The 144,179-nt window shown below is 39.0% G+C and overlaps 1 protein-coding gene across 1 annotated transcript; it reads left to right on the top strand.

Annotated features, from left to right (window-relative positions):
- Positions 1-56,715: 56,715 nt before the first annotated feature.
- CHL1 (cell adhesion molecule L1 like) lies at positions 56,716-110,074 on the top strand (the record flags this gene model as incomplete). Its single annotated transcript, XM_082059937.1, has 26 exons — positions 56,716-56,806; positions 58,824-58,929; positions 60,517-60,707; positions 67,505-67,627; positions 68,722-68,892; positions 70,663-70,710; positions 72,647-72,767; positions 75,727-75,911; positions 82,843-82,974; positions 83,580-83,717; positions 84,406-84,517; positions 85,225-85,391; positions 86,748-86,913; positions 88,084-88,208; positions 91,011-91,112; positions 91,322-91,519; positions 92,336-92,406; positions 94,902-95,124; positions 97,092-97,207; positions 97,375-97,579; positions 97,806-97,928; positions 99,222-99,401; positions 106,112-106,273; positions 106,942-107,073; positions 107,919-107,991; positions 109,858-110,074. The coding sequence occupies 26 exons, from the start codon at positions 56,716-56,718 to the stop codon at positions 110,072-110,074; spliced, it is 3,678 nt and encodes a 1,225-aa protein (XP_081916063.1).
- Positions 110,075-144,179: the final 34,105 nt, after the last annotated feature.

The following is a 144,179-nucleotide window of genomic DNA, read 5'->3' as shown; positions in this document are numbered from 1 at the left end:
GAGAGAATGATGCGTTGAATTTAAAGGCTTTTTCAAGCTGCTTAATTCTTGCTTAGATTTCTGGTGCCACCAATAGGCAACAGTCCCTTTCTTTAAATCTTTTACTAAGGACTGACTGACAGAATCACTGTTTTACATGGGGTTTAGAGATTAAAAGGCCACCCTGAAGGTCAAGACCTAAGAGATTTCCTCTAAAAGCTCATTGATTCTACTAGATTTTTTACTTGAAAAAAAGACCACTCCTTCCTAGATCTGTGGCTTGGATACAAGTGCCTTAGTATGAGCCAGCACAGAAAGCAGGAGCAAAACTGTAAGTGCAGGAAAAAAAATAAAGATGCTGGGGGGCAGAGAGATGATTTCACTCTCTTGCTTGTACAGTTCAGACTGGTGACATTATTAGCTACTGGTACATGAAAAAAAAAGTATTATTTTATTGGTTTCAGAAATGGCTTATATTAACAGTAAAATTTAGCAGAATAAAGATTTATGGTCGCATCCTCAGCTTGAGTAAACAGGCAGAGGACCTCTGCTTGTAATGGGAATAGAAGGGCTTGCTGCAGCTGAGGATCCAGGCTGTAAATACTGTAGGTCTGGTTTTCCTTACAAATATCCATGAATGCATGGTCACTGTGAATGCATATGTATGTAACTGTCTTTATTTTGCACAAAAATTAAGACGAGCATGTTTTGCCTCTCTAACCTCATCATAATATTGGCTTTGTAAGTTGCCCAGTGCGGTGGTAGTGATTAGCAAAATGAATCTGAAAGCCTACCCCATAAGCAAACTCTGTATTTGCGCCGTTACCTACTCCTGTGATATTTCAATCTGATTCATTAGAAAAATTAGCATTTTTATGGACTAATTAGGGGAAAATGTCGCTTGTGGTCTTTCTGATATACAGAGATTTTCACAGCTCAGTAAAGCTAAAAAGAAGTGAAACGTTTGTGGGCTTTTTTTTCCCTCCCCCAAAAAAAGAAGAAAAGCAAAAGGATTACTCAAATTAACTCAAAAGGTCGGGGAGATTTGAATTTTTTTTTTTTTTTAAAGGGCGAATTATGAGAAGATTAAGTTACTCTGCTATTGGCAGTTTGTACAGTTTTTTGAATTCAGAATTCCAGATCTCTTTCAGCTGTTTTGGTTCTTCAGGCATAAACATATTTTAAAAGCTGTCAATCAGTCACTATATTTTTTTGTGATGGTTGCAAAATGAACAGTAACGAGAATGAATAGTAATGAGTCCATTATTCAGTATCTATAAATACCAATTTATTTTCATTGTTAAGTTTATCTATATTTCAATTGACATTTTATTTTTTCTCTTCTTTTTAAAACCAAGCTCAGGTTTTACTAGAACATAGCTGTTTATTCAAACATGTCTTAGTTTTTCTCACGTTACACTAATGAACCATTTCCTTTCCAAGTTTAATTCTAAATATGCATGTGTGTCACTTGCTCCTGCTCACATTCTCCATTTGCCAGGAGGATTAAGATAGGTGTCTGTGACTAAACATCTGAGGTCATCTTCTTGCAAGGGGACTATTCTTTCTTCTAAGAGGATGGAATACCATTATTTTAATCAATGCAGGCATCTCCTCTTTTGATTGTTATGTTTTGATAATGATCTTGACTTACAGAAGCACAGAGCAATGAACCCCTCATTTTGGGCTTCTGTTGGAGAAAGCAAATTCTTCTCCTTGCACAGAGGGTAGAAGTTCAATTAGGGGTTTTAGTGTCATGGGAGGTTGATCATGCTTTAATTGGCTCCAGCTGACTGGCTTTTAGACCATGATATTCCTCAACTGCAGTGGGATATTTCTCAAACATATGGAATTTTTAATTGCATTTGGAAATGTTGCACAAATTCACAATAATTATTTCCAAATGATACTTTAGAAGGGAGTACCTTATCATAAATAAAAGTGAAGGAAAAATCATTAAAATTGTAGAATAGTTTAAGTTGTAAGGGACCTTTGGAGGTCATTTGATTCAACCTCCTGGTGAATGTAGCCATGACTGAAGTTAGATCAGGTTGCTCAGAGCTTTGTCCAGTTGAAAACAGTAGTTAATCTCCTCCAGGGTAGACAAACATGGTTCTCCCAGCATCTTCTCATAACTTATGTGCTGCAGCCACCTCATCATCTTGGTGTCCTCTCTGCTGAACTTTTGCCAGTTTGTCAGCATCTGTTTTATAACAGGGAAACCAAAACTGAATGTTCTGTTCCAGATGCAGTCTTGCAAGTGCTGAATAGAGAGTAATTGCTGTCCTTGACCTACTGGCCGTGCTCCTGTGAATGCAACCCAGCATGTGGTTGGTGTTCATCACTGTCACTGCTGACTCCTGCTCAACCCCCTGGCTGTCTTCTCTAGAGCTGCTTTCTGCACTGTGGGTTTCCATCTGCAGAGCTTCATGTCTGCTTTGGCTGCAGGTTGTAAGCTTTCTGTCAGCCTGTTGAGATGCTACTGAATGGCAGTCCCGCTCTTCTTCTGCTGCAGATGTACCTATGGGTGAACCTTTCTTGTTGGCCATACCATCCCCTTCCAGTTCAAACTCCACTCAGGCTTTGGCTTTCCTAATTTTGTCCCTGAAGTCTGGGCAAGGTTTCTACAGTCATCCTGAGTAGCTTGTCCCCGCTTCCACCTTCTGTTCGCTTTCTTTCTGTGTTTGAGCTCAGTCAGGGATTCCATGTTCAGCCAAGTCAGCCTTCTGCCACGTCTGCTCCACTTCCCACTCATCAGAGTGGATTATTCTCATGCTTTGAGGAGATTTTCCTTGAAGATCAAGGAACTACCCTGTTCTTTCTGCACCCCAGGGCAGTCATCCATGATATTACACCTGCTAGTTTCCTGAGCAAGCCAAACTGCTCCCCTGAAGTTCTGCACCACTATTGTCTTTGCGATCATGAAATCTCTATTGCTCGTGAACCACCACTTACCATCTTAGCAGATATCAGGGTGCTTAAAGTCCTCAAGGATCACTAGAGCCTTTGATCGTGAAGGCTGAATAAAGCCATATCCATTTCCAGTTCTTGATTACGTGGTGGGTAGCAAGCACATGCAGAACTGTCCTCCTTGTTGGCCTCTCTGATTCTGACCCATAAGCATTTGCTCTCAACAAACCTATCACCTGTTTTACAGCAGAGCTTCACATGTAGAAGTCTTGAGACAACAGTCCCTTCTGACAAAAAAATCTGTTTTCTGAGCATACGTTTTAAAAACATTTAATCTATACAGTGCCTTTTCCATCAGAAATGTATTTTTTCTGATTGACAAAATACACACTTAACTCTCTTGAATTGTAAGCATTTGGGGTTACCATTATAACTTAAGCACTTTCTTAATAGAATTTCTTGGTGAGTGATTGTTTGGTATAAAGTCTTTGTGCACACCAGTGGGCAGGAGGAGTTAATAGCATGCTTCAATCTGAAGTGCCGATGTAAAGCATTCATTGAACTGATGTGTTTTCTCAGTTGCACTTTTCTTTTTGCACTTTCAGCAGTTCAAAAGTTGTGATACTGAAATCGCCCATCTTGACCTCAGTCATCTTCTGTGTTAATAAAATGCCCTGTGCTGTTACTTATTACTTAGGCCATTAGCCTGCATCTCGGAAGTGTTATTTCTGGCTCTGCAATTATCCTACTGCTGCAATTTCCCTATCTGAATTGGGGATAACAAAGCTTTCCTTCTTTGCAGAATGCTTTAAGATTTGATGACGACAAGTGCTATATAAGGGTTCAATATTGCTATGCGAACAAATATCACTTTGTGTGGCTTGAGCATCTTATAAGCAAGCCGAGAGCTGAGAACCAAATCAAGATTAGAATTGAACAAATGAGTTATAATGAACAGCTTCAGTCTATTGACTTTATTTTTCTCTTCTATTTGAAAGTCATTAACCTGTATAAGTAATTCTCTAGAGAAATTTTAAATAATTTGCAATATTTTGTAAATAATTTCCCAGTTTAGTTTAGAAATCTAAGTTTTCTTTTGAGGTTTTGCTTATCATTTTAGATGCCAAATAAGTTACTTATTAGTTTGTATGAGCATTAACAATCTGAACATAGAATCACATATTATAAGGTTAAGTTTCTGATTTCAGTGCTGGACATTTTTCGCGTGCATTTAAAAAACATTTTTCAGGGAAAAATAACCTGAAAATTACAGATTAACAGTGAAGAATCTCTGTAACAGGAAAAAAGTATACCTTCATTAAAACTGTACTCTAAATCTGTTGTGAGCAGGGCAGAAACAAAATTGATTATTTTTAAAAAATATAAAAATCATTTTTACATTGTTTGTACTGAGACTTATGGGTTAAGTCCTGTTCTTTCTGAGTTCATGTATCATGGCAGTTTGCATATGATTGACTTTTGTGTTCTAACTGAGGATGCTTTTTTCCACTTTACATTTGCATACTGCATGCATGAAATTTTTAACCAAGAAACATTAGGGAAATAGTTTGTCAGGTGCTGTAAACAAAAATAACTTCAAAAAACTATGCTGATTTATCCTGGTTGAAGATTTGCTCCAGAATATCTGAGAATGACTGTGTGTTTTGGCCCATGGTTATAAATAGTTGAAATCTAATTTGTATCTGGAAAACACAGATCTAGTTTTTCTGGCTGTATTCCTTCTTGAAACTTCACTATTTGAAATGAATGCATAGGTCTCATGAAAAACATTGGATATTTTTTAGCTGACATGTAGATATTCATGATGATGCCTTACTGGTTCAGGAAAAATCCTTTTCTCAGCCCATGTGCCATTCAGTTTGCACATACTCTGTGTTAAAGAGTGCAGGGCAAGATTGTGACACAGACTTGTGTTGTGCGTTAGAAGATTATTAAAATCAAGTGAAAGTGCACTCTATACCTTGGGGACCTCAAATGCAAAATCATTAAGCAGATACTAAGTGTGTCAAATTTTACCCCAAGGTACGCATCGGCTCCTGGGATGGTGGCAGTTTTGCTCCCTGACTTTTATTGATTATCAGGATTTATTGACCCAGGAGGGATATATTGACAGAGATGATTCTCTACCAGCCACAATTTCCCATAAGGGACAGCAACACCTGGTGTTCACTGTAAATTTAAGCTCAATGAGTGAATGTATGTCATAGCATGGGGTTTAACCACTGATGGTTTGCCTGCCGTGGTCGTGTGGCAGTGCTGTACATGAGACCGGAGTGCTTTTACATAGACCTGGACATTTGCTTTAGGGAAAAATGTCTGTGATGTGCCTGGCTAGTGACAAGCCTAAGAGAGAGAGAGTGTGTGCATGTGTATGCATTAGCCTTTGTATATATGTTAAAGCCAAGCTGACTTTTTTCCAGTAATGGTTACAACAGTTTTTAATGTCATACATCCATATTGTGAAGTTCACTACAGACCTGAATTATGTACTGGCAAGGCACTATAACATCTCTTATGCTTGAGGGATTGTGGATCAGAATCTGTCCCAATATGCTTGATTTACAAAACCTTGTTCATGGCTGCCTTCTTTTATTGGTAAAGTAAATCACAGAAATTGTTGGTTAACCTCATGTGATGGTCTTAGACAGCTATGATTGGTATTTCAAGGCTCTGTTCATATTCCAATAGCCCTTTCAGTAGTAAATAAACAGATATTTGAGAAACTTGCAACATTGTGTTTGCAGTAACTGTGAGCCACCTTATTCTAAATGTGAGATTGACCTGGAACACATTTTTTTTAAATTCGTTTTTTCCTGGAGGGAAAACGGAAATATTGGCAAACCATGTCTACTAAACTGAACATCTTAATTTTATCCTTGTAAAATTAGCAGTTTCCTATTGCTAAAAATAAAATAATCATATTATCTAGAGGTAGAAAAACAGTTGTACTGATTTTTCTCGGCAGCACTGCATCTTTTTTCGATTTTATTCATAATGTACATGGGTAAAATTACATCTGAAAATGTTTGTTTCTTTAATAATTAAGACCTCCTTTTTGCTCTTATTCTCTTTTTCTCAGCCCACATTATCCCTCTTATGTGGGATCCATAAGCTGTAAGAACAGGAACCTTTTTCTGTGACTACAGTTTATTCATTTCATCCTGTGCTCTTTTCCAAACTGCTTAATGCATCTTTTTATTGTTTGGCAAAATGTCCTCAAAAAAACCTTCTGCTATTAATCTGCATAAGTGAAGCATATTCCTCATTCACAGTGCTGCTGGAGCTGATGGGAATGCTGCCCGGGCCTGCGTGCTCGGATTTTGGGTCCTTTCATCCCTTTGCCATCCACGTGTCACACGATGCGCTTGGCAACAGGATAAGCCCTCACAGTCTGCACTGCGAGGCAGTGTTGGGTCTCAGCAGGTTTGACGTGCAGAACAGAGAGCTTCGGGTGGGCTTTTCTGCAGGAGGGTGGCCAAAGCAGCATCACAGCTTCATCCTGGCCAGCGTTCCCCTTTGAAATTGTTCTGCTTTGTCAAGCCCTCTGGGCCAAACCTATTATTTTCCTCAGTGATGTGTGGATCTGCAGCAGGCATGATTCAAGTAACATTTAAATATTTAGTTTCTTGTTTTCAGAACCTTATCTGAGCCTGGCTCAGAGCTCATACTTCATCAATTCATGGATCTTTTAGGGAGAAATGGATGAATGAAACATGAAGGTCACATTGCAGCAGGGACCACTTGTCCCTGCTCCAGTCTGTTCTCCCTCTGCAGTTGGTAGATGAGTAGCCCGGGAAGCTGCCTGTGCCATCTGTGGCATGGCCAGGGGCAGCGGGTGATGCCAGCCCTAATCCTGGCTGCAGCACTGGCTCCTGGTTCTGCTCAGAGACCAAGCAGCCCCCAGGTAGCTCAACACGGGGATCAGAGATGTCTTAAAGCCATCTTTGTGCCCTGCTGCTTCTTCCCTTCTCTGCACCATGCGTAACCGGGCCGAAATACAGTATCAAATTCAGTGAATGACCATCTGAGCAAATAAAAGTGTGAACTGCTTTCCCTCACTTAGAAATCTGTCAGCTCCCTCTAACCTTTTGGAAAATTGAAAGGCCAAAGTCACTGTACTTGTGGAACTTCATAACAGCAAAATGCCATTGCGAATCAGAAAGCAGAAGCAGCACTGGGAGTCCAGACATGCAGACATTTTGCCCATAACTACACAGGAAAATATTATATTTTTATTTCTTATCTTTAAAAATCTCAACAGATGTACAAAATCAAGGCACCTAACCACTTTGACTCAGACCAGGAGGTCTTCAGGACAGTCATCATAATCCCAGTTTGTAAGGCTGCGGATTTTTCCCTTGTAGTATGCAAGGCATGAAAAACCAAACAGCAGGTTAAGTTTTCAACATGGACAGGGAGACAGTTTTTTTCATTAAGACACACATTGTTTCAATAATTCTTTCTTTTCCAGTGTAGTGTTAGATGCAATTTTTATAGCTCTTTTCGCTGGTGCAAATTTTCTGCAACTTAGGAATGGCCTCGTGGGTATTTCCATGCACAGCGGTAATAACAGCACAGAGCCCAGAGTGCCACAGTTCCTTCAGTAGCACAGTCCTGGTAGCTCACTGGTGAAAGTCTGAAGTGACACCCTTTAGCAGCCTTTGAGTTGGAGCTGCAGTAGATGTATTTGAGCACTGAAATCAACTCTGCTCATGCTCTGCCCTTTTGATGTTAAACATTTTTTAGTGTTCTTTGGGAGAGAGATAAATCCTTAATGTCTGTTTATACTACGCCTGAAACAAGAACTGCTACAAATCGGCTGGCTCTAATAAATCAAACATAAACACCCAGACTATGTTACTAATACTGTATCTTGTGGCTTTTTTTCCCCCCAAGATTTCCTATGCTTTTCAATGGGACCATTTTTGATACAAATCCTTTCCTTCAATTTGAGAGCTCTGTTTACCATTCCTCTCTCCATACAGTGCTCTGATAACTTAAGTACTGCAGACCTTCTCTCCAGGAAATTCTATTAAGATTTTCTTTTAGCAAAAGTGAGAAGTACTTCAGAAATCCTTTATCAGGTCTGCTCTTTCCTGTTACGGTGTTATGGTTTGTCTCTGCATTTTTTTTATTTTTTTATTTTTTAGTGGATAACTGTAATTTATGGCTTACTAGATCGATAAGTCCATGATGCACAGCATAAATGGGAGGAGCAGACAAACAGCTGGTAAAGATAGGAGACAGCTGATTAATAAGAATTCAGCTATAAAGCATTTGAGTTGCTATTGTCTGCTGTGATTTTTGAGTTAGATTAAAAAATAGGGGGAGGGAGACATATGAATTGTAATTCCCTCCTCCCTCAGAATCTCTGATTAAAAAATGTTAAATTTCCTCTTTTTTTTATGTATGCAAATATATATATATTTTTATTTTTAATTTGGAGTGGATGTCTTAATCAGTTACAAGTGAATTGGATTAATATAGAGGTAGCTGGGGGAAATGTAATGCCAGGAAGTCTGGACCTGATGTAATAGCAGCATCTCTGGTCTTGAACTTTTCAAATCCAGTCCTGTGATAAACTGAAATACTGAAAATAGTCTCTGTTTTACACTGATTCATGTGGTAGGAATTTTCTACTCTGCCTTGCAAGCCTGTATGAATGTGTGTGGGACTGGGTTTGGGTTTCTAAGCTAAAGCCTCAACAGAAGTCAAGAAGGATTAAGGTACAGCTGAAGTTAGAGCTGAGGTTCCTAAATCACTGCAGAGCTTCAGAAAATATTTTCTGTTCACATCAGAAACCATAATTTATTGACAAAGGGGTCGAAGTTTAAAATATATATGCTAGTGAGTTATGTTTCAGTGAAATTGCATACTTATATTGACGGAGAGGTTTGTATAAATGTTCTGCGTGTGCCCATAACCACAGAAATTCTGTGAAAGACCAGAGATGTGTGTAGCAATAAGCATGTACAGCTTGTACCTACACACCTATGTAAGCTGAATTTGGCTATATATAACCAAAACAGCAGAGATGTTACAATATAAATTTGAAATGCTGTGGGAAAGGAGGTGTGTGTGTGTACACGTGTGCTTTGGAAGAAGGATTGGATATGTCCATGGGGAAATAAGTCTGTCTGCAACTGGTTAAATGAGACCAGATAAAGAGATTATCAAGTAGTGACAAGAAAGAAAATAGGTTAGCTGAATTTTTCTTTATCACTTATTTTCCCTTAAGACGTCTTACTGAATATCTTGTCATTCATACAGAGAGTCTTGAAAGAAAATCACTTTTAAAGGTGACCCACAAAGGAAAAAAGCTTGTGTGCTTCTTTTGCTTCTCGGTGCTTGGAGTATAGCCTGGGATTTACACAGTGTGTGTGTACTCTCTTTTGGGAGACCAAGAAAAGTGGTCTTAAAGCTCCAAAGTCTTCCTATTGCCTTTGCTGCTCCCAGCACATAGCAGAGCATCCAATGAGAACAGAGCAGCATGCTGAACTGAAGTCCATCGTGCACCACAGCACAACAATATCGAGGTGCTAGTTCAATAGCAGAGAAGCATCGTATCCACATTTATGAGACATTGATAAGGAAACACAACTCTTGGTCATCATGTTTAAAGTGGGGAGAATGTTATTGGAAACAAAACATTTAAAGGATCTGTTTCTTCTTGAACACGCTTTTCTTTTATGGGCATTATGATTTTTTTTATTATTATTTTTAAAAAAAACATTGAAAATAATTTTGAAATTGTGTTTCACATTAGTGGACTATAAGGAACAATAATGTAAGTAATGGTTGATAAGATTTATTTTTCTGGTTTTGTGTTATCTCGTGATTCCAATGAAAGCTGAATCTTATCTGTTTTGTACTATATAAACACTTAACAGGCTTTAGAAAGCTTGTAATCGGAGTAGACAAGAAAGGCAAAGAAAGGTGCAGAAAAGTGACTCATTCCAAGGTCACAAACCAGATTTAGAATAAGAATCAGATCTTCTTACTTCAGCCCATTTTTTATTCCATGGGGTATGTTTCTTCTGTAATTCAAATATGGAAAAACCTGTCCTTTTCCAGTCAAATGGAGGGCAAAGAGAATGAGATCAGACATAAAGAGAGTGATACAGAGGGGAAAGAAAATAAAGGATTTGTACTGATAAAGGTGCTATTTTAAAATTAATTCTACATATGAAGTACCATTTCTCAAATCACAAATTTGTCTTTCTCTCTAGATGCAGTAAAGTGGGGAGAATGATTCAGACGTAAAACTGCAAATTGACCATGCATTGATGAAGCAGCAGCTGCATGTACTGGTTAGAAATGCATTTTAAAAAATAAAGTATTTGTGTTTTGGATGTAAATGTTATTTATTTATGAATCATAACAGTTAATGTCATCATAAACATTTTGGACTCATTTGATATCTTTTCTATCTTTAATATGCTTTCTATAAAGCCATAGATGTGTGTGTATTTATTTGTGTGTGTGTATGTATCTATGTTCTGGAATAATTCTATGTGATTTTAATTACTTGAGGTATGTGGACATGCTTTCAAAGTCTGAAAACTCTTGAGTGTCAGATGGGACTTGTTTGTCTTCTCTTTTTAGATGTTAAGCAAACAGTAATTCCTAATTATATGTGTAGCTGAGCCCTAAGCTAGGCTTTGTCCTATTGCAGCATTTAAGTGGCAAGGAGCTTGTGATTTTATATTTTGAAAAAACCTCTCAGGTTTGTTTGGTCCTTCAATCTGTAAGAAAAGGTGCTATAATTATTCCATTCTGATTATTTCAAAGGAAATTTTCCATTCTGCTTTCCAACAGCTGGTCAGGGTGGCCATTTGGGCAGTGAGTTACCCCAAACGCTGGTGGAGGGGCTAGATCCAAAGTGGATATTGCCTTTCTTTAAAGTACCCTGGGACATGTTGAAAATAAATAGCGGAAGAGCAGGGCCTTAGTGGTGACATTGCCAACAACTGTTCATCAGTGAAAAAAGGTCTTGGAGCCACAGAGTTATTTATGTCTTGGGCTTCTCTGGGATACCTTGTAACCAGGGAATTTTAGTGCCTGTGGACCCTTCCTGTACTGAAATGTGCTTGGAGGAAATAATCACACTGGCAAGGAGTTTCTATCTGTTTGTTTTTTGTTTTTTGTTTTTTTTTTTTTAATCCTATTCATTAAAAACCTCTATAATTTTGCGTTCAGTTTCTTATTTCTGGCTGATGAAAAGGGAGTCTGTGCTACCAATATGTGGAGTTTAAATATGCATTTCTCATTAACTTGGATTAATGGGAGCTTTGTGTATAATGGAAATTATTTACACTATAACTTTCTTTTGAGATACTTTTTATTGGGATTTTCTGTACTGCACTCACTGACCCTGACTACTATAGAGATCAGGGCTGAAAGCATGGTTCTTGTGCAACTGCTGCAGAATTTCATTTTGTATATTCTTGCGGTCTTGTAAAATTCACAAAGTTATTGACAAGATGCAGTCTGTCTGAATATTGCTTACACTTTTTGTAGTAAAATTTTTATTCTTTCATTATACTCACTAATCAATTTACTTTTTTTCTTACAGCCAGTGATTGTTCCAAGTAGAAGATAATTTACTAATTTCTGATAAACCCTAACTAATCAGGCAGTGGGATTCATATGCTGTGTGAATCTAGATCTCCATAAAATCTGAGTATATTTTGACTCATCTCTTTATAGGAGCAGCTCTGAACTGAAAAGCTCACTTTCTTGTCAGTTTGTGAGTTAGGTTATAAACTTTCCATTTTTTCAGAACCAGCCATCTGGAAAGGTCACCATGTGAAGACTGGCTAGTTTTTGGGCATGCATGAGCAAAGAGAATATAGATTTGCCTTAATATTCTTGTGGGGCACTCTGTATCATTTCATCATACACAGCCCCCCAAAAATGCATAAACTTTTCATTTTTTTTCCTCAGAAACCTTCTCCTGTCTTCTCTCTGAGATTATCCCATGGGCTGAGCTATTCCGTTTCAAGGGATAAATACTGGAAATGTAGGCATGACATTCTGAGTGTAGGTTTGACTAATTTTCGATACAGAGTCATAGAATCACTTAGGTTGGAAAAGACCCTTAACATCATTGAATAGAACTGTAATCCTAAAAATGCCAAATCCACCACTAGACCATGTCCCTAAGTGCCATGTCTATGTGGCTATTAAATACCACGACCTTCTCTCTTAGCAAGAAAGGTCAAAAAGTGATGCAGCCTTTGTAAGCAGCTGGACGCTTGGCTCTCAATGCATCACAGATGTGTATATTTGGGAAATTTGCTGTTTTCTTCCTTTTGGTTCAGAAGTACACCCACTTTTCTAGTTAATATGCTGTTTCCTCAACTGAACCAGTTTCTCAGTGCAGGGATCAGCCTTGCGACCTCTTTGCCCTGCATGACCAGAGGATGAACTCAGAGCCATTCACATGAGCCTTCCGACTGAAGTTAATATATGCTCCAGTGTCTGCCCCACAAATAACCACATTTATACAGGATCTTGTTATTTAAATATATTTCTCCTCTTTGTCAGAGAGAGAAATTGTAATTAAGATTTCATTGCGTTTAACTGATAAAGTTTCTATATTTAGAGTTTGTGAGTCTATTACCTTTTAAAAGACATTTGGCAACGTGACAGTTAGTACTCATTTGTTTTCATTTAAAATTCAGGGCATGATACTTGAAGCTATATTTATAAGGAGGATACCCCATCATGTAATTTTATACTTGCTTAAAAGCCACATAACTGGTTAAAGAAGTTCCCATCCTGAGGAGAAGAAAGGGCTCATTAAAAAAAATTAGCTGATATAGAACAAATTGAACTTCAGTGCCCCACATAAAGATTATAATAACTGTAATGATAAATGAATTAATAATACATTAGAGGACAATTCTTCCAGTTAGACTTTCACATGCTTATCTCTGAAAATTAACGTCATTGAGGTATGTCACATAAGCTAATGACCTTAACTGATGGATTTGGGATTTTTCCACACTCCAAAATCCACTTAAATCCATATGTCTGTACTTTTGACAGTTAGTCTTCTGGACAGACATGACTCAAGTATGACCATTTCGTGTTGCAAGCCAGGGGGTAGCTCTTCGCTGAAACAAAGCCATCTCTAGTTTTGACCTCAGGTAACTGGAATGGGTTAAATCCTGACCACTGGCAAGGGAAAGTCAGGTTAGTAGTGCAGTAGTGCAGGCTGCACGGTGACACCAGAAGCACACACATCTTGGGCTGATGGGGGTTCAAAAATTTGCACTGACTCCACCATACGAAGAGTTACCATAAAGCTGAATCTTCTGGGTGGAGCTCATGTTTGTATGTATCACCAGCAAATTCTCTGTCCCAAAACTTGCAGATGAACCGTCACCAAACCACTGCTGTGTGGTGAGATGTGGTCCAAGTGCTGCTCAGTCTGGCATCTTCCCATCTGATTCTGCCAGGGCTGAACTGGGAGAAGTGGGCATGTTGCAGTAATGCCTACTTGGGTACTAAATGTGAAATAACTTGAAATAGCATTGTATCTGAAATTCCTACTGAGTTATGGGTTAGAAATATCATGACATTATCACGATTTAGGAATAAATGATCAAGTTCAGCACTGAAATACAGGCATCCACAGGGTTTTAGCAGTGGAAGTGTAGGTGGTGAGGTGCATCTCTAGACACAGCAGACAAGTGAAAGTCTGGGGATCTCTACTGTGTCCCCTGGATAAGGGCAGGGTCTATAATGGTTATTAGGCACTTGTGCTACACTGTGGAAAAATTGCATTAAGGGAATTGATTATCCAGACATTGTAAACTACATCTTTGGACACCTAGGTATCTTTAAAATGAATCCATTAGCCACTTCTGAAAACCAAAATGGCTTTTCTCAACCCAAGTACTACTGAAGATGGACTTTACATGAGTTGTGAGCTGGTTAATTTTTAGAGCCTTAAAATAATTGAGGCTTGCAGGGATCTGGGGAGGCTGTCTGAGTGCCTCAGTTCAAAAAGGAATCTATGGTTTCCAAATAGAGATTGTGGGGAACACTTGTCCTTTTGCTATATGTCACACTAGTGTTTCTGTGTGTCCCCATTTGTACCTGCAAACAAGTATTTGTAGGTATTAGTTCGCATGTGCAAACACTGAGCTTTGCCTATGAAAGATATGAAAACAAAATTCCTTCTGGGTTGATTTTCTGGAGAATTATTGAAAATTCATCTTTTTTTTTTTTTTTTTTTTTTTTTAATCTCATTCAGCTTAACAAGGCAAGCAAAAGGACGACATCAATAGGTTTCTTATCAGTGCTTTCCATCATGTTAACTATAGCCAATAGTAAATTATGTAGGCATTATACTGGAACAAAGGAAATTATACCAGGTCTTTTATTCCATAAGACTTTGAATTTGCTTCTCAAGTCATGCCATATGTAGTTTGCTTTATTTGCCACCTAATGTGAGGCTAGCTGAACAGTTGCTCTGGTTTACATGGGTTTTTTTCTCTTTCCCAGTACATGGCTTTACTTCAACATGTTTTTTGATACATATCTAAAAAAAAAAAAAAATAGTAAGGTATCAAATAACTTGGTACATTAATGCATTACCTTTATTATGGCTCCAACGACCTGAGTGTTGCTTATGTGACCACATAAAGTGGTAACTCAGGGACCTGAAAGCTCGATTGTATTTTTCAACCATCCAAGCAATAAAAGACACAGCAACACTGAGGAGTTTGAATTTTGGAACAGAACAAACAGGTACCTGCTAGGAAACTGCTAAAATAGTGATAGCCTGGGGCTGTCAGCGTATAACAGAGAAATACAACTCTACCTGCCGAATTGGATCTACTCCTCTATACTTTGTGATTTCTGTATTTACTGCTGTCAGAGGCAGGAGAAAGGGCTAAATGCTAAGGCTATTCTTACGTTTTTAGTAATGAGAGTAGCTTCATTAGAGTGCTCATCAAATAGCTTTCAGCTACTATCAGTCTGATTTGTATTTGAATTGATGACCTTGAGATGAAAGGGTTTTTATTCTATTACCCATCTCCTGAGCCATCAAGTCTTTAATATGCCATGTAAAATCAGTTTTCAGATGATATTTCTTTTATATAATGTTGTCATTTATTATTAACAATGTCTGATTTTGAGTGCTTCTAGCAATAATTGTGCATAATACTACTTTTGTTATTCCTATTATTTCAAATGTACCTATATTCAAATGTAGCTATATTACTATATACTTCTAGACACATAGAAAATAGATTGGTAATAAACTGTAATTCAGCTTTATATAAATGAGTTAATAAAATCACACAAAAATACAAAGGTAAAATAAATTCACATCAGCAAAGCTTGTGTATTACTTCAGTAAATTGAAATATAAAATTCTGGTTTGAGGCTGAAATAAACTTTCCTGCAAACTACTATATGGGACTACCAAATGCATAGTAAATTAAGAAAAATGAATATGTAATACAAACAATTGCAATGAAGGAAGTGTATTTTCCTTCTTAATGGCCTTTTCCTAAAGGTAATATAGAGTAGACCCATGTTAAGAAACCAATGTATACAGGAATGCTAAGCAGAAGTGTCACAAGGTAGCTTTTTGTTTTGGTTTTATTTGAATATGTTTCCTAGGAAAACATAAAACTGGCAGGGCTGGGTTAAAGAGGTGCCTTTGTGGACAGATTTTTTGTGAACTCTCAAGTATGGGTGGCTTACTTTGGAAATAATGAAGTTATCAAGAAATAATTTTGTACATATTTGACCTGTGGTTGTGTAATATGAATTCAGAGAGAAAGATAATATGAAGCTGGTGCTGTGCTGAGCAGCAATAGTCAGTTGTGCCAAATTAAATGATCCTTTTACCTTTATTTGGTTCCAAAGGAGATAATGATTCTATAAGATGTTATTTCTTGGTTTTTTGTCACCAAAAGTGTTAGAATGCAAATGTTAGAATGGCACAAGATCTTAAAGGGTTATCTAGTTCTGCCTGCTGGGTCACACCACATAGCCTACCTCCAGGTGGGATGTTTGTGTCAGGATTTTTTCTAGAGGCTTCCAGTGATGGATCCCAACCACCTTCCTGGAGATAACATATTAAAATGATTAACTATCTATATAGCTCAGAAAGCTTTTCATAATATGTGTCCTTAGTCATCCCTTCTGTGAATGAAGCCAGTTGTTACTCATGCTCACAAAGTACAACAGATTGTAGTTTTCTTAATTAAAACCTGTTATGTATTGGAATATTGCTGCTATATCTACTTTCTTGTCCTGTCTCTTTATAGAGTGAAATATCCTTCTTTCTAGGGCATGTTTTCTAAATCTCATATGAATAATTACCTCCTGTGTCCTGTGGTTAACATCTGTTAATATTTCCCCAAACACCACTAGTCTTTCTGGCAGCAGACTCACGTTGCTGACTCATGTTTTGTTTTTATCCTTTCTAACCTTTCTGTTCTCTCTGTTCTCTGTATTGCTACCTGATAAAGCATGCTATAAAGTTTGCACTTGATTATTTCCAAAATGATCTTCATGATATCAGATTTTTTTTCCAACATGTTGGGATGATTTGGTAGGCTAGTGCTATCCTCCAGACTGCTTGCAGATCCTCTGCACTTGATGCAACCTAAGTCACTTACGAAAATATGGGACCAAGTGCAAACACCTATGAAGGTGCATTGCTGTGTTCCTTATATTTGTGAGAGGACATTTGAAAATTGCTCTTTGAGTGTGCTTTGTTTTGTTTTGTTTAGTTTTTTTTAAAAATTATTAGTCTAAAATAAGAAGTTGGTTAATCTAACTTACTGTGATAGAGGAATATGCTTGTTCAAAATGCATCACATCTAATTCCTTCTTTTGATAGGGTAATTATCCTGATTAAACAGACAAACAAAACACCAAAACAAAAACAAAAATCCCCACCCAAAACCAAACCAAATCATGTTGACATGATTAGTTCTTCACAAATGCATTTTAGCAGTTTCTTCTCACTTTATATTCCTCTGGGTGCTTATAATTTAATTGTTTAATCATTCGTTTCTGGATCTTTCAGTCTAATAAACCTAGACTATGTAGTCTTCCTTTTTCCCATTTCTAAAAATACTTGCTGTTTGACCATCTCTTGTCCTCTGGGACCTCAGCCATTCCCTGGGAGTACTAAAAATTAATTACTAATAGTTTAAAGAGAACTTCGACTGATACCTGAAGTGCTTCAAAATAGATTTAATCCTTAATGACTTGCTCATCTGTATCTTGCCCATACAGTCTTTAAGTCTCTGCTCAGCTTGTGTTCCAAGCTCCTAGTTAAAATGAATCATATTGAGAGTCTGGTCACTGTAAAACATCTTTTTGTGAAGACATAAGGAAAAAAGTCATTGAACATGCCAAGATTTCATATGTGGAGTATGATTTGATATTCTTTCCCTATTAGGCAATGAGTTAGTGTTTCCCTTTATCTTTTAAATCCCTTTTTGTAAGCAAGGTAGGAAAAGGGAAACTTCTCTCCAAAACTAAAAGGTTCTTTAGTAAATTACTATCCTCTTTTTTTTTTTGATTAATTACAGCTAATTCAATGAGAAAAACTCATTAAGATTTATATGAAGTATTTCCTATTGCTTAATTAGTCTTCATTAGTTGAACTGGAAGACTTCAAGATTCGTATTTTTGTATTACTCACCATAACCATGTTAACCATACAGCATTAATATTGTTCCTATAACTGCACTGTGGTTGTGGTTATGTTCTCCTATTGCATTTCCTTCCCAGCTGTATTTTCAGCACCTTTTTGCAGTCCTGGTGTCTGATCCGTGCTCTGGCAGGAATGTCTAACTCCAGCAGCCTTGCCTACGTGATAGCTAATCACTGGGAGATGGCGGATCTCGATTCTATCAGCAGTAGATCTCAGAGTGATGAAGAGCTGATATTTTCATTCTCAACATCTGAAACATAGGGGTTTGAGGGGTGGGGAGGGCCAAGCTATGAAATGCCCAAAGTTGGTGTGCACTGGGTTTTTTAGAGTCTTATAGCTTGATAGCATTGTAATGCCTTTTCATGATGATGGGAATGTCCTTGAGGCAGGTGACATCCTGTGCTGAATTTGGAGGGCAAGGGAGACAGACTATTTCCAGGAAAGATTCTTCAGGATTTGTAATATGTGCACAAGAAACCAGTGTATTTTTGCTAGTCTTTACCCTGGGGAAATGTAGAACCATTTTGGTTGAAATGAGTTGAAAGAATCTGCCCTAGGGGAAAAAAAAAATAATAATCGAGAGACTGTTCACTCTTCTAAAATAAATAAATAAATAATTACAAAAATAGAAGTGTGGAGCAAGTACTCAGATGTAGAAAATGCAAATGGAAATGCCATTTCCCACTGTGGATAGGAAGGAAGGCCAAAACTGTGGCATGAATGAGTGAGGATAGACATCAAAGACGCCAGCCAGTGCCCAAGCCAGCAAGTCCTGCCCAAGGCTACCAGGGTGGTCCCTGAGGCTCCAGCTCCTGGGAAGGTACAATCCCTTGGTAGGTACATCCAGAAACAGCAGAGCTATGGTTGAGTCTGCCAACAGTCTAGGTGGCTTCTTTAATTCCTTTCCAACACTCTGGTTTGATGAGATAATAAAAATTAGATTTGGGCAAACTTTTGAAAGGGGAAGTTGTTACCAAAATGAGCTCTTAAAATGTATGGCTTGTTTTGTGAGGGGGGCTTTTATGTGGGGGAAAAAATGTGTACAATCTCAGGGCTTTACCATAACATTATATATAAATGTGGATGCCATAAATTTATGCATTGTTTGCAATATTAGTTATAGATTTGGACAGTCTGTAGTGTAGTGCTGTCCTCTGATGTCCAATATAACACAAATGTAAGTAGTAGAGAGTATTGGAATAATAAATATACGGTAAATATTAAAAAAAATGTATTTAAAAAGTGTAATAAGCCATGCATTGTAAGGAAAAAGTACAGCCTATTTTTCATTATGTTTTAGTACTTTATTTTCTTTCCAAGTCCTGTCCCCATAGACTTGAACATTAATGTATTTCATTCTGTTATAAAGAATATTCACCTTTTCTGCAATGCCACTTTCCAGTTAGGTATTTCTGAGGCAGATTTGATAACAGGGTGCCTTCACTTCTGTACTTTGCAACAAAGGAATTTATTTTTAAAAACCCCTAACAACACAGTGCCCTCCATGAAATGAAAAGATAAATTAATTTTCTGAAAATGACTGAGCTGTTGAATTCCTTCTCTAAATTCATTCTTTAACAGAATAGCATAAGTAAATGGTAGAGAATGGAAAGCGATTAAAAATGTAAGAATTAATACCAAAAGTAGATAAGCAAATGTTATGTGTACAGATTTGCATCCTGTGGCATAAAGAGGATTAAGGAATTAATTTACCACTGGCATTTATTTTGGAGAAGTCCGGAGGCCAGTTCACACAAATAACACTTCTAATGTGCAAGGACTATAATGAAGTCAGTGGGGCCAAACCGAAAGAGTTAGTTGAAGAAGAATAGAGAAAACCTAAAAAAACTGTATATTTCTTTTTCTTAACAGGTAAAATAGTAATTTAATAAAAACTATGAAGATAGACTAAAAATTGGAATTACAATTTTCTCTGAATGTAATTTGTGGTAACTAGTGATTTGCATTAAGAGGTATGATTTGTGAACCAAATTGTTAATATTATCAATATTTTATCTTGAGGCAACAGTAATTCAGTCTTTAAGCGACAAGGAACTGCTTTATTTTCTGACAGTTTGAAAACTGATTCTGACACCCTGATCCATCCTTGATTGAATTAACTGAACTGACATTTTTCCAGAAAAGAAAAAACAAAATGCACAGCATCCACCCGGTGATGAGTCAACAGAGGTGATGTTCATAAATTCCCTCCCTGTTAGCCTGAGCCATGGCAGGGTGCCAGCTCTTATTAGTATCAGCCTCCCTTTCTCTTCCCAAACCACATATGCTTTGCAAAGTCTCATGTCTTCTAGATATGACAAGTGCTTAGGGTAGTAATGGGATAATGTTTGCAGAAGTTAATGTTTGTCTGAAAGGACTGCTGTTTTCTCCTCAGTCATTTTATTGTGCCTTATAGATGCATAGTATGTACCCATATGGATTCTTGTTTTCCATACCACTCCTATATGCTGAGTAGACTTACAAAATTATATATTGGCTAACAAAATCAACCACGTTAGAAACTCAACCTTTGGAAGTCATCGCAACTCCAATTTCTCAAAGCTGATGTCTTGCTACAGAATGACTTGCATGCCTGAATTGGGCTTGGCAAAGATGTGACAAATTACTTGGGGATTTTCTTTACCTGTTGCTACACTATTGACATATTTTCTCAAAACCCATCCTGTCACGCTAGATCAAAAATTGTTGCAGTAGAAGTTATTCCTGTGCAGCTATAAGATAGATTGTCGTTCAATTGCACTGACAATCCATGTTTCATAATCTGTTTATTTAGCTGTACCATCTTCCTTAGCTGTGTAGAAGCAGGGTTTCAAGCAGGCAGATATCTCTTGGATGTATCTCACTTTGCATATTTCCTCACCACTACCTTTGAAAAAAGTCATTTGCTTCTAAACACTTCCCTGCCAAGCTTAGCATTTTACATCCTGCCAAAAAAAATTGCTCATCATGTCAGAGTATGGCAAAAGAGGAAAAAGTTATTGATGCACCTTTTTCCCTTTAGTGTAGTTGTTATTTTGTCCTTGCATACAGGGCTAAGGGTAAGTACAGTACACCAGCTATTCAGTTGTGAAATAATTTGGATGGAATTTATTATCACTAGCGAAAAGGGCAAAGCTGGCTGCCACACAAGTTCATTACAAGGGAATTATTTCCTTATATACATTTAGAAAGAGTCAGCCCTAAGTGATGTTACCTCATTAAATTGAAGAACTTGGATACTGTTATCGTTCTTCCAGATTTAATAGGCATGCTTTTTGAGAAGGGTTGCTTTTCTGTAATCTGCAGCATAGCATGTGAACACCTGACAGATGCTCAGTAGATTTCTGCATCTGATGAGGGCTGGAGCTTAGACAAATGTAGAAGAAGGGCTGTTGGAAAGGCCTGAGGTGTGAGAACATAGGGATGCTACCTCGGCAGATTTTGCATATACTGAGAGCTTGGAAGAGGCTACTGTGAAATAACTATTTTTTTGTTAACCAGTTACCCAACAGTTTGCATTGGCTGGAGGTCACCGCATGGTTTCTGTCGTCATACAAGAAGTTCTGTCTCTGAGTGAGGGGTGAGGAGGACACCCACTAATAAGGGACTCAGCCTTATATCCTCAATGTGCTATGTTGGAAGACAAAGGGACACTGTCTATGCTCATAATCCCTCATTTGAGAATTAATGAATAAATGGCAGGCTGCAAACATGATGGCTATGAAACCTCTTATATTGAGCAAGAAATGCTTTCCCACTGAGTGCTTTCTGGTTAATGATTTAGTTTCAAGTTTGAGAAAGTCTTTGTTGCTGTGCAGTGCTTCTGGGGAAACTAGTTTTGGAGGAGGGACAGACCTTTTGAAGAAAGCTTCATACCTACATTAGAGAAATACTTATTTTTCTTAATTCTTTCAAAAGCCATATCATGAAATCATGCAGATTAGTGATACGAAAGGTCTTTTTGATCATCTGTTGAACTACTGTGTCCCTACAGGGTGGTTGTTTTCATCAACCAGCTTTGGTTTACCTTTTTACAATTCAGATCTATGTAAAAAGTTAATGATACCCATACAGCACAAAATAACAGGGAAAATAATTCTCTCCAGGTAATTAAAGATTGAGCCTTTCTTACAAAACAAGATATCCTGTAACCTGTGAACCTAGAAGCCTGACTTGGTTTCCTAATGACTTGCATTCACAATCGATTGTGCATTTTCTGTCTTTTTCAGCAGGCACAGGAATAATACTGGGTTACTCACAGTCTATGTTATGTACAGGCTGACTGGCTTGCCAGTAAATATGTTGAGATTTGCCAGTCAGCTGCTCTCAAACAGAATTTACAATGTCCTTTTTCTCAGTGGAGTCACTAGTTTGAGTTTCCTTTGAAACTTGCCTGTTCACCAGCGATTGAGGGGTTTGGATAGATGGGAGAGGCTGCACAAGTGTAAAAAGCCTGATTTTCTTAACAAGCTGTCCCAGAAAATAGCATCTTTTCCTTTGCCAAGAAAAAAAAAAGAAAAAAAAGTTCTCATCAAACCAATCTATTTCAGCATTATAACCTTTATCCCTCAAATAAAGATGCACAGTTTTTGCCAAACCCCTGCTCATTACACAGGATTTTCATTTCTCTCTGAAGGGCTTACATTCGAGTTTTTATATGCAAGCATGGTAGGTGAAGTCCTGGGAAGGGGTGGTTGTACACAAGATCCCCCAATGCCCCTGGGGTGCTTCTGTCCTGTCCCCAGGGCCGGTGGGAGAGGATGAAGTCAGCCCTGCTGATGAAGGGCAATGCTCCTTTCTTGGGGGGAGCAGAAAGCAGAAGGAGAGCTGGGGGCTACTGGGGCAGCTGGGGACTACTAGGTGAGAGTTTGGATTGTTGAGCGTTTTTCAGTAAAATGCTGAAAGTTCAGCCTGGCATTCATTGAATATATGATAATTTTTCTCTAATGTTCTCCAGATGTTAATTGAGGTGTTTTTACTTTTTAAAACAGCATTTTGGGAAGCAGTGGCTTTGTCAAAGATTTCAGTATGTTAGTGTTGTCAAAGCACTTGTGGAAGCACTGAAATAGCGACATTAAGAAAGCACTTGCAAAACTTTTTTGCTTGTTGCTTGCTTTGCAACTGAGAAAAACTGGGGCCAGCTCTTGATGCCACTCATCATTAAATGCTTTCTTTAGCAAATGGGCTTGAATACAAGCATAGTCATTCGTCTCCCTCTAAACTGCTAATGCTTTTGACATATTTTTTTGAAGTTCCCATCGCAAACTGTAGCCTTTGGACTCCCTGTGGTTTGCTGGCAATGTCTAGATCTGAAACTTTATTTTTCCTTCTTGTAGTAAGTATTAAATAAATCAGTGAGAAAAGTTTGCTTGGTATTAGGATTAACTTGAGCTTCAGTTTCTCTTCACTCCATTTTCTGTTCAAAGTCATTCTCACACTTGCAAAACAAGTGACCTGTCATTGAATGCTGTGTCTGATGGAAAAGTGCCCCACTGGATCCCATAAAGTCAATAGCCATAGTCCAAATGCTGGTGATGGCAGGATGATTGTGCCGCGAGGTAGCAGATGAGTGTTGTGCCATCTCTTGATGAAAAATATATCAAGAAAGGATCATGTTTCTGTGAAAACAGTAAGTAGATAATATTTTAGGTGCAAGGTTAAAGAATTGGATTTATTTGGGATTTTTTTTTCTGTGTATATGTGAAAGAATAAGAGTGTTTTACTGTGGACTGGTAGACTTGCAGAAATAGAGATCATCAGTCATAAAATATATAATTATTGCTGTTGATTCATCTTGATGTATACATCCTTTACAAATCACATATGTATATCTATATATAGAAAGAATAAATATTGTATTCTTTATTACCATATAGAAAGCTTTGACGTCCAATGTGCAGGTTAGCACCCTGCTCCTTATGGACTAATGAAGTGTTAATCCCTGCACCATTACTGTATGTATAGATAGGAATATTATTTTAGTATTAATCTCTTCATACTTCCAGGACTAGTCATCATAGCTCATTTCACTGACAACAAGTAATCATAACATAAGGATATAGCTTAATAAATTATTATGAATTTTTATTTTTGACTGTTTCTGTGTAGGTGGTTGTTCAGTTCCCTGCTGAGTTGTCCAAATTAGTGATCTAGATGCATTAGGTAACATAATTTACTTGTTTTAGACCAAGACATGAGACTAAAGCTCTTTTTTTCCTATTTCCAGTGATAAAATTCTTGGGTTTAGACAAATTGTCATATTTCTCTGACTCAATTGTTTGTTGTTTTTTTTTTCTGACTTAAGTCTGCCACTTTCACCCATCTGCAACCCCTCTCCGTTGCCTATTTGAAAAGAGGTCTAAAAATACTTACAGGCATTATCTCAACAGTTGGTTGCAGAGAGACAGCAATTTGGTGACGTGTCAAAGGCAGGTGCACTGACATCCGTTAGAGAATTTAGAATCATCAGAAATAATTTACTGATTGAAAACTTAATTTAAAAGATGCTGCATGTCATAAATTGTTAGAGGGTCTTCTGACGAATCCTGAAATCTCCCTGAAAGGAACCTGATCATTTCTGTAATATAGATTTGCAGCCTGGAAACATTCAGTGCAGAACAATGTATGTGTTGAAGGTCCTTTCATATTGGTCCAAGAAAAATTCTCACAGGCCAGTATAGCCTATATGTGCCTGTTGGAAGTGGTCATATTTGAGTAGTTTTAGTTACTTATGTGCTACACAGAGCCTCATGGTACTTTCAGTAGTTTGGTTGTATAAAATTTATTGATAGGCCAACTGTCCCAGCTTGCAGCTGATCTTAACAGAAACCCTTCTAGCAAGTGAGCGCAGATGTAGGTGATAAGATGCTGGTAACTGTGACAAGCAAAAAAGAAGTGTTAGATATGCCTGAGATTGCTATGACAGTCAAAGACAGAAATTAGCTGAGTTTGGGAATGCATTTTTAAAATATTAAAATATAATTTGCTCAGCTGTAATGGAATATAGAATTTGAAGTCTGTCTTGTTCAAGTTAGCTGACTTCTTTTAAAAGAAGAGTTCATTGAATGAAGGGCAGAAGTATAAACCCAGGTATTTTAAGATCAGGCTTTGCAAGTATCACATATAGGAAAATATAGTGCTAAATGCTTTCCCCTTGACAAATGTGGTTCTGCTGCCATAGGATCCATATTTCCAGGTCTGGGATATATCACCCTGCAAATTGCAAACCCTAAGTATTAAGAAATATGCCTCAAAAGCTTGCCAGCTCTGTTCCTTAAAAGGAGCTAAGATGACTCTCTACTTAAATCTCCAGTCATTGCATCTGCAGAGTATTTCAGGTTAAATTCTCTGAAAGAGTCATGATTTCTTGTGCAAGCTCCTCTGTGTTGCGGAGCCCATGCTGCAGCTGCAGCCTGTTACTGAGCTCCTGGTGAGGTGGGAGGAAGGGAGGTGGCATCATCCCAGAAAAAGAATGGGGGCCAGGAGAGGCACCTACAGCCATCCTGAGCAGTGAGGAGAAGGAGGAGCATTGGGGTTACCCCTAACATAGTTTGAAATTTCTGAATTGATTAAAAGCTGATCTAAAGCAGGTTCTGGGTGTCGAACAGCTGGTTAACCAGAAGGGAGCACACATGAAATATTGTCTTCCTGTCCCAACGTGCTGCTTATGGTGTGTGAGGCAGGGCCTGGGCATGGCAGTGACATATGAGATCGCTTTGAAATGTTTGTTACCCGTTAATGCGTAGACTGTAGTTGCTATTTCATATCTATGTCTGTCTTTCCATCCTAATTTGATCTCTTTGCCATTTTGTATCACACAGCCTTGTTTAAAGCACATCTTGGTACAAGATCAGGATTTTTTTCTATTAAGTCAGTATTTCTGAATTTCTGTCTCAGCCCAGATTTTTGTGGAGGTTTTGTTTGCTTGTTTGTTTGTTTTCTCCTTTTTAACTTCTTTCTCTCTCAATCCCTCATCGCTGTTACCCTGCAAATAGTGGGATCCTAGGGCAGAGCTATGCCTGGTGTTCCTTCATAGCTCAACATCCTGATGTGGCAGAGTTGAACAGATGGAGGAGAGAAGGAAGGAAGAATGAGGAGGGGAAGCAAATGGTGCTTGATACTGGGGAGCATAGAAAAATGCAGAGAATTAAATTCACCTAAGAAAAGGAAAAAAGAAAAAAACAACTTTTTTTTCATAAATATTAACATAGGGACTTAAGTTGACATATTATCATCTAAATCCCGACAAATCTGGATGAACTTTCTTCTCCAGCATGCTCTGTGGCAGCTGGTTCCAGTTCTCACTTCATCTGCTCTGAGGCAGAGGGACAAAATCTTTGTGTACATCCCAGTGTGTTTTTGGATTGCAATAAGAGGATGTGCTGGAGAAAATGCACATGTTGATAAATATGATACGTGTTGCTGTAAGCGTTGACACATATTACTCAGGTATGAAACTGTGGAAAATAGTGTAAATTTTATTGCTACCTGCTATTAGGCATGACTAAATAGAAGAAATATTGTGAATTATTTTACCTAGTTTGTATAATGCCTTTATTTGCCCTGATTTTGGGAAAGGAGTATTCTATTTCCTGATTACAGAATCAATTTTAATTTTAGGTATTGACTCTTTTGTTTCTGTTAAAGTGTTTTGTATTCTTGTCAGTCTTCACCCTGAAATCCAGGTCTTTATGTGGAGCATGTTTGTGTATGTTCCACAGGTGTGTGCTTTGCAGTGCTAAACCAATATTTTCCTTTACAAAGTACAAGAAGAGCAATTTTGCCTCAGGTAAATTCTTTCTCCAGGAAAACCCATTCAATAATGCTTCAAGGCATGTATCTCAAGATGAAAGAGAAATCTGTCTTGCTGGTAAGATGTGAGTAAATTTTCATGTCTGTGACAGCTGAAGGAAAACTAGTAGAAAAAAATTATACTCTGTAAGGAGTGCAAGGAAGAAACTAAGCACAATAAAACCCTCAGAATGTAAATCTATGGTAGGATCAACACTTTGTCTTAGCTCCTGGTATGAATTTCTGTCTCATGTGAACTGCCCTATGCAGCTCTCACAGACCCATGTTGAGCCTTTTGCTCTTTGCCTGCTGCATAAACCTCCCAAACCTGTATTGGATTTCTCTGTCTCTATGTCCTCTCAGTCTCTGTGAAACGACAGAGTTGTGGCGAGGCTGTCCTTTCTCTGGGGTCTGAATCTGGCAGTGCTGAATGATTTCAGGTAACCTAGGGATTTAATGAGAGCTTTTGCTTACCCTGGGGTTCCCCTGGAGGAACAGGACTCCTAGATGTCCAGTGCTGCTCATTTTGGTGATCAACAGTGTTGTGCTGTGTGGGATACGTTAACTAGTGGGAATGGTTACGCAGTGGTTGTTTTAGAAGGAAAAGAAGCATTTATGGTTGTGAACTTTTTGTGTTTTTGAGATTTGTCTATGAAAGAATAAATACTTTATTATTATTATTATCATTATTAATTAGTGTAAGGTCAGGGATTTGTCTATGTTGAAGGTACACACCTGAATTTTTAATTAGTTTACTTTTCTGTTGTGATAGTTGCATTTTTTGTCACTATATAGTATTAATGAGGTTTGGTTTTCCTCCTTACTCAAATCTGGAGGTTTAGTTTGCTGTAGCTTTCCAGCCAGCAAAGGCACCACGATGGCACCCGCAGCAGTGTCGGTGTAAGGTGGCAGTGCATCAGCAGCAGAGAACGTGGATGGCTTATAATTAGTTTGCATTTCTTTACAGCTCCTCTTTAGGGTGGGGGAGTTGCATAACTTAACATGAGTAATACTAATTATTTCAAATCTGTCGTTGCACAATTGATGATGAATAATGCAGATACTGCTGTGACGCTAAATGCAGTTGTGGATTTTTTGTCTTTTCCTCTCATCATCTGTCTTGAAGTATTGTGACACCGGATGACACACATAAACCTGAATTCCGTAATTAAGTTGTATTTTAACGATCCTGGAAAATATTCAATTTTGCAGTTTAGTAGTTTAAATGTGGCTTAATGAGTCTTCTAGCTTTCCTGTCTGCTTAATACACTGCTGACATTTCTCCAATTGGATGACAAGATTCAGTAGGATAAAACTGTCTTCAAAATTCTTCACATTGACATATTTAGGTTTTTGCATTAATGGAGGTATTTATGTGCCATTAGATCAGTGATCTCTTCCCATTTACCTTGGAAGGTCAGGTCATGCCTATTGCTAAACAAATAACACCAAAAGACAAGGGAGGGATTTCAGTGACTGTGAATTTGGTTTTTTTCCTAAAAGGATTCACCTTATTTTTAGGATTTTTTTGCACTACTGCTTCCAGAAAGGAAAATTTAAGCTTCCTTGTAGAGGCTTTTGCATTTGCAAAATAAAAATCATATTTAGTGAAAGCAGTGACAGAAAGCACAGGTTTCTCACCCTCTTGCTGTAAACTGAGCGCAGAATTTATTGAATATGTAGCTATGCAGAAAAAGCTGCAGTTAGGTGGGATCTTCTCAATTTTTTCCAGAGCATGCCAGCAGAGCTGCTGTCCACCTTGCTAAAGAAAAGGCAGTTCTGTGTGCTGGGGGAGGAATTTGTGTGTAGGCATCTTGGCTGTCCGATCTGCTGCCCAAGTTGTAAGAGTTCTGTCTATAATATGTCCAAACTGCTATATGTTTAGAGTGAAGCTGATCCCCTTTAGGCACAGAAACTTATGAATTTAATAGTTCTTTTTTTTTTTTCCCTTCCTCCACTTCCTCCTTCCTCCCCCCACTCTCCCCGCCGTGGCTGTTAAATATTAAAAATACCGCATCTTTTGGTAGTGAATTCAGCAGGGATCCTCCTGCAGCAGAGGACAGCGGGATGTGAATTATCAGCAGTACAGGGTTACCAACCCCCTCACCAGAACATTGCCTTTGAAGCAGCCAAGACAGCTATTGCACCTTGACATGTGCTCTTGGAGGGTTTCATGCTCTCCGTGGCTGTACGCAGGCCCTGTTGGCTTTCACGGGCTCTGCGAGTTTTTCCTAGTGGAAAAGATGGCCCTGATTTGCTCTGGCAGTATAGAAAGCTTAGCCTAATTTTCGGAGTTGATTCCTGCAGAAGGAGTACACACTGATAGCCACCTCTTTCCCAGAAGAGAAGGGTTCAAAGGATGCTCCAGGTCTCTAGAAAGGTGATTTTATTCAATATTGGACTTGGAAATAAATCTGAATGTATTTCCATTTTATTAAGCTATATCAGAGTGCTTGGAAGCATAAACACCACATTTCCAACCATAGTCTTCTTCCCCAATTGCAGATGGAAATGCTAAGGAAAAGACTAGGGGAAAAAAAAATGGGCTGTTTGATTCCTCTTTTAAAAGTGTCCTTTAAAGTTTCACAACTTAACTTTCCAAAGTCATGAGCCATTCAAGGGCAATGTCTGTTGCTGCATGAAGCAAGCTGGTATTTCTAGAGAATAAGTGAATTGAAGGCATATTTATCAGATCTATGGCTTGAATTCAAAGATCTTCAAACAAGAAAGCAAGCATTCATCACTTTCGCAATAGAAACATTTATAATGGGAAGAAATAGTTTGAAATATTGACCTTCAATTTCTACTCTAAGGCCAAACACCAATAGCACATAGACATATCAGATGTATTCTATGTATAGTATGGTAGAAAAATCTGTTATGAAGCATCACTTATCACTATCACAATATGATTTTATGTATGTAATTACAATCATGGTGCATTTAGCAAGTGTGATTGCTTACATTCCAGTGATCTGTTATCAAATTGGACATGGGGCTTAATTTAGATTAAATTCAGAAACTTTGTGTTTCAAAATTGCTCTGTACTTTATGTCTTGCAGGCATAAAGTGCAGAGGAAGAACATGAGAAGATGGAGAGAAAATAAAGACCCCATCTCTAGAGACAATGATACACCACTTCTTCTTTTTTTAATTTACAATACAGGTCCATGTATGATAACAGAAACAAATCAACTTGATGTAAATCCATTGCAAATGAGAAGTGCACTGCATATATCAAAAGGGAAGATTAAACACCCTAACCAAAGACCTGTGGAAGTTGTTTTTTGGAATTGATTATTGTGAGACTAAGCCCAAGTAATAAGCATGAAATATTAATTAGGTTACTGGTATATTATGAAATAAAGGTGCTTTAGCATTAAAAAATGCAATTGAACTAGATTAAGAAGAAACATTTCAAATTATTTTGTACAAATGCTAAAGCAAATATTGACTCACTAGTACATTAATACAAATAAATTGAATTATTAGGGATAAGTGACTGGTTTAGTCTGTAAAGAATCCGAAGCAGAAAGATTTAACCCTCTCACTAGTCTTCCTTACTCTTTGGCTATAGCAGCAGTCATGTCTGTCTTCTTCACCAAAGCATCAGTATTCTCCAGGGCTATCTTTGGTGAAATTAGTCTATAATCTTTCATAATGTGCTCTCCAGAGGGTCTTACTACTAAATGCTTTTGATAAGTAATAGTATGTGCAAAGTAGGTCTGCACTTGTAGGTCTTGTCATGTAATAAGTGACTGAAGTACAGCAGGGAAGTGTGCTGCAGTAAAACCTCTGTTAGCTGAACCCAATTTAGTAAAATTGCTATAATCTGAAATTCAGAGGTCCCCAGGCTTGCTTATCCACACAACCCTGGATTTTCAGCAAGTTAGAATCATTCTTCAGTGACATGTCAATTTTGTTGCCTAGTGGAATGAGAAGAGGGGAAAAGCACCAAAGGAGTAAGGAATAGTGAGCATTTTCTCTCCCTTTGTCAGGGTGGGCTTGGTAAAGCCCATGAGAAGGTGGGTAGAGGTGAGGAGTTCTGCCATGGAGGTGGGAGGTTGCACTGAGTCAGGTGTCAGTGCTACCAGTGTAACCTTATTGCAGAATGGTTCGGGTTGGAAGTGACCTCTGGAGATCATATAGTCCAAGCCCCTGCTTTCACCTACAGCAGGTTACACAACACCTCTGAGCAGCCTGTTCTAGTGTTCTGTCTGTTGGACAGTGTGGGGAAGTAGGAGGGAGGAGTGACTGGAGAACTTCCAGTTTTTGTCATTTTCACTGATTTCTCCAGAAAGGAAAACCCTGCATTTTATCTCAGTTGAGTTTTATTGCATGTGCCCTGTAGCTTTTGCCAGTCACCTCCAGACAAGAGCTGTGACTGGAGCTCCTCTGTGCTCCCTGAGTACATCCAGTTCCCCAGTTCTTATAGCAGCAGTGAGTGTTAGGAGCTCAAGTGCCAGTCAGTTTTACTGATATTCCAATTTTATGGTGTCATTTCATCTGTACTGGAAAGCCACTGATTGTGGAAGCTGCAGGCTCCTGGTGCTGTGCAGGAGCAGAGGGTGTTCCCCGTTCAGCTCTTACATAGTGCTGAATTCCAATAACTTAGTGTTGCTGAATGTCCTGGATACTTATTCATGTTACATGGGGTTTGTGCACTTTAATTCATCATTTTGATAGGATCACAGGCATTGTCAATTCTTTTGTTAGACCTCCGTGTAACACTTATGAACTACTACAGGGCAGATTTAAGCATCCTTTTGTTTATAATTAAAAGCCTGGATTTCCTGGCAAATTTGGAACAAATGCACCTCAAAATAAGGCTTAAATAATACTTTCAGGCTATGATTAAGTGTATTGTTATTAGAATAGACCTATGTCTCCCATGGGAAGTCTAGGTAGCATACTTATTGCACACAGGTCCCATCCTGACAAATTTTGGTAAGAATAAAGAAGGCATCCAAAAGGCAGAAGAAGAATAGCTGGACACAAAAAGGTTCTGTAAAATAACATATAAAGTCTGTCAGAGTTTGGAACTACATTTCTGCCTTCAGTCCAAGACCATCTCCTTTACTAAAAGCATTAAAATGATTTGGGAAAGCCAAGGACTGCAGTGACAAGGTCATATTTGAGATTTGTAATCCATATCATCTTTTTCTGAGCTCACATTCCACCCTTGCAAGCATTTCTTCAAGTGCAGGAGAAGCGCTGGTTTATGTATGGAGCTGGCAAACTCAAAACTTAGCCTGATGTGGACTTCAGCTACTTGTTCCTTCCCCCCTTTTACTAAGAAGAGCATTTGTTTAGGTCCAGCAATTTTACTAGTGCACTATATATATCCTTAGGAATCACTAACCTAATTTCTTGTTTCATTATGGATGACAAAATAAAACATTAATAGGTTTTTTAATATCAACTGGAAGTTAAATATTCATTATTTCTTATGACTTCAATGTCAGTAAGCTTTTAATACGTTGTAACTCAAAAAGTCTTCTCTCTACTCTACTTGTACCATTTTAATTTACGAGTGTGAAGGTCATCTGAGCATTGCTTCTGGCCCATTTAATTCCTCAGCATCTCCCAGTTATACATGTCATTGTGTGTCCTGGAGGATGGATACTTACATGCATCATGAATGTTATCTGACTTCTGGGATGCACTAGCTTTGGGCAAATCTCTTCCTAAAGCTGGACCAGTCCTCAGTAATGGCTTTTTCAGTATGTTTCAAACATGTGACATATAGAAGAATGACCTTGTTAGATGGGGAAAGAGAAGCATTTGGCCATTCACATGGACAGTGTCCCGGAGGGATTTGCCATGTGGCATTGTGGTGGCCAGGGAGCTGTAAGGGGAATACCAAGTTTGTAATATAGCAATAGCAGCTGAGGTGAGAGGGAGGGCTTTGGAGTTTCTTTCTTAAAGCTATTTGTGTCCTTTCTTTCACCTTCACCACTCCTTTTTGTGTCTGTATAGTTATCTCATTCCTTCATTCTTCCAAGCTAGCTTTCACGCAACTTTCTGTCTTAAGTTCTCCTCTTCAGGTTTGATTTTCTTCTGACACAATGTGAGTGTGTTGAAAATATTGATTGCCTATTGCACTTTAATACCAAGTATTTTACATAAAAATTGCAATTGAAATAGCGTATGCATTTTTGCAGCATGTTTCCACAGAACAGGAGTGGAATCTGCATATGAATGTATGAAGCTGTCTTTGTGTCTTAGTCTAGTGCAGAACACAGTCATAACCAAACCCTGCTAGTTAACACCAAAATACCATAAGCATTTATTGTGTAACTCATTATATGTCACTGTAAGTATGGTCTTAATTCTGCTGATGAAGATAAGCAGTGATGTGAAAATTGGTGTTGAAGACAGGGCTTTTTAAGACAAGGAAAAAGGTACAAGTTGATTTTATTTAGTATGAATAACCAGTAATTATGAATAAGGGGATAAGTAGGCCTGTAATTCAAGCTTGTCATACAGGTTGCATCCTGTGGAGCTGAATTTGCAGTTGCTAGAGCTTGATGACACCTTTATTATCCCTCTAAAACTAGAGCTTCCAGCGAGTGCTCGATCCAGATCCTGTTTATGGGTCCCGGCCTCTGCCTGACATCTGCACAATTCTTGATTCTAAGTGAGCAGGCTGCTGCCCTGACGTTATGGTCCTTAATACCATTAGTTACCTCACTACCCTTTTTGGTCCATCTCTTTTGGATTGCTGAACGTAATGATCACAAGATCCTGGGAAAATAACTGTTCCATTTTAATAATCTAAATGCAGCTCATTGCACTGAAGCTATAATAACACACATAGAGTGTGATGTTATGGTTTTATGCTGTATTGCATCTGGGCATTTTCAAGTAATATGTTCCTCACATCCAGCTTAAAGAGAATTCTTTATTACCTACCTGATCTCCGCTGAAAGAAACTGCACTTTTTGCTTTCTGTATGATTAAATATTTTACTACGAAGAAAAGCAAACCAACTGTTAAACTGTACAAGGACAGATCTGCAATACAGCAGACACTTACCTGTCGAGGCGATTGCTGTTCTCTGATGGACTGGATTTTGTCTGTATGCAGTAGTAGGGCTGAGTAGCAAAATTAAGTTGTCACTAATGATACAACCTTAAAGTCATAGGATAGTTTGAGTTGGAAGAGACCTTCAAAGGTCATCTAGTCCAACCCCTGAAAATGAAAGATATTTTCTTCTCATATGAACAAACTTCCTTTGAAGTCCAATTTCTGACACAGATGAGATACAAATGCTAATTTCTCACTGCTGGGTGCTGTGTTTACTACCATGAGCAGGGCTATAGGTGATTGCAGTGTGGTAGGAAGGAGCTGGAATAGCAATAGAGAGAAACTCCAGCACTTGATGAAAAAATAATACAATCAATTAATAGATAATCAAGTGTTAATAATTCAAATGAACTTTGGGGTGAATGTTGTTAATATTTAAGCATTATTCTGATGCATTAAAATTAATCACATTATTACCTATCTGGAGGCATCCTAGTGATAAAGTCAAGCCTACCTCCTGATATAATGGGTTTCTGTACTATACTCCAACATCAGCTTATGTTTTGTTATTTAAAAGATGCTGAACTTATTTCCTCCGTGTTATCTACATTTTTAAAATCATTTGGGTAAAAGAACATCAATATCTACAATGAAATACATTCAAAATGATTTTTTGTTTTGTTTTTCTTTTTTGATTGTTTTGGGGAATACATGGGGGTGTTTCTTTGCTACTGCCGCTTCTTGTGACAAAGCAACAGAGCAGCCTGTCCCCAGCAGTGAGTGCAGGTGATGTTGGGGTGCATGACCGCAGCTCTGCCGGTGCAATGTCAAGTGCCTCTGGTGCAATTCTGGTCCATGGGGGTGGATGGGAGATTTTTGCAGCTGATGTTATTTTTGTCAGGGTTATCCAGACTGGCTGTGACATTTGAAGTCTTAAATGAAAGAAAAGCAAATCCACATGAAGGTGTTCCTTCAGGTGCATGCACTGAATACTTTAAAGAGAGAAGGCTCATGCTGAATTTATAAAGTGATGTCTTTTGATTACTTGAGCTTTTTCTCCAAAGGTTCTTCAGCACATGTCCATTTTAAATTCATTTTCCTGCAGTATTTCAGTCCTATAAGTTGCTTCAACTAACACTGCAAAAACCTGGATGATTACAATTTTGTAATGTATTTTATTTGTAAATCCTGAATGCAGTAATAGGATGTTTGAATTCCTTACTTGACTGTATTTTTTGCTAAGAGCAACGTCTGTTATATTACAGGAGGAAATCACCTGTTTCATCTTTCTTGATCTTTCACTTTCCAGCCCTCTGCCCTTTTCATATTGTAGCTACAGCCACAGATTTTTTTTTTTTTTTTAATTATTTTATTTTGCAAGTGAATTCTTCCAAGTCATCTGTGGCATTACAGATTAAAATTATTGCCCATCTGAAATGGCAAGAGTAGAGGTCAGGGAGCTTGAGGAAAGAGCAAAAAAGCTTTGTATTAAAGTGTGTGTAAATTTAGCCTAGGTGAACTGAAGTGGCCTGGGTAGAAAATGGCAGATTGAACTGGTTCCATGCAAAAACGCAGGAACCACTTTGAAAAATTTGGTAGGTGCAAAGTTGCCAAAGGAAGCAGGGCACAAACTACACAAGATTATCTTGAAATAAAGAGTAAAGAAGTCTGAACTCTTACACATGCATTAATTTTCCAGATAATTTTAGCCTTGTAGTTTCATAGCAATTAATATATTTCAGTCTTGAATCACAGTGGTTCTCCAGATCCTTCGAAAAACGTGTTTATGTAGTTGTCATCCCCTTTCCCATTTCACCTTTCTAAATGCAATATTTTATTGGCAGCATTTTGGATTCCAATGATTAGTGTTTTATTCACTGACCCTGGAAGACAGGCCAGGGTCATTTGCACCTTGAGAGGATCCAGAGGTTCCTCACAGGTTTTTGTTTTCATTCAAATTCTTCTACTTCAAGATGCCAACTTTTCTTTGTTTGATGTCATCTGTAGTTTGCTCCTTTAACGGGTACATTGTTTGCTACAACTCACACCACAACTGTATATTGTTTGCAAAATACACAGTCACTTTCTTTTTAAATGTTCTGACCTCTAATGCTCTATCATCCAAAGTTAAGACAATCTTCACACCAGGTCAGTCTTAGAAGAAAGTTTGTCTTGGGAGGATTAAAACCTATGAGCAGCAGATTGCTTGTGATGCAGTAGTATAAGTGACTGTTGTTTAAGCTGATTTGTTCTAAAATTACAGACTTGCAGATATGTGAACATCAGACAAATTAAGTGTTTTTTCATATCTTTAATTTGTCATGGGCTTACATGCTGGAAATATTAGTTGAATAGTATACACTAAAATAGTGAGATTTGGATATATAATATGAAGAATAAGGTTTAAATGGTAATTAGATTAATAGAATCTTTTAATTACTTGTATCATTTACTTAATCATCTACATTAGATTTTGAAGCAGCTCTAAACTAGGAAGCAGTTCCTCCTAGAAGATCTTGTTGAGATAATTAAAACAGGAGACAGATTTATCACAGTCGACATTACAAAAAGGAAAGAAACAAAGAGCATTTCCTTTGAGGTCAAGGTGCTTATATCTCCTGCTTTTAAGGTTGTAGAGCATTTTCAGGGCCCCAAAGGCTGTTTTCGTGCATGCTGCAAAATTCAAATGTGGAAGTCTTTTTATCAGAAGTCGCTCAGATTTGTATTCCAGTGCTTGCTGGATCTGGCTGGGGAGGCGCGGGGGAGCCACAGTCAGCTTGTGGCTCTGCCAGCGTGCACAGGGTGGAAAAACACTTGAATGTTTTTTCTTCTTCAGAGCTCACTATTACATGCAGAGGGTTTCTGCATTTCTAATCAATACAGAATTGCTTTGAGGAAAGTTCCCTGTTCATTTGTGTGTATATTATATGTTTTTCTTTTAATGGGTTATGATTTTCACAGAAATGCACTTGATTCTTTCAAGTTTTATCAAAATCCCTGACATCCCATGGATCTGTTGAGATAAGATCAGTGGAATATTCTCCTATCAGGACAAGCAGTTTGAAAGGTCTGTGCTCATACTAATCACAGAAAGCCTGGAAGAACAAAGAAGGCAAACTTAGAATAGAAACTCTCCTGCACACCACTCATCTAGAAAATCTTTTAGAGAGGGATGCTGAAGGAAAAGGTATGATTTCTGTGAGAGGACTATTCCTGTTTGAGCATGCTGTGACCCGTGAATTGAGAGGTGTTTATGGCAGCTCATTCATATTAAAGACACTAGCTTCCCTTGTTTTAGGTGTTGTCACTTTACCTTAAAAATGTTGCTGACTGCGAGAGAGTGGAGAGTGGGCAGCAATGCTCAACAGTGCTCTTGCCTCACTGCGTTTGACAACTGAAATCAAATATTTCTGGTGAAAACAAGTGAAGGTGAAAGAGTTTGTTGCTGTCCACCTCCATCTCCTTTTCACCTTTACGCATATATACCTGAATACATTCATGCTTATATACCTACGTGCACAAGTTTGGTGCAGTGGAGAGCTCCGGGAGCCTACACACACACTAAGGAAAACAGAGAACAACTTGAGATATTAAACCTGCCTGAAACCTCCGTACCCTTACCAAGCTCTGCACTTCCTCACAAATTATCTGCTGTCTCTCAGCTTCCCACCTACCTAATGGGGAAGAGCCCTGTGCTCTCTTTTAGCATTGATTTTGAAGACACTTATATGAAGAGGTGTTCAGAAATGAGGAATGTGACCAAGTGGGGAAGGGATGCAAATCTCTGGCAATAATTCTTCATCAAATGGCTTCCAGGTTTGGGGGTTGTGTTCTTCATTTTCTCTCATGAAGTGTGGTTTGGTTTTTATTTTTGTGGGCTTTGTTTGTGTGTGTGTGTGAGTGGATTGTTTGCTTGTGGCTTGTTTTTCCTTTGATTTTTTTGGGGGGAGGGGTGCATGTATGGGAATGAAGGTGAGCTTTTAATAGACTGTATAATGACTGCGATTAACATTCATGCAATGTAACTCAGGGACAGGGAAAAGACAGCTCGGCAAGTCTAATAAATGCTTTTGTAAGTAGATCTGCTTCCTCAGTGCTTGGAGAGAAATACACAAACCAAAAAAAGAAAACCAAAAACCCACCCTGGGTTCCAAATTGCCTCTAGAGATTGGGCACTCAGATTACTTATGGTATTAATGTGAACAGAGTATCCAAATCCCTTGAAATATTGGTCTCAATCATGTTAAATGCCTGGAGGACTTGGTGGCCTGGAGGGAACTGTTTCTGCAAAGGGTTGGGATTTTGTGCTCCTGCTCTGGGCTTCAGCAGCTCAGAGATTTCAGGCTGTTGAGTCCCAGGTTTTAAATAAGCTGCGCTGAGCAAAAGCCCTAGAACTGTGAGTGAAATATGAATTAGGAAATGTTTCCTGCACTCTGCAGAAAGCAAAGCTGTACTAGTGAACTGAATCAGGTCTGATATCTAGACAGCTTTTACCAGGACCAGCTCTGTTATGGACATAGGCTGATTCAGAAGTCACCTCCAATCTGTCTGTTCTCTGTATGTCACCTGTCAAAGCGCTTTTGGAGAGATTTATGTTATACATCATACTTGCATTATGACCAATATGATAAAAAACAGAGATGGAAGTAGGTGCAGAGTATTTCTTAATAATTTTTTAAATTTTATTTCGATGGGAAAACAATTTCATTGTTACTCTTTCATTTTTCTTTCTTTTCAAAGCCGGTTTCTATTTGTTTTCTTTTTTTTTTTCTTTTCTTGTTACTATAACAGGCTGTCTTTGCAGTCATCAGAAATCTTGGTTTGATGAGGCTGTAATACAACATTTAAGGGTTTAAATTATAAGCTCAGAGTGAGAAAATCAGTGATGCATGATTAGTTGAAAGTTTTAAATATAATAGTCATATTTTTCATATTGATGTACAAGAATGGCTTATGTCAACTGTAATGTGACTTTTAATACATATTAATAGACTCTGTTACAATTTAGATGGTTTGTACACCTTTTGGCAGATGGCCGTGATATTAGAGTCTGCAGAGTATAAATTAGTCATTTAATAAAAAAAAATAAAAATACATGAGTGGTAACGTAAATTCTGTTCAGAGATTCAGTTCCAGTGCACTGCTTGTGCAACCGAAGGGCTTAGAAGCAAGATCAAATTTATATATATAATAAATTTCTATGTCAGAAAGGAGTTCGCTGTTGCTACAGCTTGTCCACATCCTTGACTGTGTCTCCATCTTTTTGCTCCTGTTTTTAGAGGTCAGATGGTGCAAAGTCAAGGCTGGGGCTCAGCTCATCCCTGGAAGGGTTGCAGTGGAGTAAGATCTGCATGGAGCCCCACAGCTCCATGCCTCAGTCTGCCTCGCTTGGACACATGTATGCCAATAAACAGTCTGCCTCAAAACTGATGTCAAATATGGAGGGAGTTGATGCCTGAACATTGTCTCCTTTTTTTGTGCCATTGAGAAAACAGAATTAGCTGGTGATGAATCTGTGAGTTCTTTAAGTGTGTTGCACTTCTCGGGTATTGGCCTGACATATGAGAGGGGTTTTGTAGGAAATCATTTTAGCAAACACTAAAGGGCACTCACCTCTGAGCTGAAAGGCAGCAGCTGCTTTGGCAGTTTATTTCTGTGCTCGAATACCTAATAGAGTCAATTGCTTGTAGTCACTTTGACCTTGGCATCGCTGAAGTAGTGTATAAAAATATATTTTTTTTTAAATCTGCATTTTCTTTATTGTAAATCTTTTGAACCATTCTTGTTCCTTAAGTTTTCAACAGGAGAGGCAGTAGCTTTTGGCTTATGCTCTATCAAAGTGATTGTCAGAGTGCTTAATGAGCTTTGTGCCAGACTAACTGCTTTAGTAACATATGTCTCCAGCAAGAACCTTGCTCCTGCTGGCTGGGCACGCCGCTCTGCTCAGCAGGCAGGCTGCGTCTCCCCGCTTCGCTTATCCATGTAGCATCTACATGTTTCAAGACACCCATTTTGTATTAGGACTTATAATCACCTCTGTATCAAGTTAATCTCTTTGAATGGTTGCTCTGTAGTGAAGGAAAAGTGGAAACGGCTTTTAGCACAATTCACAAGGTGTGAGAAAAGTACCTTTTTTTACTAGTTGGGATTGTGTTTTCTCTTTAAAAGAAAGTACAAGAAAATTGTGCTTTAGTTTTTTGTAAAGAAACATTACAAGATAAGGTGGTAACTAATATTAGTGCACAAGAACTACCTGACAGGTTTGCATTGCTCACTGACGTGTCATGTCAGAGTTGCTGTAGATGAAGCTGAATTCTTTGCTGGAGATGTAGCAACTGCAGATCAAGTGATATATAATTTACTGAGCTGCCTCTTAATTCTGTGATGTTATGAAATCTCCTGGGCATATAATTACTATAAATGTTTACTTGACTTTATCACATAGCTTGACAGTATACGGTAGAAGTTTGTACTTAGCTTGACATTATACTGTAGAAGTTTGTATCACAATAAAATTACGGCCTAGCTATAAAATGCAACTATTAGGCTGCAAAATATTAACTAAGTGTGGATGAGACTAAAAGCATTTTAAAAACGCTTTCTAGTGCTTGGAATTACAAACATTCATCCCGTCTCCTGCTGATTACACACTTTGTAATAGCTATTGTTTCCACGGCTGGGGTTTAATTTTCTGCAGCACATTGGCAGCACCAGCAATCTCGATAGCAATCCTCCCAGCAAGGCTGCGAGGAGGACAGTGGGGAGGCAGCGTGATTGACAGATATTTTAAGCATTTTTGTGCTACAGGATTATTGAAACATTTCCAGGCAGACCTGTTTGAGGGGGTAATGAGTAGGCTGACGGCTGTGCTGGGATCCTGGCACCCACAGGAGGCTCCATCACCTCCAGGGAAACTGGGATGACTTTGGGATGGGGTCAGTGTCATTACTCCCTGCGGGTTACGTTTCACCTCCTGGTCTCTGCGAAGCCTGAAGCAAAGGTAGTGCCAGCTTTCTGATGAAATTTAAAGCTGTCCTCCTGACTATTTATTGCTAAATTGCTGCTGAGAGGCTCTCCAATTAGGCTGGTTAGCCCCAGATTAAAGGCATGTGTTTGAGCTGAATATTTCAGGATGTATGCTTCACCTTCAGCAATTTTACAGACTGCTGACCTGTCATTTGGGTTAGGCTCAGCCTGCTTGGCACTGGGACACATTCTGCAGTGCCAATCCTGTCTGTACAGCAGTCCATTAGGTCTAAAAACAAAAGAACTGCACTGTGAGCCAGTCTGGATATTTTTCTGGAGTCCTGGGTTGTCCCTTTCAAGAGGGAGAGGTGGTGCTAAAGATAACAACCAACTCCTGGGATGGCTCCTCCTGGCATGCAGCTTTGGAGTTGATCTTGCAGCTAGTGAGAGGCACTCCCAAAAGCTTGGATGCCCAAACTTGTCCTGGATTATAGAGGCTTAAAGTATTTGTTGAAAGCACTGATTTCTTTGAGGATGAAAGCGGTACTCCTTATGCCTGGTAAGTTCGCATTGGCCCATTTTGACATTAGACAAGTTGAGAATGAAAATTACTTTCAACCTAATAAAACAAAAAGTTGCAAAATCAGAAACTCTGTTACAAAAGAAAAGCAGACAAAATTAGGAAACAGAAACTTAACATCTACCTGTGGCAGGTTAGCAGCTGCCGAAAGTGTTGTCTCCAAATGAGGAAACTTGTCTATCTTTACTTCAAGTGCTTCCAGCCTGATAGTGCTCAGATTTTGGTGAAGACTGTTAGAGGTGGGATTCTACCTGGAGATTTCACTCTTCCTTATTTCTTTAAATTTTCTGGATACTTCTAAATGTAAGACAAATTTTATAATAGCTCTCAGGCTCCCCCTGATTTGAAGGACCTGTGTGTGTTGCCAGTTTGCATTTACCTGCCGAGCACCCAGGAGAGTGCTAATGAACTCGGGTTTACCGACAAGTGGATCTGAGGAAAGCAGAGGAACTTGGGATACTGCTCTTTTCTGTTCCTCTCAAGAAACACACAGAATTGCAGTTATTTGGTAACTGTTTATAAACCATATAAATAATATTGATAATTCCCCCAAGAAAGGTTTTCCTGAAATAGGTAACTGAGGGTGGTCACAACCCCAGCCCTGCTTTGCCTTAGTACTTGCTTCTGTTAGCTGGAAAGACAGGGAAGAGATGTGGTGCATTATTGAAATTTGATAGGTTTCCCATAGAAACAGAAGATGAGAAGGTGATGTCAGTCAGGAACTCAAAAGATATAGTCTGCTGTAGAATAGAGGGCTGAGTCCTCTTGTGCCAGTGTACTGATGCAACTGAATAGTTTGTATAATCTTGTCTGTCTTAATATTTCTCATTTATATATAGATAAATAAAATTTGCTTGGTGCTATTAGTCTTTCTTTTTGAAATAAATTCTGACTGTCTCTCTTAGTTCAGGCAGGTTTGAAATACTCTGTGAAGTGAAAAATTTGCTGCTGTCCTCTGTCTCAGTGAGCTGCTTTTCTCTCCCATCCCCACAGACCACCGTTGCCATCACAGGATCTCCAGTTCCCTGCTCGGTGCTTTGAGACCCAATCTCTCTTTCATTTCTTCCCCAGTGACTTACTGCTCCAGCCTCACAGATTCTCCCAAGTCCCCTCCCTGCCTGTGTCTACACAGCACTGATCCCACTCTCAACTGCATTCCCTCCTGGTTTGATCCTCTCCCAGGATCTGTTCTCTAATTCATCTCCACATAACGGCAGCTGCTTTGGGGGCTCACATAGCTGTACCAAGCTTGTTGGTGTCTGGTCTAATTTCTTCATGCACTTCTCTTTCAGATTTTTTTTTTTTCTGAAAACTTTGTCTCTCCGTTTCCTTTTCACACCGCAGGTCCTGTGCTCCTCTGTGCAGTCCCACAGCTCCTTGCCCATTCAGCTTCATCCCTTGCTGCTTTCTCATTTCTGCATGAAGGGGTACTGTGAATGTCTGTGCTCACTGTCAAAACATCTCAAAAAGCGTGGGGTTTTGTTTGTTTCTTTGTTTTCCCTTTACCTTTTCTGTCTCCAGTGTCAAACTGGCTCTAATGGATAGGGGTTTATTTCACAGTAAGTTTGTTCTGTTGTTTACAGTACAGAAGCAGGTGAGAATCTGAGTCATGTTTAGACCAGGTAAAGATGAGTCAAGACACACATCTCCTTTGGGAGATATCAGTAGGAAAGTAGGTTTTCGCCAAGCAAGTCAAGACTTTACTGGCATTTAGTCAGCCCAGTTGCTCTTAATACTGTTCCCCTGGTTACCTGCTGGGAGGAACACAGTGGAAAATTCCGTTAACACATACGGAAGAGTCAACCCAACACTTTGCTGATTCAGGCTGGGCAATACCATGAAGAATCACGAAGGCATTGCTGGACCTGATAGTGCACAGGAAACTGCTCTGCTGACTAGAAAGAAATTCTAAGAGAAAGAAATTTTTAAGAAACCTGCTTGAAATCCATGTTTCTCAAAAATTCTGTTATTCACTCATCTCGATTTCCATCCTCTATGCAAACCTGGTTAGTATGTGCTGTGATATCATTTGCCTGATCTACTCTTTAGTTACTGGTGGAAGGGAAGGAAAAAAAAAATCACTTTATGAAGTGCTCTGACATAAAAGAGTTATGCCATAGTTATTACTAAAGTCTAATTATGTAAATGACACAATTTAATAATGATTATTAAATCTCAGCAACTTTTGTTTCTTTTCCTTATTGTTGACAGTTGTCCTTGACAACAAATATCACAGTGCATATCATGAAATTAATTTTTGTGGAGACTTATCATTATGAGGGCTTGGAATGCAGGAGGCCTTACAGGTGAAGGCATAGGCTGCTCAGCAGACCTGTTATCTTTGCAAGAACAAATGCTCTCCACAAGGATAGCAGGGAGGGGAGAGAAAACTCACACAGCAGCAAATATTTAATTATAAGAGCTGTATGGGCTGACTAGTCATGCAGCAGCTGCTTAAACAAAGATCTGTCTTTTAAATGACTTTAGCTAAAGAACCAGAGAAAAAGTAGAGTGGAGGGAAAAGCTCAAAGGGCATGTGTTGTAATGGCAGAAGAAGTTTTCATTTTTACATTTCAATGTCTTTAGGAGCTGCTACCTCCTCCTCTGCCTGTTTGGAAAACCAGTATGCTTCAAGCTCTGGGACTTTTACTTGATTGTCAAAAAGTAGAGAGAGGAGAGTGTCAAGGAAGTCAATACATCACCTGCCAACTCCCATTACCCATGGTTTGGATAAACAAGGTCTAATGAGGAAGGCTCCCACTGGCTTTTCTGCCATGTAGAATAAAACAGAATTTGTTAGATACAGGATTAGTTCTTGTATTCACTAGCTAAACCATAGACGTGTGTGGCTTCCCGCTGCAGCACATTTGGCCTTGTGGTCTCATGCTAGAGAGCTGTCTTGGCTGTGGACACTTTTCTGCTTATAATATCAGGCTCTCTGCAAATTCCCATTGTGCCTTCTTGATCCATCATGTTGTGACCTGGACCTCAGGAGAATTCATGCTATTCATTTAACATGAAATAAATTTATTATAATACAGCCACATTTTTCAGATGATGCTTAGGAGTCCATCAAGCTTCCAGATACAGTTCTGCTATATAATAAATGATGCTGTTTACCCCAAGGGAATGAGCCTAATAGACACATCAATTGGGCTGGACAAACAAGAGGGGTGTGGGATATCCATGCATTTGTGTGTGTTGGGGAGAGCTGTTTGAAATGCTCATGTCTGTAAAGAGTAAGGCCAAGCAGCTGGTCTTTCCCATGTTTTGCAACTTTTGGCTGCAGGGAAGCATGAAGAAGCAGAACATAAGTCAGAGATACGTGAGAGTAAAGTGTATGAAGGGTATTGTGCAGTTCTTGTCTTTTTAATAACTGACTCTGTGGTTTTCTTAGCCGTTTTCTGGTTGGTCTTTCTAAGGTGCATAATCATTTCTGTGAGATAATGATTAGAGGACAATGAAGTGGATCTATCCACATGATGCAATTCAAATGAGATAAAAAACAGTGTGACCAAGAGTACTTATCAATTTTTCCTTTTTTTTTTCTTACATTTTTAAGAAAAAGGTAGAACAGCATATCTGATACTATAGAAGCTCTATACGAAGTGTATAATATCATTTTAACTTGCGTGACATGGAGAGCACTTTTTCCCAATGCACATGTAATTGATTAGCACAATACATGGGGAGACAGGCTGGTGAACAAAAGTCACGCTTGTTCTGAAGAACATAGTGTTATAGGCAGAATAGGTAATGAAGACCATGGTTCTGTGTGTTTGATATTCAACCATAGGATTCTCCTTACAGTTTTATATAACTTTAACAGATTTTAATAGTTCAAGAAGAATTTTCCCCTCCTGATGTTTGTTTTGCTTCTAATTTAACGTTATTTACTTTAATTTCCAGCAAGTTGGAGTTCACATTTTTCCAAAAATAGGGCAGGAGAAAATATTGTGTGTTTGTGCTCAGTGTTTGTACAGTCACATCATTGGGAATCGGCAGCAGCTCCAGCTTTTGGAACAAGGATTTCATATTTGGTGGTGTAGTTTAGGGTTTCATGTTTTACCATACCTATGGAAAGCAAAACACCAAAAGTAAAGACAACAGAACAGTAATGACGTGACTACACTTGTGTAGTTGGTGGGCACCACCTCTAGATTGTTTCTAACCCACACTTCTGTTTGGTCTCAGGAGATACTTCAGCAAACTCACACCAGCTAGCTGAGGGAATGGACTTAATTTTGCCCAGTTTCTTTCAATACTCTTCTCTCCAGATACTTAATAAATAGTTGAGTACTCATGTATTTCAAGGCTTTTAGACAGTCTGGATAGTGCATATGTCTTGTGTTTCACTTCCTTGTTCTCTGCTCAGGCATCTAGTAGGAGTCCAGCTGTATCTCTAAAGATCAACATGTGTATATGTAACGTGTCTAATCAAATACCTTCTGCTGCCCATGCTCAGAAAAAAATCTTCATCTTATCAACAACTCTGTTCCCCTGAAAGCCTTGGTGCAAAACACTGACATTAACACAAGTTATTGAAACAAAATGATGACCAGAAAAATTGCAGCATTATGCTACTTAGCAGAATGTCTTTGGCACTTCCATTAAGATTATAAACTCTTTCCTCTTTGGAGATCCCAACCAAAAACTTGTCCCATCACTTTATCTCATGCCTCTATTGGGATTGTAACAGTTCCTAAAGAATATGGTATCTCACATATGTGGGTTGGGATTGCCCATGTGTGTTTTTCTTTAAGCTTAATGTTCATTTTTTAGCTGTAAAGTTGTTCATGTGGAAAAATGAAATTATTATAGACTCCAGCACCTAAGGCAAACACAAGGGAAGTAGGAAATGCAGAATCAGAATGAAGTATCCATTCCTCTTATGCTACAATGTTTGCTCTAGTGATTAGACTTCCTAATGCATAAACTGGGCCAAATCCTTCAGTTATTACCCTAAGTAAATTCTGGTACTGCTTCCTTGGTAGACTGCAAATTCCACTGGTAATTGTGGACAATCCTCCTGTAGAAGCAAACCCAAACTGAGATTTGACTCAGTGCTTTGGAAGGAGTTGCTCCCCGTCCAGGCAGAGCATGCCAGATTTTCAGAATCTGCCCTGCCATGAAGTGGATGGTGTTTAACTTGTATCCTTAGGTGATTTCATGCAGTGTCTGTGGTTAAATCATTACACTTCACTTCTCTCTTTTCTTTTTTCTTTTTTTTTTAAGTAATCCCTTGTATCTCTGGTAACGTGGGAAATGTTGGAAGCTTAATGGCCTCGACTTATCAGGAAAAGCAAGCATTGTGAGATCCTCCGCAATGCTGGAAGAGCTAATCTCTATTATTGCACAGAAAGAGCAAAAATCAGAGGAAGGCAGAAAGTACATGAGATTGCTTGCCACGAAACTCCATTGTCATGAGTCGCTGACTGCAATTTAAATTAGAAATGCAGTGTCCCAATGACTTTCACTGTCTTGGAGCCTTATTGTGCTGAGATACAAAAATAACACCAGTATAGAAGGAGATTTACTCCAGTTTTGATGTTAGTTTTTCTTTGGTTTTAAGATTTCATGTGTGAAGGCTGCCAGACTTTTCCTCTTGGGGCTATGGGAACATGCTGAGACTCTCTTGAGCCCATGAGGGAGAGAAGTTGTGTGAGCCTGCATCTTGCATGGCACGGATAAAGCAGTAGGCTCAGGTTCAGGGTTTTTTTTGTTTTGTTTTATTTTGGGTTTTTTTGTTGTTTTTTTTTTGGTTGGTTGGTTGTTTTTTATTATTATTATTTTTGGTTTTTTCTTTAGTATTCGACACCATTCACCAGTGTTGTACATTGTGAATGAGTTTATCTGTCTGGGATACATCAAGAAAATTGATACCTAATGGATCAAGTGGAAATAATAGCTATCCTCTGCTGTTTACAGAGGTAATTTGTTTGTAATTAAATGCTTGCTTTTTTTTTTAATTCTTTCTCTCTGTTCATATTGTCACCTTGCTACCAGCACAAGGAACTCTAAAGTAAACACAAACACATGCTGTGAAAATCACTAACACAAAGTGGAACCCTCATTGCTTTGCAGTGGAGCCCATTAGGTGCTAGGTGCTGTAAATTTTTTCCCCCTTCTTTACTACCTGATGAAGTGCAGTGTGGCAGATTGTCCTAGGAGCCCATGCGTATGCATTTGGGAGGGGAATATAGTGTTTTCACAGAGCTTTATGCTGAATGAACAATCTCATTAGACTCCGTACCTGCAAGGAGCTCTGCCTGCCAGATCCACTGCTCACATTTCCAATTCAATAGGGCTCTGCCTGGCTTTGTGGCTGCTGAACAACATGCTGCCAAGCAGGAGCTGGAATGGCTAAAACTAACTGTGACATGAGCTGCATTTTAAGAGAGGTTTTCAAGGTGAGGCAGGATTTCTCCGAGGAGGTGTTAGTTTACTAGAACACATTTGTTTGTTGTTACTAACATGAGAAAGCTCATGATTTTGTGATTATTTTGTGCTTTGAAAGAGAGAATGAGTATACGAAAGAAGAAAGTGCCTCTGCCACAAAATTCATTTTGAAATTCGGGAGAATTTGCATTGTCTCTGTTGGAGGAGGCTGTCGTTAGTGGTCTCATCTGAAAACAGAATGCAACCTGCTTTTATTTCCTTTGTGCATGGCTGACACGCCGTCATTCCCTGTTGCTACTGTACTGTGTTTTATGCTTCATGCTTGACCTGTGAGCTGAAATGCTAATCGCTGATGAAAATTTCAATTAATATAAAACTAGTTTCAGCCAGAAATGTGGTAAGCTCATTTAGGAGATGTAGTATCTCAAGGAAATATATAGTGACAAAAGCCTCAGACAATAGTTTAATTTTTAACCAGCTGGCATGCTTTCAGATGTATCTGCAAAGCTTAATTCTGTGCTGTTTTGTTACCAGCAAGGAGGAGTGATCATCCTTGCATATTTGTAGGTCTGTGAAAAAGCCATTCTCACAACATTTCTCTGCTACAGCGTTACTCCTTCTGCTGGAATAATTTACCTGATTTATTTGCTTAACAAAAAATGAATGAATGTGTGGCCATACATTTAAGAAAAGGAGATACAAGAGATACACATGGAAGTCTGCAAAACATTTACACAAACATCTTGTGATGCAAGATGTGATATATACAGCTCAAGTACACTATCTTAAACCCAATTTTTCTCCTGAAAGCAAGATTGCTGCCACAGTAGAACTAAAAGAAGAGAAATGTGAAGATATGGACTGGTTTCTATTAAGCAAAAGCTGTGTCTGCAGACCTAAACTCATCTGTTAGAGGAGCTGCTGTCGTGGCCCAGTGCTCCCACTTCTCAGAGTTGCTACCCAGTTGACCTACTTCAAAAGTAAACTAGAGAAGGAACAATTTTTCATACAGTGAAGATGGCCAGAGAAGCAGGACCTGACACCAAACTGAGCAGCTAAGTTACCCCACCACATCTGTGTGCTCTGGTTAAGCTGGTGCTCTGATGGGATTTAGTTCGGTAACAGGATTGCACGGGGGGATACAGGGAATTGCACAAGTGATGTGGAGGGGATGACCCATAGAGAGTCGGGAAGAGCAAGTGATACTATTAAGCAGCAAGTTTAACACTGTATGTATTGAGGGACTCATTGTCTCAGGTGATGGAGGTCAAAGTATGTCGTCAATTAAGAAAAAAGCAAAAGGTACTTAAATTTGTAGAAGGCCCGTTGGTAGCTGTTATGGACAAAGGGTTAGATGCAGTGTCTGGCTCAGAAAGTCCACAAGCAGTTATAGGAGGTAGGGAGGATGTATATACCAGGAGAGGAACCTCCTGCCCTCCCTTTTCTGCTCATCTGCACCTGCACTGTCAGAAGGGCTGAGCCAGGGTGACTTTGGTGTGACCTGGTGTCTTGTTTGTTCTTAAGCACTGTTATTCTCTTTAAATCAATACAAATGCTTGTATTCATTCACATATTTAAGAACATCCATAATGCTGGAATTTGGCTGCAGGGTATTCAGGTTTATGTGCTTCTAATGGTAGGAATAACCACATCAACAGTTGTCTCAATTTACTTGTTAGTGCCGTATGAATAATGTTATAACTAAAGTTTAATGACGTATTCACCATAAACAATGTACTGTTCACAGTTAACATTTATTTCTTTGGCTATGAAAACGCTAAACCAGGTATTGATTTCCATGCGGGATTTTCTTTAGAGCCTTTATTACAAATGCTGCTCAGAAGCATTCTGAGCTTGCAGCAGAGCTGATTTGATGGGACTGCAAACCTGATGTCCTGACTATCTTTGCAGGGCTGCTACATTTTGAGTGGGTTTCCATTGTGAATATCCACAGGTGCAAAACTGAACTTTTGAGCAGTTGTGTAATTTGTATTAAGTTGGTGGTTTTATCAAATGTTTCAGCTCTTAAGCTTGCTCACACAAGTTTTCACAAGAAACAAATGCAAAAGTGGGGAGTTTTATTTAAGATTGCTTGACTTAAATTTTATAAATGATCCTTTGCTGGGTTAAGTCAAGTCCAGTTAACATTAGATGGGTTGAGCAGATAGACCAGAATGTGTAATGAAAAATTATTTATTAAGTTTAAATATCATGTGTGGCTAGAAATATTCCTCAATTTGCACTGTTTTCAAAAACCAAACTGTTGCTGACTTGAAAAGAGCCATCCAACTGAGCATGTTGGAAGATGTAGAGAAAATCAAAGTAAAAATAAAATAAAAAAAAATATATATAATCTAGAATCATATTGGTGAAATAACAACAGGGAATTCATTTATTTTTTCAGGAAAATCTGATGGTCTCATGTTCTTTGGCAGCAAGGCTTCACATTGGCAAATGTCAGCAGACAGCTACAGACAAGCGGATCTTCTGTACTGATTAGAAACCATATTTCTTTAGTTTTCAGTCATTGTGTGTGTGCTCTTGAAAGACATGCAAGGCTTCGAGAAATATGGTCCTCGTACTCTGTGATTCAGTATTACAGTGTGATGACCAAGACAAATCATTACCCATTTATTGCTAGATTTTAAATGGTTTGCAAGCACAGGGTGTGATCTACTTAGGTTTTGGTGAGACTGCATTTTAGGATTTCATTGGGAACAACTGGGAGTAGACAGAGTATTTGCAAAAATGGATTAATAGTGCCAGCTGCCTTCTCCTGAGGCTGGGCATATGCTCATATGCCTTTCCAGCTCCCACTCAGCTCAGGGTAGATCTCAGACAAAAATGGCATAAATTGAGTTTCCACAAAATCAACACAAACCATCAAATAGACGTCAGTCATATCTGGGTGATCGCAGACCAACGGTTTGGGGTCATACACCAGCTGTCACCCTGCCGTGCCTGGTGGTGCCCTGCCCTGCTGATGTCTGATTGCTCTTCCAGAAAACCAGGACCTGGCAAGCGGGGCTCCCAAAATTCCTACTGTTTTCTTAAAACTTTGTCCCGGGGAAATTAATTCTCATACTGTTTATTGAATTGAATATTTTTCTGCTGTTTGTACTGCAGTCAAACATTTCACAGCCCTGTGTACATATTTCTTTATTATTTATATTCATTTTTTTGCAGTTTTAGAGGTTTTTTTGTGGTATAAGGAACTGAAAGACTGATGGATTACAAAATTGAGAAGGCATAATAGTTGCAATAATATTTCAAATGCATAAATTTTGTTGAAGTTGTTTAGCTGGATTGAAAACTTGCTTTACATGAGCTGTCCAATAATGTTTATAAAGTCCTTGACAAGATAAATAATACATAGTCTTCTCTCACTAGACCTCCTGAGAGAGGAATTGGATCTAAAAAAAAATATTCATGCTTATGTGTTACAGTCTACTTGGAAATATTTTAAAGCGGAAGGAAGAACGTCTTTCTGATTTGAATGATTATTTTAATCACCCCCAGCATATGCATCATGGGCTGCTTTTTTGAGAACTGACAACATCCAAAAATAAGTGACTGGGACAGAGGCAAGTGAAGGTTATCTTCTCCCTGGTACTAACACTGGGATGTCAAAAAGTTTTAGGGGAAAAGCTATGTATAACATTGACACCTGAAGTAAAACAATGGGTCCTTATGAATATTCTTTCTCATCTTTTCCAAACACATGGGTGACTCTGCATGTGAGTATTTTTTTAAGGGTAAAAAAAAAAAAGTATTTGCATAAATAGTGTAGTTGTTGCATTATATTTCAGGTTTTACTAGCATAAATCTCAATCTTATCTAATTAGTGAAGTAGGGAGGTACTTGTGGCATGGAAAAGCACAGTGGTGATTAATCCTGTGTGCTCCCCGGGGCTATTCTTGTGTCCCAGGGGAGAGTGGCTGCTGTTCTGGGAGCTGCTGGTGGACCACTTTGTCCCACACTAATCGTTATTTCCTTGCCTCATGACTTTTTGTCACTTGTTTGGTGGAAGGCTCTGCAACAGAAGGGAGAAATGGACATGGAGCCTCATTGGATGTCAGACGAACATTTTCTGAGTAGAAGTCCTTGTCATTAGAGATGTCACCCGTGGTGTCCCCAAACCAGGGCTTGCAGCTTGGAGTAGCAAACGTGGCAACAGGCAGGTAGAGCATCCCTACTGCCCTCCACTCTAAAATTCCTTAGTATCCAAGGCCACTTGCTATGATCTTTGATTGAGTCTCACTTTCTCTGCGTTTGACACCACCAGCCTCACAAAAGAGGCCTTCAAAGGTGATAGGGCTTCAGGAAGCTTCCCTTCATGAGTTTCTTAGGGACATGGTTTAGGTGGATGTGGCAGCGTTAGGTTAACAGTTGGATCTTTTCCAACCAAAACAATCCTATAATTATAATTCTATGTGGGTGGGAACTGGGCCCCCAGCCACCGGGTCCAGACTGACCTCGGGCTATGAACTGTGGAGGGATGGAGACAGAGGCATCAGTTCTGGAGCGCTGGCGTTCACCAAGATGAATACTGACTGTGCTGCCTGGGGCTCACCAGGACACTGGCAGACACGATGTGCTGGGCAAGGACTGCTGCTGTTTTGGGATGGGGGACGTTATGACTCTGTCTGTTTGGTTTTGGTTTTGTTTTTTTTTCTTCTGTGATTGTAATTGAGAAATAGTAGGAGCACTTAATTAAGCTCCTGGGCTATATAGTCACTTAACTTGCAACATATGGTGCAATTAAATAACCAAATTTTTATTTCTCATAACAGGAAGCAAACTGTTTTCAGAGTTTTTTTCTGTTATTCTGTAATGGGGGCCACCTTGAAAGCTGTAATTTCTAAATTACCAATGGCTTTTATTTAACAATCCTGTGACATATATGTCACTGAGAAATTAAATCTGATTCTAACTAATGAAAAGGCCAGCCCAGAAATTAAGCTGTGGGAATCCAGTATTTTCATGAATATTTGTGCTGTACAAGACTTAAAAAAGGACCAAATCTCACATATTTTAAGAGGGAACCAAATAGCTGAGATCAATGCCATATTTAGTAGTGCAATGTAATTTCTCTTGGAAGCAGTAGACCAGTAATCTGGGAATTTTGGCTGTCATCCTGCTACTGTTTATGAGAAATTTTAATGTAGTAATCACATGTAGGGAAAATTGTTCACTAAGTTGATGAGATAAATGGATTTTTTTTTTCTTGTTTAGTTGTCCAATATTTTTACTGCACGCTTCTGGAAGCAATGGTATACAATAAAAGAATCTGGAACTGCATCACTCCTTAGAAATACTGATATTTTGAAAGATTTGCTCACTGTAAGTGAAAGGCAGCTCATTAAACAAACAAATGAGCTGTCCTTAAAGCAATCGGTATTTACTATTAACTGAATAGCACAGTAAATAATGAATTGCAGGTAAGGAACTACAGATAAGTATTTGCAGTGAATTCAAATTACTTGACTTAAGCCTGAGGCAGAGAAAAGCAAACACAAAGATAGAAATGGAGAGAGGAGGGGGAAAAATAAGAAGGAAGAGAAGGGATTGTAAATGTAACATTTGTCATAGTGTTCATGCTCATTCATTGCGCAGAGGAAAGGTTTTCTTCGATAATCTTTTGCCCCGCTCCTCAGTGCCAGAGATGCTGCCGGAGAACAAAGGAGGATGTGGAATTCCTGGGAAAAAAAACAGGGTCCACAGCAAGCCCTGTGCCTGATCCAGCACTGGCTTGGAGAGCCAGAATGATGTTTTTACCAAGGTCAAGGTTCTGCATATTGCTCTCTGGCACTTACTGGACCCCAGGAGAGCGTTGTGCTTTGGCACCAGTGAGACCAAAACCTGCCTGCAGCCACCAAGTGCTTGCACAGCTGCCTCATTTATTTCTCCAAATTATTTAAGCAGTTAAATTGTTCATTTACTGGAAACTGGCACAAGATGAGAAATTTTGGTTTGGAGTTTAATCATCATGGGAGTGAAATATTGTGCTGCCTGAAGTTTGGGTGTGTAACTGTGTTTAAAGCTGGGATGGATGGGGTGTCTGAAGGATATCTGATATCACTCATTTAGGAAGGGCTTTGGGGTTGTTTGAGTGCTGGTGATGAGAGGGAAGGTCAGTGATTTAATCAGGGACTCTGCAGTTTCAGCTGAGCTGTGGGCCCGAGGCTTGGTAGGACAGCCAAACACATGACAGCCGTATAAAATGCCTAACATTTGTGAGCCCTGTCTATACATTACCTTAAATAAGGTTAATCGCTTGACACAGATCTCCTTGCGGGAAGGATGTATGTCTCGACCTGTCTGTCTGCTGAGGACTGTCACTGTCCAGAACAGGGCACAGAAGGGTGACCAGTTGGGGTATGTCAGAGGAGATGTGTTTTAAGTGTTTGCCTTCCATAATAACTGCTGAGGGAACCAGCACAGCCAGAATAATGCCTTTGCTACTCCCTTAGGTGTAATATATATAACATAGGAACAGGAGGCTTATCTTGCTGGATAGTTATCACTATGTAAATACTTCTGCAAAGATACTGTTGCTTAATTCATGTCAGCCCAGGATTGTACCTCCTGGAAACTGCCAGAGAATAAAATGGCAGAGGTTAAATGCAGCTGCAGGGAGATTTCCAAGTGGCCTTTGGAAGTATCCGATCACTGTGCACAAGTCCAGCACCATTGGTCCCAAAGAACTCTCTGCTTCTAAATGCTGGTGCTGTCAGCCCCCTGCATTAGTATTCAACACGGGGAAAAAGAGCAAGGCGCTAGACAGACTGGCTAATTACAGCAGCCTGCAGAGGCAAGTCGTGCTGTACCACATGATAAAGGATACCCTTTTTATTTAGTATATTTCTTCTTTTCTCTATGTCGCTTCATTGGAAAAAAAAAAAAAAAAAAAAAAAAAAAAAAAAAAAAGAAATTGCAAGCTAATGGGTTTGGCTAAGGAATCAAGCTGTTTTACTGTTGTTTGTTTGTTTTTTCTTGAATTTAATCTGATGCTATACAATGCTTTGTAACACTCATATAAGAAACTTCCCACTCCTCAGTCTGCAACTTTAGCAAGCTGCACACCTCCTGTAATCCCAGCTCCCCTTCCTCTGGCTGGCATCCTGACACGGGATGCTCTGGTCCCCAGAGCTGTCAGCAGATGGGAGGAGAAGGGGGCTTCACTACCACTAATGCACCATCTGCAAGCAACAACACTGGTCAAATTTTTGTGAGCCTAGATTGTAACTGTGGGGTTAGGGGGTTTGCTGTCAGAGCATCTTCTTTTGCCATTGATGACATAAATAGATCTGGAACTGAGCATCTGCTGGGAGCAGGTTAGGCAGGGTAGGAGAGCCCAGTCCTGCGGTCACAGAAGTTGTGCAGCCGTCAGGTAGCTGCAAGCTGGGGGTCATGCATACACCCCCAACACTGTGATACAGCCCAGATTTTATTGGACTGAGGTTTAGTAAGGTCTACTTCTCACAGGTTAGCACCAGGAAAAATTAAACTTGAGGGAAATATCAACTGCCACAAAACAAAACTTACTGGTGTTGCCTGATTCTGCCTGATTTGCACCCAGGCACAACCTGGCGGTGGCAGCTCAGCCAGCAAGTCCCTGTCCCCTTCAGTGCCCTTCTGTGCCATGCCCCCCTGTGGAGACAGGCATTAAGCAGATTAGTCAGCTTCTTCCATCAGCGAACACTCAGTGCCTAAGATACTTATAAGACATCTGTTTTTTAGCCTCATTTCTAAACAAATGAGGCTTATGTGATTATAGTGTCTGTCTCTTTTCCCCTTGTTGGCCAATTTCAATATTCACCCAGGGATTCCGGTCTCAAAGATGTTAACTTCCTAAAAGTTTTCATGAACTGGTGATGAGTGAACAGAAATGATTCTGCTAATGCCTCTGGAGAAAGAGCCATAGCACAACCTGTTGCTCATCTCTGGCTGCTGATGCAAAAGAATGTGTGTTGGGTAAAAGGGAAATCTCCACTCCATGACTGTGTCTTGTAGAAGTTTGGCAAATCAGCCTTCAGGACCAAAGTGTCATGGGCTGGCATGTGCTGGCTGCGTGGCTGTGCACTGTCTCTGCTTCAGCTGCAGCCAGCTGTGCTGGGCCGGGGCCAGCATCCCCAGCACACCGCCCACCTCCCACCTCCTGCCTGCTCCTGCACGCCAACTGCTCTCGGTGATCCTGGGATTGCTTTTCTGATCCCTGGATTAACCGGGTGGTGAGTGCAAAGATACAAGAGCTGTATGTGAGCCAGGCTTAGTCTGGAAATGCGTTGTTGTGGTTGTATGGCTCCGCTTGTGAACTCAGCGGCTTGATTTGGAGCTCGCTGTGCCATGCAGGGCTGGGCTGCTGGTGGGTTGGGTCCTCACCTCCATCATGGTAGCTTTGTCTTGAAAATTGCTCCTGCAGAATTATCTTGACAACTGAGGTCTAAATTCTCTAGAGACTGATGTCCTGTGAGTGCTATGTGTTAGAAGATACACAGGTACAAAACATACCTTATACTGGTTGATATTTCACTGAGATATTGTAAATTACGCTGAAGACTGAAATCCTCCATACACCCATGCTTGTAGAATTCTCTCTCCTTCACTTCTCTGTGAATTACACTTAAACACCTATTAGAGCTGAATATGTCTCCTTTTGGCAGCCACCTGACATTTTTACCTTGTAACACAGAACCTAAGGAGATGTATAATGGATTGTGTTAAATCTATGTATAGTAGTACTGGGATTATGGAGGAAAAGAAAACGTTTCATGTTCTGGCCCTTATTAATGAACTAAACTAGATTTGTCTTTTTTAAAGCATAAATGAAAGATAAAAGACACATGAGATTTATGAACAAGGTCATTAGTGTACCAAATTTCTCTCATTAGATTTGTTACATTACTTTCCAACTTACACAACTCTCATTACAAAAATTTATGAACCGGAATGATTACAAATATACTATCTTTTAAACCATCCCTACTTTTAATTGCAAAACAAAAAATAATTATACTTCTGTGCTATAATGGGTTTGTAGTTTTGTGCATGTATTTTTTTGTTAGAAATTTAATAGACCTTCCCGAAGCCAGGAGGTAGGGAGAGAGGAGAGGAAGTTGTACCACTTAGTGAAATTTGCAATTTAGCTGCAAATCCTGAAGCGTTGCTTAAATTTAGGAACCTTGTTAGAGCCAAGTTAATTTTACAAGCTAATATGGCTGTTTCTTTTTCTTGCTAGACTTTCAATTTCACATCCTTACATCTGATTTGAAGTGGCAGTGAGAGGAAGCATAAGGTATCTCTCCTTCTGTTTGGACTCCTTGTTTAGGGAAGAGTGATGGAGACGCTATTAAGCACAAAAGGGATCACCATATGCCTATTTTTCTCTGTATTGAGTTTGGCAGCAGCTATTGAAATACCATTATCAGGTGAGTTGTAGCTATTTACTGAACACTTTGCTGTTTTGTTTTGGTATCCTTTTTTTTTTTTTTTTTTTTTCTTTTCTAACCTTTCCCTGAAGAAAAAAATAGTAAATTCTGCTTTTCAGTTGCTCCATTTTGAATTTAGTTCTGCCAGAACATGGCCTTTGGGAAATTCAGATGTGATAAAAATGTAAGCTGCTTTGTTTGGACCTGCTTAAATGTAGCAGTAAACTTGTCTAATAACATATATCTGTGTTTGCTATCAAACACACAGCGTAGCTCCAAGGGCTTGGTTTTGTCCTTCACATAAATTCCTCATTTTGGCTCTGAATCTCCCTGTATCTTGTTTGATGTACGTATACCCTTACTTACTTGTCTTGCATCCTGCTGTTTCAGTCTGAAAGAGGAGCAGGTGTATGTCTCAGGGCGTACATTAGTCCCCAGAGAAGCATTTCCTACACGTTGTGTACCGCCCAGGGAGCACCTCCTTTATCCGTCTGGCTATGATGCATTCAAACTGCCTGTTTTACACGGTTGGTGTGGTTTCAGGATATGTGTAAAATATGGGATGTAGCTCATAGGGGACAATCCAATAAAAGCCAGTGGACCCTGCTGCCTGGATTACAGCCCAGACCTCCCAAGCTTTGTGCTTTTAAAACATAAATGGACCAGGAAGATTATAAACTACAGACTTTTTTTCTTGGAGGGGGGTGGGACGGGGCAGAAAACTCAACAATATTGGGTTTTGGATGAATTACAGTGGGGGTAAATACAGGAATAACTCAATCAACCTAAGGAAAAATAAATGCAGGCTCTTTACGGAGCTTTGGGCCCTGTAGCCTCAAAGTAGGACATGGGCCAGTTTCAGGGCATCATGTGGACCTGCTGTGAGCCGTTAGCACTCTGGAATCTGCCAATAGCCCTGGCTGCAAAGAAGAAGTCAATCAAGCAGGTTTACAGGATATTTTACTAAAGCTATCCAAACTTGTTTAACAGCATTTGAAAGCAGAAGTTTTCTGGAAGGAAGGTACCACAATGGTTCCTTGTGTTTCAAATAAAGCAAAAGTGGAGTTGTGACTGTAAAGTACAGGACAAACTGTTTGGGCATCCCCTGATTTTAAGTAGCTACACAGGGGAACCATCTAGCTCTTAATTTGCTTTAATAAGGCATTTTATATTTTAATAAAAAGGAATTATGTCTGATCAGTGAAGCTGGTGGGCTTGGAAGTATTCAGCTTTGAGACTACATGGTATGGCAAGACACCACATTTTGCTCCAGCTTTGAGCTTCCTGGGCTTGAAAGACAAACCAAAGAGGATGTTAATTTTCTTCCTGGCTGTTTATAACAATGTGATGATCCTATTATCCCCAGCTCTGCTGCAGGGAGCATTCTCCCTCCTGTGGCTCTGTGTCACAGACATTTGCAGCACTTTAATTCCCTTAGAAAAGAATAAGAAAAAGTTAGTGAAACACCACTGTGTGACCATGTGACTGGTAACAGCTCTTCCCCTACCGTACCCTGGAGGGAATATAAAGTCATCTTTGCAGTCCATGGATTTCCTGGCAATTTTATCCAGGATGGAGATAGTAGTTTGCTACTTCATGTGTGTGAATCTGTGTCTGGATTAAAATGCCCATTATTAACTTCACCACTAAATGAATTTACCAGTCCATACAACCACACTTTGACTTTAGCTTTAGCATGACCCCAGCTCTCCTCTGCCCTGGGTGGGCTGGACATAGGTGGAAGCATGTGCAGGTGATGCCCATGGGTGGCTGATGAGACATAGTGAGCACTGTCAAGCCTTTCTCTGCCTGCTAAAGCAATAACAGTGTTCAGTTTTGGGAGCAGAGAGTATTGTCAATGCCAGGAAGATGATGATGGTAATCCTTTTTTTTTAAGGCAAGCCTCACTCTTCCTGGGAGTAAGGCAATCCTGACATTGTCGCTTTCAAAGAAAGGACCTGAGCAGAGAACAGTTTTGCTTAAACGACATTTTAACCCGGTACCAATCTGTGTTCAGTTGTGCAGCTTCCAACAATCACGGAGCAACCTCGCACCCAAGTTGCCTACCCTTTTGATGAGGACTTTACAGTTAAATGTGAAGCTAGAGGAAACCCACAGCCCACGTGAGTACTGCTTTTACCTGCAGAAGCAAGCAGAATTTGAGTTTGCTTTTAGCCTTTACCAAACTTTGTTCTGGTTTTGAGGAGGGGAGGAATAGCTGATGTACAGTAACCGACTCGTCATTGTAAGGCAAGGTTAAGGTTTCTGTTTCCATTTAGGCCATTCAGCTTTTGTTGCTCAATCACTCCCTCTGTGAATGGATACCAACATGCCTTTTTTTTGTTGGCTGATGTTCCATTTCTCTAGCATGTGCTGAGTTCACCCCATGATTTAAAAGAGCTTGTCTGGGCTGTGCTGCAAAAGATAGGAGGTGTGTAATGGTAATTAAAAGGTCCCAGCTGGTCTTCTGCATTTTCCACAGCAACCTTAAAAATACCAAGCACAATTAACTGTGTATTCAGAGATCACATTTGCATTTTATCAGATACCTTGTCTGTACCTGACATCATCATGGCCGTGGTGATGTTACAAATATACATATAAGGAGTTATTCAAATAAATATCAAAAGATAAGCTTTATGTATTTTACATCAATGTAGAAAGGAAAGATTTTTAATGAAAACGTGATTAACAAAATGTAATTATAACATAGTAAAAGCTCCTCCTGAGACTTTCACCACTGGATGGTGTGTGGGCTAAGTTAATAGCTGTTTTGCATGTAATTTTTACTCTTTAATACTTCCTTTTTTTTTTTTCTCTGCAACACCATTTAAATATGCTTAAAAAAAGCAATTGTTAGTTTTATATCAAGATGATTTGATCATTTTTAATTGCACTCTGAATTGAGATTAGTAGTTTTCCTTTATTTCATGTTTGTCAGTGGATCGATGAAAAGTTTCCCAGTATATTTAAATCTATGTGATAGAGCTGGTTAGATGATAGGAACCCATATGCCTCTCCACATAGTTGCAAAGCAGTTTGCCTCAGTGAAGTGTGAAAACATACACTTCTTTTAACACTAATTTATTCTCTTGAAACACTGCAAAAATTTGTAAAAGGTATGTGTTTCACTAAATGCATGTTATATCATAATTTCCAACTGTCTCTGCTTCAGAATCAGTTTAGCCATTTGAGGTACGTGAACTATGACAAATACTTCATGGTTCATCAAATTCACACCCCACTAGCATCAAAACTACAAATGATTCTATGTCAAGACCAGGAGAAACTCAGTCAAGTTATCTTGTTTTCTTTTAGGTTTAACCATGGTACCTCTTGTAGATAGTGAGAAGAACTCCTGTCAGTCCTTGCTAGTCAAAACTACCAGCTCTCCTACAGACAGTTTTTTTGCAAAACTCTAGTTCCTTTGACTGTGTGGCTCTTGCTTTCACAGATGGTCTCTTTCATTTATTGTCCTTGCCTTAAGCTTTGTATTCTTATTTCGTGTCACAGTCAGTTATCCAGAAGTAAAGTGTCCAACAAGAGAGACATGCCCAGTAGCTAATACAAGTTATAGTAGGACAGTGGTCATTTTACCATTCAACATTCTTCTTTTAAGTCTAGTTTTTCCTTTTATTTACCACTGGTTTTGTACCATAGTGCTCTCTGTTCTGTGACCTGTCCTTTGTAACATTTTTACTGGTTTTTAGCTTTAACTGGACTAAGGATGGAAAACCATTTGATTTATTATCTGACCCAAGAATAGTTGCATCTAACAACTCTGGAACATTTGTGCTTCAAAATCGAGGAATCATCACCAATTTTCAAGGGAAATATCGTTGCTTTGCATCTAATATGCTGGGAACTGCCATGTCAGAAGAAATTGAACTAATTGTTCCAAGTAAGGGCTTTTTCTTTGCTTTTGTTTTGTGATTTTGTTGTTGTTTGTTTGTAAAAACTGTGTTTCCTCAAAGTAAATGGAGAAGAACTAGTTGCTAATAGGGCATATGTAACATGTGCTTTGTTGTTATTCAGTGAATACTGGAAGGAAAAAATAATTTCATTCCTGATTTTGAGGACAGAAATCTAAATGAGCAGATCTGAATGCAGGAGTTCAGACAACACCACTGGGCTCTTACTGGTCTCAAAGTGCTGATACTGGCACTCCTTACAAACTTTAATACAAACACAACTAGGCAGATTATGTGTATATTTTCCCACATACATTAATTTTGAATTTTATTATTTACTTTTGCTTTCTGAATATCATCTGCCTTGCTTTGCCTCTAGAGGGTGGCTTGGTGGGTAAATTAGTATTAACTTTTTAATAGCAATCCTAGGTGAGCTGAATGTTCAATGACAGAAATGATTATTTGCTTTGACTTGACTGTTTAAATGCCTGTATAAAGCATTTGCTTTGTCTTTGCCATAAAACCCATAAGAATTCTTCCCTCGTGTAGAGCCACTATTTGCTCTTGTGATGCTTCCACTTCCAACAACTTTCTCTTTATGTAAAGAAGAAAGCATCAATATTGATAACAATTGTAGTCTGCTAAATTCTCTACCTAATCTGGGCAGGGACATTTTCTTTGTGAGCTGATGCCAGCACTTCATAGAAATACAGAAATTAAAATATTTGGAGAGAGAAAACAAATAGCAGAAAAAATGGCAGAATAACCATCTTGCAGTTATTGAAATACAGTACAGGTATTGAAAGATATTAACTGTTCATGAAAGACATAATGGCATAAATAATGAAATAATGTTAGAAGTGTATTAAAAATGTAATGGGCAATAAAGGAGTAGGAAGTCAGAGAAAACAAAATTGGTTTGAGTCAAATCAGTTTGTGGAAGTGTTGTAAAAGACACTTTGTGAGTTTGAGGAAACTCTTGAGTTGGAGTGATCTTTCTAATACTGGAGAAATTCACTTGATAAAGAATTAGGTACCATGTAGTGCTTTCACTTTCCAAACTTTTACTGAAAAGCAAATGTTGTTAAGAGTCATAAGGCTAATATTTCAGCTTGGCAACTGTGCGTGAGTGAGCGCCCAGAAATTGAGAGGACAACATGGTGTCCGTGTCAGAGCAAGGAACATGAAATCAGAAGCTGGGGCGTGGGATGGGAGAAATAGCAGCTTATTACTGCAAAATAGTAACCGATGCAAATGTTTGAAGGCTCAAGTGAAAGTCATCCAATCCACTGTGATTTCGTTAGTCTGATATCGGTAGCGTTTGGAGTTTGGTATAAATGCTCACAGGGAAAATATTAAACATGCTGGTGCACAGATCCACTGTAAATTGGGCAATTACTGACACTGGGACAAATTACATCTATTTGCCCACACGTTTTGGAGCAGAGACTGGTACACGTGAGATCACTACATGCATTCATGATAATGATGCAGAGGTGGTAGCACTTTGCCAGCTGTATTCAAGTAGAATGTCAGCTACTTGGCAAGTCACTATGCCAAAGAAGGGAAGGAAAATCTAGCAAGTCAGACTAGGCCAGTTTTTTTCATAAATTACACCGCAGAGGGAGAATACGGGGTCTGTAAGGAAAAAAACACTACTGCTGAGGAGAACAAAATACTATTTACTCACAGTAGTCATTCTAGGAAAGCAACAGAAATGTCAGCAGAAATTATCATTAAATGTCACCTACATAATGAAAATACCACACCTCCCCTATATATGGTGACATTAAGGAGAGCAGGGAAGAATGAGGTCTGAAGATCTCTGTATGTTTGCATTGTTTACAAAGTCCAGATTGGTACAAGATACATGCAGCATGAAAATGAATTTGAATGGTGAGAACACAGACCTCAGCTACCCTCATCCTGTATTTAAGGAATCTGTTGCTTGAATTACTGAGTAGGCTCAATGCCAGAGGAAGAAGAAGTACGATTTAAACTTCTTTAATTAACTGTGGTATAAAAGACTCTTCATGGTAGACTGCATTAAGATTTATGCTCAGTATTTCTAAAGCTTTTGCTCTAAAAGACTGAAGATCTGAGAATGGAAACATAGCCCAAACATAAAATAGTCTGGTAGCAGGCTATGCTATGCTAATGATGTTAGTTCTAGCATTCACAAAGAAAGCAAAACCTGTATTAATATTTTAAAAAAGACATTAATATTGTGAGATCATTAAAATATATTGAGGTGATGATAAAATAGGAGGTCTCAGGAACTCACTTTGTGAAGGTATTTGGTACAGCCTTTTTGGAAGAGGAAACAAAAGAGAGTAACTCACCAAGACTTTGCAGGAAGTAGGAATAAAATTTAAACCTCTTGCCTCCTAAACCACTGTCCTGTACCTTTGACAACTTTTCTGGGCATCTAAATCATTAGGATCACACTGACTGTTGCCAGTGACCATCCATCATTCTGGATAGGGCAACAGAGTTTTACATAGGAAAAGAGACTGTCACTGATTCCATCATAAAAGCTTCTTTGAGAGGCAGTGTACTGACAGCCACAATCTTCTTGATAGCCAGACTTTCCTAACTTTTTCAATTTAATGCAGCAATTAAAAAAATCCATAAATAAGCAGGATCCTATCTTGTAAACAGTTCAAATGCTTCAATGGAAATTACAGATTTAACTACTGCGTATACCACATGAATCAGAATATCAATTGCTGTACTGAGATGAGTATTGGAAGCTGCCCAAGCTGTCTTCAGTACAACTTATGTAGTTTGTGACTGTAAGTCATGTTTATGATTCTTTGACATGTTGGGCTGTTCCCTGCACATGATACAGATCTGTATACCAAACCAGTTAGCTACTAGCTAAAGTGTCTGCAGAGCTGGGAATTTCCAGGATATAAACATTTCTTGACTATTTCTACTTTTCCTCACTTTTACATCCTTTAAGGATTTGTTTGCATGGAAAAATTTAAGAATATATATGATGAGTCAGGCTAAGCATCCATCTAGACCAGGACACATCTCCAACAGCATCCACAGAGAAGGTTATAAAAACAAACCTGGTCTAGGGTCATGTTTTCCTACAGTAGTTTCCAAATATGTTTGTTAATTGCTGATTTAATGTAATGAGTTGACTTCCATTTTATACCAGATACTGGTAGAAACCAAACACAGAGGTCTCAAGGAATTTACAGTTACCTGGAGAAACCTTTTTCCTTCAATTCCTTAACACTTTACCCAGAAACATATAAAATATCAGATTGAATGGCTTCAGTTCTCATCTGAACTGCTATAAATTCCCGTACTTGATATAGTTACAGTTGTGTGAAGTCACTGTAGTCAGCAGTAGGACAAAAATTTAAGGTGTAGGACAAATTGTGCTAATAGGTACCTGAGTAAATCTGAAGCAATCCTGCTGGGGACTGGAGTACCCCAACTCTGGTTGCTATATTTCTGACTCTGTACTGCTAAATTCGAATTTAGAATTTTATATTGCATTGTATTCGTCTCCCTCGTGTTTGATTTTTGTTGAAATACTGCATTTTCTGAACAGATAATAAGTAGGAAGGAGTGAACTGGCCTTCTTTCTGAAATTTCTCTCAGCCAACCTAATATGCCAGTGGTATGGCAGCCTAATCTCAAGTACAGTTCATTCATTAAACTTTGAGTCACCCCAGGGATTAGACAGCCTGGTTCCTTGCACAAATGACTCTGGACTTCAATAATCTTCCATTTCCATGATTTACACACTATCAAAGCACTCTAATTCTGTTTTTTGAGTGCTGTACAGCATTCACACTGCAACCTTGTTAGAAAATAATATTTGGGCAGCGAAGCTTTTCCCAAGATTATTTTGAGAGCTTTATATATCACAGTGGGCTTTTAGAAGATGTCTCCAGAATAGAAGTCAGGTGTGCAGTTTTTCATCTTCCCTTTGGCTGTTTCATACGTAACACTTGATTGCTTGTGTCATGAGAGCCATCCTGCTGGCACTTCAGCAAGCCTTTCTCAGTCATTAAATAATGTTGTTCTCCCTTGTGTTATGGATATGTGAGACGCAGCACTCGGAGCTACACTGAATTCTCTGTCCCTTCTCATTATATCCATGTGTGGGGAATTGCATGAAAGATTGACATGACAATTTTAATGGTATTGTTGCAAAGAGATCAATTGGTTGTAAATTTTACAGTGTTCATGTGCTGCATTGATAACTCCATACAGTATTAAACACTTTCATGACACAATTAATCTTATATGATACTTTCGAGTTTAATTCAGCTGTGATAGCTTCTGTGATCAGCCACAAATCAGTTGTGATTGATTCTGGAATATCTTCTAATTAAAACAGAGGAACACTGGAAAAAAATTGCTGTAGGTACATACTGAAGACAAATGTGCAAGTGCTCAAGTCTAATGTGGTATTAGCTTCTTAGTTTTAATAAATCTCCTCATGCAGAATTCATAAACAGTTATTTTTCTAATCTTTGTGACCTATGGGACCCCAGCAAGAAAAAATTCTTGTCAGAAGGTTTGGTTCAGGAATTTATCGTGAAAGTTGAGTCTTCCTCCTTTGCAATACTTCAAGGGTTCAAAACACTCTAGGTTATGTATTGAGGGGAAAATCAAAGTATTTCAATATTTTTCATAATGAAAAAAGCAAAACGAAACACCATGGAAGAACCTAGAAGACCCAACCCCCTGTAGCTCAAGTACTTGTTAGAGACTGAGATTCAAGTTGCTGTTTCCCTCATTGGAGACCAAAGGCAGACATCTGGGTTATGCACAGATGAATGCCAGTGCTGCCAACTAATGTCATAGAGACCGTGGTTTTTCACTGTCTCCTGGTGCAAATTGCTATCTTTTTGTATAATTCTGTAATTATTGGGTACAGAAATTGACTGAGAAGGCCAGTGGTTATGACACCCAACTGGGATATTGGAGACTCAGATTTAGTTGTGCCAAATGAGGCAGAAAATGGGTCTGAACAAGAGTGTCCAATGTCCTAGATGAGTGATCTCACTATTAGTCTATCTGCTGATGTCTTTAGCTGTCTTAGTCAGAAATCTCTTATTCTTCGCTTGATCCTGCTTTCTTATAGGTTTGTTGAGAGTGATGTGCTTTTGGGAATGAATAAGTGTTAGATCAATAAATTGGCTTTTTCCTACTGGAAAATGTTGCACCTCTCCAGTAATCAGTAGATATATTTTCCAGGGCCTGAAGAGTATAGGTTGTTGAAAAGATTGGAATTTAATATACAGTTTCCTTCATTATCTGAAATTTCACCTACACAGTGGGTAATGCTCATTAGCTCTATTTTGCCTCTAAGAATTCACAACGCGTTAATAATCCTCCTGGAGATAACACCTATTCATAATCTGCATTCAGACAACCAGCATTATAATGATTGCTTATTTTTATGTTTGCTAATCCTACAATGTATAAAGTCTTCTCAGAGTCCTGGCCCAGCATCTCTCACCCTCCTTCTTTTCTTTGACTTCTGTGATGTGACACTGCAGATATCCTGTGGAGTTGCTAGATCTCTGATGTTTCAAAACGTTTATTTGCTATCAGAGTTCTCTGTCATGACTTGAACACCAGGATGGCAATGTTTGCTGTGCCAGTTTATTCTGCACAGCCAGGATGTTTTTGTTCCTTTGCTCTTTAATTGCTGTTAATTTTGCTCTTTAATGCAATTACCTCAACTGAAACTTTTACTAGTTTGAACTTGCCTGGAATGAAAGCAGAAAACAACATCTGCCTTTAAGGAGTGGTTACATTTTGCAGACTAATTTATTTGCAATAATCTCTGAGCTGGAGTCTCCCAGTGCTTGGTTTGGTGCAGGCTCCAGCCCAGCTCTGCATCCCCTCTACCTGGATGCACTGTGGTTACATTTTGGGCTGCTGAGACTGGCCAGGTTTGCCAAGTGTGTTTCAGGCTTTGAACAGTCTGCTGGCATCAGTGCTGATGCTCTAGGTGATTAAACAATCCTTGATCTGTTAATTATTTAATCATATTTAAGCCCAAATAGTGTAGCACTTGTGCAACCCTGTGTATTCTTTAGTGCAAATGCTGTCTCTGCATCCAGAAGGACAAGCTTGCTGAGAAAATCTGCACAGCAGAGGTATTATACCTGAGGTGATGAGGAGGCAATATAATCTTTGAACCAGATATCTGCTTCATCTGATTCTGAAGCTGGATAAGAATTGGGACAACTCAGGCACAAGGCAGAATAGCTGCCTGATGTCTGTCCTCACCTGCACTGACTTGCAGTGGCAACTTGGGAACCACTTTTTAGCCAAGACTTCCGAGAACATACTGCACTCCCAGACCGGTTTCTGATCCCCGGGGAAGAGCCTGGGACCCCTATACCCATCTAAGCCTCAATCTTCAGGTCTTTGTGGCCTTGAGCTCTCCTTTCCAGACGGTACAAATAAATGAAGTATAGAAAGCGTTTGAAAATAAAGGCAGTAAAATAAAGCCTCAGTAAAGCTCATGGATATCACAGACACCACCACCGTTCAGTTGCCTGACTTTTAATACTACGTGCTGTGCACTTTATGAATGAAGAAAGCTAACAGAGATTTTCTACTCTTAGTAAAAGTCATTATTACTCTGTATCACTTTGTAAATAATAATAGTACCCAAAACCAGAGAATACAAAACAATATGTTAAAGTAAATATTTTGTTAAGAACTAATTTAAGGGAGAAGCAAAGGGCAAAATTTCAAGAAGTAAAAATAAAAGAGGAACATCTTTGGTTTTGTACAGGTGTACCAAAATTCCCAAAAGAAAAAATTGAGCCCCTGGATGTGGAGCATGGTGATTCTGTGATTTTGCACTGTCACCCCCCAAAAGGCATCCCACCTTTGCACATCTATTGGATGAATATTGGTAAGTAAACAATTTCTACATAATTAATATGAGGACACTCAAAACATTTGTCTTCCAGAGCAGTTTCATTAGAGATTCATAATTGATGTGCATGGTAATCATGCAAGTGCTCAGCAAAAGGATGGGGATACTGAAAAACAAATTTGAAAAATGGAGAATGAAGATATATTTTTACATAACAAAAAGTTAAATTGTAGACTGTGTTGGCACAACATATTATTAAATATGAGTTATCAGAAAGCTTACAAATCAGTTAATTAGTCTACCAATAATGAGGACTACTACGTTTACAGTAGAAATTATAAAATGGGTCAATATACTATTACTATCATTACTATTTTTCTCTTTTCATAAATTAATAGTTGATTTATGATACTAAGAAAAAGAATCTGTCAGGTATGTATAATTATTTCCTTCTGGGTTTCTGTGATGTTTTTCTTCAGCATTTGTGTTCTGAAGGAATTTCTGTCTCTTGGGAAGCACAGTAACTTGGATTGCCTCCATGAGATGAAGGGTTTGTTTCTGAAGCTGACCAAGCACTTACAGAGACAGGGTGTCAGGTTAAACCTTTGATCTTGGAAGGCAGCCTCTCTACTCCTGACGTACATATTTAGCACAGACCTGCATTTGGCTGGATCAACAATGTGACAGTACAGCAACCTTAGTTCCTACTAACACTCTCCTGCTGTAATCTATAGTTACAGAAGAGTAAAGTGCTTGAGAGGCTGGCCGTGGGGACATAAGTAAACGGTGACCTCCATGTCATCATTACAGGCCTTTGTGTCAGGGAGAGGTGCTGGAAGATTCCTTTGATCTGAACAGGGACTTTGTACTGAGTATTTTTTTATTGTTAATATCTCAATTAATAATTATTTTTAATATATTTTCTATATAAATATACATAAGATATTATGAATTATCAATCGTATGTCAAATATTGTTAAATAACTCATTGGTTATGCTGGGCCTTATGCCTCTTTTGCATCAAAGTTATATTCAGTATCTGGAAGAAAACATGACAGGAGAACATTAGTAGTCATATTGGTGAAACTGCTCGGTATCATTACCATATCATAATTATATTTTCTTGCTAGATTTGCAGCACATTCCGCAAGATGAAAGGGTCTCCATGAGCCTTAAGGGAGATCTCTACTTTGCAAATGTGGAAGAAAATGACAGTCGAAGTGATTATTGTTGCTTTGCAGCATTTCCAACACTAAGGACGATTGTACAGAAAATGCCAATGACACTCAAGGTTTCCCGTTGTAAGTCTGCGGATAAGTGGTTTCTTGTTTTCTGTTGTTTTTCCTTTTTCAACTCCCCAGGCATCAGCAAATGCAGATGTCTGTGCCCTATGTCTCTGATGGAATTCTCTCCAAAGAATATGCATGTTACTGTTCTTATCCCTGCATTATTAACCTTACTCTAAGGGCTAAATTCAACCACTAAAAGCTTTTTGCAGCTGCTGGGCCCCAAAAGTTCTTCCTCCTGTTCTCCCCCCAGTGAAAGCCAATGATGCATTAGGGAAAGCTGCTCTTCTTGCGGTCCAGCGAGTCAATGATAGATGGGACTTCACAGGGTCTTGAGGACTTTCTGTGGTCACCTCCTTCCTGGGTCCAGGCCTGGTTTGGTCTGGGTGTAACAATGTAGTTGGGAAGCATGGTGCTTTCCAGGTCTTTGCAGCCTACCTCAATCTTCAATAAGAATGTTCCATATCCTCAATGAAATGGAAATCAAATTTAAAAAAAAAATCATATTTCATTTATTTATTTATTTTAATGTCTCTGTATTTGTGTAGGCTCTGAGGGTAAATGGTTGCAGGTACTGCTCCTGCCCCCAAGTCTCACCTGGGAATGTGGGGTTTGCTGCCCCATCAACATGCATGTGCATTTGTTTGTGTATATTACCTACTCACTGTGGTATCAAGCTACCAATTCCAGCTGTGTAAATCTACTGAATACATGGGGTGTATAGGTCTTAGTGTTAGAAACAGAGGAAAACAATACAAATATCCAAGGAAAAAAAATCCAGCCTTTTAGGGCATGCTCTCAGCTGTGTTAAATCAGCAAAGCCCAACAGAAGCCGGTGGAACTAAGGCAGCTTATAGCAGCTGGAGATCCATTCTGTTCTGCTCGAGTCTCTTCTGGCTGCAATAGTTTCTGGTGTCACTTGTACCACTCACTGAGTCTGCCCATGCCCTTAATATCAGGCTTCTGTTTCACTAATTCTTCTGACCTTTTGGGCTTACATAGCCCAGAAAGCCAAGGAAATTTTTCTTCATGAATGAAAGCCTAGTATTTAATATATGATTTTGAGAGTTTTCTTGTCAGGATAAAAAAATAAAGGATTAGTGTAGTGGGTTTGTATATATTAATACTTGCTTAAACCATATCTTGGGATAATAATTGTGAGAAAATCAAAATGAAATGTTGGTTTCCATAGCTTTTCTAATGGGTCCAGTCCCACACAGAGACAGATTACAGAAATAAGAAATGGGGTTTGATTGTGAGGTCACTGATAGCCCTGGCAGTGGCCCAGCAAAACACTTCACTGTATTCACCTTGCCATTGAAGTCAAGAGACTGGGTGCAGACAAATATGAGGCACATACGTTCTTGTAAACTCAGCTTGAGACTGCTCACTCCTTTCTGTGTCAAGTCCTTGTTGGTGAACTATATTAAAAAATTACATAGAAAAATGTAGACAATAAGAAAAAAGACACTGATTTTTTTTTTTTAATTCTTTATAGTGATTACTTACAGCTTAGTGATTTTTTTTTTATTATACTAGGTAGCTAGGATGAAATGGTGATCGTATCACCTATGAAATAATTTGCAGAATAATACATAAATTTGAAGAATTGTCTTTGTGTTTTCATAAATTTTTTGTTCATCTGTTGCTTTACTTTTTTTTTTTCTTCTTCTTTTATGAGACAAATGGGGGGGGCATCCTTTTGTTTTGGTTGATTTATTGTTTCTTTTGATTCTATATCAACTGTGCATGTTTGTGTTTGGTTGTCACTTTTATTTATTTCAGTTAAGCATGCTAATGACTCAGGCTCACCTAATGCTGCAGTTACTAAGGGTGAGTTGAATGCATCTGTTATTTAACCTTTAAACTGAGAATCTACCAGCTGAGATGAAATGTGAGCTGCTGCTCAGTAAAAAGAAAAAAAAAAAAAAAAAAACACAACACAAAAAAAACCCACAAAAAGCCTTTTTTTTGTGATGGGATGGATTTAAGTGGTCCATGGAGTACAATTTGCTCATCTTATACTTTTTGACAGAAATCTGAAGGGTTTTTAACAAAGAGGTAGTTTTCTTACTCAGGAAAAGAACATTCACATTTCATAATGTAAGTAAGGAGGTTGATGTCCTGGGATTCTCATGTTATCAGTTCAGAACAGGAACCAGACCTGGATGCTCAAAATCTCCCTCTGGCTGATAAGATGCTTGTGTTAGGTACCCACGATTTGAAGCTGTGAATTCATGTCTATTAGGGCTGCATGACTCCAGGGTGAGCTTAAAGTGTGGATTTATAGAACTCTAGATGCTCTGTGTTAATTGTCCCCATCTCCAGCTGTAGCTTGGGTAGATGGGAGGTGGTTCTCTTTGGCCGTATATTGCCCTGTCTGATACTCACTGCGGGGTAAGCACTCCAACAAAACACTTCTCATCCTGGAGATTCACATCTTCCCTTGCTTTGTGCTTCCCTTTTTGTGGAACAATATCCTGCAAATATTCTGCTGAGGTTTATGCAAGCAATGCATAGGTCATAAGGAAGCTAGTGGCTATTCCTGCAATTCTCCACCCAGTTAATTTCATTTAAAGTACATGAAAATGAGAGTTTCAGTTTTTACATGTAGCTCTTGACTCTGGTTTATTTGGTTAAATTGCTTCTGAGAGCCTCTGTGTTTTGAAATGCCCAATTTTAAACTCCTGGAAAACCCCGTTTTGTGGACAAGCACTGAAGTTTTTTAAAAAAGGGTTCTACTCAAGTGTTTTGGGGTGATTGACTCAAAACACTGATCAGTCCTCAAGCCTTGAACCATAGACACCAAGCATTGTGAGCAGAACAAACAGGGCTTGTGCAGAGTGACAGACACTCGAAAAACTGATTTTTTTTCCCTCAGAGAGATGCCTGAGCTCCTGTCACTGCCCAGGAATGGGGACTCTCTGCCTTTGGCAGTGGGAGGTGGAGGGCAGATGAAAAACCTGTGAGCATATCCAGGGGCTGCAGTTCTGGGCACTTGTGACACAGATTTGTAGGGATACAAAGCAAGGAGATAAAAAAAATAGAAAATGTTTTGGAGAGATACATGGGGTCTTTTACCAAATCATCCGTAACTGACTATTTTTGAAGAACTAGTACCATTTAGGGACTTATTCATTACTGTGCTAATTGTTATTATAGTGATAACTGGATAGCCATTTAACTCTATGCATATTTCATCATGAAACCATTGTTTGGCAGGCTGGAACAAATGGTCCGTTGAAATCAAATGCAGGTCAATCTTGTTTTATTATTTTAACAGTCTTCCTTACAAATTGTATCTCCATTACTGTAGATTTAATAATTGTAACAAGGACAATTCTGTGGGATATTCAAGTGAGGAAAGATGGGTTTTCATCTGAAACATAAAAGATGATGGAGTCAATGCAGAAGAAAGGTGCTAAGAAAGATGGTGTGGATCAGAAGATGAGCAATTGAGAAGATCAGTGTGGCTGAGGTATATGGTAGAATGGGCCAGTGCTTGGGTAGCAGGATATGAAACCATAGGAAAAGGGGTTTCACCAGCACTACTGCCTGTTGTTACACTTGTAGTCATCTTCTGACTGTAAGCAGGAGAAGCAGGAGAGTCGTGGATTAGTCTCAGGCCATATAAATAAAAAATTAAATTTATAAATTGAGGTCCAAAACCTTCTGACAGAGTAACATTTATGGCACTATTGAAGGGCAAGCAAAGGCTCTAAGTTTCGTTTCTAACTTTTATTTTATTTTATTTTATTTTATTTTTTAGCAAATTTTATCAAGGAACGGAAACCCAAACTGCTGATCCCTCCAGAATCTGCTGGCAGTAGCTCATCAGTCACTGTCATCAAGGGAGATGTCCTGCTACTTGAATGTATTGCTGAAGGGCTGTGAGTAATGCTCAATGCTGCACAAACTTAATCACTTTTTGAAATAGAATTGAGGAAAGAAAAAGCCATATTAAAAGCTATACAACTACAAATGAATGTATCTACCTGCCCAAACAATTTAAAATTGAAACCCTATGCAGAGTTTTTCTAAACCATTCATACTCCATGTAAAGCAGCAGAGAGCCAGAATGCAACATTCATATATTTGTTGTTGCTGTAGCTTAGAAATAAGCAATTAGAATTGTATTGTTGTTAAGTATTGATTTTTATTTTTTTTTTTACTGTTATATTGGGAAAAAAAACATTATGGAACTTTTCTTCAGTAGTACTACTTTTGAGATGTTGAGATATTAAGTAACATCAGGGTTCAGCTTCTGTGGTTTGGCTCACAACCTATAATGTTTCTTTTTTAATTTTGCCAACTCAGTGTTGGTTCAAATGCTCAAAAATCATTCAGCATTTTTCCAGGTGTCAGTTCTCAGGTTTTTAAGAGAAAAGTTCTTGAGGCATGTAATACGAGGCACCATTGAGTGAAACAGTGGTCCACGTAGCCCAGTTGCAGTGGGAGATGCTGGCTTGGGAGTGCATGTGAACCTGGCTGCTTTTGTGGTGCCAGCATTCAGAATTCCCATACAAAGGATGTTCCTTCCATGGTGTTCTCACACACAACAGTATGTCAAGGAATGAATGTCACAATTTTGTAAAAATACAGTGAACTGCAGTCAGCCAAACTGTTTTGAGTCTGATAAAACTAACACTAATGAGCTAACTTCAAATTTAGTTCCAGTGCCATGTTTAGTTCCAGTGCCCCATTCCTATGCATGCCTCTGGTGCTTTGTACTGCACAGATATCTCAAGCTTGTTATTGCTATTATCATTTATGTTAGAGAACTGTTCAAGCTCTAGTTGTGGATCTGGCTGTATTAAGCATGGCAGAATATCTCAATGAAGAGATGTTTGCTATAATAACATAGAGGAGGATTAAAGTGAATGGTATGTGATGGGAAATCAGGACAATTTTGTTCCTTACTGTAAATAACACAGGACAAAATAAGGGTAAGGTAAGCGAATGCCTAAATAAATATTAAGTGCAGTTCTCACAAGATGCAAATACCTCTCTCAGACATTGTTCCTGCTGCAGTAACTTAAATAGACAGAAGCCCCGCTTTGCTGTCAGTCCAGTTATCCAGTTTTTACTGTGTGTTTGTGGATGCAATAAACTGCCCCAGAAGAGTTGCCACCAGAGAAATAAGTTAAGCAAAAATCTCTCTAACTGCTAAACCCACAATGAAAGCTCAGTTTCTTCTGGTTTCTTTGTGTTAGATCTTTTTGTTGAATGGAGACTTAAATCATGATCTTCTCATGCTGTATGGCGGAGCTGGAGGTCTGTGAACACAGGCGGTGGTTAGCAGATAGATAACTCACAGTAAAGGCTGTGCAATTATGTCCCCTCTAGAAAATTCCAAAATTGGGATGTTTATCTGCCTGAACAAGCGTGTTTGGGGTATTTTGTTTTTCTGTGTAGGAGTGAAAGGGCAATTTCTCATTTGAGCTGGCAAGATTATGCCTCTACGGTCAGTTGCCATTTCTGAGAGAAGGTGAATTACTTGTCTCTGTTGGATTCACTCCAAGTATCTGCAGTGAGTTTTAGTTCCCTGTTGCAACACTTCCTTGTCTAGTTCACTACCCATCTCAGGCGCACAAACCTCCACAAGTCCACAGCTATGATTTTATAGTGTTTTCAGGGTACTTAATAGGCAAACACCTTGGAAATACACAAATATGAATTTTCATGTGCAAGAATTAATATAATGGAAATATTTTTGTTTCATCTAAAATTTTCAAAGAAATTTTGTTTAAGATTTTTTGAATAAAAAGGTTTGGGGTTTTTTTTAGTCACTTTTGAAAGAAGACAAAGTACATCTTTGCTCACCAAACAAACATTTTTCACTGAAACCCTTCAAAAACCCAACATTTAGAGCAAAATTAAGCAATATTTTTGTTAAAATTCCCATTTTCAGCAGAAAAATGATCAGCTTTACCTATATCTCTGCCAATCCATTCCACCAAATGTCCACAAACCACAGAAGTGGATAGACTGAGCCAGATTTCAAGTAACTAAAATCAGGGATAGCCAACTGCAAACTAAGGGATTAAATACATTTCCAATCTGTCATTTTTGAAGACTTATAATCTGAGTAATGACAGTGTCAAGAGGGCATTGCCTCAATACAACACCAGGGCAACGCAGCGCCTGAGTTTGATACAAAAGCAGGACAAGGGCTCTCGCAGGAAATAATAGGATATTGGCACGGTTATGTTCACTGCTCATGGAAAACCATAATTTCTTGGTATGCGAGGCTTTGAGTAGTCTGTGCCCGGGCATTTTGCCACAATAACAGATGGACACAAGAGTAAGCAGATATGACACTGTGTGTCGTGTATGGTGTCGGGGTCGTGAAGCCCAGCTGGGAATGTGCAGACAACAGTCTGTCCTGAATTTCTGTGTCACTGCCATTTGCTTTCTAAAAACGTAAGAAGCATTTTCAGCCATCTCCACTGGCTGGCCACCTTCTAACCAGGCAGGACACTGAGTGAAGTCACTGTAATAAAGTCTTTACCTCCTTGTCTGTCCTCAGGTGCCCTTTTGGAGTAGGATGAAATGAGCTCCCTTCCCTCTCCCGCAGTCTGTGCCAACACACATACAAGGAATGCAGCCTCGTGCCATGGCCTGGTGTTGGCTGTAAAGAACCTGTTCACAGGGGCTCTTCAAACCAAGCAGTTTAGACTAGCTGTAGCCTATATTATAACCCCTAGTATAGCCCCAGTGTTTTAAAAGGGCTCAAAAGTCTGAAAGCTTCACCTTGCAAACCGTACGCATGAAGTTGAGCAGTTCTGCTAACATAAAGAATCACAGAAAGCCTAGTATTCAACTAATTATTTTTTTCTTTGCTATCAGCCCAACTCCTCATCTAAGCTGGGTCAAACTCACTGGAAACCTGCCCAGGGATGAACCAGAAACAGAAAACTTTGGGAAGATACTGAAGATAGAGCAAGCGACTGCAGCTGATGAAGGAACATACCAGTGCACAGCAAGCAACCCCATGGGGAGAGCGAAGCACGAGTTCCATGTTCATGTGGAAGGTGCTGAGTATGCTTTACTAAGCTTATTGATTTTGAACAGAGAGGTGGTCAAAGGAAGTAAATAAGGACCTTTGCTAATGCCACTCAGTGTAATGCATAAATTCAACCAACTCTATCAACTTATGTTAGCCAAGGACCTACTTTCTAGTTTTGGGAAGCTTGCAGAAAATAGCACCTTTTTAAAAGGAAAAGAATAGAAATGATGAATTGTTTTCCTGAACCATGAAGGCTCTACAAAGTGGTGAACTGGAGTACAAATACATGATTAGATCCAATACTCTAAAAAAGTGAGTTAGTCATGCAGACCTATTGATGAAATAGCTTTTACTAACCTGAATATCAGACCAAATGATGTAATCATTCTACCTGGTCTTAAAGAATGTGAAAATGGCTATACTGAGCCAGATCAGAGGTGCATTTAGCTTAATTTCTTTTCTTTGGCTTCCACCAAAAGGGAATGCCTAGGGACGATTGTAGAAATGCAGTGAGCAAACATGGTACTACCCTTCTCTTCCCCTTCTTCTTGTGCTCTCTTGCTATCACTGCTAAGGGTGGTTTCTATAGCCCCTGAAAAGTATCATAAAAATTTATGAAATAAAGTAAAAAACCAACCAAACAAAAAACCCACCAAACTTTTAACTGACTTTAAACAGTTAAAAAAACCCCTGAAATATGACCTTTTTGTCATCCCACTGAGTATCCAAGGCCTGTACCCTCCCTAGTCTGCATGCTTGGAAGGATGACCAGTTCTATGTTAGCAACATTTGTAAATACTCTGAGGTTTCCACTTGTGCGTATCTTCCACTTGTGCGTATCTTCCACTTGTGCGTATCTTACACTTGTGCGTATCTTACAGTCGTGCGTATCTTACACTTGTGCGTAGGGTGGTGCATGAGCACACACACAAGTCTGGTGGCTGAAGAGGGTGAGTGCTGGGTGCTTGTGCTCGCCTAGTGAAACAGAGAACCTGCCGTGTTTGTGCATCCCTTTGGTTGTCATTTATTTGTATTGCTGCTAAATGAAGGCAGATGAATGAAGCCAGCCAAGATACCTTCAGAACAGGCATCTTGCAGAGTGCAGATAGAGACACACAGCACCTGCTTTCCCTCCATCCTCCTTTCTCCCTTCTCACTCTCCAGACCCTTCATACGAGGCACATGCAAGTGCTCTTTTCCAGAAGCAAAGCAAACCCCTAATGAGACTTAGCAGAGACAAGCGAGCCCTACCACTGCAACACTTTCAGCAAGGTTGCCCATAAGTAGCTACAAAAAGAGAATCCTGAAGCAGAACTGAAAAACTTGCTGAAAACAGTTTCTTTTAACTGATGAAAAATATTCCAGCTTCTGATTTGCAGAGAAAAAAAAATCACAGGCAGTATTAAACTGTTGGAGTTTGCCAACTGCTTCATGTTAATCTGTGCTTCTTCCCGCTCTGTGGTCTCGAGGAATCCTGATGGGAGGAAAGGCACTTACAGCTACCTGCTCTGTGTTGACCGAGCTGTGGAAGAGCCTTTTCTCCCAGTATGTGATAAATCTTTCCCATTCTCTTGACACAACCTTGTGTCTTACAGTCTTCTTTTCCACCCTGGAAGTGTGGCAGAGAGGGATACCAGGACATGGCAAGTTTTCAGCTGCGACGGAGGGGAAGTGCTGACTCCTAGAAATCATTCCAGATGGTTTGGAGCATCTCTGCTGTAACTGAATATTTTAACAATCTGGCTATGATTTTCTTGGCTGTAAAAATTGAATCCTTCAAAGAAATTGCAGGAGCTGCAAAAACTAAAATACCAGAGAAATAACATTAATTAAGCTGTTCAGAATATTGACCCCTTTCTTCCCCACTCTCTAGAAGGAAAAAAGGGAAGAAAGATTTGAGCAAATTGTTGTTCCTGCTCACTAACAAACAAGTCCCTAAAAATAAATAAATAAATAAATAAATAAAAAGTAAAAAATGCTTTTGCAATCGCTATTAAATTAATTTCCCATGTGTGTAACTAATGATGGCTACTGTCACACTAACAGGAATTCTTCCTATTAGGAGTCACCTCACATGCAGGTTATCAAGGTAAAATTGAACACAAACACTGTCTTCTTCTAGAATTTCTAACCAGAAAATGTCACTACCATTAATCAGAGGTGGGCATGTTCATCATTCTTGCAGCAACTTCTGTGTATGCACTCAAGGGCAGATTTTGAGTTGGTGAAAGTGAGTATTAATTTCTGTTGGCTCCAGGGAGGTTATGCTGACATAGGGCATCCTCTCACCTGACAGGCTCTTCTAAAAGGATGCATGCAGGGTGAAGAAAATTAAACACGGAAGAAAAATTATCTCAGTTAACCACCACCCATTCTCAATCTAATGCAGGCATATAAATCAGGATTTTGCTATCATTCCTGCACTATGGCACATTTTCTGTTCTTCTTTCTGGTATCTGAGCATCTCAAACCAATACCCCAGCCTTCTAAATAACAGTCTTAATTACTGGTATTTGCATGCAACCTACTGATTAATCCTACAGTAGTCTGAGGGCAAAGATTCAGGCAATTATTATGAAGCATATGAAAATACTCAGCTAGCAAATTGCTTGCCTGTTTGTGCATTTTAATCTCTCTTTGCAAGGAAAGATGTGGCCTGGAACACTGAAACAGGCACAAAAACCTCATTGTTGTCATTCAAATGAGAAGGAATTATTAAAAAAAATAAAAGGCAAAAACCAAAACAAGCTCACAAATTGCCCTGACTTCAAATGTTTGTTTATTTGGTTATTGTATATAATCGCCTAAACCCAATATAAAATGTACATACAACCTCAAAATCTTGTCACTATCACAGTGCCTGATTTAATGGTACCTTGATCTTGACTGAGGCTCCTAGACTGTTTAACATAAATAATTATTACAATGTAGACTCCAAGCTGGGAGGAGTGGCTGACACGCCAGAAGGCTGTGCTGCCATCCAGCGAGACCTGGACAGGATGGAGAGTTGGGCAGGGAAAAAATTAATTAAATATAACAAGGGAAAGTGCAGAGTGTTGCATCTTGGCAGGAACAACCCCAGGTTCCAGTGTAAGCTGGGGAATGACCTATTAGAGAGGAACGTAGGAGAAAGGGACCTGGGGGTCCTGGTGGACAGCAGGATGACCATGAGCCAGCACTGTGCCCTTGTGGCCAGGAAGGCCAATGGCATCCTGGGGTGTATTACAAGGGGGGTGGTCAGTAGGTCCAGAGAGGTTCTCCTTCCCCTCTACTCTGCCCTGGTGAGACCACATCTGGAATATTGTGTCCTGTTCTGGGCCCCTCAGTTCCAGAAGGACAGGGAACTGCTGGAGAGAGACCAGTGCAGGGCAACAAAGATGATTAAGGGAGTGGAGCATCTCCTGTGTGAGGAAAGGCTGAGGGAGCTGTGTTTCTTTAGCTTGGAGGAGACCGAAACCTTATTAATGTTTACAAATACATAAAAGGTGAGTGTCATGAGGATGGAGCCAGGCTCTTCTTGGTGACAACCAATGATAGGACAAGGGGTAATGGGTTCAAACTGGAACACAAGAGGTTCCACTTAAATTTGAGAAGAAACTTCTTCTCAGTGAGGGTGACAGAGCACTGGACCAGGCTGCCCAGGGAGGTTGTTGAGCCTCCTACTCTGGAGACATTCAAAACTCGCCTGGATGCCTTCCTGTGTAACCTCATCTGGGTGTTCCTGCTCTGGCAGGGGGATTGGACTGGATGATCTTTCGAGGTCCCTTCCAATCCCTGACATTCTGTGATTCTGTGATGATATAATAGCTACGGGCCTTTGCAGCTATGTCTTGTAATACTTTCATTACTCAGCTAGCAAAAAATAAAATAGATTAAGCTAATGTGAGGCAGACACATGGCTGGTTGTTTTAATCAGGCTCAAACTGTAGTTCTGTGTTTCACTGGAAAACTGCTTCAACTGGGATGCAGATCCCAAGGTGGTAACTGCATCTGTAGCTGCAGACGATGCCCCCAAAGCAGGGTAGATTGACAGCCCTTGGGAAGACATGAGGAGAATTTGAAATTATCTTGACAAATTAGGAAAATGGTCTGGAATCAAAAGGATGGGCTTCAATAAGTACAAGTGCAGAGAAATTCTCATCAGGCAGTACTAAGTGGCTTCATAAACACGGGATGGAAAATGTCTGGTTAGACTAGTCTGGAGGATGTATAAAGGATTGCAAGCTGAGCATGACTTGGAAATAATAGTCTTGCAGAAAATGCAGAAATCATCCTGGAAAGTATGAAGGAAAGTGGTATAAGAGAGACTACTGAGAACTGATAAGGCCTCATGTGACACAAGCTGTTATACATCAAGGCTGGGCTTGACTCAAGACAGTTCAGAAAGCAGCAAGAGTAGTCACAGAGCTCAAAATCATGTCATTTGAGAAAAAAATTGATAAATATGTTTAATTTAGGAAAGAACGGATCTGAGGACTTGCATAGCAGCATTCAGATGCACTGAAGTTTCTTCACAACGTAAAATAACAAATTTTTCTCTTAGTTTCCTGGAGATAATAGAAGATACAATTAGACTTAAATTGCAGCAAGGAAGAAGTTGGTTAGGTGTCAAAAATTTGTTCTAGTTCTGTGAAAGTTTGGATCCATTGGGGGTGTTTTGGTGTAGATGATCCTACTTTGTTGCAGAAGGATGGAATAGATGCCTATTTTAGATCCCTTCTATTTTTGGACCTGTCATTATGTTTCTGTAAAGACATAAATCTATTAACAAGGGGCCCCACAGTTATAACTCTTACCAAGAAGAATACATTATGCAGTGAAATAGTTACCATGCTGCATTGCCCATACAGATTAACAATGTGACTGTCCCAACATTGCTTTTTTGTAGTTGCTAAAAAGTCTGTGTATATTTTGTTATTCTTATGTTCTATATAAGTAGTGTAGCATATCTACCACAGAGAAAAGAGTTTCTTCAGCTTTTCTGTGAAATTATATTTCATACTTGACAAAATCTTATTGCCTATGGCTTTGCAGCTGCATCACTTTCTTGGGGCAAATACAGCAATTCCCATGCTGAGAAAGGAAAGCAGTGGTGTAATTGGTCTGCAGCTCACTTCCAAAGCATAAGCAGAGGTGAAAATAGGAAGGGATCCATTGGGTGGTTTGTATCCAGTCTGCTTGGTCTGCCATCTCCAAAACAAGGACATTTCCTGTGTCAAGTACTGTGTTTGTGGCAGACCTAGTGAAAAACAAAAAAAAAAAGAAAAGTTTGTCAGGACTATCACAAACCTGTTCACCTTCACGCCTTTGGCCTGTCTTTTCCTGATGAAAGAATAATGTATATGAGAGAGAGAGAGGGAGGAAAAAGATCTGCATAAACCATGTTCTGCTGCTTATAGAGTTTTTTCCTGGAGCCTAATACAAGGAAATGTAACCAGTGTGGTCATGTCACATGCTGCACTACAGGAGGGCAACCAGCCCTGCATGAGGAAGGTGGTAGAGGAAATCTCTACTTTGTGAAGGAAATGCAAAGATGTTATAATTTTAGATAAACTTCAGCATCTTGAATTTTACTTCAGCCTTTATCTGTTGCTAAACAGTGTTTCTTTGTTTGTGCTCTGTTGGTGGAAATGGTGGACTTTGTGTAGAAGCTCTTGTGTATCACACTTCAGGGTGTTTTTTTAATATATCTCTGTGAATATGAGCAATGTTGTTTTGTTTTAGTATATCACACTGACAACATCTGGAGATGTATTACCAGGCAACAGAGCTCTGTTAATCTTCAAAGCATTTTATAAGCATTAACTAATGAATTCTCATATTTCCCATACATTAGCTCATAATTTTCCAACAGGGAAAGAGGCCCAGTAATCTGCACAGCACATGCAGAGAGGTAGCATCAGGTCTGGAATTAAAATTTGGAAGTTTGTTTCTTCTCAGGATAAGAAAATGATGAATTCAAGGCTGTGTTTTGAATTGAGGCTGCCCACTGAAGTGTAGGCAGGCTCAGGGACCTGCATTCAGTTTGTAGAGAACAAAGTGTTTCTTAGATTAATACTTCACCCCCCTAGTTCCTTCCTCTCCCTTATGGTGGTGTTTTTCCAATGAGGTTTTGGTACCTGATGCTTAGGGGCTGCTCTGCAGAGGAGAGGGTTTCCCAGAGCTACCCCAGTTTGGCTGGCAGTGCTGGGAAAGCAGAGAGCACAGGGAATGCTGCAGCACACTGCTGCTCCTCTACCACCACCCTGTGGGCAATCTTTCTGGACCACTCGTTGGGATGATGGTTTTTTCATCCCCAGTGATGAGAAAACGTTTCAGCATTCCTAAATATGGTACAGATCCACCTCTGATCTGAATACATGATGGAAAACCAGAATATAAAGAATCATAATGCATTTCCTCAGCACATGTAGATGAGCAGATGGAGGTGCTGCATCCTTGTGTGGAGCTCCTCTGAATCGCTGTGCCCTCTGGCTACCCCAGTCAAGGCAGTGGAAGCCGCTTGCTGATGCCTAGTGAGGGGGATCTGGGCTGGGTAGATATTTGCATCTTGTTTGAGTTGTTGAAATAGTCTCACTTCATTTCACAGACCACGATCTCATGTCTGAAGGGCCTTTTGAAAATGCTGACCCGTTCAGCTTTACCTCCTTCCTCAGCCTCTCACCTCCCATTTGCATTTGTTTTCCACTTGGATAGACACTGCCCATTCCCTACACTGTCTCCCTGACACTCACATTTCACAAAGCCCTGAAGGACAAAAATTGATGTGTGCCGATGCTAATTTTACCTTTTGCAGCGTCCGTTTCCAAGAAATACAATACAGCTGCACAATAGGCTGCTAGGAGCCGGCTGGGAACTGTTGGTAGCGTTTGCCATCTGCTGGAGAACCATAGCAATAGCAGAATTAGAGTTTTCTCGTTGTGGCACCTGATACCTGCAATGTCCCCTCTTTACAGAGCCTCCTCAGTGGATAAAGGAGCCCGAAGGTGGTGTTTACAGCGTAGGAGCAAATCTTGTGCTGCTGTGTGAAGCTATTGGCAACCCGGAGCCAACCATTCAGTGGAAACTTAATGGGGCACCCATCGACAGTAAGTGCCAGGTCTCAGGTCCTCCTTCAGGTAGTGGCTGGGTGGGATGTGCCCATGTTGTGTCTGGTTAGAGGGAACACACAAATCCTAAAGTACTAAGGGTTGTCTGGTTTGACATCTATTTAGACATGAATTTTTATTTACTTATAAAGCTAATGTTTAACTGCAGTCTTGAAGAGAGTAAGGGTGAAAACTGCAGGGCTGAGGAGTGGTGGTAGCCATGAGTTACTGCCTCTGCCTCACCCCACAACTCTCCCATCTTTTGGAGATCTAGGACAGCTTATGCTCATTGAGGACTCCTGGTCTTTCTTTTTGCTTCTGAACAAGCACAAATGATTGTGTGGCAGGGGAGCACAGGTGCTGCTCCCTGGTGTAGCAGTTTTATTGCTACAATTTTGAAAAGTCTGTGTGAGGATTTAACTGGAAATCGGTACTCTAGAGCACTTTTTTAGGTCAAAGAACTGCTGGCAAAGGCAGTGCTTTGCAACTTGCTCAGGTTTGATCCTGATGTGCTTCGCCTTTGACTTTCAAGCAGTGAGGAGAGACTGTGAACCCCAGAGTCACGTTGTTTTGTCCATTTCCTGATACAGTCTGGGTCTTTCCAGGGAGGACCTTCAGAGGCAGAATCTCTGCCAGAGAGATCAGTCTTACCAACCTGCAGCTTCAGGACAGTGCTGTCTACCAGTGCGAGGCCAGCAACAAGCACGGCACCATCCTTGCGACTGCCAATGTGAACGTTCTCAGTGAGTACCCTCCTGGCCTTCCTTGTTTATCCGAAAAGATCCAACTGAAGTGTCCCATTCAGCTGACTGAATGCTTCAGAACAGCTTGGGGAATGTAACCATGCCATTGTTTTTTTGCATTGACCTCAGATTTTAAGGAATACATTGTCCAAACTAATGCAGCAAGCCTTATGGCAGGCAATATTCTATGCTTAGCGTAAGCGCTCATGAGCTTTGATATATTCTTTATTTTAAAAACATGGTTGTGGTTGGGCTCAAAATCTTTTTAATTCAAATGTACTAAAACCACTAGGGGCTGAATTGTGACCACAACTCTGTTTTTGATTTATTAAGTGTATTGTTAATCTTTAATTTCAGTTGCAATGCTCAGCCTGTTCTTTGAAGAAAGAGAGTAATGGGAATTTTATTTAATAGAAGAGGTCTCTAGAGGAAGCAGAACTAGGTCTGTTTTCTCCTGGAGCACACTGAGGTTTCATGTTCTGACATGTCCAGCAGTCAACCACTGTTATCTTTGTCAGTGTAGCTTATGAGAGCTCAGTTGCTCAGTGCAACTAGTTCCAAAAGGCAGTGAAATTCCCATTAAGTCGCTAAGCATTTGACCTTTACTGGAAAAGGGCATAATGCAAAACAGTATTTGTATTCCCAGTTTTGAAATGCAGCGCTGTTCATTTTGCATTCTCTTTTGCAGATATTGCTCCCTTAATATTGACCTCAGATGGTGAAAACTATGCCACAGTTGTGGGTTACAGTGCCTTCCTGCACTGTGAAATTTTTGCCTCACCTGCAGCAGATATTAGATGGTAAGCCACTAAGAACTGATGTTTTCATGTGAAACAAGTTCATCCATGCTTCCCAAACATTAAAAAATATGCTAGTTTTTATTATTATGAAGTTAAAATTATAAATTTGTAACAAAAATGTTTATAATATAAGTATTCTGTGTTCAAATGCACTTTCAAGAACTCTGGAGCACTGGTTTATTAAAAAGGGGTAATGAAAGTCCTCAGGACCTGTGTGAGGCAAGTGCTGGGATATTCTTTAAACCAAGCCATGCTGGATATAGCCAAATTCTGCTACAGCTTCACCTGCCTTAGTTTAATGTTAGCAACTTTTAAAATTTGGACATGTTATTGAGGTGGAAACCTGATGACTTATGCTCTGTACTTACCCAGAAATGGTTCCATATGGTTAGAAATCACAGGATTGTCATAACACTTGATAGGTGAAATAAAATAGCAAATGACAGCTATAGAATAAAGGCTCAACCAGACCAGTTTAAAGACCTTGCTAGATGCTGTCAGTGTGTTTTTTGTTTGCAGGAAGCTTTTGTCCCTTTGTGATTTGCCTGTGTATGGGTAAAGTGACTTGCTAATCTTGATTTAGTCACTCAGTGGCAGATCTGAAACGAGTTCCAAAAATTCCTGTGTCTCATGCAATATCTGCTAACCATGAAATAACAGCTCCTGCAGCCTTAGAAATAACCCATAACTATTATTATCCTCTTTAGGACTAAGGATGAAAGCATAGAGCCACTTTCGACATCACGCTATGAGTTAAATAAGAATGGCACCCTAGAGATCAAAGAAACAAAGAAAGAAGACACTGGATCGTATGCTTGCTGGGCTGCAAACTCTGTTGGTAAAAGAGCAATCACTGCTAATCTGGATATAAGAGGTAATGGCTCACGAATAGAAACACCTTGACATCTGCTAAAGTTTCATATTTTAAAATTTTCAGTAAATAAGTAATTAGTACGTGCTTAGTCCAAGACAGAGATATATTCCGTCAGACTATAAATTCTCCATATACTAAGACTATACTAAGACCTGAAATTACCACAGGTCTCATATGTATGTAGCAGTTAGTATTGTCCCATTTTTTCTGTGTGATTTCTCCGTGCTCATAGAAGATATTTACTTTCCTCTTGATACGAGCAGATGCTGCATAAGCCACCAGAAACTTGCAGCTTAGTTCACAGATCCATTAGCTTTATTTTCTTGAAAGGGTTTTTCCTCCTTCTTGCCATCAGCCCTGTTACACTCAGATCCTTGGGGGCTCAGAGTCCTCCCTGTGCTCAGGGGCTCAGTGGGGTCCTCGCTGAGCCAGATACATACCTTGTGCTTTAATTCTGTTTTAAGGGGTTTATTTAGTTGGTTGGGCGGGAGGGTTTTCCCCTGGCAGGGTGATGGCAGTGGACACCTTCTGTTGAGTGCACGGGTTAAAGTTAGAGGGTTGCATACAAATTTACATAGTATTTATGGCTTGCCAAGCAAAATTCCCATAATTGCTTAATTAACAAAGTCCTCAAAAGGACTCTCAGATTCAGGTTTGCTGTGACAAACTTGAGGAAAATAAAACAAACCGCTCTTTTTGTGTTCTATTTCCACCCACTCCCTTTGCTTTGTAAATTTTACAGTGATAATAAACATGAAAATGTACAATGAAATTCTCACAGAGCAACATTAAAACGAAATTCAGACAAGTACTTTCTTCTTACTTATTCATCTGTTTCCGCATTCAGATTAGAGTCAATTAAAAGAACAAACTTGATTGCAATGCTTTTTCTCACTTGACTTTAATAAGCTTGTAATTTTTGTTGGATCATTGCCAAAGCCTATTTCAAATGGTGATTGGACATAAAAATCATATTCAAGCTTAATATATCATCCATTTCATGACAGTCTGCTAACAAGTATTTTCACCTGTGACTGTTTGCAGGATATGTTTTTTGGTTGTTGTTGTTGCATTTTTTTGTGTGTTTGGATGTTTGTGGGTTTTTTTGTTTGTTTGCTTTTTCTCAAGCTCTTTGGTTTGGAATAAACTAAAAAAAAAGAAAATTTCAAGATAGAAAATAAATCCTGTGAAATATTTATTTCAAAACCAACCATCCTTCACTTCAAATGTTTTTATATATAATAAAAAAGACATGATCATTGCTCCTAAGGTTGAATTTTATATATGAAGTGCTTGGTGAAATTTGCTGTAATAGCCTCTCTCTCCTAATCAAAGTGTTTTTCTGTGATCATTCAGATGCTACAAAACTTGTTGTTACTCCAAAGAACCCCCGAGTGCTGAAATCACATTCAGTTTTATTGAAATGTCAGTCTGAGTATGATTCACACTTGAAACACAGTTTTAGGTTATCCTGGAGGAAAGATGGAGATGAGCTGCCAGTCAATAGCACAGAAGATGGCAGGTAAGCAGGGAAGAAACAAGAGTTTTCTTGATCTCAGCTGAGTGACGGTGTATGGTTCAGGAACGTGAGTTTCAATAAACATGAGACTTAATATCTTGAAATGCAAATTTATGCCGGCAAGAATTCTTCATGTGATATGTGAATAGATCTGCATTTTATATACATATAAATATTAAATGCATCTATATGAGTTTTGAGCCATGGCTGGCTAATGATTTTGGTTTTTATTAACTTTCTTACTGTCATGGCAAAATATTACCTAAATGTTGGTTTAATCCAAAAATACAACCCTAGCCACAGTGCAGTCAACCGTGGTTTTGTTTCTCCACCTCAGTGGTAGTAGTATTTTTGTGTGCTTTACACCTCCTTGGCCAAAGCAAAGTCCTCATTATGTTGATGTGAACTGAAAACAGGTGTCTGGGATTCTGTCTAAAATCATACACATTAAAAGCAATGAGAATTTCCTATGTATGAGTTTAGGACTTACAAGTGTAGGCTAAATTTTGTCCAACTTTTATGTTTCCATTGACCTTAAGGGATGGAGCTGAGCCTTTATTCCATATGAAGGGTCCCACAGTGGGCAATCAGATGTCTTCATTAATTACCACAGAAGAGAGATGATTTCTTAAATACTGCAGTGCTGGAGAGGTTGGAGATCCTGCTGAGGCCATGTAGTGAAAGGAGATAGTGCCAAGCAAATACCGTCTCTGCAACAGATCCTGTGTGCCTGGGTTAATGCCAACTTCCCTGGTACATTGGACATTACACAAGTGGGTTGGGATTGCTTAGTTTTACCCAATCCTTTTAAAAAATTTGGACATAAAGCCCATGTATTTGCCTCATTAATGATGTGCCAAAATCCTATGTTCTAGACACTCAGCCGATGCATCTCAATGTGGCTCTTTTCAGACCAAGAGAGATATGCCAACTTCCAACCATGAAGGCTAAATTGCTACAAAATGCAAATAATAGCCTACAGCACAGTGCATAATACAACTACAATTACACTTGAAAATAATACACCTAATGTGCAGTTATGTTATTCAAAATCTTCTGTTACCAAGTTTTTTCATGAACAGTGTTTCAGAGAGCAACAGTGTCTGTCATATACTTATCTTGCAAATTTTTCTCTTCCTTTATTGTATGTACCTTTTTTTTTTTTTCCTATAGGATAATTCTGGACAAGGATACACTGTTCATATCAAGTGTGACACTGGAGGATCAAGGAGTTTACACGTGTGTGGCCAGAACTTCTCTGGACAGCGTCACAGCTGAATCGCAGTTGGTTGTTCTTGGTAAGTGGATATTTTCTTGATGTGCAAACAGCTCCACGCAGTACCTAATGCCACTGCAGCACTTTTATTTATTTGTTTCTTCTGCCTAGTTCAGTTACAGAACCTAAATAACCCAATCTCACAGAGATGCAAGGTCCATCTCACCCATTAACCTCAGTTGTGCTACCCTTGTGTCTCCTGGAATGGGGATGCTGATGCAAGCATTTCATTTATATTTAATCAGCTCTTTGTTATACCTAAGATGAGACAACCTTTTTTCTCAGTTCAGGAGTCACCCACAGTGGCTGTAGGACAGGCTGGAAGGTGTAATAGTATATCAAGAATGGCTCTGCTTCTGCTTTGACGTCCTTGGTCAGTCCTTCACTCGAAACGTGCATACAAATTACCACTTGAACTATGTTTTGAAAAAGAAAGACATAAGGCAGTATTTAGATGTCCAATTCCTCTGAAGATCAGTGAAAGTGAAGCACCTAAAAGGATTATCTCTGTGAATCTGAGCATAAATTATTGTCCAGTAGCAAAGAGTAAGTTTTCAGCAGAGAAAGGCTTTGACCCACAGATTCTGAAGCTTGAACTTGTGCCATCCTTACAGGCTACTGCCCTTCCTGAAGGACTACTTGAAATTAAGGGGGTGAACTTGTGTAGTGATGTGCAGTCCTTTCCACATGTACCTAAGTGCATCAGCCAATATCTAAAATGCTACGTTGTGGGCAGTTTTGCAGCATTTTAATTTTGCTTCATTTTAAATTTTTATTTCTGGCAGTGATTGCAATAAGAACTAAGACAATCTGACTTTCAAGATGCTTTCACACTTTAAATAAATGTTATTTTTTGGTAAATATTAAATTAAGAAGATGCTATGCACATTTCTTACAGTACTGTATTCTGTAGTGCTTTATAATTCAAAATGTTAATAGACCGTTCGTTATATTACTTATGAAAATTTCATTAAGCTCTTTATTCCCTTTTGAAAAGGTGATTTGCAGAGAGGAAAAACAGTCTGTGCTCTTTTTCCCTTGTTTGTTGTATGTAAGAAATTTCTTGGTGGATTAACAACATCTGTTATTTCAAAATGAAAAATGCAGGCTTCTTTTGCAATGGAAGACTTGTGAGATGGCTAACAAACTACATATGGATAAAGAATTAAATATGGCACAGATGGAAACGTCAGGATATGGGCAACTAAGAACAAAAGAAATATTCAGTTAGAATACTTTTGAGTGTTTGTTCTATGATTAATGAACAGATAGAGGAGTGAGTATCTTTAAGATGCAGCATTGCCATCTGTAAATTAATATACTGAATTTCAATACCAGATATGCTTCAAGAATAGAACAGCAAAATGCCTGTAGATTAAACTGTGCTTTCCTGATTTTTCCCAAGTACAATAGAAATAGGGGAAAGAAATGCAAAGAAAACTAAAACAAAAGCCCAACCCAAATATAACCTTTTTAACTTTTTGGTGTAACTTGAGGTAAACAAGAACACTCAATATTGTTATTTAAAAAATTCAGTACATACACAATTAATTTCTTTTGCAATGACAGAGACAGTCTTGGTGGTTGAGGTAGCTGTTTTTCTTATAAGAAATTACATTGTCAGCCAAAAATGTAGTTGGGACATACGAGCAGGAGTAGTTCAAAGACCCAAAGTTGCACAATCTCATTTCCTTGGTCTGTACATTTTTCAGATTTTGAAACACCAGTCCTGTGTTTAAGGAAGAGGAGTGTATGTGAATTTGGAAGGATGAGGGGTTACCATTAACCCCAGCAGCGAGGAATTACTCTTTTACATCAGGCCCTACACATTTCAGTTACCAAAATAATCCAGCACAATCAGACTGCAAACTATCAAAGCAAGCCATAAGGAAGATAAACATCTGTCAGTCTGAATACCCCAAATTTGAAAGCGTTTATTCAATTACATACAATTAGGCAAACGACCTATTGCCACAGTTCACCTTTTCTGCCCCTGATGCTGTTGAGAAGCTGGTGGTGTTGCAGACCTGTGCCCACCTTACTGTCTTGCAGGACTGTGAGGGGGAACAGCCTATTTCGGTGGTCCTGGTTTGCAGTTTTTCAAGGACCCACCTCAGCTCTAGTTAAGGGGCAGGAACCGCACCCCTGAGGAGCAAGCTCTGATTGCAGCAGGGCCGTCCCTTGTGCAAGGCTTGTAAGGTCCCACACTTGTCCCCAGGAAGCACAGTGCAGTTATCGCACCAACCACCACCAACTCTGATATATTCTCGGGACAGCATTAATTGAGCTGGCAGGTGATGAATTTTCTTGTTTCCTTTTAATATAGATCCCCATGGCTGAGATAATGAGTGTTATCCTTTCACTCATATTCTAAAAGGCCAAATTCAATAACTGTCAGAGCTGAGTCACCTTTTACCACTCTGGTTTGCACCAGAGTGAATCCAAGTGATGCTAATATAACGTTCTGCTAAGATCAGTGTCAATATCTATTAATGATTAAACAGATCTTAGTGTTGAATTGCAAAGAAAAATCTGTTGCTGCAAGCACAGTAATGAAAGTAGATGGAAATAAACTCGAGAAGGGATATTGCTTTTATAAGGGAGAAAGCAGGACCAGCAGTTTCAGCCTGGTTTTCTGTAATAAAAAGGACCTTTGAAAGCAATTCCCACTTTCCTAATTTTGAAATCTGTTTTGAAGTCCATTTTAAAATCCAAAGATATTTCACCACCATCTTCACTGAACTTGCTGTTCCTCTTCTTCGGAAAATGCCAAGACAGACACAAATAGCTGCCGTGCTCCTTACACCACTTCTCTGTTTCTCAGATGTTCCTGATCCACCAGAAGACCTTCAGCTCTCAGAAAATCAAAACCGAAGTGTTCGACTATCCTGGAAAGCTGGAGCCAGTCATAACAGCCCTATTAATGGTATGAGGGATTCTAGTAACATCATCTTGCACTGTTCAGCAATCATTGCATGTCATGGCTGTCAGAAGAAACAACCGTGCTCACAGCCATACTTAGAACAAATTGACTATCATAGTAAAACTAATTAAGTTATTTCCATTCTTGTTATTTATAATTTGAGTATACAAGCTCTGCCTTTTTTCTTTTGTTTTGTTTCTTTTCCACCCCAGAGCTGATTATAGAGTTTGAAGAGGACCGGTGGGAGCCGGGGAGGTGGCAGGAGCTAACCCGAGCCCCGGGAAATGATACCACTGTTCTTTTGTCACTGGCCCCGTATATGAATTACCAGTTCCGTGTCGTGTCTGTGAATGCAGTTGGAAGGAGCCAGCCTAGTAAACCATCGCTGCGCTATGCAACACCTCCAGCTGGTAAACACTGCCATCTAGGCTTCAGAATATTATTATTTTTAGTGTTTTGCTGGGAATAACATTGACCTCTGGTGCTTCAGAGGGGTGTGAAGAATTCAGGGTCACTTATGCTGCTTTTGCTGCTCAGTAGCAGGCCAGGGATGTCAAAGTGAGGAGTCTACACTGCTGTGATCAGCTTTCCTGTGCTCTGCTGATTTTGCACCTTTAAAGCCCATTACAGCCCTTTATGGACAGGCAGTTGTGGAGAGGATCTTTGAGGTTCATGGGGAACCTTCCAGCAGCGCTAGGCTTATAAAAAATATCCATTCATGGTGTATTTCTCACTGTGACAGAAAATGTTGTGTCCCTGAAAGTCATTTTAGAGGCCAACTGTTCAGCATAACATTTACATTCCCTGGCATTTTTCTTTCTTTTTTTTTCCTCTTTACTTCAATTTCAGGTCCTTCTTCAGCTTTTCAGCTGCATGTGTCCTACTAATGATATACCTTCTGTTTACTAGCCCCATAGGGAGAAAAATCTCTTCCTCATAATTCCCCTACATCTGGTGCTTTGAAATCCAAAAGTCACAGTTTCATGTTAACTGGTGGCTCCAACCAAAAAGGGCACTTAGGAACCAAAACTGCATAAACAATGTATTTCAGTCACAGCAGCTTTGCTGATCCAAGTAATCAATCTCATTAATGTTGTTTAGGTATCTTTCACTCTAAGTAACACCAAAATAAGAAAAGTTTTCTGCGACCATTTTTTGCATTTAAATAATAAGTGCAAATAAAACCCAGGATTTGCAAACTAACCTTGTTGCGTATGTGGTTCCAGCTCCGGACAAGAACCCAGAAAACATCCGAGTTGAAGCCTCTGAGCCAGATGAAATGGTGATGAAATGGGAGGTAAGGGAAAGGTTTCTGTCAATGCTAAATACTGGAAACAGGTTCTCCCTTCAAGCAGCAGTTTCTAAAGCAGCACGGAATTTATCAGCATTCTGTTTTAATATAATTACATTAAAAAAGAAATAACATATCCTTTGACTCTACTTCTCCTACTCCTGTATTAGCAAATTCCATAGGCAGGGCTCTTGCTGCACCTGAAGTCAAAAGTAAATCCATTATTGACTTACATGTTTTCTGCGTTTCCTCCCAGATTTGATTTTGATTCACAAGTCACTTTTTTATATCTAACTTTGCAGGCTGTTAAGAAATATGAAAGTCCTATAAAGCACAGTGAGAATCCTCAAGAGTACACTCTTCTTCTGTGCATCTTGCATGCAAGAAAGTGCTTAAAATAATTGTGGTCTCACCCTGCTCTGCAGGAGGTGCAGCCAAGCCCAGGGATGGTTTATGCATAACTTCTGCCCTTTCAGCCTGGAGGTTTCAAATGACACAGATCACTTGGCCAAGAGAACGTGAGCTTGAATTTTTATATCAAGAGCTAAAGGAGTGTGAAGAAAGTTCTGAAGCATGTGTGTCAAAGAAATTGTGTAAAAATGTTGAGGATGGTTTCCAGTCTTAAGAGTCCCTGGCTTTTAAGCTTACAGCTTCTGTGCCAACAGTTTAGAGAGATGTATATTCCTTTATTTAACACAAATTTCAACAACTGTGGAAGGAAGCATATTTTTTGTGGCTGGAATTAAACACAATTTACATGAGATTTACTTTTCAATCTACTACTCATAACAAGGAACAATAAATGTTTCCCCAGTGTGAATTCATGGTTTAGGCTATAATTATGCCAAAAGGAGATGTTCCTCTAGATCTATCAACTTGGATTTGAATGGGGATTTTTGCTGTATGACATAGCCCAGGGTCAGGAAAGACAATTCCCGCCTCTCAGAAGAAATGCAGAGATATAGTAAGCAGCATGACTGGGAAATGTTCCTATGACCAATGCTTTGTTGAACAGAGAATGCGTGCTTCTCCTCGCTGGGAAGCCTGTAATCCACTGCTCAGACAGGGCAAAAGTACAAGTGAAAACTGAGACTGATGGGAGAGAATGGGATGGACGGGCTTTGTTAAATCTTATTGAATCATTTAAGTGTCGTAAACAGGATATTCATTTATTTATCATGTTTCCTGTATGCTTTTCAGAGGAAATGCTAGGCACTGAGCATGCTGTTCCTGGCAGACAAGGGCTGCAAAATGATGTTAATCTGCCTAGTTTGGATTAAGAGAGCAGATGAGCTTAAGTGACGAGATTTTCAGCCAAGGATTTGCAGTATTGAGAGATCAAAATAAGAATCAAGCAGTACTGCAAGTTAACTCTAAACGAGAAGTTATTTTTGTGTAGGAATTCTTTACTTCAGCTTCTCTTGCAAATTACATTCCTCAGAGTCTTTGGCATGGAGACAGTTCTCCCAGCGGTGCCTGTTAGAAAGCTGCCCACTCTACTGGCTCCTTGACCACAGTCATCTTGAAGGTCCTCATACCCTCAGAGCAGATAAATGGGAATTTTTGCACATCCCCCAGACCTAGGTCCCTGCCTGTGCATGAGGAGCATTGATGGGGCATTGCTTTCTGCTGGCACTTGCAAGTTGATGCTGTTTCATTTCAGACATCTGTGAACAGCTTGCATACATATCAGTTATTTTATATTTAATATGTACAATATATAATTTAAATATTAAAAGGAGGGTATGTGGTGGGAAGTAGCCACAGCTGTTTTAGTGGGCTGAAATACCTATCATTTTTGATAGTACAGGTGACCAGTCAACCTTGCGAATTAAAGAGGCACATTTTCAGAGAAATGAACTCAATTGGAGAATGTCTCATGGAAAGCCATTGCTGTATGTCTTCTAATATTTTATAAATTAATTTTAATTAGATGGGAACCATGCTGTGATGAATTCTTCAGTTGATTGGCAAAAGACAGTGGCACAGCAGTTGCACATTAAGTGTCCAGGCATAGTTTCAAGCATTTGGTGCATATTTAGAACAAATCTAAATTTTAATGACCTGACTTGCCATGCTACATAAAGCTCTAAGATAAAACACAAACTTTAGCTGTATTAAACGACACACACAGTCTTATGCCAAAACATGCCTTTTAGCCGTGCTAAAATGCATGTTGTTTTACGTCACACAAGAAAACAAAGAAAACCTATGTTAAACCAAAATCTGCTGTATACAGTATGCAGAAATATGTCTACAAGCAATTAATTTGTTTTTAAGCCAACTGTTTTTCTGCCTTTCACCCACCTTTTGAAGTCAAGACATTTTTCTTCCATTCATCTTAAAATTTACATGACAGGGATAAGTTAAAGCTTTATTTTTTCCCTCTTTTCTGTCCCAATGTAATAACACACCCTCCAAAATTATCCCCCGCCCAATAGCTGCTGTTTCATGATTTCTGCAACAAAGACAGACAGAATCTCTTTTAAATTCTTCCTCAGCCCTTGAAACCCATGGAGAGGAACGGGCCAGGACTGGAGTACAAAGTCAGCTGGCGGCAGCGGGGAGTTGAGGCGGACTGGAACGAGGAGACGGTGAAGAAGCATTCTCTGACCCTGCGAAACACCCCCACCTTTGTGCCTTACGAGATCAAAGTCCAAGCGGTAAATAATTTAGGATCTGGTCCTGAACCAAACGTTACCATCGGATATTCAGGCGAGGACAGTAAGTAGCAGAAGCTTTCATGTAATACACTGATGGGGGATTCTTGTGTTGCAAAATGATCAGATATGGAGTGATGGATTAGGCAGCCCATGACCAAAATTGTTTAAATGCTGGTGCTCAGCATGATGGGCTACATGAGGCACAGATGAGATTGATTAATGCTGGGCACTGTGGATACCAGCTTGCTGGTGTTTGAGAGTTTTTTTGGAAAGGTCACTTGTGCTTTCATTTATCTCATTTGCTGGCTGAATCTGGATACTTGTTTGGAGGTCACAGCCTGTAAGGAGTCTATGAAGTTTAGAAGTCACTGTGTTGTACTTTGTGAGAAAAAAAAAAAACAGCTTTTCTGGGGCCTGATTGAACAGTTTAACTCTGTCAGAAGTTGAGTATTCTGTCCATTAAGTACAAACACTGAGGCACTGGGCATTGTAAATGAATGTACAGATGATGCTACATTCCTGTGTATGCTGGGTGTTACCTTGTCCATTGAGTCCATGAAGAACGAGTCCTCTTCTTCAGGCTGCACTTCTGTCTAATGGGTTTCTGTGACTCCCTGGTGGCACAGCCCCAGCTCAGGCCTCCCTGTGTCTCTGGAGAAAACTTCCTTCACTGTGAAGCTTTACTTTGGGTCTACTCCTGCTCCAAGTCCCCTCCCTGGGTCTCCTCAGTGCCTGTCCACCTCTGATTTTGTACTCTGCCTGGCCCACAGGGCATCATCCAGGCCAGGTAAAACAGAGAGGCTTTCTCCCCTTGCTACTCATTTTCCCCAAATAGGTGTCCCTGGGCTGCTCTGAACTGACAGCCACTGTTCATGACACCCACAGGGACTTTGAGCTCTGGCTTCACAGTGGATTTTAATAATCATGTTTCCTTAGGAGAGATGAACATGTGGGAGGATTGCATTGCTAATAGAATTAATGACAGTGCCATGGGGGATGCAACAGTCCTGCTATGTCCATGGGATACCAGATAATGTCACCGCTGAGGACATTGCACCATCTCTGAGCAGCAGCCTGAAAAAAAAAATAGTATCTTTTATGTAGGATTTGAGGATTCAAACCAGCAAGGGATTAAACAGCACAGTGGTCAGTTACAAGGGGCAGAAAGCTTCCCTGATCCCAAATTCAAGTGCTTATTGTATTTGCAAATGCGTGGCAGCAGGGACTCGAAGCCTTTGGCAAAAAAGGGAATGGTCCATATTTCAGATCTGCTGATTAATTTCATTATTTAAAGTGAGACAATTTTCATGCCAGAAATCTGAAGTCTTTAAATTGTTTAGAATGGTCTTGGTGCTGCTCATACAGGAGAATCCCCACTGCACACCCAGAGGTGGGCAATAAGAAGGTTTGGTGGTGCATCTTCTCTCCCCTGTGCAGTGTATGACAGACAAGAGGTTGAAGTCTGAGAACAGAGAGAAAAAACACCCGCAACATGTTTATTTTCTTTCTGTATCTGTGATGCATCTAATTTTATATCTACCAGTGGAAAATCTTCCCTGCAATTGAGTTATCAATGGATCAAGGCCTCTTTTTTTCCGGCACTATGATAGCTCCCTGTGTTGTGTAGTGATTAAAATCCTACTGTTTAATGAGCTTAGTTGTAAAATGAAATTGATTATAAAAAAAACTTTATGATTGCCTTCTTGAGTGCTGTGTTAATCATTTTTTTTATTCTTCTCACTGCTGTAAGCGTTGCTTGAAACAGGAAATCATAAATACTGGTGTAGAAATTCATATGTCCCAGTGCACCTGTGTTCTAGCCCTCAGCAGAAAGCCCTGATATGGCACAATAATGTTTATTGGCCCGTTTCACCCACTGGATGCAGGTGGAATGGCTTTTTTCTTGCCTGCAGTAAGACTGCATGAACTGCCACAGCTTGAGCTGGAAAGCCAAGCCCTGTAGCTATAACAGTGTGAAACTGTGCTCTTGTTAAGTGTCTTTAGTATGCAGCACTTTTGTTTTTACAGTTCCAGATGCTGCTCCTTCCGACGTATCAGTGGATATTGTGAACAGCACACTGGTCAAAGTCTTCTGGTTTGGAATACCAAGGGACAGAGTTCGTGGGCATTTAAGAGGCTATAAGGTTATGAATTTATCTTTAAATAATTATATACAGTTGAATGACCTATTAAGTGAATCCTATATCAAGGAGAGATTGCAACCTCTCATTTCTGAGAAGATGAGAGATATCAATATTGTGTTCATCCCCATACAACATTATTTTTTATAGAAATGCCAATCTCAATGCAGGTCAATTGGTGGAAAACAAAAAGCATGCTGGATGGGAAGAGGCATCACCCAGAGAAACAGTTCCTAACATTTGTAGGAGACAGAAACTATGGGATGATTCCTGGTCTAGAGGCCTTCAGTGAATTCCGCTTAACTGTTTTGGCTTACAACTCCAAAGGAGATGGCCCAGAAAGCTCCCCCGTTGTGTTTGAAACTCCAGAAGGAGGTAAGACAGAATGAGAATATGGGATGGAGGGACAGAAATAGAAATTGTCCATGTAAGAATACAAGTTGATTTCCTTATTTAAAGTGATTGTAAAATCTCCAATATTTGCAAAACCCTTCACTAGGAAGACTGTAGGTTTGAGCTAAACTATATCTGTACTTAACAAGTATGTATAGAGACAGACTTGTTAGAGTCTTCTCTGTAAGCTAATGCATGTATCTTCCAGTCCCCGAACAACCACGTTTTCTAAGGATCCTGAACTTCGACAAGGACTCTGTCACTCTGTCATGGGGACTTCCCAAGAACGCAAACGGCCACCTTACTGGCTACATTTTGCAATACCAGATGAGTATGTGCTTGTTTTACTTTGATTTTAGAATTTAAGCATTATTACTTAAAATTTTTTAAAAAAATTTAAAAATAGAAAAGGGGTGTATATGCACTGTTATTTCAAACAAAGGCTGATGAGAGACTGTTTCTGAGATCGCAGTAACAGCCATAGCATCAGAACAGCTTGTTTTGAAGTGTGATGCATGCACAGCCTGCTAGAGGGCAGGCCAAAGTCATCTATCAGAGCAAAATGTTTTCCATGCACTTTTCCAATGCCAACTCATATTGCTGCCATGCCCTATTTCCTATTAATAGACTATTCAATTATTTCATATTTGGAAATAATACCTAATGTAGTAGTTAAGAAGACCCATAAATTATAGGTGCATTTTATTGAAGTAAAATTTATTTAACGCAAAATATTTTGTAATGAGAGCACTTTAGCTACATTTATTTGGATGTTCACATTATGTCAGTGAGCATCTCCTTCCTGTGCAATGCCTCAGCAGAAATGCAGACAGCCGCCACCTGAGTCATGTTATGGAGTAATCACATTGAGAAACAGCTAAATACTGGGGGTGTTTCTTTCTTGCCTATGAAAGAACTGAGTACCTGGGAAAAGATTTGAGCAGATAACCTCAGACAAGATCCAGACTCCCACAACACCAGCTGTGAGCTGTGGTGACAATTCAGGGTACTTTATATGTTCTTTGGGGATGGAGCAAGATTAGACTGTGTACTATTAAAAAAAAAAAAAAATATATATATATATATATATATAATAATTTTCACTTGAATCTGCTGATAACAGAACTGCCCAGTTGCCCTTGCAAGCTTAGGCTGAAGGCCCTTTGTTTTTGATGACTATAGGCAGTGAGTGCATCCAGTGAGTAGTCTGGGAGTAGCAACCCCTCCTTCAGCTGACAACTGTGCCAAGGCAGAGTGGAACAAAGCAGAGCAGCCATCCGTTAACTTGCTTGCAAAAGTTTGCAGATGTTTGGAAGCAAAGCAAGAAGCAAATCATATATATTTAATGATTTAGGAGACAGTAATTTTTCCCGCCCACTCAGTATATGCATATCGAGAATCAGAGAGCTTTTTAAGAAGAGTAATAGCTCACCAAGTAGTTGGGAGATTGTTATGGACTAGATAAATCCCATTAAAGTACTTGGCAGGAAGGTGAGATATGCTTATTCAGGCTTCATCCTTCCTACATCCTGCAGAGAGCATCTCTTGCAGGAGCGTTCATGACACATTTCACATTTGTGGCCTTTAGCTCCTGGATCTGACTCAGTTACCTTTTCCCTTTCAGTAAATGAAACACATGAAATCGGACCTCTGAATGATGTCAGTGTAACCAACCGCTCCACACTCAGCTGGAGGCTCTCAGGTCTCAGCTCCAGCACCAAGTACAAATTCTACGTAAAGGCTTGTACAGTCAAAGGCTGTGGGAAGCCGGTCACAGAAGAAGGACTAACGATGGCTCAAGGGAGTAAGTTAATAGGCAACATGTTTTTATGTGGAGAAGCACTAATAATAATGGAAAAATCTATTGAGAATATTCCAGGCCTGACGTTTCCTTTGTAATTAGAGAAAATAAATTTATTTTTCTTTCCATGAGAACAATCAATGAACTTTTTAATGTAGCCATGCAGCCTTCAGAAAAGTAGAGCTTATCTGTTTCATTTTGCTGTACAGTACCGTGTTTCTATTCCCACTGATCAACTCTTTAAGCTGTACTAGAATAAGTGAATTGCATTTAGTCACAAACAGAAAATTGAAGATCTAGATAATCTGTTCTCAGTAATATTATAAAAACAAATTCTGCCCTTTCATGAAAGTGGGGGAGTACCACTGGGGGTATCAGAGGCAGTTAGTTGACAGGGAAAATCCAGATGAACATCAAGTTGACTGCAATGCATTTGATCCATTATTTTATTATTATTATTTTATCAGAGATTGGAAGCATGCATTTGTGTGCCACTTATACCCTATCCTAAAACACTGGTGTTCAGTGATTTAAAGGAAAATCTCAAGCACTATATGATAGCCCTTCTTTCACATTCAGCTGAAATGAAATAAAATGTACTGTGCTCAGCAAGTCTGAAAACTCTACAATACCGAGGAACGAGTCCTTGCTATTAATCAGAAACCAATGCTGTGCACTTACCGCAGGAAAGGAGAAAGAGAATGTGATAAGCAAAAGAGTCCTGGATTCATCATTTTTAGCAATGATAATAGCCTGGAACAATGTTGATATAAAATAGAAAAATGGTCTTTGTTGCACAACATTCTATTTGACTTCTGAGTTGCAGATTCTCTTCAGTTATTGGTAAAACAAGTAAAAAATATTTTAAACTCATCATGTCCCAGTTCAGGATCCAGTCATGAAGTATCATCCCTTGTTCCAAGTAGTGAAACTCTTTCTCAACTGTCTTGTAGCCTCCAGACTCACTCTAGTATACAGATACTCCTGAGGTAGTAACTAGAAATCTGCAGCATGATTTAAATTTTAAAATGTATTCTTTGTTAAGTAAAGTAAAATATCCTTCTCCTGCATGCCCTGCTCCCCTCTCCCCCCGCTAAAAATACACCATTTCACCTCATTGCTTACCTTTTTTGGCCTTCATTGGGCAGCCAGAATTATGTGTTTTGGCCACTTGAAAGTCTAGAACTTCTTTGAATAACCTTGTCAGGTTTTATGAAATGCATCCCTTCCTGATATGCTTAAATGGATGATAATGTCACCATTCATTTATTCTCATGCTCTCCTTTCCTAAGACTTTGTTTTGGCAGGGGCAACTGGTTGAATCCTTGTAGAATAGAGTAGTATAATTAGTAAAAGCCGCAAGGTTCCAGTTCTGCGATTAATGCGTGCTCCTTGCACAAATTTGCTGGTTCTCAAGCCACTCTAAATCCATACACAGCATCTTTCACTGAGAATCCATTAGAGCTTTTTGTCATTATTTGCTGGCTAAATTGTTCAGACATTTTTCAACTAAACATGATAGGCTGAAAAAAACCAAATTGCTCTTTTCAGTGACCTTCTTTGAGTTTTAAGCTATGGTATGGGAAGCAAGGCAATTGCTCCAAATTAAAACAATCTCTCTTTTTGAAGAAAGGGAGTGATTTCAAAAGTCAAAGTTTATTATTTAAAATGACCCACATAAAAGACAGATATAAAATATGGTGCCCTCTGAAATGAAACTCCATGCAAGTTTCTTTGGGTTTTGATTTAGTGATTCTATATTCTATATGTTCTGAGATTAGTAATAAAAACGTAAATCTCTCGTTGTTTATTTTAAGACTTTGAATAGCTTCCACTGCTGTAATATAGCCTTTGCAGGTTGTGCCATGAGTATTTCAGAATTTCACAATGCATTCTGCTAGGGAAGTGTAGATGTTGAGGTGGCAGCTCACATTTTATCATTGGTATACTTGATCTGCATTACTGCTACTGCTTTCATTTACTTGCAGTTATCTCTGCTACTGTATTCTGGAATCAAAAAGAAAAGTTAATCTTATTCTTTAATATGTGCATATGCTAGTATGTATGTATCACCACTAAAATAAGTCTGAGTGAGGAAAATTGTTGTGCTGTAAGTGATAATTTTGCCAGCCTGTAATTCACGTTCAACCCATCTCATGATAATGAATTTGCAGTGGCATGAATGACTGAATTTAGGAAAAATTTTCTCTCAAATCAATATAACTCTCTAATAGCTAAATGGGTAGATCATACCCTTTCTCTACAACTGCAGCATCTTCCTCTTTGAATGAACCATTCAGATCCAGTTTTTTGTCAGGAGTAACACATACCTTTGGGTTAGAAACACCTTACCAAAAGGTCAGCAAGTGGATACAGATAGGAAAAGACCATCTCACGTTCACATCTCTATTTCTTCCCATTCTGATAGAGCCATATTTTGCATCCTGTGCATGGTCAGCAGCAGCAGAGGTTGAGCCCTCTACTCTATAGTGCTGCCTTCATCAGAATGGGCTGTTTCTGGCTAATTACTTAACAAAGAAAAACCACATTTAATGTTTGTCTGTAAGATTAAATGCAGGCCCGCTTGGATTAGTGAGAAACAGAAGTAGGCTGTATAAATAGTATACTTGTTGCATGACCCAACACCACTGGAATTGGCAGCTAATACAAAGTCACTGAAATAAAAGGCCTCTTTCTTATAAAATATCTTAAAGATAGCCAAAATAACTCAGACATGAAACACTGCTATACAACCAAAGGTCTTTATCAGTTGATAAAATACTGTGAATGATCATGAAGAATCTGGGCAAAAAGATATTTGAATTGTACTGCAAAATAAATAATATTTAATTTTTTTTCTTTATCTTGGTTTCATTCCACAGACGAAGGTATACTGTCTTTAGAAAATGAGTTTTGTTTCTGATTTTTCATTTTAAGGCAGTATTTCTTAAATGACCTACAAACTAATTAATTATCCCCTTGAAAATGTCAATTTCCAAATGATCGTTAGCCCTCGGAAGCATAACACAAAATAATGTTCTTACATAATTGAAAAAAATTAATTTCATATAGCAGTCCTTCTTTAACACAAAGCTTCTTTTCATCTAGAGCTAACAGTGTCTCAAGGATTACTGAACACATATTACATGTTGAGAATGATTACTGTGTGTCCAGAAATTCAAGCCTTATTGAAAAAATCATCCAGAGGAAGCTGTACAACTGTAGTCTTGTTTTTCAGAGAAGCCAGACTTTCACCAGTTTCATTATATTTCAATGGCAATTGGCACTGAACTCCCACAGACTTTCTGAAAGTCTTAGTTGGCAGGTACTAACTTGCATGACACACCGTAAGATGAGGAGAGTAACCATTTGTAACAAAAGACATGGTTTTAGTTCTCTTTTGCCATAGGCACAGTGAAAACATTAGAATACCACTGCCTTAGCCACTTATAACCACTGGCATTGTTACCAGCCAACCCCCAAAATATACCCTATTTGCTCACAATCGAGAGAATCTGATGAAATCATGATGTAATGTTTCTTGTTCTGTCACTTATGCCACTCCTTTCTGTGCCTTTTCTTCAGCGGGGGACCTGTAGCCCATCAAACCCAGTTGCTAATGGCAATCAATGAACCATCTTGCCAGCCTGGGCGCTGCACACAGGGTTGACCAGGAAAGGGAATACCTGATATATCAGTGTTACAATATGCCAAATATATCAGTCTTGGAGTACTTCAAGCAAATTTGTGATTAACTGTTTGTCTTTGCTATTTTTGTGTTTGTATTTTTTTCTTTTTCCTTTTCTATACTCTGCCCCCGTTAAGTCAACACAGAGAGCTAAAGAGAAGCAGCAAGAGATGAACAAGCTACATATAAACTGTCTTCTTGTCCGAGCTCAGATTTCACCTACAAATGACAATCAGTACAAACGACTGATCACTAACTCACCTATAAATTCTTCTCAATATACTTTATTCACAACAGTTTTAGTAATTTCTAGATCTGAAAATATTCCCAATTTGGCATGAATTACCTTCTCCACTAAAAAACCCTAGAAGATGCAGGATACTTGTGTTGCATATTTATACACTTTTAATAGCCAGGCAGTAGGGGAAAACTAATGAAAGTTCAACTTTCCATTTATTACAGCAGATGTATTTAGACAGGTATGGTTATAAATTAAGATGTTGCCCACAATTAGTATTTTACTATTAGGCTGCCAGGTTTTTTATATAACTATGTTTTATAGCAGATGTGCTAACTTTTGGAGAACTAACACTCTTGTAAGTCTTTGGAGGCAGTTTATATTGTTTTTCCCCTTATACTATAAGCTTCTATAAAAAAATGTGTGTTCTGTTGTTCTCACAAATCTCAAAGCCCAGTAGGAATATTGTAAAATTGCAGTTCAGTGTTTAATGTTCATGTAAGTCCCATGGTATGTCTGATAAATAGTGGGGGGAAGGTGAGAAGTGCTGGTGATATGCCTTTATTACTAATGTTTCTTCTCCCTTATTGTAGATTAAAAACCTAACCCAACTGCTTTCAATTTTCTACAGCTAATTTCTGCAGCTCACTGACCTTTCAGTGTGTTGAGCTTTTTCTTATCTGTATATCTTTGCTTTTATTTTTCAGGATGCTACACTGCTTTTTCTATTCCAACAACCAAACTTGTCCCAATTAGCAATGCTTTCTCCTCTGTAGGTATTATATTGACAGTGTAACACAGACCAGAAAGAAATCGCATGGAAAGAAACCTCATAATCACCCATCACTGGACATCTGTACTGAGTTTGAAAGAAAAAAATTGTTTAGTGTTTTGAGATAGGTGATGTTAAACAGCCTGGAGAGCCAATGGTAAATCCCCAGTCCCAGGTCAGATTGGGCTCAAACCCTTATTCCAGTATGCGTAAGAGGCGGCCAGAAAAGGGGTTATTTTTCAGCTATATCAGTTTCTCCTTCTGTAAAGGGCTGACTGTTTAAAAACAAGAGTGGAAATAAATAGATGATTGATATGGCCTGGTTAAGTTGGTTTAAGAATACGTGCAATGAACCACAGCTGTGGGCTACCACTGAGCTCAGGGTTAAGCGCATTGTTTTCTAAGAGTTCAGAAGAAATTGTTCCCAGGGAGACGTGTGTTGTGTGCAAGTTGGACAATGAGATTATCATGTCATGCATAAGTGCTATGTGGTATTTAATGCATAATGGGTTGAAGGTTCACAGTAATTCTTGTTACTTTATGGATAGTGTTTCCATTAAATACATTTTTCAGATGACTTTAGAACATGAAATTAAAATATACCTGTGATATCCTGTTGCTTAATTTGCAGTTTGATTAAAAAGTATAGCCCAGTTTCACATACATCATTTAGCAAAAATTACGAATAGATGGATTAATTTATGTTAATAAGCTAGGCTTCAGTATCAAGAGTATTTCAGCTGTATGTGTTCTCTATGGGTTCCAGTGGCCTACTAATTTAACTGCTTATTTTAATACATGTATAGTTGCCTTGGAAAACTTATCTTGAACTGCTGCTTCGATTGTGCTTGGATTAATCTTGATATTTTTTTTTCCTTCAGCTGTCGACTAAACTTTTATCTCTGAAAGCTTCTTGCTTTACTTCTTTACTAGTTTAAGTATTAATGCACATTGTTTTACTGTCAGTCCTAACTGGTCAAGTAGTCTTCAAAATATACTGTGTGATGCCAAACTCATTTTTCATCTCACAGTTGCCTTCAAAAGGCCCAATTTAATTTTAGGACTGTGTAAATGTAACTATTCCTACTACTCCTGATGTGACCCTGCGGTGAAAGTGAGTTTGACACCCCTGGACTGAAGAGATTCGTCATGTCAACTTACAGTTCTGCATTTGCTTGTGTGAACAGGCTTTTCATGTTCATGTTTTCATTTTCATGTTCATTGCCAGCCTCTCTTCATGTCCTTTTTTCTGTTATGCACAAAAGCTATTTTTAAAAAGCTTATTTAATACCCTGCAATCTTAATGCAGACAGGAATTACAGTAGCTGTTTTGCAAGTAAAAAGGCTCTAAAACTAGAGCTACTGGACTTTCCCTTCTACCTCTTTATCAAATGTTAAACTCATCAGGAATATTTAAAAGCTTAAATACCAATTCAAAAGCAAACTTCATCTATATCTAAAACAGTGCTTTGTGTAGACTTTGTGGAATTTAAAAGGACATGGAAAAATCACTGTCAGGGAGAAATAAGTATAAATCCCAATGTTATTTTTTTCTGTGAGATGCATAAGAATCCATTTCCATATAACAAGCTGTCTGTGCTTCCCTGCTGAGTTCAGTTCAATGGGAGAAGCATCAAACCCCAGATTATCTATACAAAGCAAGCCCATTTTCAAACTGTAATTTTTCAAGCATGCGTTAGTTAAAGCAGATCCATAATCCCCCATCAATATTAACTTTCATCCTGGGAAATGTACAAAACCCTTCATAAACATCAGGATTACTTCATTCTGCTGTTTATTTTATCTGATGGAATATTAAAAATCAAATAGGGAGAATATTTTTTAGTTTACTGCCTGTTTTTGAAAATCAGATTATGTGATGACAAATGTTAAAAATCCTTGTGTGTCATATTTGTGTGTTATTTACATTATTTGTAACTGTGCAGTGCATTTCATAGGCCTTTTGTTCAATGAAGACAATTAATCAATATGACTTGAATATGTACATTCCATAGGTAAAGGGATCGGCAAGATTTCAGAAGCAGTAAACCCCACACAAAAGTTTCACCCCATTGAGGCACTTGAGCCTGGAACTGAATATACAGTTCGTCTAGTGACTAAGAATTGGGTTGATAACAATAGCATTTTTGAAGATGTAATTGAGACAAGGGGGAGAGGTGAGACATGAAACCCTTCAAGGTGATAAAGATTTATTTTGAATGGTTACATCTTACATTGTGCAGTGAAAATTTACCAAAATCATGATTTTGCTCTGTGATTTTTTAAGTTGACCCTTGCAGTTAAATCCCATGGGAGAGTAAATGCATCTGAGGTTCTCAGCTGAGCCTTATGCTGAACTTGATGCACAATAGCATGGAACAATTACAAACCTTTACAAAACCGTTTTCCCTCCTATGTGATTTTGAAAGGGTAGTGCTGTGATATAATCCATTTTAAGTGTGCCAGTCTAGTGGTTTGCATGTATCAGGTGCACTTTTAACTCCATTTCTTTCGCGAAGCTGCTTTTGCATGAGAGGCTTAACAATTTTCTGTTCAGCTTTCCTGTTTGGCATTAATCCTTTGAGTCAACTACTCTCTCAGAATTACCTTTCCAAAATGTCTGTATTGTGCTTTGTAGACTGCACATTCCCCTTAAGCATAAAAATGTCACACCCTGGGCATATTTCTGTCTTGCATTTCTTTAACTTGAACACAATATGTAGTGATAGACTGATTCATTTAAGATTCACTGAAGAAAATGTTATGTATTCATGTTTTAGCGGTGTGATGCCCTTTTTCCCATGATTAATTTTCTTCTCTTTTACTCCTCTTCTGTTTCACAAAGCCTATGCTGGTATTTACGATGGAATTTCCACCCAGGGGTGGTTTATTGGACTGATGTGTGCCATCGCTTTGCTCACCCTACTGCTGCTAACTATTTGCTTTGTCAGAAGAAATAAAGGAGGAAAATATTCAGGTAAATGGATTTATTGTCCTTTCACTATGTTCACATGTTAATAACAAGCATCCTTCAGACTTTTATCTCTGGAGGCTGCACAGCCACAGGCAGAAACATCCAATTAGGATTTGTAGCTTTTGATAAATATCTGCAAAGTGGATTTTAATTAATAGAAGTGAAACTGTGGTTTCTGGGGAAGATAGTGCTGTGCGCTGGTCAGAGATCTTGGTAAGGCCTTTGATACTGCTCGTTGAGTCTTCCAGTCTTTAATCCAGCCATAAAGTCAAAGTCCTTCACCAGCTCCACCTCTGAGCCTCCATTGGCAGGACCAGCTTCTCACTTTCCACCTGCTAACTGCTACTTGACCTTATAACTGACATAACTTTCATGGGTAGCCAAACTGCTTAAAAATTGAATATTTTGCTAAAGGTAATTCTGTAATTTTCAAAGTGATGTTTAAGGATTTAAGTATAAATATTTGAAGTATAAATCTGGTTCCCCAGAGAGGTGGTAGATGCCCCATTCCTGGAGACATTCAAGGCTGGATGGGGCCCTTAGCAACGTGATCTAGTTGAAGATGTCCCTGCTCATGGCAGAGGGGTTGGACTAGATGACCTTTAAAGGTCCCTTCCAACCCAAACCTTTCTATGATTCTATAAATACATGCTAGTTTTCTTAAAAAGGAAGGAATTGCACGAAACCCTTGGTGGAAGCATGGTGGTTGTGTCCAGCCAGACATGCACCACGAGCTGCTGCCCTCCAGGCTATAGGTGATGACAGGAGGTTTTCCGATTGCACCTGCAAAAAGAAGAGTCCACGACGGAACATGGCATACAGATCTGTGCTTTATTTTATTTGTACAGTGAAAGAAAAAGAAGATTTGCATCCAGATCCTGAAGCCCAATCAATAAAAGATGAAATCTTTGGGGAATATAGGTAAATAGGACTTGCTTTAACAAGCATTTGTGTTCGTTGGGGCTTTGTTTGTTTCCAGATGTCATCATTATTTAGAACATTTTTATAGCATGCAACTAATGCTATTTTTCATTTTCAAAGCAAACCTCACAGGAATGGATAATAGTAGGAATGTAAAGATATATCCAGTTTACTTAAATGCATCCAGGTTGGGATATAAGGAAATGTTGACGCATCAGTGGTTATTTTTTACTTTTTCTTTTCTTTTTTTTTTTTTTAATTAGCATTGTATGAATAATGTAAATATATATTATAATCTGGATTCCTACTGTAATGTCAATTGAAGTCAATATAAAGACTTTTATGTCTTCAGTGGGTTTCTAAAACCTCATTGGGCCCAAATCGTACAATAAGGGGAATGTTCATTTTGTAGAAGAAAACAGAAATGTAAAATACAGTTAGAGATGGCAAAAAAACCCAAAAGCCCTCACCGCAGAAATTTCTGTAGGAGAACTGGAAAAATCACTTTGGCTGCTTTAAAATAACTAAAGCCTACAATATCATGTAACCATGGTCTGATGAAAAAGGTAATTTCTGTTGAAATCCCACTTATATATACTACATTATTTGTACTGGCCTCGTTTTTTTTTTCTGCATAATTTTATCTTTATTTAATTTTTAATGCTTTCTAATGGGACAAATGTTTAGAAAGGTAAGAAAGTCCTGAGGTTAATAACTTTGACCCTCCTCCTTCCCCCTCAAGCTCCAAACTTATCTGTTTCATAAGTAGAAATGCCCTGTGCAGAAAAGTAACAAATATTTTTACTGTATTGATTCTACACATTGTTGATTATATTCTGACGAGGTAAGTTTTAAGTGTGTTTCTCTGTCCTTTCTTAGATGACATTACCACAGCTTTGACACTGAATTGGTGTTTAGCAAGCACTGTAATTGAGTAATTAGGTACCTAGTTCAGAGGCCTAACTTTTTTATAATCCTTTAATCTATTTTACCAATCCCTCCATATGTCCTGTTCAGTCAGGAGAAGTCAGGTCGCTTTAGTTCTTCTTCCGCAATAACATTCAGAGGAATGACCTGTGGAATTTCCCATTGTTCCTGAATTTTGGTGGGGGGGTCTGTGAAATTGCCATTGAACACAGACTGCATGTGAGCAGATACAGACACTCTGATTCTGCTTTCGTTTTTCCTTGTTCCTCCCTCTTAGCAGAGAGAAACACCATCAGTTACAGTAAGATAAGAGCAGAACAAATTTTTAAAAAAGGGAACAAAGCCCCTTTGTTACTCATCTGAAATCAAACAAATGCTCACGAAGCAGTGAGATGTAACCTACAGCTGATGCCTCATCTCACAACTTTGCATCAGTTCACCCACCCACCTCAAAACAAAAGTTAAATAAATAAGCCCTGAATATTGCCAACTGTTCTGCAAAAAGAAAAAGTCTCTCTCTGTAAGGTGCTGAAGACTTGACACCAACACTGATCACTGAAACGGATCCCTCAAATCCTTACCAGCATTTCCTTTTCTGTTCCCTTCACTTTCTATCCCTTCTTTTATCTGTCCAAGGCAAAAAGGGAAAAAAGCAAAATGCACATGTAGTTTTCATTGATGTTTGCCTTTTTAACCAATTCCAGTGTTGTAATAATCACTAAATCCTGTGTGTGGGGAATTCAGGTTAGTGTGCATGACCTATTTGAGGTGCACTGGACCAAGTGGGACTCACAGGATCAGATCATTCTCAGTTTACCACCCACATAGAAATGTTTCCCTTGCTCTTCCCTCCTGCTGCTTTCTTTCACAATAGAAGTGCGATTTCCATGCTTGCAATTAAAAGCTAGATTTTTGGAAAGGTGTTTCTTTGTTTTGTAGTGACAGCGATGAAAAGCCGCTGAAAGGCAGCCTCCAGTCAATTAACGGGGACATTAAAGCCACTGAAAGTGCTGATAGTCTGGTAGATTATGGAGAAGGGGAGCATGGGATGTTCAATGAAGATGGTTCATTTATTGGAGCTTATTCTGGATCTAAGGAAAAAGGATCAGTGGAAAGCACTGGGAGTTCTACAGCGACTTTTCCCCTCCACGCCTAAAATATCAGCAACAATAATTTGTGTTTAATTGTGGTATTTATCTTGATTAGTACTCCACAGTTACCACATGTGATTGGAAGCAGGTTGCCAATTGAGCCAGGTAATATAAAAATAAGTCACTGCCACTAAAAGATGATTTTTCAGACTTTTCTGTCCTAACTTTTATGTGTTCTCTTCTAATTCAAACAACACAAATAATTCTTGATTATAAAAATTGTCTTTGTCAGTCTTACCAAAACAGAATTTCTCGGTGTTACATGTGTATACTTAACTGCTACTCTGTATGTTTCTTAGGTTTGGAATATGTTTCTCTATATGGTATTTTTTTTCTTATATGGCTGTTGTCACTTTGTACATACATTTATATGTAGTATTAACTCACATATGGTGATCTCTGCATTGCAGAGGTTCTAACGAAACAGGAAAATCAAACAAAACCATCAGGTTACTCTGCAAAGTGACACAATCCATCCTACTGAGAAAAATGATAATTCAAAATAATGGAGAAATATATTCTATATATTGTACAATTTTTCATAAAGAAATAAACTCCTTTGCTTATGATACTCTAAAATTAATTTAGTGGTTACAGCTGACTGCAATTACCAGTACTTAGAGATGCAACTTTATCCACATAAAAATTGCTCTTAAAAGACAAAGCTCTGGCCTTGTGGATGGATCTTCTGTCCAGTAGCTGGCACTATTTCCTTAAGTAAGTTAAGCTGCAGTAACTTTCCTGTGGCAAGGCAAAACAGGGTTCCCATCCACCATCATTAAAAAAATATTTTAATTTGTTTTTCTGAGTCTCTGCAAGCTGCATTTCTAAGCAAAATGCTTGTTGTCTGTCTCATATCTGTATATTTGTGCGCTAGCATACATTTCATGGAGACATTGTACATATGATATTAATATTGACAAAAGTAAAAATCAGCCTTGGTTTATTTTGAAATGAGACGTTGCTAGCATGAGTCTGTATAGCTGTGTAGGAATGAATAGAATTGCTTCTCAATATGAGTTTGAACCAGCAAAACTAGTTTTCAGATGGAGTTGTGTGTATACCAGTCATATAAATCTCACATCTTTCTAGTGTCCCATAAAATAGACCTACCTGACTTGCAAGAGATCATTTATTTTCAAGCTATTCATTGTTAAATAAACAAAAGCGAAAGCAAAGAGAAAATATTATGGTATAGTTTCTTTTATATTTTGTTTACTGAACGCTGGTTTAAATCTGGTTCTTTTCTTTGCCTCTCCAACATTAATTCATCAAAACTGTACAGCACATTTTTTTGGTCTTTTTGTATTGGAATATACTGCATTTCTTTAAAAGCATTTTTATTTTTGAATGTGCTTATTTGGGTAGAGTATCAATATGGCTCCATTTCTTCTTGCATTTAGAAATGACTGTCGCTTCACTTATAATCTTTTAAAAATTTTTACTGCATGAGGAATAGGTCCTAAAAACCATTTTGCATCATGATAGTAATTAAGCAAATATCCCCAATGGCTCCTACATGGTCCCTATTACTTCAATGGAAGAAAGAGCGGAAGCAAGAATTACTCACATGGTTATGAGTTTCCAGTAATGCCTACACTTAAGACTCGTTAGTTGGCTACAGAAATGCAGGTTGTTACGAATACAACATAAACCCCACAGTTTGTATGCAGCTCCCCTGATGTTTGGGCTCCTCACCAGGGAATCTGAATTCTCAGTTGTGCTCATCAGTTTCCGAAAGCAGTGAGAGACCGTTGGGGCTCAATCCTCCTGCTTATGTGTTCCTCTTTATTATTACTTTTGCTCATAAGGACCTTTCATCTAGCCTCTATTTGGGCAAAGCAGACCCCGAACAGTCAGCCTGAAACCCCCAGTGATGCCCAGTGTACAAGTGTAAAAGGATGAATTGAAATCTGCCCACTCCCTCTCAGTGACACCATGGTATAAAGAGTTTGATTTTATTATTTATAAGTTTTATTTTCTGTGTTTCTCTAAATCCAAATATTGAAAAAATTCCAAAGTAATTTTCTTTTTTTTTTTTTTTAAATAATTCTAAAAGAAGGGAGTGCATAATTGGAATAAAATTGGGGTGTACCCCCTGAAGCCACGCTGGCCTGGCTGTGCAGAGGGCTGGGGAAGGGCTGGACCCCTCCCAGTATGGGGTCACCAAGCAGGGCAGAGCTTTGGCCAGACACACATGGGAGAGGCTGGATCCAACCCATCCACAGCCCTGGTCACCCATTTTCTTGTACTTTTGGCTGCTGCAGATCAACTAGAGTCATTGTGCCAGAAAACGCCGCTGTTAAACAGACACAAATTTCAAATCATATTAGTGAGTGTCAAATTATTGAATAATGAATATAAATCCCCTGTGCTATCTCACTTGCTCTGTTGCTACTAAGAGGTTTTTATGACATTCCTGTGATGTGCTACTCATCTGTGCCGGTACGAGTGCTTTTTCTATTAAAATTTTAATTCAGATCCTTAAATCTTAATGTTGGTGTTTCATGATGCCTCAAGGCCTAAAAATCATACAAAAAGATGTGCGATGGAATTCGTACAATGTGCACTCACTTTTAAGGATTATACCCGATGGATGTTAAACAAATGGCTGCCAGGGAACAAAACTGCCAGGGAATCTCACTCACCTGAGCTTTTGTCTCTTTCTCAATCATTTCTTTCCCCCCCACCCCGCCCCGGGATGTTATTGTCTATTGTAATGGTACCACTCATACAATGTACCTTGTGAAGTGCAGGATACTAATGGTTTTTTAGAGGTTTGCTTTCAAAAGTAAACTAACAGAGCAAGCTCACATTTTCCTGAGCAGTTTTTTGTCTTTGCCAGGAGATGGGCTGGAATTTTTTCTAGAGCAGTTCGTTAAAGGTGAGAGGAAGTGTGGCCATGCAGGCTGAATGAAAGGTATCACCAACTGTATTGCACTTCTGAAACAGTCCATTAAATCAAGTAACTTTTATTCTGATGGTTCATCAATTAATACCTAGCTTTCAGACTGCCTGCTGGGAGGAAGAACCCAGGGATGACCAGCCATGTGAGCATGCAGACCATGCTGGGTAGGGAATTATTAATTACCTGGTGCCAGGGCTTTTAGTTTGGTTACGTTTGGTTACGGTAAACTATGACATTTTGATGGCAGCACAAGTGTGAGATGGGAAATGACACTTTCAGATTTGATACCTTGGTCAACCCGGGATGCCATTTCATCCAGCAAGGAGGAGGCATTTCCCTGGCCCCAGGCATCCTGGTTTGTGGATTTAAGCACCCTCCTCTGGAACAAAAGAGGGATGAATGTTTCTCAAAAAGTTGTGTGGTTTTGACTGCACAAAAGTTTAAGCAAATAAACCAGCTTTTCCTAATGAATCAGTAAAAGCCCCTGTGTTCCAGCTCCCGTGCAAATGAGCCATTTGTGTTCACAGACCAGCGTACCATTGATTTGCTTTGGATTGTAATCTCAGACCTAGGTTTTTATTAAAAATAATAATTATATATATATATGTAAATAATGTAATTGCACAATCAAGAACTTGTAGGAATGGCCCCAGCTTAATTGTCTGGCAAAATTTGGAGTCCCAGTCTCAAGCAATCCTCACTTGCACTTGACTCTGTTCTTCAGCAAGTCCAAGGGTGTAGGACTGGGTACTGAAGCCCTTCGGGGCTGCATCTTCTGGAAGAGCAGAATTAGGAACCAGATCAGAAAGTGAGTTTTCCCTCTGGATGAAAATGTGTGTGTACATATAATGAATTAAAAAACAGACAAAAAAAATACTTGTACCTAAAGTTTCAAGTGAAATGACTTAGCCTGTCATTTAATGATTTGTGATATTTGTTTTATTGTGTTATTACACAAATTTTAATGAGTGGTTCTTTTTCTGATAACTACTTCCATTGACTGAATGGGTCAAATCCAATGCATAAGAGTTTTTAATACATTTTTTTCAGGATTATATCATTTTTGAGATGAAAACAAATGCTAGCACAATCTTTCTGTATAAAGAGGTCTCTTTTTTAACAGCAGTACAACATGCAGTTTTGTAAACTAAAGTTAGAATAACATTCATTGATCCTCAAACACTTCTAAAAGGAAGTCTCATCGTAATTTTTTATAGTCATTATTTTGCAGATGAGTGGTAAATCTGGATTATTTTACATACCTGTAAGAATGGATGTAAAGAAAGGAAGTTCTTCATGGCAAGAGAATTTCTGTTGTTTGACAATGGATCAAGCCCTCAGCTGCATCCCTGATAACGTGTAGTATTTCAAAATAAGGCGCATAGACCATGTTGGAATACGAGTACATGTTTACATTGCAACTCCATATCTTTCATGCAAAAGTCTCAAGTGATCTGCACTGATTTGTTCAGTTTTCAGGCAGGAACCAGTAGGTGCGTTTGAGCCAAAGCACACTGTCTCTTTCGTTTTTTATTATTATTACTTTGAACAAGATACTTTGTAATTTCATGAGAAAAGATCAAAGCAAATGTGGTGTCACTGTTACAATGTTACTTTTTGAGCTAAATGTTAGTGTGCATTTATTAAAGTTTAGACAAATGTGTTGTACTGTAGTTGCTGTTTGTATCATGCATACGTGCACGTATGGTTTTAAAAGATATTTTCATTTTACATGAAATACAACTTTGCTAATAAAAGTTTGACTTGATGTAATCTTCAAAAGCCTTAGCTGTAGTCAGCAAGTTTTTGGTTTTGTTTTTTTGGGGGTTTTTTGGGGGTGGGTTTTTATTAGTTGCTGTTGTTTTTCTGATACCATCTCTATGTTGGGAACTTGTTTTGTCATTCATAGCCCTCTCTAGCTTGTGGCCTGTGGTGGTTTGGTTTTTTTTGTCTTCTGCCATGGTCAAGCTGCCCTTTGGGTTTCACTAGGACTGACAAACTCCATGGACAAACAATCAAGGTATGGTCTGCATCAAAGCAGGAATGAACCTGAACTACAAACACCCTGAATTCAAATGCCTCATTTATTTTATGATATGATCATCTCCCGGATCAACCTATCATACTATATAATAATAGCATCTATAACATGCTTTATATACTCTGATTGCATCAGTTAACATCCCATAACCTCCTGACCATGCAGAGCTTTAAGCCAAGTGGCATGTGAAATACCTGCAAATATAACATTATCCACTATTAAAAGACACTTAGCCATGAAATGGAAGACAAAAGCTCAACATACCAGGCATGAACAGAGGTGAATGGAGCTGATTCAGTTATGTATGGTGGAATACAACTATAATGATTAGCAGGGTGAATTTCTACTCCTCGTCATTAAAGATCACCAGAATAACGGTGATTTTGTAAATGCCCAGGCACCTAGGAACCCAGTAATACTCTTTCTTTTCTTCTTATTGCTTGGTTAGGGAAAACTCCACTTATGCTAAAGGTCTGTTCTTTGTTTGCTAAGGAAAATAGGAAAAGACCAAAATATCCTAGTTCTTTTGTGACTGAGTATTAAAATGATCATTCTGTCCCATTTCCTGCCCCCCCCCCCAATATTCAGTGTTATATGATTATATGATTTCTTTAAATCTATTCTGGCAGTCCATATAGAAAAGTTAACCAGGCCAGACCCATGTAATGTGGGTCCACCCCTCTGATACCTGAAACACCAAAACTGCTGCTACTGAGGACTCCGTGAAAGCCAGCAGAAAAATCCATGGCTGCTGATATTGCTGCAAAATCTCTCACCTTTTTTACTTAAAAAGAAATTTAACAGAAATTGTATTTAACAGAAATTGGAAATGTCTGTGCACTGCTTAAGTGTGAGACATAAATTGCTCACATAGAGAATAATCCCTGACTTCCAACCTTAACTATGTTTTCTGTGTCTCAGTAAGAGAAATGCTCTTGTACATTTGTTTTTTGTTCCTCATCTTTTTAGCTTCTTCACAGGAAGGTTTCAGGGCTTTTAAAATCCATTCTTCACCTGCAGAAAATCTTGATTACAGTCAATGCAAATGCAGAAACAAGTAGGACTGTGCTAACTATCATTCGCCTTTCAGGAAGGCATCAAGGGCATCCCAAGTTGTTATATTATTATTATTCATATTCTGAAATAGTGAGATTTACACTTTTCTCAATAACATAATGGGGAGGAAAAAGTCTTACAATCATGTGCTTCACTGGAGTGAGAATATAGATGCTGCTGCCACCGTCAGGTACATGGGCTGCAGATCCTGTCTCACCGCATCCCACAACCTCTGCTGACACCCAGCTGAAAAATCTCTGAGGAAAGGTTTAAGGACGAAGTCTGGGACCAATATACCTTTATTTGATATTTTGCTTTTATTATCAAGTTGGCATTATTTTGGGGGCAGAGCGTTATTTCTAATGTTCAAACGTTTCATTATGTTATTCAGTATTGCAGTTAAGTGTCATCGCTTTTGGACTTTTACCATCTGTTAGCAAGTTTGAAATGCAGAGAAGTCAGTCACCCAGTGGGAAATACCAGCAGTCTCACTCGTTGGAAATGTGTAAACTCTGCAGATTTATGGGCTTTACTTAACAAGACCTGTGTGTTGTTTTTGCTATGTTTGAGACTCTGATGGCCTCACTGAGGCTGCATCCCCACTTAATGTGGCTAAACCTGCACAGACAAGCTGTCCCAGCCCATCACTGCCTGGACATATGGGTACTTATAGGCATTACTGTAAAAAAACCCTGCCTCACTGCCTGGGCACACAGTGCCCAGCTGGCAATGCCTGCTGTGCACCTTCCTTAGTGCAGCATCCCTGGAGGCACACAAGACACTCCTGCCTGGCTGCCAGGACTACAACACGTTCCATTAAAGAAAAAAGATAAATAAGAAGCCTGTAGAATTTATATAATCATATCCAGTCTATCCTGCGGATTGCAGCACAGTCCTCCCTGTTTTCTTGGGACATAAGGGCAGGAACGTCTCAAAACAGAATACATGCAGCAGTATATTTTGTTTGTGGTTTTTTATTTTGACAAAATGGTCTTGGTTTGGAGTTCCATGGCTTCGTGTTGCTCTGCTTTTCCAGCATGTTTGCAGTAATGTAACTGACTGAAACTTTTGGGAACAGGTCACTTTGAGTGCTGCTCTTCACCTGAGATAGAGGTGAGAAGCAGTTGGTGCAAGGAGGAGAGGCTCCTCCTGAAGGAAATTACATACAGGTGGTACTTATTTACTAATTATCCCGGTAACAAATCAGTAGCCTTTCCTTCTAATCTGAGATGAAGTTACGTTATGACTGCAATGGGTTTCTGTTATCTCTTGATGGATGAGAAAGTGTTACAGCTCCTGGTGTGAGAGTAGGACTGGGAGGTGAGTCCACATCTCCTGTGTGTTTGCTGGGATGGAGCTGCAGGAAACTGCATGGCTGTGTGAAGGTGACCCAGACACCCAGGTAAGAGCAAACCTGCTCTGGGAAAATGAGTGTGTTACTGCTTTTACCTTTAAGAGCAATGTGGGAAGGTCTGGATATTTTGCTGGCGAGATTTATGGGGCTGTGATTCCTGCCAAAGGGCTTTGCTGCTCTAGAGCTGGTTTAGAGCATGTGCTGTGGGGTTTTCCCTTTTCTCCTGCCTGGATGAGGGGGCTGGTTTTCTATTAATATGTTTCTTCTGAAGCAGGTCTGTTGTTATTCCTGGGGCAGCATAACTGCCTCTCCAGTACAAAAATGTTTTTCTTCTTCCTCTTGACTTTCTATCAGGTTCTGTCTATATTGATCCCTCAACTCCCTGGTTCCTGGTCTTGGAAAACTACCAGCCTGTTTGCATTGGTGCTTCCTCCTCACCATGCATTTTTCTCACTGTCCGTAATCTCCCTCATCTCTTCAGGGTGAAGGATGTGTTCCACTTAGAGATGCACCTGGGATTTTGAAACTGCTGTGGGTCAGGATGTCTGAACTATTTCTGACTGGGTGTTTTTTGGTCTGTACTTTTCTTAAAAAAAAAAAAAAAATAAATAAATAATAAAAAAAAATTACTCTGCAGGTTTTAAAACTCCACGCAACAAATGCTCTTTTCCTTAGAGAGGAGGGACAGGGGTAGAGCGACCTCTGTCACATCCCCCTGCTCCATTGTGTAGGGTGCACAAAGCCCATCAAGTGCTTGTATGGGCACCCCAAGGGAATGTGGTTCTCATTGGAAAGCAGCAGGTAGAGGGCTGATGCTGTTGGAATGATGGCTGATGTTGTTGTCACAATGCCTCTTGGCTGCCATGTTTTACACCTTTTTCTGTTTGGTCTTGTTTGTTTGTTCATGCAGTTAGTGCTGAGCTCTGCTAGGCTCAGCTGAGCTGCTGCCCTCCTGGGCAGGTATTCACTCTTCCAGGGCAGCAGAGTCTCTGTGGGTTTACCTGATTCTGACTTTTCTGAACCTCCCAGCTCCTGGAGTCCCAGGACTGCAGAATTATGAATAACAGGGAGAATTTAACTGTTCTGCTTGCACATTGTTTCAATGGGGGGGAAAGAAAAATACAGTTCACCTCAAGGAAGAAAAGTTGTCAAGCTCAATGCATGATTTACTGATTAATCTATATTTAACATACAAATATTTAAATAAATAGTTACAAAGAAACCCCTACTTGCCAACCTTGTGGAGCTCTGAAAACATGAACCTGTGAACGAAAAGTTTTGAAAATCTGTGGCAAATGGAAAGGCACAGTAATTCTTTAAATATGTCGTGGTTGAGATGGACAAATGACAGGATTGTGACCCTATGCCTGAATCTGACTGTCAAAATTGAGAGTTTAAATGTCTGAAAACGAAGCCTGTGTTTTGACTAATTTTGTCAAACCTCAAAGTGTGTATTTCTCACTACTATTACTTATAAGTTTAAATTTGTCTACATCTCTCCTTGCCAAACGTTCTGAACATTAAAAGTTTCTCACATCTGCAATTTAAGTTTTGAGTTAAGGAAATTTTAAACTTTAAACTCATCTGGCTCTTTTCATCAGCCTGTTATCAGTGTCCATTGTATTTTCAGGTTTCTGTCGGTTTGACAAGACATAACTGAATCAGTTTCTTATAATCAAGATAATAACTACCAAAAATTGATGGATTTTGCTGCAGTTAAAAATACAGACTAATTCTTGCCATAATTATCAAGTCTTTAAATGGTAATTGCACACTGTTGCCATCTATCTGCTGTCAAATTTATTTCAGTAATTGACTTCCTAGTCCAGGAATTAGAGACAGCCTTTGATTATTGGTTCAATTAGTCTTAAAGCATCATGTCTCTCTATTTTTTTTTTTTTCTTTTAAGGTAGTTTAGTTTGCCAGCCAAAGAAGGTACCAAGAACGTCGCAAGATATTTCTTATCTTTATCATTTTCTACCAGTACTTGCTTCATGTCACTTTAACTGGCAGATATAGACGTATTGATGAGGGTTTTTATGAGAAGGTATTGACTGGCTTTGTTCTTTTTCTTACTTTCAACCTTTAGCAACAATTTTCTTGGGCAATAGAATAGGTTCTACTGCAGTGGCGTAGCCCATAGCTGTTTTCTGACAAAACCCAGCATATTGGCTATTTCTGAACGATGTGGTTGAGGTAATACATCCTCAGCATTCCCCAACTGAGCTGTTCCCATTGCGGCTAGGGCTCTGCTCCAGACTACCTTTTGGTTTCCTGATGGAGATGGAGAATCATTTACAGCTTTATTTGTTTCTCGCTTTCTGTAAAACAAGAGTAATGCATGGATTGAAGCAACAGTTTCTGGTCTGATTTTACTCATGTAATTAAAGAAAATGCTTGTCAGCAAGGGCCAAAAATGTGTGTTGCCTCTCTTGTAATTTATTAACTATTTATGCACTTTAATTCCTTTCTATAAGGGGGAAAAAATCCTTTACTGATTCCCTGAGCAGGACACATGTTGTTTTCTGTGGTAGTGCTTATTTTGTAGCTGAGAGAGGAGGAGGGATAAAAGAATAAGGAGGATGAAACTTGTATCCAGGTGAAATGTCTATGAAAACCCCTGCATGTCCAGCTTAGACTTTCAAGCTGAATTAATCACTGACTTTAAGTTGTATGTATAAAGGTGAGTTTTGGACAAAGCCATGCCTGATTAGCAGCTGAAAAGACAAAGAGATTTGAGGTGGAATTACATCAGTATTGGACCTGATCTTGTCATAGAAGGAGGGGAAAAAGCAAACAAACTTCACTATGGAAATTCAGTCTATTCTGTAAGTTTCTTTGGGAATATATTTTTCTGCTGTTGTTACATGTACACAAATGAATATTCATGCAGCAATGGAGTAAAAGGGATGAAATAAAACAGAAACCTGTTTTCTGGTTTCAAGCATAAAAAAGGAGAAAACCAAAAAGACCCCATACCCACACAAGAAAAAAACACCTACACACAGGAGGGGAAAACAAACAAACAAAAAACCACACACCAAACTCCCCCTTCTACTGTATGGAACAGATATGTGATATAGACTTTTTAATTATGTCTTTGCAATGATATTTTATTCAGTTCTACCTTAATTTCAGTTATAATTGTGAGGCATCTGTGAGTTACATTTTACAATCCACATCCCTCCAGGCTGGCAATGAGCAGTGTAGCACAGCTCTTTCATGCAGCCGTCTTCTGCAGACCAAACATCTGCTGGTGATGCGAACACAAGTCATGCCTAGCTTTTTAATTCCAGATGATCACCATTTGATAACTTTTTTTTTTTCATAAGAGCAAATGATTGCTAAATATAAACAAATACAGTGTGGAATTTCACATTCTGCAATATTCACCTGGCGTTTCCGCTCCTTGCTATCTTTCCAAATCCCTTCTGTTCTTTGCCAGTCAGAGCAGAAAAGCAAGTGTTGCTGTAGTTACACCAGGGAAATAGGCAGATGCTGCAACATGCATGATGACTCTTCCAGGAAATGCTTCAAGATAATTATAAGTAACAATTGCGCCAGGGATATTGCTTGCTCCTATGTCTCTTCAGATAATAACTTTTACAACCTCCTTGGCTATGTCTTCTGGAAGGATTTGAGGACATAGTGATTGTAAGAAATCACCCGAGATTAGTATTTCCCGAAGTCTTCTCCCTCCTGGACTGAATGACAATGTTCCCTGCACCTCAGTAACATGTGCTCTAACTTTCTCACCTCCATTTCTTGAGACTTAACTGTACTTCAACATCTGTTTTGTTTTTCCTGAAACTTTTGCTGCTTAAGGATTTAAGACTAGAGTTTTAGAATAGCTAAAGCACCTGGGTCCTGTGCTTAGCTGCTGCCGGACCTGCAGGTGCTTGACATCAGCTGGTATATAGGTACAGCTGGATTTTTCACACTAAACTTTATCATCTCCCAGTAGTTCCTCTCCTGGGTGTGTGTACCTCGAAGCTTCCATTTGTAATGATGCAAAGCTCCTTGTGCATGAGCTTGGGGAAGGACTTCTGGCAGATTTTGCCTGTCTCCTTGTGTCTTTACTTCTGCAGGTGTGACTGTGGCAGACCTAACTGGATACTAAGGCAGGTGGATGTTGGTATATATTGTCCTCCAGTATACCTGTATTGGTGGGATGGGGTCTTCAGCAGTAGCCTGGGAGAGAGGACCCTGTTAGAGCAGGTGTAACATGGACACCCGACCCACCTGAGGCTGGAGGGGAGCAAAAATGAGGTGCTTCAAACAAATCAATTAACCCCATAGGAAAAAAAAAAAATCATTTAGTCTTATTTCAGCCTTATCTGTTGTTCTTGCCTAGTGGTAAAATGCAAAAGCTCCAGAGAAGCACAAAATTTGAAACACTGGAAAAGCAACCTGAGCTTTGGTGTTCCCACTTACTGGGACCTGTATCCAATCAAGACTGTGAAGAGATGTGTGTGGACCTCTCATTTACGGTTGTAAGGAGTTGAAGCATCGTGACTAAGCTTGAGAAAATGGTGGTGAAAACACCGTCTCTTCTGAGACATCTCTGAGAACTGGCCTTCAGTCAATTAATTCATTACATGATTAAAAAAGCACAAACAGTCAGGGAATTCAGAATTCCCCTTCTTTGTAACTTAGCCATTGCATCAGAGTTGCCAAATACATATAATTTTTTTTTCCACCATACAAAACAACAAGCTTAGCTGCTTCTCTGAGACTATTCATTTTCACCGCATCAGGAACTTATTAATTCTTGATGAGAATTCAAGCATTAATCAATTCTTGATTGAATTCTCCCCAGAGAGAAAGAGGAGAAACTAGGCCAGGTTTGCCTTTGGCTGCTTTGAGCTCTGTCTCTGATTTAAAACACATGGCAACAGTGGTCTAGTCAGTCTGCTCAGCTTCTACTCCATATCAAATGCATCTTCATGGCTAATGGAGGACTCTCAAGACAATATCTCTGCTACAGATACTGTCCGATGAGAAGAAAGTGGCCAGAGCTCCCGCAGTGTTTTCCCTTTGCAATTCTCCTGCGGCAGCAGGTAGCAGGGAAAACAGCCTGAGGCTTGATCTAGTGGAGGTCAGGCACACACAGAGCTGCAACTGACCAAGGCAATTAAAAGGAGGAGAGGAAAAAAATATATAGATTTATAGCATTCTTCAGCTGGGTTATGTGTGTTTCAGCCATAACATGGGGTCTGGCCAGCAGGTAAGGATGCAGAAGGGCTTAGCACTGGGAATATAAGTCATGTCTGGAGTCAGAGCCTGAGTCTTCTGCTGGTCTAAAGTCGATTTAGATGCAAGGATGTCAGATTTCTGCAGCGGAGGCTGAAATCAGGCCCTTGCTTGCTGTTAAGAAGTTCTTATATAGAAGCTGTTGGCTTCTAGTGCAAATCTTACAAGTATACTGTCTGCATTAAAGATGAATCAAGTCAGATTTTTAAACTGAGATTTCCTCTTGGTTTTATTTAGTCATGGTATACTGAGGAATTTACATTTAGACTTATACTGTTGACCCACTTCCTTGTAACGATATTTTTGCAGAAGAATGAAGTTTCCTTGTGAGATTTTTAGAGCTGTTTAGAGTAATTTTACTTGACAGCTCCATGTCATTTATTTTATGATTCCCTTGCAGTGAATTAGAAATAATTTACCATTGTGCTAAAGATTTTCCCTATTTTCATAGGGATCCAAACTTCCTTTATTTTTCTTAGACTTCTCATGAAAAGTAAAATGTGATCACTTCGATTTCAAAGTGAATCAGACATGGCATGAACTCTAAAGGGATGTCTTATATACTTAATTTGAGCTGCACTTTCACTGTCAGCTTGTATATGTCTCAACTTAGGAGCATGGATTTATTGTGGGTTTTTTTCAGTAAGATTACTATGGTTTATTCAGAAAATATTTTCTCCTCTCTTCCCTAAAGATAGAAGTCCAGTCAGACAGTATTCATACTCAATACATTTCCAAATTCTGGTGTTTACGTTTCTTTTTTCTTAACTGTCATATTCAGAAATTAGGCATGATAAATCAAACAGGAGTTTTGCATTTCCCTGATGAAGTGAATTTTCTGCTACAGACTCTTACTAGATGAAAACAGCAGATGAGACAGGAAAGCCAGTTTTCCTTCTATATGTCGTCTTGTCCCCACCATGCCACTCTGCTGTGTATAGGTAGAGCTGGTGTTGAAAGGATTCTTGGAGTTGATAGCTGGTGTTGTTTTGCAATTACTACCTACTTCACTTGTACATTAACCTATTTTTGTAATCTTTTCCTTTGCAAAGTGCTTTGAAACCTACAGATCAAAGTGATTTATAAGAACCACTGCTATTATTATTTTTCTCCCTCATTCCAGAAAAAAACAACCCACCACCATAACATTAGGAAAAATATATCAAAGCAAACCAAGAATATTTTGTTCTCATTAATTGCAAGAGAATCAGTTGTTGAAGTCTCCCTTGGTGGCTGTTCTCCCATCAGGGAGTGTTGTGCAGCAAAAGCAGAGGATGGTGAGACAGGAAGGAGCAGTGCAATGAACATCTTTAGTGTGTGGTCACTTCAAGGAAGTTCTCTGCTGTTTTAGAGCAGCCAAGCTCATCTCTTACTGCCTGGTGTCTGTAGTGCAGTGTCCAGCAGCACAGCAAACACTAACTGATTTCTGAGCACAAGCTCCAGGGATGGACTTGTGATGCAGAGCCCTGGCACCTTGTTCCTTCCTCCCTCCTTCATGCCTGTGCAGTTGAAAATTGTGTTTCATTTTTATTCCTTCCAACCCTTCAAAGGCAACCTCTGCTGCTTTGAAGAGATTGCGGCTGGAAGCAGTAACCTTGCCTGCATTAGCATAACCACACTTTGAGCACTGACTGAAGGGAGTGAGGGCTGTGGGAACTCTCCTGCCTGACCCAAAGAAAAGGCAGGTTCAGGAGGAAATTGGAGCTGGAGACAAGGACAAAGCATTTGGGCATTTCTTCTGGGCTTGGGCAAAGAGCTGAGCTAACCTCAGACAATGCTACTGAGAAACTACAGGAGATAAGTGGGTTTTAAGCTGCTTTATTCCAATTTTCAGGTTTCTGAACCACAATGGAAGCGTGGCCCTGGCTGCCCTGGGAAAAGTGCACAGGAATGCTGGAGGAGAGGAGCCAGGGGGCTCTCGGTGGTACAGGGAGGAGTATCTGCCCACGGGTCAATCCTCTCTAGGGTTGTGCTTAAAGTAGTAGGATATTTTGTTGTTTGTTTGCACTTTGGAGAACACTGCAGTGCTTTTGCATTGCTGGGGCATCACTGGCAGTGCCTGTCTCAGCAGGATTCAGATACCCATCATGGTGATGATGATGATGATCTCTGTTGAAGGGTAATGGTGTTGCGGCCTCTGGTTTCACCTGTGACTGGCTCTAAGGGGTTTAAAGGGGTAAAAGAAATGTTCAAATCTTGCAGTAATAGCACAAAACGGGGGTTTTAGTTTTATGGATTGCTGTTCTGACTTCTCTGGCAGGAGAGGATTTTTACTTCAACCCTCCCAAGCTAATGCAGTGGGAATAGCTGAACAAAAGGTAGAAAACAGCTTAAAAAATATGGGGGTGTTGGGGAAAAGGTCAATAGGGGACTGAGGGAGCACTTAAAACGAAGATGTCAGCAAGGAAATGGAGATTTCTCAGTTCTAGTGACCTGTATGAACAGATGAGAGCAGTTGCAGCTGGTCACTTATAACCTTGTAAATTTAATTAAACTGGTATTGCTTGTATTGAATACAAAAATTAGTGGCTCTGCTCTTTTGGAAGAAGCAAAGAGGCAGAAGGCACGGAAAAAAGGCACTTAGACCAGAGCACGTTACCCTTGTCAGTCACAGGCAATTAATACAAATGAGCTGTCAGTGTTTGAGTTCAGTTTTCTAATAGCTAAACTACAAGATGGGGCACTTGGTCATGTCTGCTAGGAAAACAAATCCCACAGGATCTTTTTGACTCTCTGTTTTGCAATATATGTTTGCAGGGTAGAAGGGGCAGGCAGAGGTGGGCTTATGGGAGAAGCAGAACAGCTGTGGTATTGCAAGGTCCTTTCCTCTGAGAAGCAGGTGCAGAAGGTCTCAAGCAGCTATGAGATGGTATGACGTTGCCATTCGTGTCTCTTTAAATCTGTGGTTGGCAATTTCCTAATTCAAGATACATTGCATCCAACAGAAGGGAGCTCTGTGTTAGACCCCATCTCCAGGGCAAGAGAGTAATTGATTACTGAATGAAAAGGTAGTGGTCACTTGATACAGGGAAGAATGGTTTGGTTATGTCTAGTATATGCTAATGCGAAAAAAAGGTCTCAAGATTTTATATATTATTCTCCGAAAGATTCAGTTTCACAAATATGAAAACAACAAAACTCTGTCAATTCCTCCCACCTTTCCAACCCCTGGCAAAATATTCAATAACAAATGGTGAGCAGGGTGATCAGGTGCATATAGCAGAGAATATAAATGAGGAGTTCAACACAGTAAGATTAACCAGCAAAAGAGTGTGAGAAAATGCATGCCCAGCAAGTTGAAACCTGTTTCAGAATGTCCTTTAAATATGACAGGACTGAAGAGAAGTTGAACAAGTTGCATCAGTTCATTTGCAGATGAAATCAGCACTATCAGTGCATCTGTCCTTTCCTTGGTGGGGAGGGAGGAGGGTGATGCTGCTGCCTCACAGGAAGGAGTAATTGATATCCCAGCAGTGATTAAGAGGCCGTTAAACAGCAGTTATTATCATTGGGCTCTGTCAAATCAGTAAGTCTGGGTAACTGACACCTAAAATTTTTAAGAGCTGTCTGAGCTGCTCTTTGGATCATTAATGTTTATTTTTAATAAGTCCTGCACCAGGGAAGTTTCAATAGGCTGGAAGAAAGCTCATGTTCTGCCATCATTTAAAAAGGGTAAATGGAATGACCTGAGTAATTACAAGCCTGTCAGATGAGCATTCAATCAATATGTGTTTCATACCACCAAATGTAAGGCCATATATCTAAGAATAACGAATGTAGCTGATTCTTGCAGGATAGATTTTATCCTGAGAAGCAGTGTACAGAAGGAGAATATGGAATAGGTCCAGGGAGAAACTCTCTGTCACGGGGAAACTCCATGCAGCAGTGTTGCTGTCCCGTTTTGGTGTCTGCAATTCATGAAGCTGCTTGGAAATTCAGGGGGAGTTCAGGGAAAATTCACCCAAATGATTAGAGATTTTGCAATCCAGCCATATAAAGCTAAGTCTTTTCAAGCCGCAGAGAGAAGGTGAAGGACTTCCCCGATCAGTCTCTAATGATCCATACTGAGATAATACTGGCAGAAAATGTACTGGCTGCAGCTCGAAGCCAGAAAGCTCAGGATACAAATGATGTGTTCAGTGTTCATTAACTACTGACTGGATAAATTAAGATTGTGGCAAATTTCCACCACTAGATTTCTCTGTAATAATCTTGATTTGTCCAACCATCTTTGATGGCCTCTGAACTGGAAGAGACCTCAGTTGGTTTTCCGGGCAGGCAGGCTCTGCCTGGTGGGCAGAGCTGCAGCTGGTAGCTATTGCAGGTTAGAAGAGTTTTGCTATTTACTTTGGTTGAGGACGTGAAGAGCAGGCTGGGTGCACGGTGGGGTGACTGCGTGGACACAGGTCTCAACAGGACCTCTGGACTTGGAGCAACCACCCTGGAAGAATGAGAAATGGACATCTGTGATAAAATGTAAAATTGATAATTGACCCTTCAGGTTGCCAGAATGTGTTTGACCACTGAGCTCAGAGACAATTCCTACATAAGCTCTTCTATTATTTATAGCTGTGCAAATAGCTATGCAGGCTATATGAGGATATTTTTTTGAAGGTGCAGAGTGAATCTAAATTGAAGACTGATTTTTAGTGTCTCTCCTGGAGGTCAGGATGTGCAAAGGTGTTCATGGACTCTGCAAAATCTAAATTTTTTTTCCAAATATGGTGGGGTTTTTTATTCTCTTTAGAACTCGTGATCTTCCTGATTCTAAAGCAACCACTGAAATCTTGTGCTCTTCAGGTTCTTTTCTAACTTCCTTTTATCTCTTATTGTTGCTAATTTTGTCAATTGTCATATTTTTCCCCTTCAGTTATTTGTTGAATCTTCTGTATGAAAATACTCTCATATTTTTGGAAATAACTTTGATTATACATTACCAATACAGTTTGTACATTTATGTTTGGCTTGTAATTTTTTTTAATGTTAAAAAAGAAACCACCAATTCTTTCAGGGGGAAAATAAAACCAAAAATACTAGAATCTTGAAGGAACTTAGTTTGGAAGGGCTTCTGGAGATTGCAGAGCAGTTAGCTCATTTTGAGTACTACCACCCTGATTTTCCACCAGGTGTTAAGGAACTGTGGATATAAAGTTGTATTGTGGGAATAACAATGCTTTTGACAAATTTTCTCATTAAAACCACATGTTTTTAAAGTATTGTTTGACCTTTTTTTAAAGAGTTGCATTTGGAGGATTTAAATGACATTCTGGTTTGGAATTTTAGTCAATATCACATATTTGTGAAAGACTGAAACTAAATGAAGTCCATCAAATCGTTCACAAGGGAGATATTCTAGGTTTCAGTTTTTATAATACACTTTCCCTCTCTTTTTTACTATTCTCCCCCAAGTTAAATTTTTTATCTTTCATTTAATTCCTAGGCAGGTAAAATTGGTATTTCTTACAAAATAGGCCAATATTTGTTTCCTAGACCTAGCTACAAGTAAAAAGAAAAAACACTCAGGAGGAGAAGTCCCTTGGTGAGACAGACAATCATTCTGGTACACGGCTGTTCTGAAAGTATGAATGGCTCCTAACAGCTTTGACAACCCATTTGTCTCACCCCTGCTGTGCTGAGGTTACATTTTGCTACAACCTCTCAAATATATTTGTTTCCAGAAATTCACTTTCACAGGCTTCCCTTTGACTGTTTCTCCATTTCTTCAAAATTCCAGTTTTTCTTCTCTTTCTTTAGGGAAGCAAGCCTTTGAAGCTTTCTCTGTTTAATAATAGTATTTGTAAGGTTATAAAAATATTTACTGGATGCCTTTACGTACAAAATTTCTATGAGGAAGGCTACTAGAATTAGCATGTATTTAGGAGTCTGATTTGGCTTTTCCTCATGACTAGTAAATCAATTTTTGCTCATTTGAAGTTGATAAGCCTGATTATCAAGGTTCCTCTAGCAAGCAAATGGAATTGTATTGATTTTTATTGATTCGGGTGGAACCATGTCAGATTTATACGTTAACTTTTAATCAACAGAATCCAAAGCAATGGAATATAACTGGTAGGATAACATCACTTTCAACCCAAACCAATTAACAAATACTTTTTTTTTCAGAATACTCACTATTTCTACAAATCTTATTTTAATGGCTTTCTTAATGTGTTGTATATCCTTTTAGCCTTAAAAATAAGAAAATAAGCGTTGCTTTGCTGGTTTTATTTTTTTAATGAGTGTTTCTTTGTTTTTATCACTAAAAAAACTACTGACAAAAGGTACTGTCTGTACAATTACAGTGTTTTCCAATGAGACCAGCAATGTCTAGATTATTATTGATTGACAGAATTTTGTCAAATAATAGTCACTTTGAGTTATTTTGGACCAGAAATTGTTCTCTGATCAGCTGACACATTACCCTCAGCTTTCAAGTCCTAAAAAACATAGAATATACTTTTTAGCTATTTTAATGTTTGCAAATGTTCTTTCCATAGCTGCTCATTGATTCTGGTTTTGTGCAATTAACATGCAATTTTTGTGAAACATATGGAATTCACTTTTTATAGGATTTCTGATGAGACTTCATTATTGTAATATGTACATATTGAGTATTGTCAGGCTGTCTTTCATTGGTGTTAGTGCTAACATACAGTAATTTGCAAATGACTATGAATTACAAGGAGCTGTAATTTCATTTAGGAGTTCTGGCTCCTACTTGAGTCACATGGGAGTGAATTATCAGAAAGTTAATATGAAATGTTGATCACACAACCTTATTAAAAAAAATCACACACACACAAACAAAAAAAACAACCAACTAACCACCACAACAACAGCAAACATTATGGGAGACTATTACAAAGGGAAAGAAATAAAACATAGGTTACTTATCAGAGTATATTGCCCACCACTACAAGATTTTCAAAAGAGTGTCAGTCACAGAGAACCCCTGCAGTATCTCTGTGGTGCGGCCAGTGAAACTGTGATATTTTTAAGCTATGAAAGGAAAATCAGGGGTATGAAAGTGAGGGAGGGTATGTCTATGTACAGGCCACCATCAATATATACCACCATGCAGTCCTTTGCTGCTTGCTAGGATGAGCTGGTGGTCTCCTCTGTTGTGCTAAAATGGTGAAACTTGTCTCCTGCAGCGAAGAACAAGCTGAGAAAGAAAACTGCCATTAGGAAAAGAAAGAGCAAAGACAAGAGCCCTAGCCCTGGAATGCTGGCACAGACTCTGGCTGAGTTGTGTAAGGTCTGTACCATGTTCATCTCTCGCTCCTTGTGCGAGTGGTGTCTCTTGGTGAGCTCTGTGCAAGTTGTCAAAACACACGCAACAGGTGTGCAGCTCTGGTTCGAAGGCTGTAGCCATGTCTGTCATTATACACTAATATATTCCTTATTCCTCTACTAGTTATTGTTTTATCGTTCCTGTTTTGCCTAGAAGGTGGTAATTACTTTGTATTCATGCTTCGGTCATTATTAATTGATGTGATTATTTCATGTTCTGTATCTTTGAATGCTACAGAAAATTACTAGTTGGGACGTCTCTGTTGTACAATACTTATTTGCACCCAACGTAACTGTCATGAGAGGTATCATGTGTAGACACACATTTAGTTTTTTGGTTTACTGTCCAGTAGCTTATCTGGGTTGTGCTCTCAAGCATCTCATTATTACTGTTGCACAGATAAAATAATGGCACATCCTGATTTTTTGGATATGCCTATCTTTGTTTCACCTGTATGTTAAGAGAGACTTTACAGCCCAGGACACCTGGGGACAGACTCTCAATCCATGTTCCCATGAAAAGGAAGGGTATTTTGTAGAGCACCCCCTCCTGAATGACCAAGGAGGGCAAAGGTGTATGTGGGTTGTCTTTAGTACCTGCGCACACAAGGGTTGGACTGATCCTGCACTCTTGTCTCCTAGGTTATGAGATGCTTGATGCTGATCCAAACCTTTTTGGGTTATCCTCAGTCTTCTAAAATATCTAGTGCTGAGAAAATATTTTTTATGATAATATCATTTTCAGAATATATCTCTTCTTTTTTTTTTTTTTTTTTCCCCATGATATAGAAGTGTCATTACAAGGCTTAATATGGTCTCAGTGCCCACAGATATGGAACAAAGAGGAAATACCTTTTACTTGTTTCCAATGCCTAACCTGAACTATGCTAACAGAAATACTATTGATTAGCTTTCAGGGTAAAAAATTAGGTATGTTTGCACAGATATGTTCAGCATCATTTTATATTGAATAATATATTAAGGATAGATAAAACTGTGATAGGTATATCTTGTTGTCTGAAGCAATTGTTTTCATTGGCTTTATTATTAAAGTAAGGATATTAACACTCAAGTCCTAGGGCCCTTCTGCATACCTGGGTGATCAGTATTTGGATCTTATAGTTTACTGATATCTAATTCAAGTTTTCCAACAATATAATCTTCAGTATAATATGTTTCATGCTCTTCTGAGAGACAGCTCATTCAAACACATAGCAGGGAAGGAATGAAACTACTTGCCTGAGCAATTTAAACTAAGCATGAGAAAAATCAGCTTCTTTCACATTAATAATCTATGATTAAGCTTATTTTCACAATAGGTTTGAAAATGTGAGAATCACTTCAATTTCCATACAACCTGATGCATCTGCTGTTTGCTATGTATGGCTTGAGATCCAAAAATGCATATTTAAGCAGAGATGATGTTGTCATTGGAAGAAAATGAGGATGTGCTCACCCTGTGGTTGTATTTGCCATGTTGCAATGAGGTTGCCAGGGCCAGCTTCATTTATTCTAGACTGTATGCAGTGGAATCGGGCTGGTTACTGTGATGAATTAATGGGCCAAGAAGATTAAGTGCTTTAATCATAATTGCATGTTCATGAGCCAAATTTCAAGGCAAGGATTTAATATCTTTAAGTGCACGAGATAATAATAATGGCAAAAGTTATATTGTAAGGAGTAATTTCAGTCTCTAAAATCATTCTGAAAAGGCAACCCCACTCAACCAAGTAATTTGTGTAGCTACATAAATATTCCCTGTGTTTCTTAAAGGATTTCTTTTTCTACTGAAGTCTGTAAATTACACTTTTATGAGATGCTGTACAAACTAACTTCTATATCTATTCAGAGTATGATAATATCTCCTTGCCTTTGAATGAAATATTTGGCCCTTGAGAATCTGGCAGTATCTTTCCTCATAAAATACCTGAAAATTGAATAAGATCTTAAGCTTTATTATGTACATATAATACTGGTGCCTGTGGGATTGTGTGTAGTAACCTTATTTACAGAACCTTAAGATGTATTTGCAGAATATATTTTAGGCTGAGACAACTCTAACACACATTTATAATCTCTTCTTGCTATGTGACTTGATCTTGAAAGGAATCCCAAAGGTCTTAACTCAGAAAAAGTATACGGGTCCCCAGTACAATCCAAGTATAACTTTAAATTGTAACATTTCAGAGTAGCAGGGATAAAGTGTGTACCTGATGCAATATAATAAGTCAGTCTCTTGGGCTGTGTTATTTTTGAGTCCTTTTTACTCAAAATGCAAAGAAATCATCAGGAAATGTAGCTTTTCTTATAAGAGAAAACATACATCATGGGTGCTGCATCCACAGAGATTCTTATTCAGGAAATGGAATAGACCCATGAATTTTCAGATGCCAGAGAAATATGTTAGATAACCAATACTGATGAAAAGTCCTAACTTTGTTCTTCCAAAAGTGCATTCTCTCTGCTCTGGAAGCAGAACTTCCTCTGGTAACGCATAAAGTGAAAAAGTGGCTCCCCCAGATGCGATCATTGCCCTAGAGAGAACGGGCTCCTCTCTGGGGTAAACTCACATGTGAGGTCAGAGAAATGTAATTTCTCCACTACCTTTGTAAGAAAGGAGGGGGAAAAAAATCATGCCACTTACAAATGATAAGCGGACCTATACTTGCAAATCATAAGATTCAAACTGTTATTTTTTAGGAGGCAGCTGGTAAACATAGAAGCATTCACTTGTCAGAAGTATCTACCTCATCTATTGTGTGTGCATGAAATTCTTCTTGGCCAAATTATGGCTTTTGTGTTAAGGCTTTGCACAACAGTATTGTGGTATTATCCATCGGGATGCTGATGTACAAGTACTTTATAGAAACTTTTGAGAAGTCAAAATGCAGGATAAACCAGCTTCTTTTATCTTAGTTCAAGAAAAACAAACAAACAAACAATAACAACAGAAAAAAAGCCCGGAGATTTCCAAACACTTTATTTTTTTCCTCAATCTTCTTAGCACAGTTCCTTTAGAGATAAATAATTCTATTATGTTTCTGTTTGAAATGTGCAAACATGATCACTTTGTTGGTTTTAGTTATTTTATTTTTCTTTACCAAGATGTTCATTAGAGCCCTTTTAAAAAGCCTGAACTGAATCCATGTCTAATCAAACTGATCAGCATTTTTGGGCATGACACTTCAATCACAGCATGAAATACAGTCATTTAATGTAACTTTATACAACAGAGCTATTTGGATTATTCCCTAAAGATTATCTGCAGGATCTTAAAGAGCACTTTGGACAGCTCAGAAGTCTCAGTACTATATATATATTTTTCATTACATTCCCACTGCTTTTGCAATGTTTCCAAAGTTTCTGTGTTGGATGCAGTAACAGAAGAGGGCTTGCAATTTACTTCACTGAGATAGCAACGCTGTCTGAGGTGAAATTAAATAGACTTCACTTATTTGTGGAATTAAATATTAAAATGTGCTCAGCAATCACTCATGTCAGGCTTCTATGCTTACAAGGCTTTTTTCCCCTTGTGCAAATGCCACTGAAACAATGTTTGGTGGTACGAAGTTGCATTACATTAATGATAGCAGTCCCTTCTTGTGTCTGTTGTGTTATTTAAAATGTGGCTTTCTTTAGTTATTCAGTCCAGAGCATTTGTAGGGGACAAATTAAGCCTTATTCATTTTTTTTTCTTAGTATCTACACCTGCCAATATAGGTTAAAAAAAAAAAAAAGAAATACTTAAATTTTTGCACTCTTTATTTGGTTGTTGCCAGATGTCAGCTTTTTAGTTAGACTCCTCAAATTTTCATAAGCTGCACAAATTTTACTCTTAGACCTTGTTTTTTTTTTCAGGCTTGCTTCTGTATTTGAGGGACATCTCTTGGTCTGTACCACACTGGATAATTAAGAAGAGGTTAGTGGTATCAGTGGGAAACACTTCTGTGACGATGGCAACGGAAATCTTACCAGAGTTTCCTGAGATGAAGCATCATTTAAGGACCACTGAAATGAATTATGTGTCAATGATTCTCACAAATTGCACTTGCATCACTCAGTGGCTTCATTTAAAAAATATATATTTGTTTGTGAGCACTTTTTAAAATTAAAGAAATTGGGAGTGGATGTGAAGTGGGACATTTAGAAGGCTTTCTGCTGTGAAGAAACAAGTTTAAAGGTCTGAAGTTGTGGGGTTTTTTTTCAACAGAGATGATCTTTGAAATCTTTTCCATCAGTTCTCTCAACATTCCAATTTCAGTTTTATAACACCCCTCACTGTGCAAATCTTGGCAGGAAACTTGCCCATCTTGCAGAGCCTTGCATGAATAATTCATTTAAGTGTCATGCTGATTCTCAAAAGGTTGGAATATTTCTTTGGAGAAAGTGTTTAATAAGATTCTTCCGAACAACACAAAATATAGCTTTGTATGAATTTTATCAGGTACTATCTCTTAAAAGATTTTGCACAATCAAGAATTTAATGAACTGAAACCCAAAACATATGGTAGTCCCTTCTACCTATTTTTTTCCTAGGTTGAATTATGGAGATGAAGCTGCTTAATCGAGGTCAGAAATTTGAATCTGTCAGATCTGAAGGGCTAGGCAGAAGTTCAAGAAATGGGATACAACTCCTATTTGGCTCCTTGTATTTATATCTTCATTTGGGTGATACTGTATGACAAAGCTAAAGACAGAGAATGAAGAACTTCCACTTATTTTCCAAGCCAACAGAAAATATCATACAGGTCCTGCAAAACACTGTCACTCTGAAAGCCTCCCAGCTGCATGGTGTCCCAGACGTTTTGTTCAACAAGGTGTTGTTTATCCCATCAAGTAGAGGCACAGGCATTTACATTCCTCTGAAGGAAGAGTTCTGTGACAAATTATGGATATTTAGAAGTTAATGAAACTTATTGTGAATGAAACTTATAATGAAGCCAGTGGACTTGGCACTGTAAGATTTACTGTTGGACTCAATGATCTTAAAGGTCTTTTCCAACCTAAATGATTCTATGATTATTAGAATGGAGGGTATCTTTGTTTTTCCTTTTGAAGACAAATTTTAAACAGGCTTTCTGATCTAAGAGTCTTGTTTGACATGGGAAGTGCCTTGAAATTTTTCAAAATAATCCTTTCTACTTTTATTTTTTTATGTTACTTGACAATTATTACAGTTTTTAATGGGCAATACTTTGCCAGAAAAAAATCAAAGCAAAGCTCAAGTCAAGAACCAGCTAGTGTAGTTGTAAGACAGTATCACATCAATCTTATTGGTGTTTGCAGGAACACATTTCAGTGTGTGTTTGGCAGCTATACAATTGGTATAAAATATTCTGTGTTGCTCTGAGAATTGGAGGCCGTCGTGTTTCCAATAGGACTGTTTGTGAAGGAAAATAACTCACAAGGGAAATGCTCTTGGTATATAATTGGTTCTCATTCTTAAGTTAATTAACTAGATAATCATTATAGTGTCATTTCAAGCCATTTCATCGGAAGAATTTGGTCTCAAATCTCAATTAGGCTGAAGGGTCCCATTGGTTTTAAAGTGGTGACACAATGCACTTGAACCAAATGGTGAGTTTATGAGTCTGACTTGGTCAGCAGTGAGTAAAGATGAGGAGACAGCCAGGGCACTTTGGGGCATGTTGAGTTTCATACTGTGACTTTGCTCTCTATAATATTTCAAAGCTGGAGTGAGTTACGAGATTTCTTTCAGCTGCCCTGTTAAAGAAAGGATAGGGAGCCTTTTCTCCCAAATTTGCCTCCAGCAGCACTGGGGGTGGCTGCCCAGGCAGCTGAACAACCTCCATCCTCGGAGATTTTTAAGACTTAGCTAGAAAAGCTTGAAGAGCTCCAATTTGAAGGGGGAAATTATGATCTCTTGTGATCCACCCCAACTAAGATTTCTATGGGTCTATGAAATCTTCAAGGCAAAACTCACTTAAGTCACTTAAGTCAATTATTGAAGTCACTCAATGAAGATTAGAACAACGTTCAGCTGCATGGGACAGGTCATACTTTATGACCCCCATTCTATGGGCCATAACTCCTTGAATTTCAGTGCAAAGATGCCAATAAAACTAGCTGGATCAACAGCCTACCTGTGTGTCTGGTTCCCCAACCTCAGGGATCCAGCTTATTTTATGGTCAAACTTCTGGCTTGACAGTCTTGAAGGCTTGCATGTTCATTACAGCTGAAATGTCTTCCTACACAGATACTGCTCTTTGTAGTACCTTCCAGGGAGCTCATTTAAAGATTGTATTGGTGATGGGTGGTTTTCAGTGTTTGTGAAGCAGTTTTCATAACCGGGATCTAAGAGAACTGAACTACTTAAGCCAGCTGGCTTTTGATGGTTTTTTTTTGGTGTGGTGGTTTGTTTTTTTTTTTTTTCTTTTTAGTTCTTTTTCCTAGTTGTCACTTAGTTGAAATTAATATTATAATTGCTTTCTCTGGAGACTCTATAGTTTCATGGATTCTCATTTATGCACAGAAATATGGATGATGGGTGACTAATGCTGCTTAGTTAGGCATTTTTTAAAAATAAATACAGAATCTGTCAATCCGTTCTCTGTCAGAGAGAGAAACAGCTCCCATTTTCACACAGTCTCTTCCTTCAGGGGATTCTGTCTTGGGAAGTACTATAATAGGGAGAAGTATGGATTTTGACTTCTTTGGCAGTTTTCACCCTTTCCTTTGCAAATACCCTTCCATTTTTTTCTGGTAATGTTTATGGGGACTGAGAAGTGCACTGCCTACTGAGGAAGGCAGAACAAACCTCTTGGAATGACATTGAACTCAGCATGTTGAGTTCATAGTTCTAATTTTATAACTAAGGATAATAAGAGTTGAACAAACAATATCTTTAGCCTGAGAAACTCAGCTTAGCTTTATTGATTAGGATGTTGCTATGTGGATTTAAATTAGCTGAGTCTGTCCTTAATTGTTTAGAGATAGTGAACTATTATATCTAGCTCTATATCTACATCCTTTGTAAGCTGCTTGCCAGCAACTCATTTTTTTCGTGTCAATAGTCTGTTGATTAATTCGGTCCAGATTCCTCTGACTGCAAGGTTCAAGAAGACACAGTCTCATTTTACTCTTATATAAGATTTTCTTTCCTTTTTACTAGCTCCTCACTCTTCAAACATTTATTTCTTACTTTTTTCTTCTTGTGAACTGTCTTTTTTCCCTGCTACTTAAAAAAGAAAAAGAAACATTCTGCTTTCCAAGTCTTCTTAAGGGTCCACCTCCTCTGTTTTAAAACCTAGTTGTGGGCTAGAAGGTGCAGGGTAACAGAGGGTGGAGTATGGCAGTGGGAACAATCAGCCTGGATCCAAAGAGAAAAATTCATTATCTAAATGAAGTATCTCCCTCCAGATGTCAGAACAGTGAATAAATGTTGCATAAACTTTGCTTTCCAGGTCAGCTCTATACCACAATTTTATGTTTGTGGTTTAACCCTTACTGTTTAGCAGAAGCAGCATGGTGAGACTGGGCAAGGAGCAGAGACATATTCCTGAACATCTGTGTTCTTGGGAGTAATTGCATCACTAATGCCTCTAGCCAGGAAAAAAATGTGCAAGACTGATAACCCACCCTTGAGGATGAGGGATAATATCACATGGGTTTTCTTCATATAAAAATCTGAGGAGATAGTCTCTAAATCTCATCCCAACAGGCTAAGCACCCTGGGGCAACAGCAGTGGGCAATTACTGCTGACTCAGACACTGCTGGCCCTATGGGAGCCAAATAAGCCACCTGTGAGGTCCAGCCCGTGTCCCCCCAAACAGCAAAGCTTGTAGTTTTACAGTGCAATAGAGGAAAGTAGATGGTAGATGACTATGTTGAGGAAGTGAGTGTACAAAGCCAAAATTATGCTCATAGTGTGAACATTTTTCCAATGACTTAATCCTTGGAGCTTGTTGGGTGCTTTACCTACAGGTGAGGGAGAAAGCCTGTTACTGCATCCTCAAAACCAGAGGATTATATGTGTTAATCCTCTGCTGTTGCACGAGGATGTCTGACGCTAAGGCTTCACTGTATGCAAGATTCGTCTATGTACCCCAAATAGGCCCCTGCAATTTTTGTGATGCAGGTAACTGTATCACAGAAACCTGTGTCCAAAAGCCCAGCCTGAGCTCACTGTGCCTGTTATTAGGAAGTCAAATGGGACTGCACACCATGCAATTTTAAGTAGAGCATGGAGATTGTCAGCAAATTTTGTTAACAAGTGGCAGAATTTATGTGCTTGTGGACTAGTCTCTATGTTGGAGATTTATGGTATTCTCTTTTCATGCTGTGCTGTTGCTGCCGCTTTACAATTAGAGAGAAACTGGCATTAAAAACATCTGCTACCCATGTTGGCCCATAGTTGCCAAACTTTTTGCTCTCTTTCTGCCAAGTAGTACCTTGCCAGCAATACTGTTGTGCTTAAATGTTAGCTCCCAAAAGCGATGCTTGCAGACATTAGTGCCACTGAATCAGCACTAATACTGACATTTCACTTAGGGAGGGCAAGGATTTGTGAGGAAGCAGGACCTCCAGGAGCTTAATTAGCATGGAAGTGCAGAAAAAATAGTGTGTCCTACAAAAGAGCACGATAAGAGGTTATTGCCTGTGTTTTCCTGAGATTTCCCAACATCTGTTTTGGATATGTTTTTGGGAACTGGTGGCTCCATTCCAGGCTGTGGTCCTGCACGGAGGTCCTTACCTGCTGGTGACAAACCAGAGCACAGAGAGCCCCAGTGTGGGTGTCCCATTTGCTGCCAGAAGTACAGAATCTCCTGCTGTTCTCAGCCTTTTGTCCATTCAGCTGCATTTTTTGAGCTGTCATTATTGCACTGATGTTGTGGCAAGATGCTCCAAGTGGGTTGGTGACTGTTAAGTGGTGTTCAGCCACACACTGAGACAAGGTCCTTGTCTGCAGCATCTCAGCATGCTTTCCACATGTTTTCACTCTACTTAAATAAAAATGAGTACAAATAAATAAAGAAGCTGTCAACTATTTATTTCCACTCCTCACCCTAATGGTTCGTGATTTTTATTTTTTTTTCCTGATCACTTCCTGAGCAGTATAAATGCCCCGCTGTAATATGTGCAACATATTTTCAAAACACAGAAAGAAGAAGGGTGACAAACTGCTAAAAACACTGTGCAGGAGTGGTGATTGTCTCTATCTTCTAGCTCTGTGTTGAGATGATGTACCTCTGGGGGCAGCTCTGGATATTCAGCAGCCAATAGGTAATGGACTTTTCTTTGATCATTGTAACATGTTGCTGATAATTGGAGAGCAAGGCACTGTGTAGTTTCACACTTTGTGACATTGCTGAATGAAGTGATGTACCATGGGGAAGATATGCCCATCTTAAATGCAAAATCAGTATTCAAATTCACTGACTGCGGAGGCAACAACACATATACAGCATAGGTGTGTACTCATGCAGGGAATATGTGGTTGCAGAATCACTACCAAAATATTTTTCCATTCTAATTTCTGTGGAAGACATGAATAGCGAACACTAGAGCTGAGGTTATACATCAGTAAAGCAGCCTACAACACTTCTCTAGGAAATGGGCTCCCTGAAGAAAAAGAAGTTATTGGTGCTTTTTTCAAATTTGGCTGAATCCTGTTGTTGCATATAAGCTGGAAGTTCAATCTAAAAAGGAAGGAAGGAATTAAATTTAAATAGTGTCAATAGACTCCAAAAATTGCTATGTGCATTTCTTTCTATTCGTTATGGAGCAATGTGTTCCTTCCTCCAGGCAGTGTTTAAACTTAGGCTGCTGTCAAGTTTCCCAGCTCACTATTGAATTTTTTTCTCTTTTTGTAATTGTTCTACTTTCTTGTAGTGATCATTCCGTTTTTTAAGCTAATAGGGTCTTTATACTTTTCTGTGGCTTTGTGCATTTGCAACATTCACTTAATTGTAAGTACAACCCTTACTGCATGAGCATCCCCAAGAATAATACTAATTCTAGCTGAGGTGAAATTTCTTTTCAACCTGTATCTGCTACATGCAATGACAGTTGGCAAATATCTCAGGTTTTGCTCTATGTTAGCACTTTGCTTATTAGCTAAACAAGGATATTGAACTAGTAATATGTGTATAACAAGTTATAGGTATGAAAGATGATTCTTGGTATTTTATATTTTACTTCAATCAGCATAGGAAGGGCTGCAAGCAAGACTGTGATTATTTATGCATCCATGGATTTAGCTGTGCCAGATTTACTCACCTTAAGAATTTCCTTACTCTTTGAGTAGCCAAGTGTCATAGCATGACAAAGTGAGACAGTTTATCTCAATATACAGCTGCAATATGAAACTGTCAGTCAATTTGATTTTCATAATACATTAAAAATGTTTCACTTGATCAGAAAGCAGAAAAAGACAAAGTTTAGCAGCAATGCAGCAAGCAGATCTTCTGTTTCTGGACTAAAGCACCGGACTTGAGATACATAAAGAATTTTTTATTTTTAGGCAATATTGTCAGTATAGGTTGTTGTTACTAAACTTCCCTTTTGTCTGTAGCTTCACTTAGAAAGATGATGTTGACAGTTAAATTCATATAGGATTCCTTCTTGTGAATGTAAAGCCACATATATCGATTGTATTTCGGTTGCTTTTGAGCTGTTTTGCTGCAGGAGTGTGGCTGGTTTAATCCCAGCAGTGATCAGCAGAGGGCACTGATCTAACAGGAGTTGGAGAAAACTCCATTATGATTTTACTTCAGTGCAGTCTATAAGGACCCAAGATTAATCTGTTAATATCCTCTCATTCCTTTTCCCTCCTATATCAGTGTTAATTGCCAAACAAGTGACAACTTTCTCCAGTATATTATACTGGTACATTACACACTACTGCTGTAGAAATTGTTATTTGCAAATTTGCTACAGACTCCTCCACAAACTTGAGGGGTTTTTATGTTGCTTCTGTATGTATGAGTACAAATAAATAGAAGCTGAAATTTCATCTGTATCAAATTTAATCTGCATGCAGTCTAAATATTAAAAACGGATTATTGGAATATTCCACAGGAATAATTTTATTTATCATAGTTTACTTTTAAATAAACTTGTCTATTTCCTTTGGGTTTATTTTCCTGCAAAAGAAGCATTATTTTCAGGATTACAGTACTTTTTTAAACTGTGCATTGACAACTGTATTTAATAAATGGTTTACACCTGTTGTCAGCTGGGCTGATAATTGCTGTCATAGCTGAGACTTGGCAGAACTGGCAATCATAAACCTGGCCGTGTCGAACACTCCTGCAAACTGAATGAAAACAAAAGTAAAAGGCCAGCTTGGTTGTGTTGGGGTGAAGGTAAACAGGGACATAAGCTACTGATGGTGTTTCCCCAGGTCCAAGGACAGAACAAACCTCCTGAGTGGTGGCAAAGGATCATGGTGGCTGCAGAAAGGGTTGTAGGCGATCTGGTGTCAGCAGAAGTGATGAAGGCTGACATGTCTGGAAATTGGTCTGACAGCCAGGACCCTATAAAATTTTAATTTGAGAAATGAACCTGTTCTAAACTGAGAGTTAAGCCCTGCAGCTTTTACTGGGGCAAGATTTTTGCTAAGATAAATGAAAATAGACTTAAGGAGTCTGACAGTAGCCAGTGGGCAAAGCCCTGTCTTGAGTCTGGCAAATAACCCTTTGTAGCCCTGACCTGTGTCACAAGATTGGAGTCAATAAATAAATATATATTAGTTTGGTGGAAGCATGTCTGGAGTGTCACAGCACTAAAAACTGCCCTTTGCTCTACCCGAAAGGCTTTTAATAAACTTAGCCTCAGATGTCTTGGTTTCCTGCAAATCATACTTCTATTGCCTTCTATGTATTAGTGTTACTAAAAGCATTATAGCAAACATAACTATATCCCACAGAATTTTCTGAGATTTTGCTTGCTTGCTGTTTTTAGAAGAGTTTTTAATGAAAAAAAAAAAAAAAGAAAAAAAACCCCACACCAAGAAACAAACAAACACACACAAAAAAAACCCCAAACCTATTGCTGAAGGTACAATTTAGATGTTTAGTGAAAATTGTGGCCCAAAACAGAAAAGGGATCTCAGCTATTTGGGGTGAAAACCCAAAAAAAACCCCAAATGAAAACACTTCAGTGTGACCACTAAATACAGCACTTTTCATTGTTTCCTAATCAATGCCATATAACAACTAAAATGGGCAAATCTCTTGAATGTCTGGAAAGGGATTACACCCCATATATGCTAAAAGCAGCATGCTTAGCATTTGTTTTGCAAAATTAGGGGTCACAGAATAACTGTTCAATTAAGGACACATTTATCTAACCTGCTTTCAACAGAATATCAAACTAGTGCTATCTCAAGTGAAGACAGATGCCCACTTAATATGTTCAAACTAATCAGTCCAATAGACTTTATTTTCAAATATGGATGTAGCCTCTTCCTAATTGATGTGTAGTGTGTCTTTGTGAATGCTAATCACTTTTTAAATACAGTATTCATATTGCATGTTCATGCTTTCAAATATCTTTTTAATGTAAAGAGGTTTAAACTTTTGGGCCCAAAAGTTTAAAGTTTTGGGCCCAATTCTGCTGTCCTTTTCCTCACTGGGTGCTGCTTTATCCAATCAATATGAGGAAGGCTGGATGTTGTGCTTGATTATATTTTGCACGTGGCTTAGCAGTGCCCATTTGACAGAGAAACTTGTTGATAATCATGAATGTTAAGTAGAATCTGGCCTCAGATCAATCTGGGATGCAACAGGTTAGACTTAATCTGTGGCAGCTTTCTGTTTTGTTTGTTTGATTTTAGTCTGGTTTAGCAAATGCCTAAAAAGAATTTCATAAGCTGAATTAGGTCATCCCAAGTGAAGTCGGTCAAAGTGGGCAGCTCAGAAAAATCCCTAGTTTTAAGGTGTTTTTTAGCTTATTCACAGCAAAAGGATACAGCCCAGATTTCCTGCTCCATCCAGCTCCTGTTGGGCACTGGTTGTGTCCTTGAATCTCTGCCCACCTTACGTCATACCACAGGATCTAATCTGTTATGACCTTGCCAAAAGTGTATGCAAGTTAATTATTAATTTGTATTTCTATATTATATTAATGTGAGAGAAGCAATAAGTCCACCTTTTTAATGTTTAAGCATTAAAAAAAAAAAAAAAAAAGGAATGTGCCTACAGCTGCATTTATAATCCTACAGAAAAGAGATGTGTGGGAGATATTTAGGAGATATATGACCCACGGTGGAAGCAGTTCTGCATGTCTGAATCGAGCAGCTGCAGCAAATGAAACACATAACTTTACCCATGATCTGAAGAGGAGAGAAGAACTGGGTTTTTCAGGTGTGGGAGGCCATCCCAGTGGAAAGACCACATGGGAGGGAGATAAAAGCCAAGTCAGTGTTGCTTGAAGTGCCCTTCTTCTATATGTTATTATAATCTGAAAAGAAATGTAAAAATGAAAGGAAGGAAGGAAAGGAAAGAAAGAAAGAAAAGAAAAAAAGAAAAGAGATATTTTGCATATTTTGTGCTAATGACACCAAGTTAGGAAACTCAGGAGGACAAGTTCAAAGAAGAGATCTTAGCTCTGGGGTTACATTGCCATGAGCTCAGGGGGAGGAATGTGACATCAATCATTTGCAGTGACCAGTGCAAAAAATTCAACAAGGGTCTTTGTTCTTACTGCACTTGGCTTCTTTAGAAGTAAGTTATCTTTCCTCACAAGTCATACTGCCATTTCACAGAAAGCAGAGATACAGCTACGAATAATTGCTTTAGCCTTTAGTTTTGAGTGGAGTTTTTACTTTTCCTGTGCCAAGCAAATAGAAAAAGCGCTGGTACTAGTTTAACATAAACTTCTATCTATGAAGAAGAAAAATTCAATAGAGATGAAGATAACTTTATTTCTGACACCAAAGAAAAATATATATTTGATCCGATCTACGCTAAACTTTTCAGTTATTGAGAAATACAAAAACCAACCAAACAAAAAAACTATATGTCACATTCTTGGCCAGTACATGATGGCATTAGCCTTCAGATTTTCCCTCTATTGTCTTACTAACAACAATAAAAAGGGTAGACTATAAGCTTATGTGTCAGTAAAGGTAGAGTAGCAGAGTTCCCATGCACCTCATTTTACAATTTGCTTTGACATGAAGTGAGAAATAACTGAGCACAACATTTACCACAATAATTGGATTTTTGCCATGAGGAAA

This window comes from Streptopelia decaocto (genome assembly GCF_964273445.1).
Source record: "Streptopelia decaocto genome assembly, chromosome: 8".
Classification (NCBI taxonomy): domain Eukaryota; kingdom Metazoa; phylum Chordata; class Aves; order Columbiformes; family Columbidae; genus Streptopelia; species Streptopelia decaocto.
Note: the sequence above shows the minus strand (reverse complement) of the source record. Positions and strands in the feature narration are given on the sequence as shown.